Raw genomic sequence first — 144179 nt, 5'->3', positions numbered from 1 at the left:
AATATCAATTATCAGAGCAGATCTAAGAAAAAATATTACAGAATCATTTCCATTGGCACTAAAAATTATTTTGTTAAGTATAAAGCACTGGAGGAGAATGTAGAAAAAAAAAAGTTAAAATCCAGTTGTAGAAGTTCATGCCAGAACAATAAAACGATTTCTGTTTACATATGACATGTAATTACATTTGACAAAAACTCAACCATTCTTGTTGGAATCATTCAATAACATAGACTCCATAGGTATTTATTTATGTACGTGTGTGCACGTGTGTGTGTGTTTGAGAGCTCCCAAAATCCAGCATGCTATTTAGTAAAGAAATATTGGAAGTCCTGAGCAAGACAAGCATTTCCACTCATACCACAATAATCTATTACACTACTATCAGCATTAGGCAGGAAAAAGAAATCCATGGTATAAAGTCTGGTAAGAAGAATATAAAATTATTTGAAGACGATATGATTATATACCTGAAAAACCCATGAGAATCAACTGAAAACTACTGCAACCAAGAGGAATTCAGAATTGTAGCAAGATACAAAATTGACATACATTAACTAATAGCTCTCATATACACAAACAACAACCACTTAGATTTTACAAGGGAAGGAAGGCCTCATTTACCATGACAACAAAAGGATCAAATGTATAGGGATAAACTTAACAAGAAACGTCCAAAAGCCTTATGAGGAAAATGATAAAAACATGCCTGAGCAGAAGTTAACATTTCCAAAATGTTCATCAGATATTTGAATGTAAATGCCGAGAGTTTCAGAGATGCATGCATTTCATGAAAACACATATAGCTTTCTGGTCTTGGACCAACTAGTGGGTGGATTTCAGAGTTGGCTCCATCATCTTTTGGCAATAGTGTATTTATTCTCAACGGATAGAGATTTACTGGTACCATGTTGAGATAAAACCCAAGAGAGAAGAATTTCTCTGAGGAAGAAATGAAGTGTCTGAAAAATATAAGCTACCTTAAGTACCTCTCCTCATGTCCTTTGCAAGGAAACAGGTGCTGAATGGCAACACCTTAATGAGGGTAATAAATATTTTAGTTAAGTGCATAGTTTCCAGGAGATAATAAGTGCTAAGATAAATGCCTTAGCTGTTAGAAACTCACAACTCTTCCCCTCTGGAAGTGGGATAAATTCCTCACAGCTATGAAAGATATTATAAAGACAGAACTAGTAAGACTTGGCACCATGACTGGGGCAGAGTTCTTCAGCTTGGGTAAGTGAACCAGAAAGGGGGCCAAAAGCCAGAGATGTTGACAAGACAGACCATGAATATCTGGGGCAGCTGGAAATACACAGAGTAGGAGCTTGAGCACGAAGTCAGGCCCAGAGATGGAGATCTGAGAGCCACTGGTATCGAGGTTTGAAACCCTGAGATTTTCAAGAAGTAAGAGCATCAGGTGGAAAAAGCACCAAAGAAGAAGAGAAGAGTAATGATTGAGAGCATGGAATATGAACTCACAAAAGACAGGGACCTTGCTTGTTTATCTTTACACTCCCCAGATTCTGATACAGCACAGGGCCTGACATAAATAGGTACTCAGTCAATGCTTATTGAATGAATGAGGGAATTGTGAAATACAGAGAGAGAGAGAGAGAGAGAGAGAGAGAGAGAGAGAGAGAGAGAGACAGAGAGAGAGAGAGAGACAGAGAGACAGAGAGAGACAGAGAGAGAGACAGAGAGACAGAGAGAGACAGAGAGAGAGACAGAGAGACAGAGACAGAGAGAGACAGAGACAGAGAGAGAGACAGAGAGAGACAACATTCATAACAATAACAAGTGCAGCTCTGGGCAAACTATCTGGGTTCAAATCCCGTTTCATCACTTCTATCTGTGGGATAAATTACTTAATCTCTTCAGGTTTTAGCTTCTTCATTTATAAAATGGGGCTAATGGAAGATCATATCTTATGCAGTCATCATAAATTTTAATGACATAATGTATATAAAAGGTTAGCATATTTCTAACGAAAGCACTTCATGGATATTATCTCACATCCTATAAATTTTAGCTTTACATTATTTTTTAAATTAAAAATAAAAGTATTGGAGGAGAACATAGAGAAAAATGTTAAAATCCTAATGTAGAAGCTCTTATCAAAACAATAAGGCAAGGAAAAGAGATAAAAATAATTAAAATTGGAAAGGAAAGAGCAATACTATTTCTATTTATTTATGACATGATGCGTTTTATATAAAATCTTGAAGAATACACACACATAAAAATACTAGAGCAAATAAATGAATTCATTAAATTTACAAGATCAACATACAAACATAAGTTTTGTTTTAATACACCAGCAATGAACAATCTGAAAAGAAAATTGAGAAAATAATTATATTTACAATAGCATCCAAAAGAATAAAATATCTAGAAATAAATTTAACCAAGAGAGTGAGATATTTATACATTGAAAACTACAAAACATTGCTGCAAGAAATTAAAGACCTAAATCAATGGAAAGACATCCTATGTTCATGGATTAGGAGACTTAATATTGTTAAAACTACAATATTATCCCTAAGCAATCTACAGATTCAATGTAATCCGGATAAAATTTCCAATAGCCTTTTTTGCAAACACGGAAAAGCTAATCTTCAAATTCATATAAAATTGCAAGGGCCCCCAAATAACCAAACAAAATTGAAAAAGAAGATCAAAGTTGGAGGACTTAAATTTCCTGATTTCAAAACTTATCACAGGCTACAATAGTCAAAACCGTGGTACTGACATAAGCCAGACATATAGACCAATGGCGTAGAATAGAGAGTCCAGAAATAAACCCAATGTCTATGGCCAACTGATTTTCAACAAGAGTGTGAAGACCATTCAACAAGAAAAGAATATTTTTTTCAACAAATGGTGTTCACTTCATCTAGGTAATTCTAGTCATGTTTCAGGTCTGAGCATTATGACCTTAGGGAGCTGTTCTGGAAAACTAGTCATGTTTAGAGGTTCCCTTTAACTCATATAGGTGTTCACAGCACCCAGTCCTTCTCTTTTGCAGTACTTAACCCAAGTGGAATAATTGTGTAATTAACTATTCAATCTTGGTCTCATCCTGTGGGCAGGGATCAATTAATTTTGTTCAAGACTACATTTCCAGTGTTTTTGTACAGAGGATGCACTGAATTACTATTTGGGGAGAAAATAATTCCATAAGGGCCACTTTCCAGTCAATTGCTTTGTATCTGAAGTAGTTTATCTTAATATAACAAGTGAGATTTGAGGTGGGTCACTGAGGAATCAAAGACATGCCTATTATCCCAAGTTTAGCAGCAAACATCAGAGATACTCCAATGGGAAAACCAAAAACATAATAACCAATGACATTCAAGGCAGCAACAATCTTTTGTTTTCCTATACCTCTCAGGAACCCTAAAGAGAGGAAAACCAAAACCAACGTTGCAGTCATTTAGCTATCATCATATCAAGTTCAGAATACTATGTTTCTGTTTCACAAGTTTGCATGTGGTCAAATAGTTCTATAACAACAATAACAACAAACTGTAGCAGCTTTCATCAGAAACACATCAAGTAGCATCTAAATCTCTGACTATTTAAAAATATTTTGTAAAAGCATATGTTAAAAAAACATGTAGAGGGGAATAAAAGCCAGATGGCAAATGGACCTAAAATCATGTCACAAGGACTAATTGCTGAAACTGAGAATAAACCTCAAGGGATGATTCCAGGGTATAGCAGAAGGGTCTTCAAATACCTGTAAGTCTACAGATCAGCCTAGAGAAGGGTTTCTCAGTGATCACAGCTAACCCAAACAGAGCATGGCCTACCATGGAGGATACAGCAGAAGTCACTTCACCACGTGGCTAGAACATCACACAGGGCATTCAGGCCCCAATAAAGTAGAAGAGGCTGGATACCTCAGTCTCTTCCACCCTGAGATGCTACACTCTTAAGTAACCTGCAAAGGACAGATTGCTTGAAGCAAGAGCTCTTTCTTTTCAAAAATGAAATCACAGGCATTTAATTAAAAAGCTAGAAATACAAAACAAATTCTGGTATGTAGTAGAGTAAAATCACTCCAAATACTCACTGCAAGTACATCGAATAGATGAAAGGGAGCAAAAATAGGCATCACTTGGGAAATAATATCTCTGTTGGAGGAAAAGAAAGTAGTCAGTGACCCAAAAATCACAGTTAAGTGGAGTCTAATTAAATACTGATCTAACAAACCTAAAAAATGGATGAGTCAATTCAGTCAAAATAGTACTTTTCTATTTGACAAAATAAGGACACAATAATACCTCACTAATTTAAATTTTATTAGTTAGAATTTAGGTTAAAAGTGACCTGGGCTAGGATGTCACCAGAGAGGATAATTCTTAAAGTTTTGTTCATAGGTATAAACATGTGGGGATTGTGAAGAAAAATAAGCAGGTTTCAGCCTGTATAAGGTAATCTTCCTCTGAGTATGGGATTCTTCCTCAAAAATGGAGTTGAAGTTCAGAGTTCATATAGGGACCATTTACCTCATTGTGGATCTCCTGAACTCTGTCTAATTTGGATGGAAGATCTACCTGGGGAGGGTCTACAGTGGGGGTACTGGGGCTCCCGAGAGAGACACAGCAGAGATGGAGGTGATTAAAGACCTGCACGATGGCTCCAATGTGGATGAAATACATGAAAAAGACCAGAGTACTCTCCTCAAAGGAAGTCTTCCTGCTTTCCTCCCACTCACCCTAACAGATGTCACCAATTTAGACAGAGACTGCAATAAGTCCTCTCACCAGAGGAGTGACCTCTTTGGAATAGATCTATAGGACTTCAAAGTTACCTAATGTGTGCACTATCTCTACTAATGAAATGACAACTTGGTCTTTCATTAAAAAGCATAAATATTTAACCAATGTTCCCCAGACACTGAATAAAATCAACAACGCAGAGAAAAGGAAAGACCAAAATGAGCATGCAGAACAGCTGACACAAAAGGAAACAGAAAAAAATGCAAGGAACAAAGGAGAAAAATTTTTTAAAATTATAATTACTATTCTTAGAGATATTCATAAACTAAAAACAGGCATTTGAGGGAAAAGGCGTAATTGGGGGAAAATGATTGTAAATGAAAAATGTGAACACTAAAATGAAACATTTTATTTACAGACTGGATAATGAAATGGACACAGCCAAAGACTAAATTTCAACTTTGGAGATAAAGTTGAGGAACTGTCCCAAAATATAGAGATAGAAAATGAGAAAAAAGAGACATGTCAGATTAATCCACAAATTCTACAATTTATCTAAACTTCCTAGAGCTAAAGAGAAATCCAGTGCTTCAGATTGATAAAGTGCCATGAGAAAAAAAGATTCACCTGCACCTAAACACATACAAGGACAAAAAGAATGTCTGGAAGATTTCCAGAAAATAAAATTTCCAAGACTAGAGGAGGAAGAATGGGTTGAACTCTCTCAAAGCTTCATTCCCAAAGAATAGTTGTTATTTTACAGAAAGACCATCTGTCTGGTGGTTCCTTAGAAAGCCCCACTTGAAAAGCTGTCTTTATTTCACCTGACTCAAACTTGTCCAGTGCTTAAGTTGATCTCTGGGAGATGTTTGTTGAAAATATTCACAAGCAAATGTTTTAGTTTCTGCCACCTGAGGCAACAGATAATAGTTGGGGAAAACCAACTATTGGTAACCAACAAACTTGGTAGGAAAGTCTGGGGAATGATATACCTATAGGGGCTTTGAAAGCTCTGACATATTCCTGGGAATCAAGAAAGCCACGTGCATGCATAGGACTGTGCACACTCTCAAGAAAGACCAGAGATAGCTTCTCACCTCTGGCTGGACTTGAAACTCTGCACAAGCAGGAAATGAAGGTTAAGGACCAGTTGTAAACTACCTGGCTGAGTGTTAAAGGTGTGCCCTGACATATGTATAGACAGCCCCTCAGCAAAGACTGGAAGATGTTTGAGATGCAAGCATGTAAGGAAATCTCTATTCAATAATTAGTGGAACACTAAACTAATGCAACAGAGATTGTAGTGGCTGTTCAACAAAGACTATAGACTTTTTCAAAGTAGTTCATAAAAATCATTAAGCAAACAAACAACAACAACATCAACAACCAAAAATGCTGGAGAGGGAGAGAATATGATTTCTAGAATTGCTACAATATCACAAAAAATGTGCAGTTTTCAGCAAAAAGTTTTGATTCATGTAAAGAAACAAGAAAGTGTGCCCCATACACAGGTAGAAAAAGCAATAAATAAAAATTGTCCCTGAGGAAGCCCATACTTTGGACTCACTGAAGAAGACTAAGTCATCTATTTCAAATATGTTCAGAGTTCAAGAAAACATTGCCTAAAGAACTAAGGGAAAAATATGAGAAGTATGTCTCACCAAATAGGTGTTATCAATAAAGAGATAGAAATTATTTTTTAAAAAACACAAATGGAAACTGTGGAGCTGAAAAGTCAAAAAACTGAAATAAAATCAATAGAGGGCCTCCACAATAGATTTGAGTTGGCAAAAGGAAAAATCAGTGAACTTGAATATAGGACTAAGATTATTCAGTATGAGGAACAGAAAGAAAAATGAATGAAGAAAAATGAACAGAGATACAGAGGCCTGTTGGAACACCATTAAGAATACCAACACACACATAATGGGAATTCCAGAGGATGAGGAGAGACAGAAAAGGTCAGAAGAAATATCTGGAGAAAGAATGGCTGAAAGCTTCCCAAATTTGATTAAAGATATGAATCTACACATCCACGAAACTCAACAAACAACAAGCAAAATAAACTCAAAGAGTAGGTAAGGTCATTTGCTGAGAGTGATGGCTGAGGGTGATAGAGAGGGGGTCTGTAGTTTGAAGAAAGTGGAGAAGGTATACTATAGATTGCAGTGATGGACAGTGAGATGACCAAAGGGAGGCAAGATAGGAAATGATGAAGGTCTGACTGTGGTTGGTGATCTTACATTTCTAGTGGAACAAATATGTCCTCTTCGCGTGACTGTTACAAAAGTGATCAGCTATTTGTGCAGACAATATGCAACTGGGTTCCTCCAGGCTGGGGTTCTGCTATATAGGAGGGTCAAAGGAATTTAGGTTTCTAGCAAGAGAGTTACTAAAATGATGGGCCATGGTATCTAAGTTACAGAAGGAGAGAAATAAAAGCAGGGATGTCATTATTGATTGAGAAAGAGTGCAAGACCAGAGGTATCAACAGACGGGAGGGCTCAAGCAATTGAAGAATTCTTTTAAGTAGACATGGCTATAAAATCATGTTGGAAGCATTGGAGTTGTGGCCAACAGGACTGGAGATGTTATGTGTGATGATAAAGCCCAAAGTATGACCATGGGGGAATGTGCCTTAGATAGGGCAGAGAAGGTCACTGGGGTGAGGACTAGGGCATTGGAGTGAGAGGCTGTGACTATGGATGGCTCATCCATGTGGATGCTGGGTTCATCCAGGATGCTGGTAGGACTTGAAGGTAGAGAAGAAGACTATAATGAAGATGTGAGAGTTTTAGGCAAAAGAGGAGGAAATGAAGATGCAAAAGAACATATTATGTGTACAGGTGCCAGGAGCTGGAAAGGATCAGAAATACTATCATTGACAAAATTAGAAACCAAAAATTTGTAAAAATGAGCCCCCAAATAAGGAAATAAAGATTAGTGGGTATAAATATAGTATGTACTGTGTTCAAGACAACCAGATGAGGGAAGGGTGGGGATGTCGGGACTGATCAGTGGCACACTGGCAATCAACTCAGTTGGCTTAGTGTGGTGTAGCCATCAAAAACTTAATACTTCATTGAAGACTATCAGGTAGAAAGAGGTAGAATGGAAACAGTTTTTCTCTAAATGATGCGGGCTGAGCACTGCCTTAAGGTTTGTGCGAATTTGAGATAGTGGAGACTCAAACTCACATTCCATGAGAAATGGCTGAAGGAATTACAGATGTTTACCATGAAGAAAGACCCTGCAGAGTATGAGGGTCACCTTCAAACATCCATAGGGCTGTAAATCAGAAATGTATTTAGACCCTCACAAGCATAAGAACTGGAATAAGTGAGTGAAAATTATGAGTGGGTGTCATGCAGGGTGTCATGGGGGTCTCTGGTCCCACTCCCCACATAAGAACGCAGGATATGGTGAGGCCAAACAGGAACACCCACCGAGCCATAGATAGGGCAGTCATACCACTATAGTCTCGCTGGCGGCTAGGTTGGAAACACAGGGAGCAGGAGCCACACGATCTTCAATCCACACTCTGTCCCCTGCTAGCTTAGCCACAGCAGTTATATCAGTGGCTAATGGCTAACTGGTAACAGCTGGTGGTCAACTAGTCAGCACCTTTTCATGTGAGGCCGAGAGCCTGGAAACTGCTCTCTGGGACTCTGTCCCCACAGTGGGGAAGGGTAGATTTCAGCTTAAAATAAGTGACCTGAGAATCAAAGCTGCGTTGAGCAGTAGCAAGTTCCTCATCACTAAGGTTACAAAAGTATAAGTTGGACAACCTGGTGTGGGGGCAGAGCCCCAGAAAGTAGTTTCCAGGCTCTCGGCCTCACATAGAAAGGTGTTGGCTCAGGTAGCAAATGGCCAACTATGATTGCATGGCCATCAGCTGTGGCTAGTTGGCCATCAGCTGTAACCAGTGAGCCATTGGCCACTAATATAACTGCTGTGGCTACGCTAGAAGCGAGAAAGAATGGGGGCTAGCAAGAAGATGGCAGCTGGGCTGGCAAGCGTGGATGGCGGTTTGCGGACAGTGTGGATCCAGCCTCCAGTGAGAGTATAGTGCCGCCAGCGAGAATATACTAGTATGACTCCCCTATCTGTGTCTCCGTGGGTGTTCCTTTTTGGCCTCACCATGTCCTGCGTTCTTATGTGGGGAGCGGGAGCAGAGACCCCACCGGACGCCCCGCACGACACCTGGCAAGGATGTTTTCAGAAGAATCCCAAAGTAACATGGGTAATTATATCAAATAGTCTTTTAGATCACTTCAATCCTAAGATTTTATCAAATTTGGAAAGTTCTTGCCATTCTTCTTCAAGTTCTTCCTTCCTTCCTTCCTTCCTTCCTTCCTTCCTTCCTTCCTTCCTTCCTTCCTTCCTTTCTTAATTTCAGGTGTACAAAATAACACAGTGTTTAGACATTTATATACCTCACAAAGTGATAACCCTAAATCGACTCCATCTGACACCATACATAGCTATTACAATACCATTGACTATATTGCCTATGCTGTACTTTATATCCTATGACTACATATTTTTTAAATTATAGTTGACATTCAATATTACTTTATATTAGTTTCAGTTGTACAGCATAGTTGTTAATCATTTACATAACTTATGAAGTGATCCCCCCACAAATCTAGTACCCATCTGACACCATACATAGTTTTAATCATATTATTGACTATATTCCCCATACTGTACTTCATATCCCATGACTATTTTGTGACTACCAATTTGCACTTCCTATCCCTTCACTTTTCTCACTCATCCCCAAAACCTCCCTCCCATCTAGGAACCATTAGTTTGTTCTTTGTATCTATGAGTCTATTTCTGTTTTGTTAGTTCGTTTATTCTGTTCTTTAGGTTCCACAAATAAGTGACCTTTTATGGTATTTGTCTTTCTCAGTCTGACTTATTTCACTTAACATAATACCCTCTATGTCCATCCATGTTTTTGCAAACGGTTAAGATTTCATTATTTTTTATGGCAGAATAATACTCCATTGTAAACATGGACCAGCGTTCTTTATCCAATCATCTATTGGTGAGAATTTTGGATCTTTCCATATCTCGGATGTTGTGAATACCGCTGTGGTAAACATAGGGGTGTATATATATTTTCAAATTAGTGTTTTGGATTTTTAAAAAATAAATACCCAGGAGTGGATTTGCTGGGTCATAAGGTAGTTGTATTTTTAATTGTTTGAGGAATCTCCATACTGTTTTCCATAGTGGTTACACCAATTTGCAATCCCACTAACAGTGCACAAGAGTTCCCTTTTCTCCATATCCTTGCCAACATTTGTTTGTTGATTTATTGATGATGGCCATTCTGACAGGGGTGAGGTGAGTCTCACTGTGGTTTTTATTTGCATTTCTCTGATGATTAGTGATGTTGAGCATTTTTCCATATGTCTATTGACCATTTGTATGTCCTCTTTAGAGAAATGTCTATTCAGGTACGCTGCCCATTTTTTAAATTGGATTGTTTGTTTTTTTGGTGTTGAGTTGTATGAGTTTTTTAAAATAAATTTTGGATGTTAACCTATTATCAGATGTATCACTGGCAAATATCCTCTCTTATTCAGTAAAGTGTCTTTTTGTTTTGTTGATGGTTTCTCTTGCTGCGCAAAAACTTTTTAGTTTGATGTAGCCCCAATTTATTTTTTGTTTCCCTTGCCCAAGGAGATACATCATTAAAAATATTGATGCCGCGTGCCGGCCCAGTGGTTCAGACGGTTAGAGCTCCATGCTCCTAACTCCGAAGGCTGCCGGCTCGATTCCCACATGGGCCAGTGGGCTCTCAACCACAAGGTTGCCAGTTCAATTCCTCGAGTCCCGCAAGGGATGGTGGGCTTCGCCCCCTGCAACTAAGATGGAACATGGCACCTTAAGATGAGCTGCCTCCCGGATGGCTCAGTTGTTGGTTGGAGCGTGGGCTCTCAACCACAAGGTTGCCAGTTCGATTCCTCGAGTCCCGCAGGGGATGGTGGGCAGCGCCCCCTGCAACTAAGATTGAACATGGCACCTTGAGCTGAGCTGCAGCTGAGCTCCCAGATGGCTCAGTTGGTTGGAGTGCATCCTTTCAACCACAAATTTGCCGGTTCGACTCCTGCAAGGGATGGTGGGCTGTGCCCCCTGCAACTAGCAACGGCAACTGGACCTGGAGCTGAGCTGCGCCCTCCACAACTAAGACTGAAAGGACAACAACTTGAAGCTGAACGGCACCCTCCACAACTAAGATTGAAAAGACAACAACTGGACTTGGAAAAATGTCCTGGAAGTACACACTGTTCCCCAATAAAGTCCTGTACCCCTTCCCCAATTAAAAAAAAATGTTCTTAAAAGAAAAATATTATGGAGTGACATCATAGGAATGGCGGCATTGAGGTGGGCTTTTTGAACTCTTCTCTGGAACTTACCACAAGTTGAACATCTGTAACCCATCAAAAGACTCTCTGTTCATCACACAGAGCAGCTAACAGACTCACACAGGATTACTTGAAGGTGGGCAAACCGGGTGAGTGGGGGAAGAGGGAAGGGAGTGGTACAGAGATGTGGCCTGCATCTGCAGCTGGAGGGACGTGGGGGGCCCAGGACACAGAACAGAGATCACAGGAGCCAGGTGGTGTGCTCTTTCCCTGCGTCCCATAGATGATCTCTCCTGCCGAGAGAGCAGCATGTCCAACATTTGAGGCAGAACCTCAGCTGAGATCTCCAGCTGGGTCCTAGTCTCACAAAAAGACAAAGGCAAAGGCCATACCTGGGCCACTCCCCCCACTCTTCCACAGCAATGCTACCCTGGCCCTTCCAGAGTCTCAAGCTGGTCCCTGAACTGAGCAGTAGTGCCAGATTACAGAGGCGCTGTAGTGCTCAGGACCTGGAAAAAGCCGATTGCAGCTGTGACCTAGGGAAGAGACCAGGCCAGGAGACAGAAGGCACCTTCTTTCCCAGCCACCACCTTTTCTGTGCTGCTTGTGGCAGGGCAATTACAACTGTGGAGACACATGCAGGGGGCAACAGCAGGTGGCAGAGGCAGCTCTGGGTTTTCTCAGAGAAATCTCAGGTCTTCCACACCCCCTGAGGAAAGAAGTGCCCTAAGACTCAAGAGACCTGGGCACAGGGAATAAGCCTACCTCCCAGTGGCTGGCTGTCGTGCTCTCAGCACATTTGTGCAGGGAGAGCAGAAATTGCACTGACTGAAAAAACTACCAACCATACCCCATAGCCCCACTCATCTAGAATAGCAGTGCCAGGGTCACTCTGTGCCCCAGGTCACTGGCTATTCCTCCACAAAATGCAGAGGACTCTTTGTACAGCAGAGGACAACATGGAGATTGCTTGGTGGGCTTAAGCCAAGACTGGTGCTGCTTTTTTTGTTATTACTATCATTTTTCATTTTGTGTGTGTGTGTGTGTGTGTATACATTTTCACCTTTCTCTCTTTTTTTTTCTCTTCCCTGCCCTACTTTTCCTCCCTATTTCCATTTTTCTGTATTGATATTTTTTCATATTTTTGATATTTTTGCCTATGTTGAGTGTTTGTATCGGTTGTTTTTACATGTGAGTATATTTGTTTTTTCTTTGTTGTTGTTGTTGCTGTGCTTGTTGATTTGTTTTGTTCTAAAATTGTTCTACACCAGGGCCCAGCCCAAGAGGCACAAAATTCAACACACCCAGAGGCCAACTCCAGACCAAACCAGAATATTACCAGGTTTGACCTACAAGTGACACACCCAGAGGGAATTCTCTACAGGCACAAGAGCCCACAGGGGCCAAGCCTCATCTGAGGGGTCAACCCTCATGCAGCAGCTCATCCACTGAGGGTGTAGACAATTCTCAAAACTAGGCAGCCTAGGAGTCAATCCCACCTACTGACAAGCAAAAAGCAATTAAAGCTGAACTTTAACAGGAGAATACACACAGCACAAAGGTCACCTTTGGAGCACATGCACAGGAGAATAAGGAAGTGGTGCAAGTCAAATGTAAAGGACACATACTACATAAGAACACCCAGCAAAGACTGAGAATCCTAGGGGATCTACCTAACACATCGAAGCAAAAACACAGAGAGTCAGCCAGAATGGGGAAACAAAGAAACATGTCCCAAATAGAAGAACAGAAAAAGCCTCCAGAATTGGAACCGAATGAAATAGAGGTAACCAACCTATCAGAGACAGAGTTTAGAACACTGATGATAAGAATGTTTAAGGAGCTTAGTGACGACATAAAGAAGGATAGAGGAATCATAAAGAACAACCAGTTAGAACTAAAGGATACAATAACTGAAATAAAGAACACACTTGAAGGATTTACCAGCAGGTTAGATGAGGCAGAGGATCAAATCAGCGATTTGGAAGACAAGTTGGCAGAGATCACCCAAGCGGAACAACAAAAAGAAAAAAGAATTGAAAACAAAACAAGACAATGAAAATGGTTAAGAGACCTCTGGGATAACATCAAGGGCAACAACATGCACATCATAGGAATACCAGGAGGTGAAGAGAGGGAGCAAGGAATCGAGAAGATATTTGAAGGAATAATGACTGAATACTTCCCTAACCTGGTGAAGGAAATTGACATGCAAGCCCAGAAAGTGCAGAGAGTTTCAACAAAGATGAACCCAAACAGTTCCACACCAAGAAACATTATAGTTAAAAAGGCAAATGTTAAAGGCAAAGAGAGAATCCTAAAAGCAGCAAGAGAAAGACAGTGGGTTATATACAAGGGAACTCATATAAGACTATCGGCTGACTTTTCTGCAGAAACTTTGCAAGCCAGAAGGGAGTGTCAGGAGGTATTCAAAGTGATGAAAAACAAAGGCCTACAACCTAGATTGCTTTATTCAGCAAGGCTATCATTTAAAATTGAAGGAGAGATAAAGAGCTTCTCAGAAAAGAATAAGCTAAAGGAATTTATTACCACCAAGTCAACAATGCCGGAAATATTAAAAGGGCTTTGTAAACAGAAGAAAGATGAAAACAATCGAACTAATGAAGACCAGAAATACAAATAACAAAATACAAATAACAAAACAGAAATACAAAATAATTTCAGAAAACTGAATGTACCTATGTACCTGTTAATAATCACTTTAAATGTAAATGGATTAAATGCTCCAATTAAAAGACATAGGGTGGCTGAGTGGATAAGAAAACAAGACCCTTGCATATGCTGTATACAAGAGACTCACCTCAGATTAAAAGACAGACATAGGCTGAAAGTGAAGGGTTGGAGTAAGATATTTCATGCAAATGCAAATGAGAAAAAATCTGGAGTAGCAATACTTATATCTGACAAAATAGACTTTAAAATGAAGAACGTATTAAAAGACAAAGACAGGCACTGCATAATAATAAAGGGATCGATCCAACAAAAGGACATAACCCTAGTAAGGATCTATGCACCCAACATAGGAGCACCTCAATATATAAAACAGATATTGACTGACATAAAGACAGAGATCAACAATAAAACATTGTCATAGTAGGGAACTTCAACACACCACTGACAACAAGGGACAGGTCCTCCATACGGAAAATAAATATGGAAACAGCGACCTTAAATAACACATTGGATCAGTTGGATTTAATCGATATTTTCAGAGCATTCACCCTAAAGCTGCAGAATACACATTCTTCTCAAGGCCACATGGATATTTTCCAAGATAGACCACAAAACAAGTTTCAATAAATTTCAGAAAACTGAAATCATATCAAGTGTCTTCTCGGACCTCAGTGCTATGAAATTAGAGATCAACTACAGGAAAGAAACTGGAAGACTCACAAATACATGGAGGCTGAATAACATGTTACTAAATAATGAATTGGTCAACAAGGAGACCAAGGAAGAAATCAAAGAATATCCCAAGACAAATGAAAATGAAAACACAAGGACCCAAAATCTATGGGATGCAGCAAAAGCAGCCCTAAGAGGGAAATTCATAGCAATTCAGGACTACCTAAAGAAACAAGAAAAATCACAAATCAACAGTTCATCCTTATACTTAAGGGATCTGGAAAAAGAATAGCAAAAATAAGCCCAAAGTGACTACAAGGAAAGAGATAATAAAGATCATAGTGGAAATAAATCAAATAGAGACCAAAAAACAACACAAAAGATCAATGAATCCAAGAACTGGTTTTTTGAGAAGATAAACAAAATCGAGAAATCTTTAGCCAGATTCATCAAACAGAAAGAGAGAGAGAGAGAGAGAGAGAGAGAGAGAGAACCCAAATTATTAAAACCAGAAATGAAAGAGGACAAGCAAAAACAGACACCACAGAAATACAAAAAATTTTAAGAAATTACTATGAGCAACTATATGCCAACAACTTAGACAATCTGGAAGAAACCGACAATTTTCTAGAAGCATACAACCTTCCAAGGCTAACTCAAGAAGAAACGGAAAATCTGTGTAGACTGATTACCACTAGGGAAATTGAATCAGTAATCAACAAGCTCCCAACAAACAAAAGCCCTGAACCAGATGGCTTTACAGGTGAATTTTACAAAACATTCAAAAAAGAATTATCACCTATTCTCCTCAAACTATTTAAAAAAAAAATCCAGAAGGGAGGAAGGCTCCCAAACACTTTTTATGAGGCCCTTATCACCCTGATCCCAAAATCAGATAAAGACATTACAAAAAAAGAAAACTACAGACCGATATCCCTAAAGAACATAGATGCAAAAATCCTCAACAAAATATTAGCAAATAGAATTCAGCAATACATTAAAAAAATCATACACCATGATCAAGTGGGATTCATACCTGGTATGCAAGATTGGTTCAACATTCGCAAATCAATTAATATGATACACCATATTAACAAAATGAAAATCATATGATCATATCAATAGATGCAGAAAAAGCATTTGACAAACTCCAGCAACCATTTATGATAAAAAAAACTCTTAAAGTGGAAATAGAGGGACCATATCTCAACATAATAAAGGCCATATATGATAAACCCACAGCTAACATCATACTCAATGGAGAAAAGCTAAAACTGTTCCCCTTAAGATCAGGAACAAGGCAAGGTTGCCCACTTTCTCCACTTCTATTCAACATAGTGCTGGAAGTTCTAGCCACAGCAATCAGACAAGAAAAAGAAATAAAAGGCATCCAAATTGGTAAGGAGGAAGTAAAATTGTCATTACATACAGATGACGTAGTACTGTATATAGAGAACCCTAAAGACTCCACCAAAAGACTACTAGAACTGATAAATGGATTTAGTAAAGTAGCAGGATACAAAATTAATATTCAGAAATCAGTTGCATTTATATACACCAATAATAAACTATCAGAAGGAGAAATTAAGAAAACAGTCCCATTTACAATTGCTTCAAAGACTATAAAATACCTGGGAATAAATTTAACCAAAGAAGTAAAAGACCCGTACTCAGAAAAGTGTAAGACACTGAAGAGAAAACTTAAAGAAGATACAAATAGATGGAAAACACATACCATGCTCATGCATAGGAAGAATTAATATAGTCAAAATGTCCATACTGTCTAAGGCAATATACAGATTCAACACAATTCCTATCAAACTACAAAGGACATTTTTCACAGAAATAGAACATATAATCCTAAAATTTATATGGAACCATAAAAGACTCTGGATAGCCTTGGCAATCTTGAGAAATAAGAACAAAGTGGGAGGTATCATGATACCTGGCATCAAATTATACTATAAGGCTGCAGTAATCAAAACAGCATGGTACTGGCATAAAAACAGACGCATAGATCAAGGGAACAGAATAGAGAGCCCAGAAATAAATCCATGCCTATATGGTCATTTAATCTATGACAATAGAAGCAAGAATTTACTTTGGGGTAAAAACAGTCTATTCAATAAATGGTGGGGGAAACCTGGACAGACACATTAAAAAAAATGAAGCTGGGCCACCTCCTTACACCATATAAAGAATAAATTCAAAATGGATTAAAGACTTAAATGTAAGATCTGAAACCATAAAACTCCTAGAAGAAAATATAGGAAGAAAGTTTACAGACATTATCCGGAGTAATATTTGTACTGATATATCCCCTCAGGCAAGGGAAGTAAGAGAAAAAATAAACATATGGGATTATGTCAAACTAAAAAGTTTTTCACAGCAAAGGAAACCATTGATAAAACAAAAAGGGATCCTACTGAGTGGGAGAAGATATTTGTCAATGATATATCAGATAAGGGGTTAATATCCAAAATTTATAAAATACTTATTCAACTCAACACCAAAAAAACAAACAACCCAATTAAAAAATGGGCAGAGGAGATGAAGAGACATTTTTCTGAAGAGGACATACAGATGGCAAACAGACATAAGAAAAAAATGCTCAACCTCACTAATCATTAGAGAAATGCAAATAAAAAACACAATGAGATACCACCTCACCCAAGTCAAAATGGCTATCATCAATAAATCAACAAACAGCAAGTGCTGAGAAGGATTTGGGGAAAAGGGATCCCTTGTGCACTGCTGGTGGGATTGCAGATTGGTGCAGCCACTATGGAAATCATTGTAGAGACAAAAAACTGGAAATAATCCAGTAATTCCACTCCTAGGTATTTACCCAGAGAAATCCAAAACATTAATTCAAAAAAATTTATGCACCCCTATGTTTATGGCAGCACTATACATAATAGCCAAGACATGGAAACAACTGAAATGCCCATCGGTAGAAGACTGGATTAAGAAACTGGTACATTTATACAATGGATTATTACTATGCCATAAAGAAGAATGAAATCTTACTATTTGCAACGATATGGATGGACCTAGAGAACATTATGCTAAGTGAAATAAATCAGACAGAGAAAGACAAATACCATATGCTCTCACTTATATGCGGAATCTAAAGAATAGAATAAATGAACAAACTAATCAGAAACAGTCTCAGAGATATAGAGGAAAAACTGAGGGTTGCTAGATGGGGGGTGGGAATGAAGGAGAAGGTGAGGGGATTAGAAAGCACAATCGGTAACCACAAGGTTGCCATGGGAATATGAAAGTCAGTTTGGGGAATATAATCAATAATGTTGTAAAGATTTTATAGGGTATCCAATGGACACCTGTCTTATTAGAGAGACCACTTCAGGGATGGTGCAGATGTGATAACTATGCTGTACACCTGAAGCTGAAGCTGAATAATAATCAATGTCAAGTATAACATATACATATATACATAGTCACAAGAAGTGGAGTACAGCATAAGGAATAAGTAATGGCTGTATACGATGTCAGAGGTGTAGTAGTTTGGGGGACAGGGATTATCACTTTCTGAGTGGTATAAATGATAAATGTCTAACTATTACATTATTTTGTACACCTGAAACTAATAAACAAACAAACAAACAAACAAACAAAAATGTTATGAAGGGTAATGTCTGAGAGTTTAGGTCCTATGTTTTCTTTTTGGAGTTTATGGTTTTGGGTCATACATTTAAGTCTTTAATCCATTTTGAGTTTGTTCTTGTATATGGCATAAGAGGGCGGTCCAGTTTCATTTTTTTACATGTATTTGTCCTGTTTTCCCAGCATCATTTATTAAACAGACTATCTTTACTTCAGTGTACATGCTTACTTTTTTTGTCATAGATTAAATGACCATACAGACATGTATTTCTGAGCTCTTCATTTTGTTCCATTGATCTATGTGACTGTTTCTATGCCAGTTCCATGCTGTTTGATTATTATGACCTTATAGTCTAATTTGGTAACAGGTAGCGTGATACCTCCAGCTTTGTTCTTCTTTCTCAGGATTGCTGTGGCTATTTGGGGTCTTTTATGATTCCATATAAATTTTAAGTTTATTTGTTCTAGTTCTGTGAAAAACGCCACTGGTATTTTGATAGGCATTGCACTGAATTTGTAGATTGTTTTGGGTAGTATAGACATTTTGACCATTAATTCTTCTTATCCATGAGCATGGTATGTTTCCATTTATTTGTATCTTCTTTAATTTCTCTCATCAATGTCTTATAATTTTCTGAGTACAGATCTTTTACTTTCTTGGTTAAATTTATTCCTAGGTATTTTAAATTTTTTTGATGTAATAGTAAATGGAATTGTTTTCTTAATTTCTCTTTCTGATAGTTATTTTTGTATAAAAATGCAACCAACTTCTGAATATTAATTTTGTATCCTGCTGCTTTACTGAATGCATTTAACAGTTCTAATATTTTTTTAGTGGAATCTTTGGGGTTCTTTATATATATGAGGTCAGACAATTAAGTTAGCAAACTCATCCTAGAAAAAGTGTTGCATACCTCATTGCTGAATATCACTATGGTCACCTTCAAAGTACTCCCCGTGGGAAGCTATGCACCAAAGCCAATGCCTAGTCCACCCTTCAGAGCAATTTTGGAACTCTTTTTCTGGAATGGCCATCAGAGCTGTCATCGTATTACTGTTGATGTCCTGAATGTCATCAAAATGTCTTCCTTTCAATATTTCCTTTATCTTTGGCTAAAGAAAGAAGTCATTGGGGGCCAGATAGAGTGAGTAGGGAGGGTGTCACCAATACAGTTATTTGTTCACTGGCTAAAAACTCCCTCACACAGTGCTGTGTGAGCTGGTGTATTGTCTTGATGCAAGAGCCATGAACTGTTGGTGAAAAGTTCAGGTCGTTTTTGTCTAGCTTTTTCATGCAGCCATTTCAACACTTCCAAATAGTAAACATAGTTAACTGTTTGTCCAGTTGGACAAATTCATAATGAATAATCCTTCTGATATCAAAAAAGGTTAGCAACAATGTTGCAACAAGTTCACGAACTTAATTGTGAGACCTCATAGTCTCATGTCATCTGAAAATGACAGTTTTACTTCTTCCTTTCCCATTTGGATGCCTTTTATTTCTTTTTCTTGTCTGATTGCTGTCGCTAGAACTTCCAGTACTATGTTGAATAAAAGTGGTGAAAGTGGACATCCTTGTCTTGTTCCTGATTTAGGGAGAATGCTTTTAGTTTTTCCCCATTGAATATGATATAAGCTGTGGGTTTGTCATATATGGCCTTTATTATGTTGAGATATGGTCCCTCTATCCCATTTTGCTGAGAGTTTTTATCATAAATGGGTGCTGGATTTTTGTCAAATGCTTTTTCTGCTTTTATTTATATGACCACATGATTTTTGTTTTTCATTTTGTTTATGTGGTGTATCATGTTAAACTGATTTACAAATATTGACCCAACCTTGCATACCAGGAATGAATTCCAGTTTATTGTGTGTACGATCTTTTAATGTATTGCTGAGTTCAGTTTGCTAATATTTTGTTGAGGATTTTGGCATCTATGTTCATTAGGGATATTAGCCTATAGTTTTCTTTTTTTGTAATGTCTTTGGTTTTGGAACCAGGGTAGTGGTGACCTCGTACAATAAGTTTAGGACCCTTAGCTCCTTTTGAATTTTTTGGAACAGTTTGAGAATAGGTGTTAAGTCTTTTTTGAATGTTTGGTAAAATTCACCTGTGAAGCCATCTGGTCCAGGACTTTCGTTTGTTGGGAGCTTGTTTATTACTGATTCAATTTCATGAGTAGTAACTTGTTGGTTCAGATTATCTGTTTCTTCTTGATTCAGCCTTGGAAAATTGTATGCTTCTAGGTATTTATCTGGTTCTTCCAGATTGTCCAATTTTTTTGGGATATATTGCTTGTAGTATTTTCTTAAAATTTTTTGTACTTCTGTGGTGTCCATTGTCACCTCTCTTTTAATTCTGATTTTATTTGTTTCGGTCTTCTCTCTCTTTTTTCTTGATGAGTCTGGTTAAAGGTTTGTCAATTCTGTTTATCTTTAAAAACAACAGCAACAACAACAACCAGCTCTTCCTTTCCTCTATTTTGTTCATTTCTGCTCTGATTTTTATTATGTCCTTCCTTGTGCTCACTTGGGCTTTGTTTGCTGTTCTTTTTCCAGTTCACTTAGGTGTAAAGTTAGACTATTTATTTGAGATTTGTTTCTTGAGGTAGGCCTGCATTGCTCTGCATTTCACTCCTAGTACTGCTTTCGCTGTGTCCCATAGATTTTGGGTTGTTGTGTTTTCATTTTTTTTGTCTCAAGTTGTCCTTTAATTTTTTTCTGCTTGATTTCACTGTTGATCCATTCATTGTTTAGTAGCATGATATTTAGCCTCCATACGTTTGTGTGTTTTTCAGTTTTTCTTGTAATTGATTTCTAGTTTCATACCATTGCAGTCAGAGAAGATGCATGATATAATTTCAATCTTCTTAAATTTATTGAGCTTGTTTTGTGGCCTAACGTGGTCTATCTTGGAGAAGATTCCATGTGCGCTTCAAAAAATGTATATTCTGCTGCTTTGGGGCGAAATGCTCTAAAAATATCAATTAAATCCATCAGGTCTACTGCATCATTTAACATTGCTGTTTCCTTGCTGATTTCCTGTCTGGAAGATCTGCCCATTGGTGTCAGTGGGGTGTTGAAGTCCTCTAGTATGATTGTGTTACTGTCAATCTCTGCTTTTATGTCATCGATTTTTGTTTTATATATTCAGGTGCTGGGTGCATAGATATTTGCTAGGGTTATGTCCTCTTTTTGGATTGAATCCTTTATCATTATGTAATGTCTTTCTTTGTCTCTTATTATACTCTTTGTTTTAACGTCTATTTTGTCTGATGCAAGTATTGCTACTCCAGATTTTTCTCGTGTCCATTTGCATGAAATATCTTTTTCCATCCCTTTACTTTCAATTTACATGTGTCTTTTGATCTGAGATGGGTCTCTTGCAGACAGCATAAGCATCCATCTTGTTTTCTTATCCATTCAGCTACCCTATGTCTTTTTATTGGAGCATTTAATCCATTTATATTTAAAGTGATTATTAATAGGTACATAGTTATTGCCATTTTATTATTCATATTTATGTTCTTTTTTCTTTGTTTTCCCCCTTCTTCTTCTTAAAGAAGTCCCTCTAACATCCCTTTTAATACTGGTTTGGTGATGATGAACTCCTTTAGCTTTTCCTTGTCTTCGAAGGTCTTTGTCTGCCCTTCAATTCTAAATGATAGCTTTGCTGGATAGAGTAGTCTTGGTTGTAGGCCCTGGGTTTTCATCACATTGAATATTTTGTGTCAATCCCTCTAACCTGCAAAGTTTCTGTTGAAAAAAATCAGCTGACAATCTTTTTTTTAAATTTTTTTTTTTTAGTTAAACTTTATTGGGGTAACAATCGTTAGTAAAGTTACATAGATTTCAGGTGGTCAATTCTGTATTAGATCATCTATAAATCCCATTGTGTGTTCACCACCCAGAATCAGTTCTCCTTCCATCACCATATATTTGATCCTCTTTACCCTCATCTACCATCCCCCTCCCCCCTTACCTGCTGGTAACCACTAAACTATTATCTGTGTCTATGAGTTTTTGTTTCTCATTTGTTTGTCTTGTTCTTTTGTTGTTTTTGGTTTATATACCACATATCAGTGAAATCATATGGTTCTCAGCTTTTCCTGTCTGACTTATTTTGCTTAGCATTATAATCTCAAGATCCATCCATGTTGTCACAAATGGTCCTATTTTAGCTTTTCTTACCGCCGAATAGTATTCCATTGTGTATATATACCACAACTTCTTTATCCATTCATCTATCAAAGAACATTTTGGTTGTTTCCATGTCTTGGCCACTGTAAATAACGCTGCAATGAACATTGGAGCACACGTGTCTTTATGGATAAATGTTTTCAGATTTTTTTGGTAGATACCCAGGAGAGGGTTTGCTGGGTCATACGGTAATTCTATTCATAATTTTTTGAGGAACCGCCACACTGCCTTCCATAGCAGCTGCAACAGTCTGCATTCCCACCAACAGTGTATGAGGGTTCCTTTTTCTCCACAGCCTCTCCAACACTTGTTACTATTTGTCTTGTTGATGGTAGCCATTCTAAATGGGGTGAGGTGATATCTCATTGTGGTTGTTATTTGCATTTCTCTGATAATTAGTGATGTTGAGCATTTTTTCATATGTCTATTTGCCATTTGTATGTCCTCTTTGGAGAAATGTCTCTTCAGGTCCTCTGCCCATTTTTCAAGTTTGGTTATTTGTTTTTTTTTGTTGTTGTTGAGTTGCATGAGTTCCTTGTATATTTTGGATATTAGCCCCTTATCAGAGGCATTGTTTGCAAAAATCTTCTCCCATTCAGATGGTTGCTTCTTTATTTTGTCAATGGTTTCTTTTGCTGTGCACAAGCTTTTAAGTTTCATATAGTCCCATTCATTTATTTTAGCTTTTACTTCCCTTGCCTTTGGAGTCAAATTCATAAAATGCTCATTGAGCCCAAGGTCCATAAGTTTAGTACCTATGTTTTCTGCTATGAAGTTTATTGTTTCAGGTCTTATGCTTAAGTCTTTGATCCATTTTGAATTAATTTTGGTGCATGGTGACAGATAGCATTCTTTTGCATGTAGCTTTCCAATTCTCCCAGCACCATTTATTGAAGAGGCTGTCTTTTCTCCATTGTATGTTTTTTGCGTCTTTGTCAAAAATTATCTGTCCATATTTATGTGGTTTTATTTCTGAGTTCTCAATTCTATTCCATTGGACTACATGTCTGTTTTTCTGCCAATACCATGCTGTTTTGATTATTGTTGCCGTATAGTACAAGCTAAAGTCAGGGAGTGTGATACCTCCCTGCATTGTTCTTTTTTCTTAAGATTGTTTTGGCTATTTGGGGTCTTTTGTGGTTCCAAACAAATCTGATGATTTTTTTGGTTCTATTTCTTTAAAAAATGCCATTGGGATTTTGATGGGGATTGCATTAAATCTGTATATTGCTTTGGGTAATATGGCCATTTTAACTATGTTAATTCTTCCAATCCATGAGCACAGAATGTCTTTCCATTTCTTTGTGTCTTCTTCAATTTCTTTTAAAAATATCTTGTAGTTTTAGCATATAGGTCTTTCACATCCTTGGTTAAGTTTATTCCTAGGTATTTTATTCTTTTTGCTGCAATTGCAAAAGGAATTGTTTTTTTTATTTTTTTTCCCCCTGAGATTTCATTGTTAGTATATAGGAATGCAATGGACTTTTGTACGTTGATTTTGTAGCTGGCAACTTTACTGTATTCGTTGATTGTTTCTAATGGCTTTTTGGTGGAGTCTTTAGGGTTTTCTATATATAGCATCATGTCATCTGCAGAGTAACAATTTAACTTCTTCATTCCCAATTTGATGCCTTTTATTTCTTTCTCTTGCCTGATTGCTCTGGCAAGGACTTCCAATACTATGCTGAAAAGCAGAGGTGACAGAGGACAGCCCTGTCATGTTCCTGAACGTAGAGCAAAGGGCTTCAGTTTTTCACTGTTAATTATGAGATTAACTGAGGGTTTGTCATAGACGGCCTTTATTATGTTAAGGTATTTTCCTTCTATACCTATTTTATTAAGTGTTTTAATCATAAATGGATGTTGTATTTTGTCAAATGCTTTTTCTGCATCAATTGATATAATCATATGATTTTTGTCCTTTATTTTGTTTATGTGATACATCACATTGATAGATTTGCATATATTGAACCATCCTTGTGCCCCTGAGCTGAACCCCACTTGGTCCTGATGAATAATCTTTTTAATGCATTGTTGCATTCGATTTGCTAGAATTTTGTTTAGGATTTTTGCATCTGTATTCATCAGAGATATTAGTCTGTAGTTCTCTTTTTTTGTGTTGTCCTTATCAGGTTTTGGTATCAGGGTAATGTTGGCCTCATAAAATAAGTTAGGGAGTACTGTCTCTTCTTCAATTTTTTGGAAGAGTTTGAGCAGGATTGGTATTAGATCCTCTTTGAAGGTTTGGTAGTATTTGCCAGTGAAGCCATCTGGTTCCAGACTTTTGCTTTTGGGAAGGTTTTGGATGACTGATTCAATTTCCTTACTGATGACCGGTCTATTTAGATTTTCCAGTTCTTCATGGTTCAGCCTAGGAGGGCTATATGTTTCCAAGAACTTGTCCATTTCTACTAGGTTATTGAATTTGGTGGCATATTCTTGGATGATCCTTTGTATTTCTGTGGCATCCGTGATAACTTCCCATTTTTCATTTCTGATTTTGTTTATTAGTGTCTTCTCTCTTTTTATTTTAGTGAGCCTCGCCAAGGGTTTGTCAATTTTGGTAATGTTTTCAAAGAACCAGCTCTTTGTCACATTAATTTTTTCTATTGTCTTTTTGTTCTCTATTTCATTTAGTTCTGCTCTAATTTTTATTATTTCGTTTCTTCTGCTGACCTTGGGTTTCATTTGTTCTTCTTTTTCTAGTTCTTTAAGGTGTAATGTGAAGTTACTTATTTGGGATTTTTCTTGTTTCTTGAGATAGGCCTGTAATGATATAAATTTCCTTCTTAAAACTGCTTTCACTGCATCCCCAAAATTTTGGTAGGATGTATTTTCATTGTCATTTGTTTCTATGTATCTTTTGAGCTCGCCTCTAATTTCTTCTTTGACCCGGTCGTTCTTTAAAAGTATGTTGTTTAATCTCCATGTATTTGTGATTTTTCATGCTTTCTTTTTGCAGTTGATATCCAATTTCAAAGCCTTGTGATCAGAGAATATGGTTGGTATGGTTTCAATCTTCTTAAATTTGCTGAGTTTAGTTTTATGTCCCAATATATGGTCTATCCTTGAGAATGTTCCATGTACACTAGAAAAAAATATATAGTCTGATGTTTTAGGATGAAGTTCTCTATATATGTCAGTTATGTTCATTTCATCTAATGTGTTATTTAGGGCTGCTATTTCATTATTTATTTTCTGTTTGGATGATCTATCCATAGCTGTCAATAACGTATTTAGGTCCCTTAGTATAATTGTGTTTTGGTCAATTTCTCCCTTTAGTTCTGTTGGTAGTTGCTTGTATATTTCGGTGCTCCCTGATTGGGGGCATAAATATTGATGACTGTTATGTCTTCTTGTTGTATAGTCCCCTTTACCATTATGAAATGTCCATCTTTGTCTCTTGCTACCTTTTTCACCCTGAAGTCTGTTTCATCTGATATCAGTATAGCTACACCTGATATTCTCTGGATACCATTTGCTTGGAGTGTCAATTTCCACCCTTTCACTTTGAGTCTATGCTTGTCCTTGTAGCTGAGATGCGTCTCTTGGAGACAGCATATGGTTGGGTTTAGTTTTATGATCCAATCTGCTACTCTGTGTCTTTTTATTGGTGAGTTCAGTCCATTTACATTTAGGGTGATTATTGATATGTGAGGATTTCCTATCATTCTATCTTTAGTTTTCTGGTAAGACTGTATCTCCATTGTTTCTTTGCCTTTTTGTTGTTGTCTATTATTTCTGTGTGGTGGTATTCTATGATGTTTCCCTCTGTTTCTTCTTTTATTACAGTATATATTTCAGTTCTGGATTTTTTTGAGTGGTTACCCGTAAGTTTATGTAAAAGAAAGTCTGATATTTAGAGTGTTCCATTTTCTTCAGCACGCTTACTTTCTCCATTCCCATATTCCTGTTCAGGCCTTTACTCACCCCTTTTTATGTCTTGGTTGCCACAAATTGTCCCTGTTGATGGTAGTTGAATAGCCTCCTTTAGTGTTTCTTGTAGTGCAGGTCGTGTATTAGAAAATTCCCTCAGCTTCTGTATGTCTGGAAAGGTCTTTATTCCTCCTTTGTATCTAAAGGATATCTTTGTTGGATATATTATTCTTGGCTCATAATTTCTCTCTTTTAATAGTTTGAATATTTGATTCCACTCTCTCCTGGTTTGTAGAGTTTTTGCTGAGAAATCTGATGATAATCTAATTGACTTTCCTTTGTAGGTTACCATCTTCTATCCCCTTGCTGCCTTGAGGATTCTTTCTTTGTCGTTGATTTTTGACAGCTTCAATACAATGTATCTTGGAGAAGGCCTGTTGGGATTGAGGTAATTAGGTGTTCTATTTGCTTCTTGGATTCGAGGATCCAGTTCTTTCCACAAGTTTGGGAAGTTCTCATCGACTATTAGTTTGAATATACTCTCTGTTCCTTTCTCTCTTTCTTCTCCTTCTGGTATGCCCATTATTCTTATATTGTTCTTTCTGATGGAGTCAGAAAGTTCTTGTGTGGGGAGCCATGGTTTCTTGCAGCCCTGAACCTTGCAGACTGGCTCGGTTTCTGCCCCCATAACATTGCCTCTGCCTTATCTGAGAGGCGCCTAACGGCTACTGAGGAATGTGGTGAAAACGGCCAGTTCCCAGACACGGAAAACTAAGGGCTTTCTGGACAATTAGTAGATTCTGTCTCCTTGAGATATTTACTTTTGTGAGTTTCAGTGACCTTGTATCTTCTATGTCAAAGTAAGGTTGAGGCTGGAAAGATTTACTTTCACTGAGATAATGCATATCTTCTTCGTTTAACTGCACATACTCAAATTGTATATATTGGTTAGAGATAATAAACTCAGGGCTTCAGCATGACTGAAGACCGGCCGCATTAGCATTTGTGTGTGTCTTTTATTTCATTCCCACTCCCCCATTCAGGTACTGATCGACTCGTGGCGGCTGGCCCGTCACACTTGGCGCCCGAACAGGGACCTGAATACGGGGTAACAGTGAGGAACACCGCGTGGCAAGGGCCCAGCTCGTGAGAGCTTATCAGTGGATGCGTGGTGAGTAAGGCACAATACCCTCGGTCGAATGAATGTGTGAGTGAGTGATAGTTCCACGACTTCTTGTCACGGAGCTTGATTGGGCCCTAATCTGCGGTTCCGGTTCTGTCATACGGCATAACGGCGACTAGACTTCTGTCCACCTGTCCGGGATTATACCGGGCGCCTTAGCCAACACAGATTTAGCTCGCGAGGGGCACGGCCAGACGGGCATCAGAGTGTTTTCTTTGTTTGAAAGAAGGGCCGAGTTAGGGTGAAGGATGGGTCACGCTAGCAGCAAGGACCTGTATGTTAGAGGACTTAAGAAATTGCTTGCCGCCCGTGGCAGTCGGGTGAGCAGAGAACAGTTAGATAAGTTTTAGAATTTGTAAAGAAGTTTGTCCATGGTTTCCAGAAGAAGGCACTGTCAGTCTGGAAACTTGGGAGAAAGTGGGAGAGCAGTTACAAGATTATTATGCTGCCCACGGACCTCAGCAGATCCCTGTAGAAACATTCGGGTTGTGGACCTTGATTAGAGATTGTTTAGATCTCAGGCGTAAGAGCTGTAAGCTAGAGAAAGTAAAACAAGCTGGCAATGAAGAAATTCTTTCATCTGCCGCTTCTCTGGCAGAGAGAGAAAAGGGGGAGGAAGCCAAACCCATAGAAGAACGTTTTAAAGATACAGAGCCTATTTATCAGGAACCTCCGATCGAGGACTGGGAAGATTTAGACCCTCAGGATCAGGAAGACTTAGAGGATGAAGCAGCCAAATATAATAGGAACAAATACCCTCCTTTGGTGGCTATGGCTCAAGAAGGCAGACAACCTGCAGGCACTACACTTTCTTTTGCAGATCAGCTAAAAAAGATTCAGGGACAGCTGATTGAGCTTAAAGTTGCTGTGGATGGAGGAAATTGTCCTCGGAGTCCCCAGATTCCTTTTAGAAATCAATGGAATCCTCGGGGTAAAGATCCCCCTTGGAAGCAGAGGTGCAAAGATTACAAGCTGCACTCACTTCCCTCTCTGTTCAAATGCAATTAGTCCAGGCTCAACAGACTGGGCCTTTATTAAAATCTCAATCAAAATAGAAGCCTAGGTTACAATTAAGCTCTCCTCCAAGTGTAGTTGCAGGGCTAGATCCACAGCCTGAGGCCCCTGTTGTAGCCCCTGTGACAATCAGACAATTATCAGGCATAAAAGATCAAAGGTCCCCCCTACAAAAGATTTTACAAGCTGCTAGTACAGGACCAACTTAAAAAGGGACACGTTGCTTCCTCCAATTCTCCCTGGAATTCTCCCATTTTTGTTATTAAGAAAAAATCTGGTAGATAGAGATTATTACAAGATTTAAAAAAGGTTAATAAAACCATGGAATTAATGGGAGCCTTACAGCCAGGCTTGCCCTGTCCTGCAGCCATACCAAAAAACACATATAAAATTGCTTTGGACTGCAAAGATTGTTTTTATACTATACCTTTAAATCCTGATGACTGCCCTAGATTTGCTTTCAGTGTTCCTTCTGTTAATTTACAAAAACCTTTTAAGAGATATCATTGGCTAGTGCTACCACAGGGTATGGCTAATAGCCCTACATAATATCAAAAATTTGTATCAGCTGCAATAAAACCTACCTAAAGGACATTTTCAGATATTTACATCATCCACTACATGGATGACATACTTCATGCCCACTCTTGTGAACCAAAGTTGCTTGCTGCTTTTGCTCACTTACAAAAAAAACTCCTCAATTATGGGCTAGTTATAGCCCCAGAAAAAATTCAACAAGTGCCTCCTTACTCTTATCTGGGATATTGTTTAATGCCTCAGGCCATTGTGCCTCAAAAAATACAAATCCGGCGAGATTGTTTAAAAACATTAAATGATTTCCAAAAGCTACTGGGAGACATTAACTAGATTAGACCTCAGTTGCAGTTGACAACCGGTAAATTACAACCTTTGTTTAAAATATTACGTAAAAAAGCTGATCCTACTTCTCCCCACGAGATAACACAGAAAAGAGGCTTTGCTTGTATTTCTCCAGGTCCGGAAAAAAAACCTTTGTGAATTCCTGGTCGGTGTTAAACCATACCATGAGCGACAGCCCACAGAAGAGAAGACATCTATAGATACCCATCCACGCCCCTAGGGTGTGAAAAAGCTCTCACTTTCCGCAGCTGCAGAAGGACTTTCCACTTTAAACCCTGTTAAATGGATAAAGACTTTGGGTAGAGGTTTTGCTGGGGATATTGCTATTCTGTTTATTGTTCTGTTTGTTTTACATAGTCCTCAGATGTGGACAAATAGCCCTCCGACAGGCTATAAATAAAACAACTGCACGTTCTGTGTTTCTCATGCTTCAAAAACAAAAAAGGGGGAGATGCAGTCACACAACAGCCTAGCCGACTGTCCCCCCATGTCTTTCCTTAAGGAAAGAAGAGCCTGTAAGACTGTGTCTTTTTAGAAACTTTGCTTATCTCTATATTTTACACCTTATGTCTCTCTGTCTGGTCCCCAAAAGATGGTTTGCAGCCAAAGACGGGTAAGATATCTCACGGGAGATACAACCTAAGCCAGGCAAAACCGAGTGGGGACCCCCAATGAGCTGCCTTAAAAGATCCAAAAAGGAGCCTTGCCTCCCCTTCCCCCTGCCTGGGAAAAGCCACTGCTGTCTCTGGCTTTCCTCAAAGGAGATCGGTAGCCAATGACGGGTAATGATCAGTAAGCGTTTTTACAACCTAAGACAGGAGTCGATCGCTTTGATGATTGATATCCAATGACGGGTAAGTAAAAATGTCTGTACTGACTACCTAAGCCAGACACGATCTCAAAAATAAAAAATAAAAAAGGGGGATATGTAGGGAGCTGGAGCATTAAGGGTTAAGAAAATGTAACTTCAAGCAGAGTTTGGGAGGATCGCTAAGGGAAACTCCGATAAGCATAAAGAACAAACAGACACCTGCTGCCCTGGGAATGGGAAAATATCTAAAGGTCTAAAGACAGTCAGGGTCAAACTTTGAGAAAACGTAACTAATCTGTACTTGCTGCCTCAGCCGCTTTATGTAACCTTCTTGTTTCTGTGTGTATAAAAGAAAGCTGGCTTCATGATGAAATTCAAAGTATGAGAGAAGCTGAACCCTTAAAATTTGATGCAGCTCAGGCTGCCTCTGAGTTTGTTGATGTTCTTAGGAGTGTTTTGCCCTCTATGCCTTATATTACCCATTCTGTTATGATATTTCTTACATTGGGCATCTGTGTCTGCTTGGTTCTGTGCCTACTCCCCATCCTCATCAGATGTTTCATCAACAGGATGTTAGACTTACGAGCTGACATCCATTAGCTTGAGCTTAAGGCGAAGCCTTAAGTCTTTCTCCCCCATGCATTTAGAGGGGCGGGTTAGTCAACGACGGGCAAATACTTGGGAGCCGCTTCAACACCTAAGACAGGGCTTGTATTAATAAAATATGAGTACCAATGACGGGTAAGTTGAGGCAGGCGTCCTGGGATGCCTAAGTCAGGCACCGTCACCTCGCCATCCTGGCTGGATGGACTTTGCTTTTATAAAATAAAAAAGGGGGAGATGTGGGGAGCCATGGTTTCTTGCAGCCCTGAACCTTGCAGACTGGCTCGGTTTCTGCCCCCATAACATTGCCTCTGCCTTATCTGAGAGGCGCCTAACGGCTACTGAGGAATGTGGTGAAAACGGCCAGTTCCCAGACACAGAAAACTAAGGGCTTTCTGGACAATTAGTAGATTCTGTCTCCTTGAGATATTTACTTTTGTGAGTTTCAGTGACCTTGTATCTTCTATGTCAAAGTAAGGTTGAGGCTGGAAAGATTTACTTTCACTGAGATAATGCATATCTTCTTCGTTTAACTGCACATACTCAAATTGTATATATTGGTTAGAGATAATAAACTCAGGGCTTCAGCATGACTGAAGACCGGCCGCATTAGCATTTGTGTGTGTCTTTTATTTCATTCCCACTCCCCCATTCAGGTACTGATCGACTCGTGGCGGCTGGCCCGTCACATTCTTGTAGAGTTCTTTCATTTTTTTTAAGTCTCAAGTCTCTTTCTTCTTCCATCCGTGTCATTTCCAGATTTGTACCTTCCATGTCACTGATTCTTTCCTCCATCTGGTCAACTCTACTACCTAAGCTGGTTATTTCATTCTTAATTTCTTCTATTGAGCTTAATCTGCAGAAATTCTATTTGGTTCTTTTTTAAAATTTCAATCTCTTTGGTAAAATGCTCATGCTGTCCTTTGATTGTGTTTCTGAGTTCATTAAACTGTCTTTCTGTGTTTTCTTGCATCTTGTTGAGTTTTTCAGAACTGCGATCTTGAATTCTCTGTCATTTAAGTCACATATTTCCATATCGTTAAGTTCATTTTCTGGAGACTTTTCACTTTCTTTCTGAGCTGTTGGGGTCTCTTCCTAGACATCTACAGGAGTGGGTTTTGCAACAGGTTGATTGGAAGAGGTTTTTCTTTTGTTTTCCAGTACGTGTATGTAGAATGTTTTATTTTCTCTCCGACTGCATCAGCTGACAATCTTACAGGAGCTCCATTGAAAGTAACTAGTTGTCTTTTGCTTGCTGCTTTTAGGATTCTCTTTGTCTTTAATCTCTGCCATTTTAATTATAATGTGTCGTAGTGTGGGCCTGTTTGGGTTCATCTTGGTTGGGACTCTCTGTACTTCCTAGGCTTGTATATTTGTTTCCTTTGCCAGTTGGAGAAGTTTTCCATCATTCTTTCTTCAAATAGGTTCTCAATCCCTTTCTTCCTCTCTTTTCCTTCTAGTACTCCTATGATGCAAGTGTTGTTAAACTTGATGACCCAAAGGTCCCTTCAAATGTCTTTTTTTTTTTTTTAATTCCTTTATATTTTTGTTGTTCTGATTGGATGTTTTCTGCTACGTTATTTTCTAAATCAGTGATTCAATCCCCTATTTCATCTAATTTTCTGTTGATTCCTTCTAGTGTATTCTTCATTTCAGTTATTTTATTCTTTATTTCTAACTGGCTCTTTTTTTTTTATGGTTTCTATGTCCTTCTTTATGATCACTATCTCTCTGTTGAAGTCCTCATTAAGTTCCTTAAGCATTCTTATAACCAGTGTCTTTGGTAGGTTGGTTGTCTCTATTTCATTTAGTTCTTTTTCTGGAAGCTTCTCCTGTTCTTTTATTTGGCACATGTGCTTTTGTTTCCTAATTCTGGCTGCCTCTCTCTGTTTTCTTCTATGTATTAGATAGACATTCTATGTCTCTCAGTCTTTGCCAAGTGGTCTTACGTAGTAATGTCGTCCAGTAATGCACTCTCCCTGATCACCTGTGCATGTGTTCCAGGAGTGTCCTTTGTGTGTATCCTCCTGTTGCAATTGAGCCTTGATTGCTTTTGGTGCATTAGGGGATAGGACTGACTCCCAGGCTGACTGGCTGTGAGGATTGGCTATCCACACAGTATATGAGCTGCTATGTGGGAGCTGACGCCTCAGAGGGGGATTTACCCCCAGCAGGCTCTTGTGTCTGTTGAGACCACCCTTTGGGTGTGCCACTTGTGGGGCTAACCAGGTAGTGCTCTGCTGTGGTTTGAAGCTGACCTCTATGTTTGTTTTTTCTGGTGTCTTGTGGGAGGGGCTCCTGTGCAGGCCAATTTCAACCTTGCGTGTGACCAGTCCAAAGCTATCTGGTAGGAGCTACAAAGCTGTGTGTGATTGGTTGCTGCCTGTTCTGGACCTGGAGGTGTGCGTGGTGGCCTTGCTGTGAACCAAGGCCAGCTACCACCAGTATTAGGCCTGGGGCAGCTTAGCAGAAGGCCCAAGGCCCCCTAGACCTGTTGCCCTCAGCTGGAAGTCTGCAAGGCTCTCTATTTAGAGAACCTCTTAGGTGCATGGGCAGGGCTGGTTGATCCATTGTTGACAGTGTCCCTGGTGATACAGTACGAGCTGGGTGGGGCAGGGTCCCAGGGAGTCGTGAGGTGTGGCTGGTGGTTTTTACAAAGGTAATGCAGATTCAGGTCTTACACCCATGCCAGGCCTGTGACCACTTCACAAATGCCCTGAGAAAACCACAGCCACCACTGTTTGACTCAGGCCCACTGATCACCAAGAGCTGTCCAAGAGAGGCTTCAGTGCAAGTTGTGGCTGACTGTCCGCCACCGAAAATTCCCCAGACCACTGTGGGCCTTCTGCTGCTGTAAAAGGCTTCCAAAACCAGCCACCCAGAAGCCGAGAGCACCCCTGATGATAAAGCACTAGCTGGGCAGAGTAGGGATCCAGGGCATCACCAAGGTGGCACACACACACAGATTCTACCAGACTAATTCGGTCTCAGATTTGGCCCCTTTGGGAAAGGTTTAACATAGAAAAGATGTTAAAGCCTCTTGTTGGCTATATGTGAGGCAGGCTCCACATAGGGACAATGGCAGCTGTACCTGCAGCCCTTGCCCTGAAGCCACACTAGCTCAGTCTTTCCCTGTATGTCTTTGGTGCCTCTCAAGTTGCTGCCCCTCCACTGGAGCCCAGGTGAGTGTTTGCAAGCAAGTGAATCTGTGTGCTGGCCCTTTAAGAGGATATCTGGGTGTCCTGCCTCCTTCTGTCTCACTGGGATGAACAGAGTCCTCACTGATTTTCACTGCCAGATGTTGTGGGGACTCCTTTTCTTGGCACGGGACCCCTGGGCTGGGGAGCCCAGCATGGGGCTTAGACTTCTCTCTTTTCAGGGGGTCCTCTGCCACTGAGGTGTTCCTACCGATATTCAACCATTATCTGTGGGTTTGGGGTCAGCCTGTTTCATGTCTCTGCCCCTCCTACCAGTCAATGTGGCCTCTTATTTATATACTTAGTTATACGGGTTCTGTTTATCTAGTCTTCAGATGATTCTTGTGGTTAATAATTCTATAATTAAGTTGTAATTTTGGTGTAATCCTGGGAGGCAGCAGGCATAGTGTTTACTTAATCCGCCATCTTGAAACTTCTCTAAGAAATTTCTTCATATATTTTTTCTGTCCCCTCTTCTCTCTCTTCTGCATTGAGAACTTTAATTATCTGCTTTTTTTTTTTGGTCAATTATAGCTCACTGCTGCTCCATTCATATTTTTCCAGTCGTTTTCTATCTACATTTCATTTAGGATATATACTATTGCTACATCTTCAAGTTCATTAATCTTTTCTTCTACTGTGTCTGTTTTTTATCTCACCCAATGTATTTTCATCTCAGACCTTTTTTTTCAGCCTTGTAAGTTCAGTTTGTTGTTGTATTTTTTAATCTTTGATGTCTTACCTTAACATGCTCAGATTTTTATCTATCTTTTTAAAACTACAAAGTATAGTTATAAAAACTTTTAATTTCCCTGTGTACTAATTTTATCATGTTTCATTTATGGGTCAGTTTCAATTGATTGATATTCCTCCTCATTATAAATTTTAGTTTCTTGCTTCTTCATATACCTGGTAACTTTTAAATAGATGCAGAAATTGTGGATTTTATTTTGTTGAGTACTGCATTTTTTAAAAATAAATTTTATTGGGGAATATTGGGGAACAGTGTGTTTCTCCAGGGCCCATCAGCTCCAAGTCATTGTCCTTCATCTAGTTGTGGAGGGTGCAGCTTAGCTCCAAGTCCAGTCACTGTTTTCAATCTTTAGTTGCAGGGGGCACAGCCCACCATCCCATGTGGGAATTGAACTGGCAACCTTGTTGTTGAGAGCTCGCGCTCTAACCAACTGAGCCACCTGGCCACCGTGAGTACTGCATGTTCTTGTATTATTTTAAATAATTTTGAGCTGTGATGCAGTTAACTTTCTTGGAAGCAGTCTGATCCTTTCAAACTTTGCTTTTAAACTTTGTTAGGTGGGCCTAGAGTAGCCTTCATTCTAGGGTTAATTTTCCTCCACTATTGAGGCAAGATCTTTCTGAGAACCAGTTGTCCCATGCATTACAAGGTTTTGTTCATTCTGCCTGGTGGAAACACAAACTCTTACCAGCTCTTTGGGAGCTTCAGGAATTGTTCTGCCTGCTCCTTTCAGGTGTCCCCCACCCCCCATGCACCGGCCTCAAATAGTATCCTCATATACGAGGTGTGATTAAAAAAAATACAGTGAATGTTTAAATTAAAAAAATTATTACAGTAAAAGACACATTTCCATTAATGCCCCTCACAACACTCCCCTGCTCTTCAAACACACTTATCCTATCATTCTTGCCACTTTCTGAAGTAATTCTGAAAATCCTTTTCCATGAGTGTCTTTAGTTGCACTGTGTGGCTGCCTTGATGTCCTGAATCAATTCAAAATGTTTTTTTTTTCCGTGGTCATTTTGACTTTGGAGAAGAGCCAGAAGTCACATGGTGCCAGGTCTGGTGAATTAGGTGGATGAGGACACACCATAATGTTTTTATTCGACAGAAATTGCCATACCAGAAGTGATGTGTGATACAGAGCATTGTCATGATGGAGGATGAAATAAAGACACTCATGAAACAAGACTTCCAGAACTGCTTCAGAAAGTGGCAAGAATGATAGGATAAGTGTGTTCAAAGTGAAGGGGAGTATTTTAAGGGGGATTAATGGCAATGTGTCTTTTACTGTAATAAATTATTCTTATTTAAACATTCACTGTATCTTTTGATCACAACTTGTACATGAGTGGCTCAGCAGACAACTGAAGATTCAAGGGAAACCCTCTGCAGATCTTCAAAGCTCACTCCCCTTCAGTATTTTGTCTTGTGAACTCCAGCCATATGGCATTCCCAAATTCCCAACTCCATTTCCTCAACCTAGGGAGACAGAGGGGCTTTGCCAGGATCCCCAGCTGTGCTATGGCCTAGAAACTGCCTCCTGATAAGGTGGGGCAATCATAGGAGCAATCCTCATAAACTGGGGCAATCATTCGTTTCTCCTCTCAGGGATTCCTATTCTGTGATGCCTGTTGTCCAGTGTCTGAAAACCAATTTTAAAAATACAGATTTTGTCCAGTTTTTAGTTGTTTAATGTAAGAGGGTAAATCCAGTCCATATTATTCCATATGACCATCTCTTTAGTCCTAAGACTTTACACAAATATGTTTATGTATTGGTCTAAAACCAATGAAGTCAGATGAAACTAGGAGAGCACACTTAAAAATAATAAAATGGAATTTCTTAAGAGTAATCTGAGGCAACTAGTGCAAATTATTGAAGCTTTTTCGTAAAGAGCATTTGATTTATTCGAAAGACACTTTGTTGTATCTAAATAATTATAAAAACATATAATTACAAAAAATGCAATAAAATTCAACTTAAGATTGGGTCAGTGATTTATGCAAATTCTGCCCTTTTGATTCAGGCATGCATGCTGTCAGTTTGCCCAGAACTGGGAGGTGACTTTCTGGAGATGAGGATATTCCATGTGCTTTTTCTGTGTATTTATGAGCAAAACCAGCATTAAACACAAGAGAAATCCCACTCAGGTTTGATAAATAAGTAAACTGGGTATCGGAGGAAATGGGGATGATCTCCGTGGGTTTCCTTCATTTAAATCCATTCCAATTTAGTACTCTGGTTCTCATTCTTGGATACACATTTTATTGTGAAGTAAAATACTACTCACCTCTCAGACTCAGAAAAGTATAGTGAAGAAAGAAAGCATAAAACTACAAACATTTTTCTAGAAGATGGTACATACTTGTTACTGGTAAATACATAGGCAATCATATTCTTCGAAGCTGCGAGTAAGACACCCACTACAAGTGAGCAAACACCTGGACAATATAGAAAAAGCAACAGGAAATTAAAATTCTCCAGAGTGTGATAAATCCTAGTACTGACTTCTCATGAGATATTTAGGTTGATGATTTAAGAAATGTAATAATTTAAATAGTGTTTCTTCTTGTTGTCTGTGAAAAAAGTAATTAAGGTGAGATTATTCTCTTTTTCTAAGGGATACTCAGAGAAAAGATGCTCAATAAGATGTCAATGCAATCAGAAGCTTCTCTAATTGCTCAGATTCTTGAACATTAAAAATCTCAGAAGGCACAGTGGTCCAGGAACATGGAGAACTTGTCACATACATTTTGGTCAGAAAATAAGCCTGCATATGGTAATAATTGCCTCTGAAACAATTTCAGTACTACCTAACATAACATTATTTAGTTGGTATCTAATAATAGAAAATCATAATTAGAAGCTTTAACTCAATAAACTGGAAATAGCAATAAAGATTTTAGTTGCATTTATATATGTACGTCAATTCCTAGAGAAATTCTGATAAGTATATTTTAACTTATCAGATGAAACCCAATATGGATGCCAGACAGAAGAAGTGCTTTACTCACCTGCACAGGGGATAACAGTGATGCTGGAGTGTCAAGCCTGTTCAGTATTTCCTGCCCTCAAAGCATTGCCCACTCGAACACTGGCTGCTATACCAAAGCCAACAGGTATCTAAGAATGAACAATCACAAATCACAAGGAGAAGTTAGAGGGCCTGAAAATTAGAATATTAGTGCACTAGGGTCTAACTGCATGGAAACCCTAGATAGAGTCTGAAATCTGGGTTTTAGAATTGGTTCCATTACATCCTAATTGTGTGACTGTAAACAAATTCCCCAGCCTTGCTGATACACAATTTCTTCATTTCTAAAGAAGCATCATGGCTGCCCCAGTTGCTATCTGTATCAAAGGTATCAGAGTAGAATCTCTTAATGATACTGGATTTGAGGGTAAAGCATCTCCTTTGTGGGCTAAACACATACTATCAAGACTTAATTCAACCTAGCTACAGTCTACAAGATAAGACTTAATGCATTGTAAATATAAATATATAAATAACTTGCAGAAATTAAATGAACCATGTGAAAAAGCACTTAGAACAAAGCCAGGCACACTTTAGAGACTCAACAAACGTTGATGAAACTTGACTCTATAACAATACATTATGTATCCAATATTCCATGTCTGATTACATAGTAAATTGAAATATGTCCTTTCAGATGACAAAACTTTATTTTAATAATTGATTATGCAAATCTGAAGCTATAAGCTTGCTTGTTTCTTAAACAGAACATTATTCAACCTTCAGAGTTATTCTTTTGACCCTCTATTGTTATCCTGTAATACAGTATTGCCCTCAGGGCTGTTTGGGTAACATGGGTTGTACAGAAAACTTTGGTATTAGCTCTTATGTCTGCTTTTAATAATTTATATGTCAGTTTTAACTTCTTGTTCATATTAGAAACATCATTCTCCCAAAAGCCTTCTAATTTGTTACTGTTTTGAGAACTAGCTTAAAGCGAGTTGGTAAAAAATATATATATATATTAAATTTTAAGATTAAGAACTTGAAAAACAATGACTATATACAATTTTACAAAACTTGTGCACCCAAAGTATAAATAATTGGTTTTCGATTCAAGATGAATGGCTGGCTTATATGCTTACTTCCTTTCCCTCCTATAATACCATTAAAATATCAAAAAATATGCTTAACAGAAAAGAAATTCATTAACAACACTGAGAATAAGAGAGCAGACCAACTTCTGGAAGAGGAAAAATAGGTACCATGATCCTGGGGTAGAACTACAAGAAGCCAATGTCTAGGAGACAAACAGGAGAAGGCTGGATCCTGTTTTATCTTCCCAGTGGAGCCCCAGGAGGCTTGAAGTTTTAGGTCCATCAATAAGGCAGAGATGAGTAGTACTTGGAAAGATTCACTAGAGGGCTACAAATGGCATGACTGGACCTGACCCCATTACCCATCTGGATCTCCCTCTCAGACTCACAGCACAGAGAAAGACTGGACTGAAATAGAAAAGCAAAGTGGAAGAGCTCCCTATGTGGTATAAGCACCTTAGAACCAAACCCTTCTTGTTTTGTCTTGGGGGATGCATGGGACATGAGAGGTAGGGAGGGTTGGCAGGCGAGGAGGTCAGATTGTCTGCTCCCTGCACCTCACCCATAGACCCTAAAATGAAGATGTCACTTGATAGATACCGCCTGATAGATACCATACTCATCTCCTGACTTGTCTTTCTCATTCAGGGGAAAGGTCTGTTGAAGAAAAATCCCCAAATAACTAGACAGGAAAGCCATGTATTCATTTATTTTATAAATCAATGTATTCATTCATTCATTCATTCATTCATTCATTCATTCATAAGTACAAATAGACTAATAAGGATTACCATACCTTTGAGGAAAATAAAAGAACATTTCTGCAAAAAAAGAAAAAGTTAAATTAAAGAACAACTGACCTCAGAGGAAAGAAAGAAATGATTCAAGGAACAGAGGATAATGTTTGAAGGTTTGACTTAGCATCCTAAGATATTAAAAAGGTAATGTAACACAAAACAAGAACAGGTCCCTATGAAGAAGGAATTATAAGAGAAAAAAAAAGAGTCATTGGAAATTAAAAATGAAACAAGAAAAAATCAATAGCAAAAAGAAAAAGAGGGTTTTTTTGTTCTGTTTTGTTTTTTTGAAGAAAAAGGTTAAAAGCCCAGGAGGTCAACCTCCACCTAATAGGAAACTTAAAAAGAGAGAATAGAAAAAAAGTACAGAAAATGGGGAAAGAATATTTTTAAAACTTTTCAGAGTTGAGAAAGTCTTCACACTGAAAGGGTGTAGTAAGTGCAAACAAGCAGGTAAAGTAAAAAAACTACCCTCAGAAAAATACACCTTGTGAAATTCCAGAACTACATGGCTAAAGAAATACATGGTAAAATTTTCAAAGAGAAAAATCATATTGTTTCAAAGGAACAAGAACCAGATTCAGATTAGACTTCACAATAGTAACTCTGAATGCCAGAAAAACATAGAGTAACACCTTAAAAATTCTGTGGGAAATGTCATGACCTAAATATGAAGCAAACTAAGATATGGTATGATTTTGACTAACTAATGAAAGCAAGGGAAAAAAAAACCCAGTTCATCTTTTACTTATAAAAGTCTCTTTCCAGTGGGAGAGTTTTAGTGACTATTGGGATTACATTTCCTTCATATCTGAATTAAGACCATCACTTAAGTCTGTAAATAATGATATTTTCAAACATTACGATATCATAAATATTGGTTATTAGTTTCCAGATTTTCAGGCAAGCTTAAAACATGAAAGACTCAATAATGATTACTGAACATAATTCAATGGTTTTAACCTTCACAAAATAAAAGCAGTGATATAGCTGAGAGGCAGCATAACATTACGATTAAGGACATGAACTCTGAAGGGAGCCCTCTGGGATCAAATCTTATCCAAATACTCCCTTAAATTTGGACAAATTATCTTCCCTGGGTCCCAGTTTCTTTATCTGTAAAAATGTGGAAAATAACAGTAAATGCCTCATATGGCATTGTAATGAGGATTTACTTACTCACTGACAGAGTCTCTCAGCTTGAAAGTTTCCAGGAACATATGGGGAGAAACTGAACTGTCTGTTCCAGCGAGGGCTGGAGGGGCAGCTTTCTTCCAGACAGATGTGCTGGCAGAGGGCATTGTTACTTTGTTGAGCCCTCCTGCCTCCCAGCATGCAGACTTGGGCAAGTGCCATATCTGAGTCTCCATCAACCTAGCTAATACCATTTGCCCAACCCTGGTTATTCCCTGAAACCCTGCCCGGCCCAAATGTCAGGTCCACCCAAGCTACTTCCAGTAGTTTTTCCTTACAAACAGCCTGTTTGGCTCATGCTTTGGACATTCGTAAAATCTCTCAAAGATTCACAACCCCCAAACAAACAGCATCTGGCCTCAGCCTGCACCATCCCTTTTGCTAAGTAGACCCAAGCCTGGCACTAGCAGCATCCAGCCTTGGTTTGCAGTTTAGCCTCTCCCAGGCACGTCCTTGCCCGACATGGGTGGCGGCCATCTGCGGATTGTTTTGTCGCTCATTCCATGTGTCCCCAGGCAGGCACTGGCTGTGGCTAAAATTGGCCTGCAGTGGGGCCCCTCCCAGAACACCCTAGGGCCAGCATCCCTGGTTAATGGCTTGAGACTGAGCCTGAGCACCACCTGGATGCCTTGGAGGATGGCACACACAAAGGGCAGACTGGCCAGGCATCAGTGCTCTGCTAAAGTGAATTCTGCTTCACAACTACTCCACTGTAGCAAGGCCAGTTCTCACAACTGATCAGCCTGAGGGTCATTCCCTCCCACTGACATACAAACAGCAACCAAGGCTCAACTACAACAGGGGAGTGTTAGGACATATTTAGGCCAGAAACAGGAAACTTCTTATCTTAGAAGTCATCTTTTCTTGCTTTGTACCTTGTACCTGCCAGTTTGTGTTTGCCTTAGGCCTGGAGAAGCCACCTGGAATGTAGAAACCATCTAATCCTGTCTTGTTTTGTACTTTGTATGTCTCCTAGAGGCTTGTGATCAGCGGGCGTGGGTGGGTCTGGGCAGTTTGGATGGAGGCGCGGGGGCCAGGTTGTGGAGCTGGAGGACTTGGTCATGACCCCAAACTCTTTGTTACTAGAGACAATGCAACGAAAACCCCCTGAAGTATTGAAGAGGGAACAACTTCGTTTACCCCCTCCTCTTTTTGCTCAGAGAGGTTATGGTCTTCTCTAGCCTGACCTCCTGCAGCTCAAACACGCCAAACAAATTCTAATAGATTAATTTTGGTCTTCTGTGACTCATCCCTCTGGCCATGCCTAACAATTTGGTGGCCCATATGGGGAGCCACCTTCGTTTACTCTTCAGCGGACGACTTAGGTAAGTCTTTCGTCTTTCACCCTCTGACTCAGTCAGATTTGCCAACCAATACAAGACCTAGTGCTAGGCCTGACCGTCTCCTGGGGCCAGGGCCCTGGGTCAGCCATTGGCAGGGACGCCTGCCCTGGTCTGCATTCTTCCCCTCCAGCAGACCTGAGGAAACCGACAGCGGGACACCCTGCAGTTTTCCCTTTTCCTTCCGGGTGATTAAGAGGGTCCAGACTTTACCTCCTTTTGCCCCCATTCCCTTCCTTCATTATGAGCTGTGGCTCTTCCTCTTACCCCAGGGACTCCCCTTTGGAGATCCTTTTGGACCGCATTAAGAGAAGACTTTACCCCCATTTTAGAGGCTAAATACCTTATTTCCTTTTCAACTGTGGTCTGGCCACAATATAAGTTTGATAATGGCAAATCCTGGCCACCTACAGGAACTCTTGACCTTGATGTTCTCCAAAATTTAGACAACCTCCTCTGCTGGCAGGGTAAATGGAGTGAGGTCCCCTACCTCCTGGCTTTCTTTGAGCTGTGATGGGACTTGTCTAATTTCCCACCTAAGGGTGAATCACACCTCTTAGATTTAGCTTCAGCCTCTTCTCTCCCTCTGCTCCAGAGCCCTCACCTTTTAATCCTGATCCAGATCCTTTTGACTCCCCTGATTTTTCCTCTCCTCCCCCGACCTCTGCTAGTTCAAATCCCCCCATCGTGTCAACCCACTGCCTCCGCGTCACCACCTAATGCTTCCTCCACTACTGCCCCACCTGCTCCCGACGTTTCTCCCTTCTCATACCCAATCCAGGCAACCTTACGCACCCCCAGCTACTCAGATGCCTCTCAGGAAAGTGGCAGGCACTGAAGGCACTGTGAAGGTCCATGTCCCTTTCTCAGTGACAGACCTGAGTCAGACTGAATCTAAGCTAGTCTCTTTTTCTTATGATCCTTCCCCCTTTAATAAAGAGTTCAAATACTTCACCCTTAGCTATAACCTTACTTGGCGGGACATCTATATTATTCTCTCCACATGTACTAACTCTGATGAAAAGGATTGTATCATTCAAAAAGCTAGGGAAGTAGCAGACTTCATGCATCACCAAAATAATAGCATCTATCCTCCTGAGGAGACAGCCATTCCTACCCAGGATCCTAATGAAAATTACCAAACTCATTCCCAGCCCAATCCAGACCACCTAAAGAGAGACCATATGGTTAATTGTCTCCTTCAGGGTATGAAGGCAGCCATTCAGAAAGCTGTCAATTATGAAAAAGTTAGGGAAAACTACCAGGACCACCATGAGAACCCAGCTGTTTTTCTCTCCCACTTTTCAGAGGCCCTACATACCTAAACTAACATTAATCCTGACTCTCCAGATGGCAGAGCTGTTTTAGCCATGCGTTTCATTCTCCTAGTTGGCCCCTGACATTCGTAGGAAGCATCAGAAACTAGAGAAAGGTCCCCCAAACAGATCTTTTAGAACTGGCCTTTAAGGTCTTCAACAATTGAAATGAGGAGAGTAGACAGGCTCATACTCAGGCCTTACAGATGGTAGCTGTAGCAGTTTCCCAGGCCGTTAGGCTGGGCTGGCCCCAGAGGTTAAAACCAGGTACCTGCTTTAAATGTGGCCTCCCAGGACACTGGAGTGGTTCTTGCCCGAACCCAAGGCCTCCTACTAAACTTTGACCCCTATGCAGCCATGGTGGCTACTGGGAGTCGGATTGCTCTCGAGCCTCTCAAGGCTCAGGAACATCCACTTCCTGGGCCCAGCCAAACACCACGCCTGCCACAGCACCCACAGATGGGAAAAATCTTTCCCTCCTGGGGATCCTCAGCACCAATGAAGATTGAAGGGGCCTGGTCCCATCACAGGTCTCCACCTCCACCATACACATGACAGAACCGTGGGTAACTCTCCTAGTTGCCGATAAGGCCATTTCTTTCCTTCTAGACATGGGGGCCACTTACTTGGCACTCCCTGAATTTTGGGGCAAGCTCTCTCCCTCGCTCATTGATGGGATACTTTCTCACCCCATGGCTACCCACCCCTTTTATGTTCCCTAGAGGGACACCCTTTTACTCATTCCTTCCTACTCTTTTCTTGTTGTCTCACTCCTATTTTAGGGAGGGACATTCTCTCCAAGTTTCATTCTGTTGCAGAATTCAAGATCTGAAAGAACCCAAGCAGCGCTCAGAGAGTTAGGAGAGTCAGCTTTATTATGCTGGTGGGCTCAGCGGGATCCTCCCCAAAAGACTGAGCCCCTAGCAAGGTTTTGAGCAGGTTTTTATGGGTTGGGGACTTCCTTGAGTTGGGGAAGGGGTAGGTGTTGTCTGGTGATTGGCTCAAGGTGTGGCTTGGAGGGGGTTATGCGGAAGTTGGCTGGGGCTTAGGCTGAGGACTTCTCTCTCCACTGGGGCCACCATTTTAGCTCAGTTCCACGTGGCAGGGAACCATTTTAAGGTCAATTTCTCCATCATGTCCCCTCTGTTGATGATCGTAATTGGTAACAACTAGAGATCATCATATTAGCTAAGAGGATGATAATCCCATAGGGCAAGGATCCAGGCTGTAGCCCGATGGGTGACAGAGGTCTCTATGAAACATAAGTACGAGAAGGTTGGATGGCCAACGAAATTTTCCCGGCAGCCTGAGGGACAGGAAGGGGAGGTCGTGACTTCTTCTCAGGGAAGAGATAGTATGAGAAAAAGCCAAACCATGGTTGCTGCCTAAGACAGGTTAGGGAGAGGAGGCAAGCAGCCCAGAACAGGAAGTAGAACCTAACAGTCCCTTTTCCAGCAGTGACCAGCTTGGTGGGGAGGATGCAATGAGACCAGCAAAGGCTAGAAACAATAGGAGTCCAATAACAGCGAAGATGGAGGCTGGGCAGATGACGACAAGGCTCATATGGGCAGTTTCTTGAGGGTCAGATGGAGTGGACAGGCCGGGCGGTCCAGGCGTCAGTCTCTGGCTGGGCTCCTTTAACCCGGGTGTGATGGATCCATGGGACAATGCCTGAAACTTTAAGAGCGGTGGGAGTAACGAGTATTACAGTATGAGGGCCTGTCCACCTGGGCGGATGAAAAGTCTTCCGTCGGGTAGTTGCCACCACACTTGTGGCAACCTGGTGGCCCCTTCTGACCTTACCCATCTGAGTTCTTCTTTTGTGTACTGCGGGAGGGATATGGTAGTAGTGTCAGTGACCAAGAGTAGTTCACTAGGGCTTCCCATGGCTGCTGATTTGGTCGTGGTGTCGGCGAGCCTGTTCCCAACTGCTGAGGGCTCGTTGCCCCTCTGGTGGCCCTGACAATGGATAACCACAACCTGCTGGGGAAGCCAAATGGCTTGTAGGAGCTTAAGGATTTCTTGTTTATTTTTAATAGTTTTTCCCTCCGCGGTCAGAAGGCCTCTTTCCTTGTATATAGCCCCATGGATGTGGACGGTAGCAAAGACATACCGAGAGTCACTGCAGATGTTGACTCTCCCGCCCTCAGATAGAGTAAGGGCTTTTATTAGTGCCCACAATTCTGCCCATTGGGCTGACCACCCCGATGGGAGTGCCCCTGCCTCAAGTACCTCGTCTGTGGTGATTATTGCATACTCCACGTGACATTTTCTGTCCCTCATTAAGCTGCCGCCATCAGTATACAGAGTAAGGTCCAGGTCAGGATGTGGGCTGTCCCAGAGGTCGGGTCTGGTGGCAAAGACCTCATTGATAACTTCTGTACAGTCATGTTCTGGATCCTCATCCTCGGTTGGCAGGAAAGTGGCTGGGTTCAGGGTGCGCACAGTTTCTAATGAGATCTGAGGGTTTTCCAAGAGTAGCCCTTGATACTGAGTCAGCCGTGCATTTGACAGTCATCGGGGTCCTTAACTGTTCATTAAGGTGGTAACCGAGTGGGGTACTTTAACTATGAGTCTCTGGCCTAAGGTGAGCTTGTCTGCCTCTTTGATGAGAATCACAGTGGCTGCTAGGGCCCATAGGCATAGTGGCCAACCCGCTGCTACAGGGTCTAATTTCTTTGAGAGGTAGGCAGTGAGACAGAGCCATGGTCCAACTGTTTGGGCCAGCAGTCCTAAGGCTATTTTGTCTCTCTCATGGACGAATAAGTGGAATGGCCTCTCAGCATCAGGTAACCCGAGGGCTGGGGCCTGTCCAAGTGAGTTCTTGAGCTGCTGGAAGGCATTTTCTTGATCTTCTGTCCATATAATGGGGGCATTTTCTTGACCAGCTAGAGCCTCATATAAGGGCCAGGCTATTGCCGAAAAGCCAGGAATCCAGATCCGGCAGAAGCCAGCATCCCCAAGGAACTCACGGAGTGCCCTCCGGTTGGTGGGCCGAGGGAGAGAGGTGATGACTTTCTTCCACTCAGTGCTGAGGGCCCGCTGTCCTTTGGAGATGACAAAGCCCAAGTATTGTACCTGTTTTCTGCAGAGCTGGGCTTTCTTCCAGGAGATTCTATACCCCGTCTCGGCTAAGCGGGACAGGAGTGCCTGCGTCATGGTTTGGCACTCGGTTTTGATGGCACAGGCTAAGAGCAGATCATCCACATATTGCAATAGAGTACAGCGGTATTCTTCTCAAGGGAAGGTGGCTAAATCTGAGGCTAGTGCTTTCTGAAAGAGGGTTGGGGAGTTTTTGAAGCCCTGTGGGAGCCGAGTCCATGTCAGCTGGAGCTGCCGGCCGGTGTCAGGTTCAGTCCATTCAAAGGCGAACAGTGATTGGCTCTGGGGCGCCAACTGAATGCAGAAGAATGCATCTTTCAGGTCCAGGTAGGTGAACCATCCGGCTTCCAGGGGCAGCTGACTGATGAGAGTATATGGATTTGGGACCATGGGGTGTAGGGAAACCGTAGCTTGGTTCACCTCTCTCAAATCTTGTACTGGCTGGTATTCTCCATTAGGCTTCCTTACCGGCAGGAGGGGCGTATTCCATGGCAACTGGCATTCTACGAGTATCCCTGCTGCTCTGAGATGGATTAAGTGTTTTTGGATCCCTGCCCGGGCTTCCTTGGAGATGGGATATTGGCGTAGCCTTTGGGGTTGAGCTCCGGGTCTCAGTTCCACCAAAATTGGGGCCTTATGCTTTGCCAGCCCAGGCGGATTATCTTCTGCCCAAACTTCTGGGAAATTGGCCCTGTAGGCTTCTGGGTTCTGTTCTAAACTGCCAGTCCCGAAGAGCCTCCATTCTTCTTCCCTCGGGGTGGTGATAGACAGAATAAATCCTTCCGCTGGAGGCTGCAGAGACATGATGGCTTGGCCTGATGGTCCGAAGGAGACTTGGGCCCCTAATTTGGTAAGGAGGTCGCGCCCCAGGAGGGGACTTGGAGAGTCCGGTAAATAGAGAAACTCATGTGACACAGTGTGTCCTCCTAATTTACAAGTCCTGGCCTGGTAGAATGGCCGGCTCTTAGCTTAATACCCTCTGGCTCCCATTATGGTGACTCTGCGGTCCCCGAGCAGTGCCACCAGCATGGTGACTACCGAGTGTTCTGCTCCAGTATCTACCATAAATGTCACTGTTTGGCCCCCTACATCTAAATCAACCGTGGGCTCGTGGGGGCTGAGTTTGAATGAGCCTGGTCCTCTTTAGTCCGACTCAATTCCCGCTAATCCTATGAAGTCGGGCTCCGGGCTGATTGGGTTGGGACCATGGGGAGGCCGAGGCTGGAAGCAGAGTGTCTGGAAGTGGCAGGGCCATGCCAGCCGTTGGCCGTATTGCGTAAGGAGATGGTGGCGGCTCCTCGTCGGGGTCCCCCTGGTAAATGGCCTTAGCCATGTCTTTCTGAGCGCGGCCTCCTGGGTTCAGTGCAACGTAGATCCTGGACTGTCCATTACTATTGGAGTAGAACTGCGCCCAAGGAGGAAGGGTTTGGGCTATTTCCAACCACGAGTCAACTTAAGGAACTGGTCTGGATGTCCTGGGGTCCCAGTGACAACTATGTAGACTCAGCAAATCGTGGGGAGGTCAAGAATGCCTTCTGGGGGCCATCCCACGTCAAAACCTGGCCACTCCAGCTCACATAAAGCGCGGAGATGTCCGGAGGTCATTTTAACCCCATAGTCGCCTCCGAAACCTTTCCTGAAATTCTTTAGCATGCAATCTAGAACCGTGGGCTTCCCGTGCTTCCCTCCTATGATGTTTGGTGTTGCGCGGACAAGGGAAGGGTTTCAATCAGGCGCCCTCCTGGCCGTTTCCCTCGTGGGAACTTAGGGTTCATCTTGGCTAAGGTGTGCCTGTATAAACCCCGGGCCAGGTCGCACCCTGAGAGTGCGAATTGCCATTATGCCTTACGATGCTACCATGGAAATGCAGGTTGGGTCTTACTCGGGTTCCATAGCCAACAGGCCGTGGATCCACATAGAATCCCATTGGGGACCAAGCACACACACTCATTCAGGGAGGAAAGATGCCCTCCCCCGGAATGGCCCTAACTGGAGTCTGAAGTGGGACTCAGCGGGAGGTGATCAGGCTCCCCTTCTGCCCTTAGGCAGGACTAACTGGGTCCGGGTCCCGGGGTCTTACTGTGTCCAATGTCCTGGTTGGCTGTCCGTCCTTTCTCCCTACTGGGCTCCAGCAGGGAGCCACGGGCCGGAGCCGGCGGGAGGTCGCCGGTCCTGGGCCTGCCGAAATCAGCAGGGCGCCTAGCCCTGTTTTGCTCTCCCCCCACCCTGCAGCCCTCCTCTGCCCAAACCGGTAGCTCAAGGGGCCAGCGAGGTTGGGTTCCCGGTCAGGGAACCAAATGTTGCAGAATCCAAGACCGGAATGAACCCAAGCGGCACTCAGAGAGTTAGGAGAGTCAGCTTTATTACATCGGCAGGCTCAGCGGGATCCTTCCTAAAAGACTGAGCCCCTAGCAAGGTTTTGAGCATGTTTTTATGGGTTGGGGAGTTCATTGAGTTGGAGAAGGGGTAGGTGTCATCTGGTGATTGGCTCAAGGTGTGGCTTGGAGGGGGTTATGTGGATGTGGGCTGGGGCTTAGGCTGGGGACTTCTCTCTCCACTGGGGCCACCATTTTAGCTCAGTTCCACGTGGCAGGGAACCATTTTAAGGTCAGTTTTCCCATCAATTCCACTGTTACTCTATATACCCTTTCTTCCACTACCTCTTTTCTTGGTTTGCTAGCAGAATCACCCCCAGAAGCCACCCCTGTTTCCTCTTCTAACCCACCTGACATTGACCTCTCAATGTGGGATACCTCCCAACCCATTATCGCCACTCACAACCCACCTCTTATTATCTTATTCAGAGATCCCACTCACTTCCCCAATAAAGCTCAATATCCTATTACCTCTAATGTCTAAGTTCCTCCAGGCAAAGATTCTCCCTGAAGCTTCTTCCCCTTACAATACTCCCATTCTCCCCGTCAAGAAGCTGGACGGGACATACCGCTTTGTTCAGGACCTTCGAATTATAAATGAGGCAGTTATTCCCCTCCACCCTGTAGTTCCCAATCCGTATACCCTTTTATCCCTCATATCTTCTGACACTCGATAGTTTACTGTCCTTGACCTTAAGGATGCTTTCTTTTCTATTCCTTTATACCCCGATTCCCAGGACCTATTTGCCTTTACCTGAACTGATCCTGATACCAACTTTTCTCAACAATTAACCTGGACAGTCCTCCCTCAGGGCTTCAGGGATAGCCCCCATCTTTTTTATCCAGGCCTTAGCTCAAGACCTAACCTCCCTTTCCCGTCCTGGCTCTATGATCCTCCCGTACATTGATGATCTTCTCCTTTGCAGCCCTACACATAATATCTCCACTTCCCATACCCCCCTGCTCCTTAATTATCTGGCTTCCCTAGGTTATCATGTATCCCACCATAAGGCCCAACTCTCCACCTCATCCATCACCTATCTAGGATTTTGCCTTTCCCTAGGTCACTGGGAAATCACTACACAATGCAAAACGCTCATTTGCTCTATCCCTTTCTGCTCCACTACACAGGATCTTCTCTTTTCTTGGCTTAGTTGGATATTTTTGCATCTGGATCCCCAATTTTGGCCTCATTGCCACACCCTTTTGCCAGACTGCTGCTGGTCACCTCCAGGAACCTCTCCTGCCTACTTCAGAGAACACCACTGCTTTTTCCTAACTCCAGACGGCTCTCATTTCTGCCCCTGCCTTTCCTTTACCTGACCTGACTCAGCCTTTCTTCCTATACACCCATGAATCTCAGGGGCTTGCTCTAGGCCTCTTGGGTCAGAAATCAGGCCCCGATCTCAAATCCATCACTTACCCTATCCAAACAACTAGACCCCACTGCCCAGGACTGGCCCTACTGTCTCCGTGCCCTCACCGCCTCTGCCTTCCTCACTTTAGAGGCTTCCAAACTTATTTACGCTCAACCTGTCACTGTTTTCTCACCCCATTTAGTAATAATAAAGCCCCTTCTTTGCTTAGCTCTTCTCATCTTACTCATTATCAACTTCTTCTGACCTCTTCCCACACTGCTCTTCTCCAGTCGCCTGCCCTTAATCCCTCCACACTTCTTCCTACTTCCACCTCTGTATCGCATTCCTGTATTGAGGAACTTGAATCTTCCCGGCTTCTTCCCCCTGACCTTTCTGACAACCCCTTCCTGATCCCGACTACACCTGGTTTGTTGACATGTCATTACATTCATAACGGAGAACATTATTCAGGCTATGCTGTTACCTCTGCCTATGAATCTTCCCCTCTCCCTTCCAACACTTCTGCTCAGAAGGCTGAACTTATTGCCCTTACCAGCGCCCTAAGCCTAGCCAAAGGATGCTCTGTCAACATTTATACAGACTCTAGATATGCCTTTCATATTATCCCTTCCCTTGCTGCAATCTGGGTAGAACACGGCTCCCTTACTTCCAACGTTCCCCTGTAGCCCATGGCCCCTTAATCCTCAAGCTTATTGAGGCTCTTCAACTCCCTGCTCATGTTTCCATTATACACTGCAGGGGACAACAAAGGAGCTCTGGCCTTGTTGCCATTGGTAACAACAAGGCTGATAGGGAGGCATGCTGGGCCGCCCTCGTTGGCTCTCCAGAGCCTGTTACCCAACTCCTTGCCATCCCTAACCTTCAGCCCACATACACTCCCGATGAAATTACTTCCCTTACTAGTCAGGGAGCCATTTGGGAGGGCCCCTGGTTTACCTCCGCCAGCAAACTAATCCCTCCTGATAGCCAGGCTTTAGATATCCTTACGGCTTTCTATAACTCTCTTCACATTGGACATAGACCCCTACTCACTTTCTTACATCCCTTTATCACTCATCCACGTCTTTCCTCCCTTTTAGCCCATGTCACCCAAGCTTGTTCTATTTGCCGCCTCTACAAGCCCCCAGGGGCCATTCAGCCTCCCCGATCCTTCCCAGCCCATCAGGCCCATGGCCACATTCCTGGCCAAGATTGGAAAATTGATTTCACTCATATGCCACGCATCTGCCAACACCGCTATCTCCTCACTTTCCTGGATACTTTCTCTGGATGGCTAGAAGCCTTCCCCGCCATGTCTGAAAAATCCTCTACAGTCGCACATGCCCTTCTCCACCACATTATCCCCCGTTTTGGCCTCCCTTCAACCATCCAGAGTGACAATGGTCCTAGTTTTATTTCCCAAATCACCTAACAATTTGCCACCTCTCTTGGTATTCAATGGCGACTGCACATCCCGTATCATCCCCAATCTTCTGGAAAGGTAGAAAGGGCTCACCTTACCCTCAAAACTCAATTAACCAAGCTGTCTTTAGAACTCCATTAGGACTAGATTTCCCTCCTCCTTATTGCCTTTTCCTACCTCTGTGCTGCCCCCTCTGCTCCAACTCTCCTCAGCCCGTTTGAACTCCGGTATGGTCGCCCTTTCCTCCTTGGAAATATACCCCCTTCCTGTTCACCTCTCCTTGGTGATTACCTCCCTACCCTTTCTCTCCCGGAACCTCCTCTGCTATCGTGCTGATGCCTTCCTCCCTAAACCTTAGGATGGAACTGAAATTCCAGCAACTCCTCTAGAACCGGAAGATTGGGTCCTCTTGAAGGCTCTCCCAGACCAAGTCTGCCCCTTCTTTCCCAAATGGGAAGGACTATATCAGGTCATCTTAACAACCCCCACAGCAGCCAAACTGTTAGGAATACCTTCTTGGATTCACCTATCTAGACTTAAAAGGACCTCGGAGCCAGCAACCCCGGACATAGACTAACAAAAACAACAGAAGCTGGACCAGCCAGCCAGACACACTACCAGACATTTATACCTGCACTCAGATGGGGGACACAAAGGAGACAGTATGTAAGCAACAGACCACATGAGTAATAAGACCTCAGAGGTTATGTGCTAGACAAGTTTCTGGGAACTGGCCTTTGACAGGGGGACTTTATGGACTATAAACCAACTGACCTATAATCCCCAAACCCTTTATTCCGGCCTGTCAAAATGACCGGCAGGCAAATTGCTCTCACCATGCTCCTACAAGAACACTGTTACAACCCCCTCACCCGAAACTCTAATTAGGAACCCTGATCGACACCCCCGCTCAGCAGGAAGCAGTTACAGAAGACTGACCACCACCCCTTTTCCCAAGAATAGTTATCAAACCCAGAGGGGGAATTTGTTAAGCCATATTTAGGCAAGGAACAGGAACCTTCTTATCTTAAAAGCCATCTTGTGTTGCTTTGTGCCTTGTACTTGCTGGCTTGTGTTTGCCTTAGGCCTGGAGAAGCTGCCTGGAATGTAGAAGCCATCTTATACTGTCTTGCTTTGTACTTTGTTTGTCTCCTAGGGGCTTGTGATCAGCGGGACTGGGTGGGCCTAGGCAGTCTGGACAGAGGCCTGGTGGCCAGGGTGTGGAGCCAGAGGACATGGTCATGCCCCAAAAGCCTTTGTTGCTAGAGACAATGCAACAAAAGCCCCCTGAAGCATTGAAGGGGGAACAACCTTGTTTACCCCCCCCCCCATAAAACTGCATATCCCTTTTTACTTGGAGAGGTTTTGGCCTTTTCTAGCCTGACCTCCCGCAGCTCAAACATGTCAAATAAATTCTAATAGACCAATTTTGGTCTCCCACAATTCATTCCTCCAGCCATGTCTAACAAAGTCTAGATCTAGCCACCAGGGTTTATGTTTTTGGATATGAACGCTATTTATTTTGTAATAATACTAATACAATACAAGCATATCTGGTGCCTTATCAATTTCAAAGCTTTCACATGCAATCTTTATTTACAATAGTTCTAAATTGATTTGGACATTGAGGCTTCCAGAGATTAAGTGACCTAGCTTGTGGTATGTGATTAGTTTGTGTGCAATGTCTGGGAGTAGATGTCACAGCTGTATCTCCAAATCTCAGGCTTTTTCATTGTATCTGCAGGGGGATTTGTTGTGGAAGGGTCTGAGGAGCCAATGCTGCTTGGCATTGCTACTCGTTAACCAATCTCTTTTCTGCCAAGTCTTGTCTTTTGTGATTGCCTGGGATGACATTGAGACCTTTGATTCCAAAGCATCTAGAGTTTTATGAGGGAGGAGTACTGAGACTTGTAGATAATATGTATAGATTTTTATCTAATTGGGTGAGAGGTCCTGAGAAAAGTAGGGGAAAGGGAATAAAAGAAAGAAAGGAAAAAAAGAAACTTGTCCCAAATGAAAGAACAGAACAAAGATCCAGAAAAAAAACCTAAACAAAATGGAGACAAGCAATCTACCAGTACAGAGTTCAAAACACTGGTTATAAGGATGCTCAATGATCTCATTGAGAACTTCAACAAAGAGAGAGAAAACATAAAAATGGAGCTAGAAAATATAAAAAAGGGGTGGCCAGTTTTCTCAGTGGTTAGAACGCAGTGTTCATAACACCAAGGTTGCCAGTTGATTCCCACATGGACCAGTGAGAAACAATGGCTTGAGCTTGGAGTTGAGCCACCAGTGGTGGGTGGCTGGTTGGTTCAATGGTTGGAGTGTAGTGCTCATAACACGAATGTCGCCCATTCAATTCCCACATGGGCCAGTGAGCTGCACCCTCCACAACTAGATTGAAAACAATGACTTGACTTGGAGCTGGTGGGTCCTGGAAAAACACACTCTTCCCCAATATTCCCCAATAAAAATTTAAAAAAAAAAAAAAAAACATAAAAAAGAACCAGTCAGAGATGAAGAATACAATAACCGAAATAAATAATACATTACGGGGAATTCAACAGTAGAGTAGATGAAGCAGAAGATTGGATCAGAGATTTAAAAGACAAGATAGCAAAAACCACCCAATCCAAACAGCAAAAATAAAAAAAGAATCCAAAAAATGAGGACAATTTAAGGGACAACATCTCGTGTACCAACATTTGCATCGTATGGGGTACCAGATGGGGAACCAGAAGGAGAAGAGAGAGAAAAAAGAATTGAAAACTTATTTGAAGAAATAATGATGGAAAACTTCCCTAACTTGGTAAAGAAAACAGACATACAAACCCAGAAAGCACAGAGTCCCAAACAAGATGAATCCAAACAAGCCCACACCAAGACACATCATAATTAAAATGGCAAAAGTTAAAGACAAAGAGAAAATCCTAAAAGCAGCAAGAGAAAAGCAGTTAGTTACCTACAAGGGAGCCCCCATAAGACTGTCAGCTTATTTCTTAACAGAAACTCTAGAGGCCAGAAGGGATTGGCACAAAATATTCAAAGTGATGAAAAGCAAAGACCTACAACCAAGATTACTTTACCCAGAAAGACTATCATTTAGAATGGAAGGACAGATAAAGAACTTCCCAGGCAAGAAAAAGCTAAGGGAGTTCATCACCACAAACCAGTATTATAAGAAATGTCAGAGGGACTTCTTTCAGAAAAAGAAGAAAAAAGAAAGATTAAAAAATGGATTAAACGCTCAAATCAAGACAGGGTAGTTGAATGGATAAGAAAACAAGACACTTACATATGCTGCCTACAAGAGACTCACTTCAGATCGAAAAACACACAGAGACTGAAAGTAAAGGGATGGAAAAACTATTTCCTGAAGAAAAAAAAGTTGTGGTAGCAATACTTATACCAGACAAAGCAGACTTTAAAACAAAAGCTATGACAAGAGACAAAAAAGGACTCAGTAATCCCACTTCTGGGTATTTATCCAAAGAAACCCAAAACACTACATTGAAGGAACGTGTTCATACATATGCTCATTGCAGCATCATTTACAATAGTCAAGATATGGAGGCAACCTGGGTGTCCCTGAATGGATGAATGGATAAAGAAGAGGTGGTACATCTATACAATGGAATATCATTTAGCCATGAAAAAGAATGCAATCTTGTCATCTGCAACAACATGGATGGACATAGAGGGTATTATGCTGAATGAAGTCAGACAGAGAAAAACAAATGCCATATGATTTCATTTATATGTGGAATCTAAAGAACAACATAGACAAGCAAACAAAACAAACAAGCTTACAGATACAGAGGATTGCCAAACATGAGAGAGGTTGGGGGAATGGGTGAAAAAAGGGAAGAGATTAAGAAGTACAGATTGGTAGTTAGAAAATAGTCATGGGGATGTAAAGTACAGCATAAGGAATATAGTAAATAATATCATAATAATTATATGTATATTTTTTACCATCTTAACCATTTTTAAGTATTCATAGTGTTGTGCAACCACCACTACTATCCATCTCCATTACTCTTTCAAAAATGTTTGAAACTGAAACTCTATATACATTAAACAATAATTCTCCATTCCTTCCTCCCTTCCATAAGCCCCTTGTAACCACCATTCTACTTTCTGTTATGACTTCTGACTACTCTAAGTTAATTTTATATATGGTGTTAGGTAAGGGTCCAACTTCAGGCCTTTGCATGTGGATATCCCAGTTTTTCCAGGACCATTTGTTGAAAAGGCTGTCCTTTCCCCATTGGATAGTCTTGGCATCTCTGTCAAAAATCATTTGATCATATATGCAAGGGTTGATCTATATATCTAATTTTATCTATCTGCATGTCTTTGTTTTATTCTGGGAACTTCCACATATCTATCTTCAAGTTCATTATTTGGTTTTTCAGGTTTAACTGACCTTTTAAGTATCTATTAATATTAAATTTCTATGGCTGTATTTTCTTTTTGAAAATCCTAGCTAGTTCTTTTCCAAATATTGTTCTTTTGGTTTCAATTCCTTCTTTTATTTTTAATGACTTTTTAAGCATAATACTTTTCTATTCTCTTTCTTATTATTAAACCATCATTTCAAATTTGAACTCTAATTTTCCCGTTTGTTGTATCTGTTAACTCTTGCTCACAATGGATTGTTTCTTTGTATTTTATAATTTTTACTGTAAGCTCACCACTAGTGGGGCTTGTTTTTTCCACGGGAATAATGAAGAATTATTGCCTCACTGTCTTAATATTAAAAAACCTGTGACAAGAAGCAGAAAGTAGAATGGTGGTTGCCAGAAGCTGAGGGCAAGAGGAATAAGGAGTTGTTTAATGGGTCCAGTTTCAGTTCTGCAAAATGAAAAAGTTCTGGAGATTGTATGCACAACACTCTGAATGTACTTGTTATGTGTATTTTACCACAATTAAAAATTAAAATAAAAGAAAGAAACCTGTGACATAACAGGTAGAAAAACAGAAAATCTGAAGATAGAATTATTAGATGATTTTAATAGTTTACCACACACCTATAAACAAGCTCTAGTATCACTACTTAAAAGTAAAAGCAAAAGCAAACCCTTCTTTGATCATATATTTACTATCATCAACCAAACTCTAGACAGAATCGTCTACCTCAGCAGCCTCTGCTTCTTTACCTACCTTGAAAGACAGTGCATTCGAATCTCGCTCTCACTCCGCATCACTCCACAGGGTCTCTAATGACCCTTTATACAAAAGACACTTTCCAACCTTATCTTTGGCTACCTCTCAGCAGCCCTCAACTAGTCACCATTCCCTCTGTGAATCATTCTTTGTAGCTGGCCTCCCTCATAACACGTTCCTTGATTTTCTTCTTTCCACATTGACATGTCCTGTCTCTTTGCCAGGTTTTCCTTCTATTTCTGACCTCTACACACTGGGGCTTGCTCTGAGATACTCTTCCTTTTTTTCCCAGATGACCACATCAAGTCCCACTAAAATTATTATTTTCATTTTTAAGATTGAAAAAAAATTACATGTAAACAAAAATGGCTCATAATCCCACTGCCCTGATGGCCTCTGTTGATCTTAAGACAAAAGGAAAGAAAAGAAAAGAAAAGAAAAGAAAAGAAAAGAAAAGAAAAGAAAAGAAGAAACAAACAAAACAAAGGGAGTACTTGTACAAAGTTGGAATATTCAAAAAGCATCTGAAGGTAAAAGGCATTACACTCACACCATTCTTCAAGCCAGAAACTCAAGTCATTTGTGATTCTTCCCATTCAGTGCCTTGTCTTCTACATCCAAACCCTAGTCATATCCTGTCAGTTCTCCTTCTACAACATTGTATAGAGCACATAAAATATATTATATATGTTGGACTGAGGTTTGCAAAACAAGTTGTTTACTAGTAGAGACATGAGCTAAGAATATGGCCATACATGTGTGAGACTGATAAGAGTGAAGTGAACGACATGTTTTTGTGTGAAACTGAGCATAACAAAATTGAGTGATAAACACATTTACCAAAAAAAACTCCTGATTATCACCTAAGAGGTAAAAAACTCCTGGCAAACAACTTCTGGTTATCACCTAAGTAAACAAGTCCAAGGAAAAGAGGATAAAAGCAGAGCTCACGAGCAGTGCAGTGAGTAGTCCGTCTGGGCGCTCCGGCTAAGATCCTCTGTGAGACTCTGAGCAAGACACTCAGGAACGATCCTCCAGGATGTTCGTCTGGGCGATCCAATAGAGTCCTCTGAGAGGTGCAAGCTGCGATATTCCGGGGCTCTCCAAAGTTCTTCCTTGCAGGACCAGCTTTCCTCAGACCCGTCATGGGCCCAGTGATCTCTCCTGGACCAGGGACTTTCTCCACCTCGATTGACTCTGGGACTTGGTTCGTTATTAAATTCTATCCTATTCTGTATAATCTTCTGTGCTTACCAGAGTATTGGCCTCTGGAGGGACATTGGTTCCTAAATAAAGCTGTGCTACTTACTCAAGTGGGGAAAAAAGTCCTGACACACAGGTTCAGATAGAGTCACAAGTACCACGCAGGGATTTAGGGCCCTGCCTGGGGGTTAATGTCCCCTTGACTTTCAGGAAGAGACTGAAATGTGGCGACTAACCTTCCAGGCGCTCGCGACAAACATGACTAATTCATCCACTTTCCTCCTCCTCTATCAGGAGCCTCTTTCTTGCTTAGCTGGACAGTCTCTGTCTAGCCCTCCCCACTCCCACACTTGTTCTCTTCTAAGCCAGCTTGTAAATGGCGGCAAAAAGAATATCACATCCTTCTTTCCTCACTAAGCCTCTCAGCCAGGTTCCCATTTCAGGTCCTTGAACACGCCAAGCGCTTTCCCACGCAGGAGGCTTTGCTCAGGCTGCCCAGTCAGCTCTCCCCCTTGGGCTTCCTGGGCGGCTGGCTCGCTCTCACTTTGTGTCTCAGCTTAGATAGCAACTCAGAAGGATCCTTCTTGACTACTTTATCTAAAAAAGTATCAGCATCTATTTTTATGTATTTCAGTCTCTTTTTGCTTCTTTTACGGTACATGTTATATATATTTGTAACACTCGTATTGATAGAGACTGGGAGTAACTGCAGTTCTAAGAAAAATAACACATTTTAATGATGTAAAACAAGACCAAAGTTTGAGATTGCAAGAATACAACTGGCAATACTTAGTGAAACTGAAATTATGTGTATGCCCTATCACCCATACATTTTACTCCTGGGTATAAGTGACACAGAAACTTTTGTAGATCTCCACAAGAAAACCTGTAGGATACTCACTGTGGCGGGATGTGGTTGTGGGATATTAGGGACATCAAGGAGACCATCACTAGGGGACTAGAGAAGTAAATATGATAGATGTACCTTATAGTTAAAAGCAAAACACCAGATGTCCATACAGCAATATGGTTGGATCTGAAAATACATTGTGCAAACAGACAACAAAAGTAAAAAAGATAAGTTGGACTATATCAAAATTTAAAACTTATGTGTGTCAAATGACACAATCAACAGAGTAAAAAGACAACCCACAAAATGGGAGAAAATATTTGTAAATCATATAACTGATAAGGATACCTGGATATCATAATATCCAGTATATATAAAGCACCCCTACAATTCAACAACAACAACAAAAATTAAAAATGGGCAAAGGACTTGAATAGACATTTCTCCAAAGAAGATATACAAATAGCTAACAAGCACATGAAAAAATGCTCAACAACACTAATCATTAGGGAAATACAAATCAAAACCACAATGAGATATCATCTCACATCCATTAGAATGGCTGCTTTAAAAAAAAACATGAAATAACAAGTGTTACCAAGAGTGCAGATAAATTGGAACCCTTGTACACTGTTGTTAGAAGTGTAAAATGGTGCAGGCACTTTGGAAAAACAGTATGGTGGTTCCTCAAAAAAATGAAAAGTAGAATTATCATATAATTCAGCAATATCACTTTTGGGTATATATACAAAAGAATTGAAAACAGAATCTCAAAGAAATATTTGTACACCCATGTTCATAGCAGCATTACTCACAATAGCCAAAAGGTGGAAGCAACACGTGTCCATCAACAGATGAATGGATAAACAAAGTGTGGTATATATGTACAATGGAATACTATTCAGAAGAAATTGTGACAAATGCTAAAAAATGAATGAACTGCAAGGACATTATGCCTCATGAAATAAACCAGTCAGAAAAACACAAATACTGTATGGTTCCATTTATATGAGGTACTTAGAATAGTCAAAATCATAGAGACAGAAAATAGAATGGTGGTTGCCAGGGGATGCCAGGAGGAGGAATGGAGAATTGTTTCATGGGTATAGAATTTCAATTTTGCAAGATGGAAAAGTTCTGGAGACAGATGGTGGTGACGGTTACACGACAATGTGAAGGTGCTTAAGAACTTAAGATGTGATTTTGTGCCACAAAGAACCTGCCAATTAAATTATGGTATTAAAATTTAGTACATCAATTGAAAGATGAATTCCAATTTTAAAGATATTAAAATGCAAAATAGTGAGTCTCAGAATTAACAAAGTATGGGTATAGGTATGTTCCATGACTCAGGATATAAACAGATGAGAAACCTAATGCCAGGAAAGAAACATCACAAAACCAACACAAAAGATTTCACACCTGATGAAGTACAAATAATAGGACAATCTGAAAAAATTTTTAAATACGCATTCTTAAAATGTTTAAAAGCAGGAGATTTTAAAATAAGGATTAACAGATATAAAAGAGAACCAAGTAAAATCTCTGAAATAAAAAATAAAATTGCTGAAAATAAAAACAATAAATGAATAAGAAACTAGACAAGACACAGCTTAACATATAATTAGTAAAGTGAGAGAAAGAAAATGTCTCAAACTACAACACAGAGAGTTACAGAGAAAGAACATGTGAAAGAGAAATGAAGATATAGGGAAGATATCTGAGTACAAAGTAAAGAATAGCTAGAAATGGAGAATAAATAGTGGAAGAAGAAGCTAAAATTTTCCCAGAATTTAATAGAGGCTCTCACATTAAGAAAGTTTATCAAATACAAGATAATTTTTTTTTTAAATCCTCATTTGGCCATGTTATAGTATAAAAAGGAGAAAAGGAAAATCTTTAAAACTATGAGAGAAAATACTGGTTTGTTTACAAAGCAAAGACAGTCAGGTTTTGGTGGACTTACCACTGAGAACAAGAAGGAAAAACGGGGATACTAGCCATGCAAAATGACTCTCAACTTGGATTTTTATACCCATAAATATTCAAGAATGAGAATAAGATAAAGATAGTTTTGAAACATTTAAAGACTTAAGAGTTTACTCTTTATTGACTCTTACTGAAAAAACTACTGAAAGATGTATTTAAGCAAAAATAAAAGTAAATCCAGGAGGAAGAAATGAGATTCAAGAAACAACAGTGAAGAAATTAATTTCTAATATGTTAATAAATCTAAATTTAGCAAAATAATATTTTATTAGAATTTTTTAAAATCTGGGATTAAACTTATAATTAACAATAGTTTATAAGATAAGGCTAGGGAAATTAGAAATTAAGGTATGCTGTCTTATCTGGGAACAGGACAGAGATAAGAAGAAGCATGTATTTTAAAATATTACAGTGAGCATTATAGTTGTCTGTCAACCACCATTTCTTCTTCTCTTGGAAATGCCTAACTTTCATTCAGATATCTATAGCTCCCATGCACACCAATATTGAAACACATACTGTTGGTATTCCAGTTACATGGGCCAGTTATATAATGTAAACCTTTAATGGTTAAGTTAGGTTGAGCTGGTTGTTTTGTTTTTAACTTACAGCTGAATGCATCCTAACTGATACAAGTATGCACATTAAAATTTAAGAATATTTGAAACCCCCATTGTAATAGTTGATTTGAGAGAGAATCATCAATGTATGCTAAAAGCATTGGATGAAAAGTTATTGGAGAACCAGATAGTCAAATGATCTCCATCACCCTACAGATTACTTTCTAATTACAAAGGAGAAAATGTGTATTTCCAAAGGAGAAACATAGTGGTCAGCCAAATGATCAAACCCAGCATCACCTGAAATTATTTGCCTCCAGATCTAATGCAGAAAGTACACACCACCTCTTACACAGTTTTCTTGCCAAAATGCTGTAACCTGAATCTACTCCTGAGGAAACAAACACAAGGAGACAAATCTAGTCTGTAGGAAATTCTCCAAGACAATTGGCCTAAGCTCTTTGAAAAATCAGTGTCATAAAAACAAAAATGATAAGGGGATTGTTTTAGATAAAAAGAAGATAAATATACAACAGCCAAATGCAATGTATGAACGTTGACTGGATCCTGGATCTCAAAAACAGGTTTAAATATATGATGGTTTGGGGACAGCTGTGGAAATCTGAATATAGAATGTATACCATATGATATTATTGAATATCATATTCAATAACTTTTTTCTTTTCTTCAATATGATAATACTGTGGCTATTTAGAAGAATGTTATTTAGGAGAGATGCATGCTGAAACAATTAGTGGTAAAGTGTAGATTTGTTGGGTAGCAAACAAGTGGATATATATACATACATATATACCGTGGGTGCCAAAAAAATGTATAGAAGAGGGCACTTGGGTCAACGTTGCTCAAGCAGTAGTGCACCATAATCAGAAGTGTCTGGAAGCTGATGGTAACCACTTTGAGCACCTCTTGTAATTGTAGAAGTCAAACGTGACTTGTATTCATTTTGTGTTATCGGTATATGGGTATATTGAGTGTTACAATTTTAATAGTTTTCCTTTTTTAAAATATGTATACATTTTTGGCACCCTCTGTATGTATATGTATGTACATAAAAAGAGAAACAAATACGGAAAAATGTTAAAAGTGGCAAATTTAGACAAAGCACACTTGAATGATCATTAAACCATTTCTTCTACTTATCAATGGGCCTGAACATAAAAATAAAATAAAAAGTTGGAGGGAATAATGAAAAAATGCTTGTGACTAGAAAACAATAAAAATGTTTAAGGCTAATAAAAAAATAGCAGCTAACATTATTGAATGCACTTTCTGTCATAGTCTGTTCTAAAACCTTCATATGGATAACTCAGTTAATTCCCACAACAATTAAATGAGATAGGTCCTATTATTACCACCATTTTACAAATGAGGAAACTGAGGCACAGAAGTTAGTTACTTTTGCCAGATCCCACTGCTAAGAAGTGAGGTCTGAACCTAGGCAGTCTGGCTCCACAGCCAAGGTGCTTAACAACTTTGCCCTGCCGCCTCCCAAATGAAGAGGAGTTATAGTAAGAATAGAGAAAAGAAAAAAGTGTAGTATATAATCATTATACATTTGATATATATATATATATTTTAATGTTTTTAAGGTGGTTTAAAGCATTTACAAGATTGGTATATTAGGCTTAAGATTTTAATTAAATGTTTAAAATGATAAATTTGCAATCAACGTTTAATTGTTTGGGAAATCTAAATTGTTAATTCTTAAATTTTTGGTTTTTAGTTGTGTAAGTACTGGGTGAATATTTAGAGGAATGTTGATTATTTAAAGAATGTTAAATGGTTAATAAATTCACAACAAATAAATAAATCCACACCAAAATCCAACCCCCAAACATTAAAGGATCTAACAACTTGGTGTAATGAACTACATTTGCAGAGGGTCCAAGTTATGCATCTGTGTCTATAAAAAACTATTTAGACATGGCTGTTTTCCTCCACCACTAAAACTAAGGGGCGGGGGAAGATAAAAATGAAGACAAAAATTGAGCAGAGATGAAAATCACTTTGCACAGATTTAAGTGCTCTTTCCTTACGTTATTTATTAATCATTGGTAATTAGCCCCCTCTGCTGAAGCCATTATTGTTTCTCATAACTAAATAGTTTACTCACAATTTAAAATATTTACAATGGTCCAGAAAATGTGATTCTATAGAGACTGAGAGCAGATTAATGGTTGCCTGGGGTTCAGGGTAGGAACAGGGATTGATTGACTGCAGTCATGAGGAGTCTTGGGTGATGAAAATGATCTGAAACTGAATTTTACAGCATGTAAACTATACCTCAATAAAGCTGTTAAAAAAAAATCATGAGATTATTTTCCTCATTTTGACTTTGAAACCTAAAGAATCTGAAATGATCAGAATTGTGATCCAACAAGAGGAAATGATCCAATGTTGTTTATAGTTAGATGTGGAGGCAGGACAGAGTGAAACTGAGAAATTCTCTAAGCATTCACTTATCTATTGCTGCTTTTAGAAGTGAAAGGGGGCTGGCCGGGTGGCTCAGGTGGTTGGAGCAGCGTGCTCCCAACGCCAAGGTCTCAGGTTTGATTTCCACATGGGCCAGTGAGCTGCACCATCTACAGCTAAGATTGTGAACAACAGTTTTCCCTGGAGCTGGGCTGCCGTGAGCAGCCAGAGGTTGGCGAGAGCTGCCGTGAGCTGCTGACTGGCACTGGTGACCAATTGCCTCAGCCTGCCTCAGCCTGCCTCACCTGGGGGGAGCGCAAGGCTCATAATACCAGCATGGGCCAGGGAGCTGCGTCCTACACAACTAGACTGAGAAACAACAGCTTAAACCGGAGTGGGGGGGTTAATAAAAGTTAAGGTTTAAGGACCTAAGCTTGCTCTTATTTTATCACTTTTATTTATTTATTTATTTATTTATTTATTTATTTATTTATTTATTGGGGTGACAATTGTTAGTAAAATTACATAGATTAAGGGGGGTGGGGGTGGGAGATGAGGGTAAGGGGGATCAAATATATTTTATCACTTTTAATGATTAACTGTGTTTTAAAAGCTTGCTCTTATTTTATCACTTTTAATGATTAACTATGTTTTAAAATGTGTGTATGAAATTTTTCTTGTTGCGGACAAACTCTGATCTCAAGTTGGTAGTGTTTGTACAAATGTATTGGGACTCAATTGGGTTAAAATGAACATTTCACTATTTCAGAGTTTACTTAATTGAGAAGTATTTCTTTCAGTGTATGAAAAAAGGGGTCTGTGCAAAGTAACTTCAGGGTGATCTGATCATAAATTCCTAATTGGGAAGCTTAAGGTGGATAGTCATGCCTCAGGCAAATAACTTTTTAGTAAAAGATTTATTTTGGCCTTAAGGAGCCCTGTCTACTGTTTCTGTGCATGTAGGTTAACACACCTGTCACACAGGGTGTTCAGCAGGGTCTCTGGTCCCGCTCCCCACATAGGATCGCAGGATACGGTGAGGACAAAAAGGAACACAAATGGAGGATATGGATAGGGGAGTCATACCACTATAGTCTCGCTGGTGGCTGGGTTGGACAAACAGGAAACAGGAGTGTGGTGACAGAACCCCAGAAAGCGGTTTCCAGGCTCTCAGACTCACATAGAAAGGTGCTGGCTCAGGTAGTAAGTGGCCATCAACTGTGCTTGGATGGCCATCAGCTGTGGCTAGTGGGCTGTCAGCTGTAACCAGTGAGCCATTGGTCACTAATATAACTGCTGTGGCTACGCAAAAAATGGGGGCTAGCGAGAAGATGGTGGCTGGCAAGCGCAGATTGCAGTTAGCATGGTGGAGTGCGGGTTGCAGATTGCAGAGAAGTGGACAGCAGGTTGCAGATCGTGTGGCTCCTGCTTCCTGTGTCTCCAACCCAGCTGCCAACAAGACTATAGTGGTATGACTCCCCTACCTATGGCTCCATGGGTGTTCCTTTTTGGCCTCACCATATCCTGCGTTCTTATGTGGGGAGGGGGAGCAGAGACCCCGCAGGCAGCCCCGCATGACAAGGAGCCACACGATCTGCAACCCTCATTCTGCCACTTGCTAGCTCAGCCACCATCTTCTTGCTAGTCCCCATTTTCCTGCTAGCATAGCCACAGCAGTTATATTAGTGGCCAATGGCTCACTGGTTACAGCTGACAGCCAATAAGCCACAACTTGGACATTTACTACCAGAGCCAGCATCTTTCCACGTGAGGTCGAGAGCCTGGAAACTGCACTCCTGGCTCTGTCCCCACACCTTTGAAATAATCTGTAACCACCATCAAGAGAGCATAATATCTTGTTAATTATTCTGTAATCCACTCCCTGCCTTGTTTTCTCCCACATCCATGTAATCTTCCTTAGTCCCTCCTTAATTTCAAAAGCATAAAAGAAGATGCAAAACTGTTATTCTCTGGAGCATCTGAGATCTTGCTCCCAGGCATATGTTGTCAGTTTGGCTCAAATAAACTCATAAAAATTCTCTACAGGTTTGGACATTTCTTATGTCAACATTTCCATTAATGAAATGATAACGTTTTCAGGGAACTTGTTTTTTAAGCAGGAGTATGCTGCAGCCCTGTTCTAGGTTGCAGAGCATGACAAGTGAAATACAGGTTGTATGCTAGCCCCCACTCCAGCTGGGGACCTTTGTGAACTCAACTAGTAGTGATGATCCTGCATAGGACCCTAACACTGTGGAAACACACCAGTAGTGATGGCTTTGCATAGGACCCTAACACCGTGGAGAGACATAACAGCTCTACACAACTACCTCTGGATTTCTTGCGGCCAATCTGCTTTAAGAAATTCTTTGTTCTTTTTTCTGTTGTGCACAGCAGAATGTAACCCTAACTAAAACAATCTCTATCTATAATGTTTAATTTCCTTTTTTTTTTAATAGCAGAAAGAAAATAAATGTTAACATCTATTAGATCTATTATAAAGTATGGGTGTTCTATTATTCTTTATACCTCCTGTGACTTTTAAATATTCAGTAATTTGTGACTTTAGTGCTGTATCCAAAAGGCCAAAAACACAGAATTCAATCAGGTGGTAAAGATAAAGAACATAAAGAATTATATAAAGATGTAAAGCATGTGGTGCAATGTCACGACAGAATGTGTCCTTAGAGCCATTAGAGAAATGCAAGTCAAAACCACAATAAGATACCTCTTCCTGCCCACTAAGATAGCTAGAATTTTTTAAAAGGAAAATAAGTGTTGGTAAGAGTGTGGTGGAAACATAAAATGGTATAGCCAGTTTGGAATACAGTATGGTAGCTCTTCAAATGGTCAATCACAGAATTACCATATGACCCAGCAATCCCTCCCTTAAGTACTAACCCAAAAGAATAAAAAACTACATCCACACAAAAGCTTGTACATAAATGTTTGTAGCAGCATTATTTGTAATAGCCAAAAAGTAGAAACAAACCAAATATCCATTAACTGTTGAATAGATAAGTAAAATGTAGTATATCCATATGATGAAATATTATTCAGCTATAAAACGAAATGAAGTACTAATACATGCCACAACATGGATAAACCTTGAAAACATTATGCTAAATGAAATAAACAAGTCACCAAGAACCATGTTTTGTATGGTTCCATTTATGAAATGTCCAGAATAGGCAGATCCATAGAGACTGGAGTAGCTTATTGCCTGTCAGAAAAACATGAATCTACACATCCAAGAAGCTCAACAAACTCCAGGTCACTCAATGACATACACAGTAGGATATATTATAATCAAATTGTCAAAAGACAAAGAAAAATAATTTTTAAATCAGCAAGAGAGAAGTGACTCATCATGTAAAAGTGATCCTCAGTGAGATTAACAGCCAATTCCTCATTAGAAACCAAAGAGGCCATAGGGCAGCAGAATGACAGATTTGAATACTAAAAGAAAAAACTGTCAACCCAAAACTTCCATATCCGACGAAACTATCCTTAAAAAAATGAGAGAGAAATTAAAACAAACCCAGATAAGCAAAAGCTGAGGAATTCTTTTTATTTATTTTTTATTTTTTTACCAATAGACCTGCCCTAAAAAGAAATGCTAAAGGGAGTCCTTCAAGTTGAAACGAAAGGACACTAGAGAATAACTCAAAATTGTATGAACAAAGATGTTCAGTAAAGGTAACTATATGGGAAACTATAAAAGCCCGTATCATTGTATTTTTGGTTTGTATATCCATGTTTTATCTCCTCCATAATTTAAAGAGCAAATGCATAAAAAAGAATTAAAAATATTTGTTACTGGACACACATGTATAAAGATATAATTTATGACATCAACAACATAAAGGGGTGGGGGAGAGAGCTGATTAGGAGTAGCATTTTTGTATACTACTGTAGTTAAGTCAGTATCAATTCAAATAAGTTTGTTTTATTTTAAGATGTTAAATATACACAAAGGAAATGAGAATAGATTCGAAAGAGTTCATTAAAAAAAATAAACTAAACACAGAAGAAGGCAGTAATGGAGGAAGTGAGACAAAGAAAGGTAAAAGACATACAGAAAGCAAATAGTAAAATGGCAAAGAAAGTCTGTCCTTATCAGTAATTACTTTAAATGGAAATGGACTAAATTCTCCAATAAAAAGGCAGATGTTGACAAAATGGATTAAAAAAGTATCTAGCTATATGCTGTCTTCAGGAGACTCGCTTTGTGAAAAAGTGACTCACAAAGTGACAACAGGCTAAATATGAGAGGATAGAAAAGGATATTCTATGCAAATAGTAACCAAGAGAGCTGGAGTGGCTATACTGATAGACAAAATAGACTTTAAATCAAAATCTGTTACAAGGGGCAAAGAAGGGCTTTATATATTGATAAAAGGATCAATTCATCAAGAAAATATAACAATAATAAACATGTATGTACCAAACAACAGAGCCTCAAAATATATGAAGCAAGGGCTGGCCCAGTGGCTCAGGCTGTTAGAGCTCCATGCTCCTAACTCCGAAGGCTGCCAGTTCGATTCCCACATGGGCCAGTAGGCTCTCAACCACAAGGTTGCCAGTTCAATTCCTCGAGTTCTGCAAGGGATGGTGGGCTGCGCCCCCTGCAACTAGCAACGGAAACTGGACCTGGAGCTGAGCTGCGCCCTCCACAACTAAGACTGAAAGGACAACAACTTGAAGCTGAATGGCACCCTCCACAACTAAGATTGAAAGGACAACAACATGACTTGGGAAAAAGTCCTGGAAGTACACACTGTTCCCCAATAAAGTCCTGTTCCCCTTCCCCAATAAAACCTTAAAAAAAATATCTATCTATCTATCTATCTATCTATCTATCTATCTATCTATCTATCTAACAAACATTTACAGAATTGGAGAATTAGTTCTACAAAAGTAGTTGGAGACTCTAATATACTACTTACAGTAATGGATAGAACATCTACACATATATAGAAGATCAGTAAGGAAATAGAGGACTTGAACAACAGTATAAACCACCTATACCTAATAGACACATATAGAACATTCTACTCATTTTAAAAGACTAAAATCATACAAAGTATATTCCCCAAGGAATAAGGCTAGAAATCAGTAATAGAAGGAAATCTGAAAAATTCTCAAATATGTGGAAATTAAATGACACACTCTTAAACAAACTACAAGGGAAATTAGTAACATACTTTGAAACAAATAAAACAAAAACACAACATACCACACAGGATGCAGCAAAGGCAGTACTCAAAGGAAAATTTATAGCTGTAAGTGCCTATATCATCAAGAAGAAAGAAGAAAAAGAGCAAACTGAACTCAAAACTAGAACAATGGAAATTATAATAAAGATTAAAGCAGAGATAGAAGAAACAGAGAATAGAAAAACAATAGAGAGAATCAAGAAACCAAAAATTGTTTCTTTGAAGAAAAAAAAACACACAACTAAATTGACAAAACTTTAGCTTACACTGACCAAGAAATAAAGAGAGAAAACTCAAATATTAACAACTAAAATCAGAAATAACAGTGGATGCATTACTAGGGCATTACTACCAACCTTACATTAACAAAAAGGACTATAAGAGGGTACTATGAACACTTGTACACCAACAAATTAGATAACTAAACGAAATGGAAAAATTCCTAGAAATTACCTAAACTGAATGAAAAGAAAACCTCAACAAACATATAATAATAGACTGAATCAGCAATCAAAAACCTCCCCAAAAAGAAAAGTCCAGGACATGATGGCTTCACTGGTGAATTAATCAAACATTTAAAGAATTGACATTGATCTTTCTCAAATTCTTCCACAAAATAGAAGAGGAAGTAACACTACTGAACTCATGGCTTATTCTGTGAGGCCAGCAATACCCTGATACCAAAGCCAGATAAAGACATCACAAGAAAAGGAAATCACAAACCAATATCCTTTATGAACATAAATGTAAAAATCCTCAGCAAAACACTGGCAAAGTAGATCCAGCAGCATATTAAAAGGATTATACACCATGACCAAGAGGGATTCGTCCCAGGAATGCAAGCAATGACCAACACCAATCAGTTCAATTCACCACATTAATAGGATGAAGGAAAAACAAACATACAAACATGTCAATGAGATGATCATACAAATGATCATCTCAATTGATGCAGAAAAAAAGGGCATTTAACAAAACCCAATACACTTTTGTGAATAAAAACCCTCAACAAAGTAGGAATAGAGGAAACTTCCTCAATCTGATGAAGGTCATCTATGAAAATCCACAGGTAATATCAAACTCGATGATTAAAGACTTACAGCTTTACCCCTAAAATCAAAAACAGGACACAGATGATCAGTTTTGCTACTTATATTCACCACTGTACTGGAAGTTTTAGCCAGAGCGATTAATCAGGAAAAGAACTAAAAGGCATCAGAACTGGAAAGAAAGTAAAATTATCTCTTGACACATGGAATAATCCTATATATGGAAACACCCAAAGAATCCACAAGAAAGCTACTAAAGCCAATAAATGACTTCAGCAAAATTTCAGGGTACAAGTTCAACAAAAGTAGATTAGAGGTCACAGCAAGAGGGTGGAGCGGTGGTGGGAGGGAAAGGAAAACAGGGAGTTATTGCTTAATAGGTACAGAGTATCTGTTTTAGAAATAGATGGTAGTGATGGTTGCACAACATTGTAAAGAGCACTGAGCTGTACACTTAAAAATGGTAAAAAAAAAAAAAGGGCAAATTTTATGTTATATACATTTGACCACAATTTTAAAAAGTAGAAGAAACAAAAACAAATCTATTTTACTAAATTTACAAATGTATGTTATTTAAGGGAATTTAGCGAAGTTGTAAGTGATTGTTTAAATAAGAAAGTTCAGTCTGTTCACTTGAGATCATGGTGAGACATTAATCAAACCGCACTTGAGTAGAGCAGGATCATTTGCAAGGAAAAATTAGGATTTTGGATTTGCAATTTCAATCAAATATTATTAATTCTCTCAACTCAGTACTGCAAACAGTTTTCTATGAACAAAAGCTGCATTCATGGACATAAAACAAATCTCACATTGACCTGTACATTTTATATTTCAGTAATTTAAATACATTCCATAATTTTTTTTTTAATTTCCAAAAGATAAAAACAACAAAAAACACCTCTCTGGGGAAAAAACCCAGAAACCAGTATTATGTAGTTCTGAATGACAAATAACATAATGTAAGAAATCAATGTCCTGGTACCTCCCCAGGTGTTGATGTAAATTGTTTTCCACAACATGTACAGGAAAAGAAGAGCAGACAGGAAAAACTGGGAAGTGGTGTTTGCCCAGGCAGATCCTCTGAAGGAGAAAAGATAATTACTAGCTGTGAGGGTTTTTCTTCTAAATGTGAATAAACAGACCACCCCTGACAAGCTTTTGCTCTGTGTAAGAATCATAATTATTAGAGGAGCTTAGAACTCCTGGACTGTCTTAATATTTTAAACAGTGTATCCACTTACATGAGACTTGTTTTCTTTCACCAACATTGAATTTTGTAGGAGAACCAAGTGTTACTATTCACCAATGGTAAAACAAAAGGACATAAAGATTTATCACCATTCCTTGTCCTAACAGCCTTAAATAAATTCTTTAAAAAATGTAATTAATTAAAAAGGATATAGCAAACAGCTACTGTGTTCACAATCTGGTTTAAGGCCATAGTAGTTTTATTTCCCAGGATTATAATAAGTTTGCTTTCTATTAAAATATAACCTTAGAGCATCTTCAATAAATGACACATTTTATCACAAATAAAATGATGGCCTGCTCTGGCCCAGAGAGCCAGAAACTTTCTCTCCTGTTTTTTCATTTCACTCCCCTGACCAACCCTCACATTTTATCATTTATTAATCCATTCCTGTATGTTCCTCTCCTCTTACCCACCTATCCCCAGACTGTCCTTTATATATCGGTTAGAAACTTCTAAGAGGTATGCCTGCAGAAGACCTGGATGGCTACTCAGGTGTTTATGTGGGTCAATGTCACCAGTCCTCAGACTTGTCTGCTGACTCTTACTTCCCCCATGGCCAAAGACTCTTTTAGTTCTCTAGCATAAGGAAGGTGCTATAAATCTTTTTTTTATTGATTATTCTTATGTTCAAACTCTCCCATATCCTTTGAATAATGGCTTTTGTGTATATTTTTTACTGCAACCAAGAGTAAGAAATAAATTTTCCATCACTATCCAGTATCCACATTAATATGTGTTCCTACGAGTATACATAAACACATGCACATGTCATAGAAACAAAAGTCTCATGAAAATTACCCCCATACCACCTTATATTTTCTATGTTATTAATTTTATTTTATTTCACTCATAATATATTTCATGTTTTAAACTGCTGGTCATCACCCACTAAAACAGTTTTCATTTATAAAGAAACATACTGCCCGAAAGCACATAAAAACTGCTGGGGCTTGGACCACAAGTGTTGGCGTGACCACACTAGCCACACGTAAAGGAGCCTGGCTCAGGGCCAACACACGATAGGGGTCATAAGTGAGGGATGGACCAACAGCATGGCACCTACTGAGGAAGGTCCGACCCTTGTCTTCTCAAACTTCATAAAGATGGAATTTGGCTCAATTTCTTACAATTCAGAGACAATGGGAGAATTTCTGCTGGCATCTGCCCCCCTCTTGCCTTTGCTCAGGTCCCCCATCTCAGTTTTCATAGGCTGTAGCAACCCCCTCCTTGGGCGAACTCCACTTACACATGCAGGTGTAGGCTCAACATAGCTTCTTTTGTGACGCTCTCCAGATCTCTGCAGACTAAGGCCTGCCACTGCTCCCTTCCATCAGCCTGGGTTGGCTGCTCCTCCTGGTACTCCACGCACAGCTCTTCCCCCGTCCTATGGAGCACCTGGACACTGCTTGAAATTCCCGACTAGGCTGCTTCCCTGCCTGGGGTCCCAGCCCCAAGGACTGGTGCACACAGTGACACTCAGTGTTTGCTGAATAAACGGGTCACTACTTACACCGCTTCCAGGTTCAAGACATACAGCAGGAGGGCATTCATGCCCTCATTGATGACATTCACTGCAATCCCAAAAATAACCTGAGGCAAGAGGAGGCCCTAAAATACCCAAACAAACAGGAAAACATTAGCATTTTCTAAAGCTAATCAGTCAGGTGGTGTGAAATAATAAAACCAAAATATTGGTCTCTGCCCCCAGTTTCCAGCACATAGCTCCTAAAAACCATTGTAATTTCCTGGGTGATAAGAACACTAGGAGCATCTCTTGTTCTAATATTGGTCTTTGACCCCAGTTCCTGACACAGAGCTTCTAAAACCTCGGCATTTCCTGAATGACAACAGTGTCTTTTGTTCTAATGAGGTGACTCTGGGAGGCCTCCTGGATGACTTCAGAATGGGAGCTGGTTACCAGGAAGAACAAGCCATGATTAGAAGCTGGAATTGTCAGCCCCTTCTCCCTTCTTCAGAGAAGGAAGAGGGCCTGGAAATGGAGTTAATGGTCAATCATGCCTACATGAGGAAGCCTCCATAAAATCCCAATAGTACAGGGTTTGGAGAGCTTCCAAGTTGGTGAATAGGTGGAGGTGCTGGGAGAGTGGCACAACCTAAGAGGGCATGGGAGCTCCATGCCCCTTCTTCCCACATACCTTGCCCTATGCATCTCTTCCATCTGGATGTTCATCTGTATCCTTTATTATTATCTTTTTGTAATAAACTGGTAAGCAGTAAGTAAACCGTTTTCCTAAGTTTTCTGAGCTGCTCTAGCAAATTAATCAAACCCGAAAAGGGGGCATGGGAGCCTCTGGTGTACAGCCAATCAGTCCCAAGCCCAGGTACAGGTGACAGCCTGGACTTCGACTGGTGTCTGAAGTGTGTGTGTGTGTGGGGGGGGGGGGGTGGAGAGGAGCTGTCTTGTAGGACTGAGCCTGTAATCTGTGTTAGAATTGAGGTAAATTGTAGGACATCCATCTGGTGCCTCTGAATTGTTTGGTGTGTGTGTGTGTGTGTGTGTGTGTGTGTGTGTGTGTGTGTGTGACAGGTCCCACACATCTGATGTCAGAAGTGTTATGGGTGTGAGAGTAAAGGAGAAACACAAGAGGAAAATTGTGTTTTTCCTACACTGTTGGTCAACTGAACATTCAGTGTTAAATAGGCAATGGTTTTAAATGACAGCAGTAACACAAGACTGCAACAGCCAGGAGTTGAAACCTTTGGATAAGTCTCCTCCATTGGTGCAGCTTTGAAACCAACCAGAAGTTTGTAAGTGCTTCTGAATGAGCTGGCAGGTCAGTTTCCATCACAATAACATCTAGAGAAAAGAGAGGGGAAATCACAGGAAGAGGAAATCGGGTCCTGGCATGAGGTATAAAGGAAAGACCATTTAGGAGACACTTGGGACAAGTTACTTAACCTCTCTGCAGGGTTTCAGCAAGGGTTCATTAAGTTATCTTACACAAAATACCCAGCAGTGTCTGCTTCATAACAGGCATGCAGTAAATGTTCATCTGCCTATGTTATGGTGCCAGTTACTCGCTTCTTTTTTATCTGCTGCCTTCCCTACACTTGTACTCAGATAAACATTTTGTTTAAGTGAGACTCCTACATCACTTTTCCCCAGCATATAAACAGAGCTGACCACTATTAAAGCAGAATGGCTTCTTTGGACAAGAAGTAATATGTAGGCAAATGGAGGGCTCATAGTTACTTGGACTCGGAGGGAGACACAGTGAGGCAGCAGAGCTCAGCCTCTCACCCCTGCCCACAGCCTTCTCCATTTCTCTTCTCCCTCTGGTGTGTGAGGACCTGGGGAAGCCCGTGCACTGCTGGAAATGTGGCCATAGGAACTCTGGGTCCTTTTCCTCTAAAACAGAGGTACCAGAGCCAGGCCTGAAGCTAGATGCAAAGCCAGCAGCCAGACCATGGAGGAGGTAAGAGGTGGAATGTGGGGGCCACAGAAAGACACAAAAGGTGACCTGCAGGAATCTGACAGATTGATTTGGGCATCTCTCCCAGGCTGGACAAATCCATCTACAAGACTCCACGTCTCCCAAACAAAGAGCTCTGGGTAGAATTCCAGGGGGAAGAAAGTGTGAATTACTTTTATGAAAAATTCCCTAAGGATCTTTACCACACATTTCCAGTATTATGGAGTAAAAATATAAAAATAATCTGTACCTGACTTTGTAAATATTTTGTCTGCAACTGGAACAGGAATGATGCCTGTAAGATAAAATAGAAATACAAATACATCTCATTAATATGAAAGTATAATTCTAACAGTTTACATCAGTTCTGGTTTTTAATAAGCTATTTCCTCTTGATATGTGACCTCAAATTCAGAGAACAAGACACACACTAATTAAATGTCAGGACACTAACTATTTGGAATTTTCCAGAGTAGACTCAGTGAAGAAATGACAAAGGCAAACTCTAGCTGCTTGCTGCTTGACATCTGAATGGTTACAGAATGTCACCTGGTGATACTTCCCCAAATCCCAGAGTAACCCAGGAAACATATGATCAATTTGCAATCAAAAGTAACCACAGAATAAGGAAGGAAATTTTTTCCCTTTATCAGTGTTTGTACTTAATTTAAGCTGTTGGACATCAAAGTTGCACAGGCTCGGAGAATCACTAAGGTAAGGATGACAGGCCCAAGAAATACAAGTCGAGGGACAGCTGTTTTGCTCAGTGGTTAGAGCACAGTGCTCATAACACCAAGATCACCGGTTTGATTCCTACATGGGCCAGTGAGTTGTGCCCTCCACAACTAGATTGAAAACAACGACTTGACATGGAGCTGATGGGTCCTGGAAAAACACACTGTTACCCAATATTCCCCAATAAAAATTTTAAAAAAATACACGTCAAACCTTTGCACAAACAGCACTGTGATAAAATAAACAAATAAAAGGAGGGGAGCCGCGACCATGACAACATTCATGAGCTGCTTCACAAGAATATCCTGACACTTACGGGAAGAGTAGGAATGAAAATCATTACATAAATCTGGGCTTTCCTGCAATAAACAACAAAATAGCCTTCAATTAATATTAAAACAATTGCTCATCATACTGTCTTTAAATTGAATCCATATTCTCTAAAAATTAAAATTAAAAATAATTTATATGGGGAAAATTTTAAACAAATTTTAAGTGATTGGTTTTCTTCAACTTAAGTCAATATTACATGAGGCCTGCTAAACGTCTGATTTCAAAGAGGAAGTCTGACTTTACATTTTTCAGCTTGTTCTTAGCAGAAAAGGTGGAATGAACACAGCAAAATGAACTAAAAGTTGGTCAAAATTCAGAAAATTTTGGAAGGGTCAGGACTGTAGCTGTAACTCATAGTGAAGCAAGACCAACAGTCTTCTAGGAAAGAGAGATGCCTCCTTGTAATCCTTGTATCCTAATGACAATACCAGAGAACATGCTGGAATTGTAGCTTAAAAAAATCCAAGTCTAGAAACAAAAGAGAGGGCAACTGTGTTGCTATTCTACTTCTGTCAAAAATATTCTGTGCATTGGCAAACCACTAAAATGGAGGAACTCCATGGAAGGCAGACTGGGGCCAAAAGTATTATATTCTCATCCTGTGTCTTGTCATTCTGGGCAGGACATCAGGTAGTCCCTGCCAGACAGGATTCTGTGGTCCACAGTCAGTTTCAATTTTCCATATGGTTCAAATCCAGGTAACTTGCCAAAATTCAGGTCAACACAGGTAAGATGACCAGTCACTTACTCTGAACCTGGGACGATGACATGAGAGACGATGCTGACCTGGAGACTTCAGGGTCTTGTTTTAAGAGCAGGAAGATATGCTCAGTAATGATGAAGATGGCCCAGCAAGGGAAGCAGCACAGCATCAAGACGAGGACTCCTCTCCAAAGAATGATCCCCACGCATTTCAGGTTCTTGCCTCCAAAGGACTTGAGAAAACAAATACAATGATAAGGAATGCCACCATGTAATGGACAGGCCAAGGTCTGGACCACCTACACTACAAACAGCCCCCCAAGGGAAAGTGCTCTGCCCATCACCACTGCCACCAGGTAGCCCTGTCTGCTGCCATCTGTTCCCCAGCCAGTGTCTGAGTCATGGACAGCCAGTGAGCCAGTTGGCACCAGTGGCATTTCAAACATGCCCTGGGATAACGAATCCCTTGCTCCTGGAACACGGACAGTTAGACAGGAAGGGCGCTGAGAGGAGAACCCAGAGCTTAAAAAGGTGCGGGAACAGGTGGCTGGATGCCTCAGTTGGTTAGAGCGCGAGTTCTCAACAACAAGGTTGCTGGTTCAATTCCCACATGGGATGGTGGGCTGCTCCCCCTGCAACTAAAGATTGAAAACAGTGACTGAACTTGGAGCTGAGCTGCACCCTCCACAACTAGATTGAAGGACAGTGACTTGGAGCTTCTGGGCTCTGGAGAAACACACTGTTTTGCAACATTCCCCAATAGAAAAAAGAAAAAAAAAAGACAATTCTATTTTTTTAAAAAAAAGGAAAAAAAGGTGTGAGAAGACAGGGCCCATATTAGAGCCATCCAGATTCATTCAGCAAATGTTTCTTGACTCCCTACTGTGTGCCAGACATTTTCAAGGCCCTGGGAATTCACTGAGCAGTGAACAAAGCAGCAGGAGTCGCTGCTCTCATGGAACTGTCTTTCTAGGGGGAAAGGGAGACAGACAATAAACAAGAAAAACAACCAAGACCTATCTAGAGTAAGTAAGTGCTGTGGAGAAAAAATAAATCTGGGAAGAGGGACAACGTGTTGAAGGAAGAATGCAATTTTTAAACTGGTGATGGGAGGCCTCACTGAGAAGGTGATAGCGGGCAAAGACCTGTGGGAGCTGGAAGAATGAACCAGGACATTTGGGAGAGGCATAGCAGGGCCTCCAGCACAGCTGGAACCAGAGTGGGCAACAGGTCCAGTGGCCTTCAGTGAGACGGGGTCACTAGAGAATTCTAAGCGGAGGAATGACATAGTCTGACCAAAGTTTAAGAGTGACGAGGGGACAGGAGCCATGAGTAAGCAGCAGCTGAGAAGCAAAAGCACAGCAGAGAGTGGGCAATGAGAGGATGGGGCTGGCACCAGAGAGAAACAGATCCTGACAGGGGTGAAGGGGCCAGGCCCCACAATGGCCTTGGCCCAAGCTAGGCTTCAATTATATTTTCCAGGCTCCTTTTTCTTTAAATAACCTGAACAATTGTCTCTTTCTTACCACCAAATAAGTCTAACTTAAAGCACATTAAAAGAAACAATGGAAACAAATGAATAATAAAATAATGGAAATATAAATGACATATTATAGAATATTATGCAAATATTAAAAGGGAATGTGTATACCTATTTCATTCAATGTGTTTTTCAAAACACACTGTTTAATGGGAGGAAACGTAACAAAACCATATGTAGATTTCAGAATTGCATGGGTGTATAAATGTACATAGATTGAAGTATTTGTAGGATATTCGCCAAAAAGTTAATAGAGGTAACTTTAGAGGGGGAGGGACTAAATTTTAGCAATATTTTCACTTTTTTCAAATACTTTTCTAGATAAAATTTCTGTATACATTTAACCTATATAATCTTTTTAAAAAGAATTAAAGTTTGGGAAGTAATGTGCTATTATGGAAATATAATTAATAATACAGAAAGATGTCCATTATACATTGATAGGTAGGGAAAGAAGTTAAATATACAGTCTTTTTTGTTTATAAAAACTATTATATGAATAAAAATGACTGAAATGGTGCTAAAAAAGGTACAAAAAAACTATTAAAAATATTCATAGTCTACACCATGCCAACCTAGAGCTAACTTTGGCCTAAGTTACATGAAGTCCTTTAGAGCCATGTTCAGCTTAGCCTGTAAAAACTATCTCAGGATGCCCTCAGGTACAAACTGCTGAGGAGCTGAGTGCAACAGCTCAGGAGACACCACATGCTCAGTGCTGCATTTTCCCTGGCACATAACCCTATTCTCTCTTTCCCAGGCTTTGGGTTTGAAGGCAGAGTCATCCATCATATATCCACCCACCCACTCATCCATCCATCCATCCATCCATCCATCCATCCATCCATCCATCCATCCACCATCCATCTCTCTTCCTCTCTTCCTCTCTTCCTCTCTCTCTCTCTCTCTCTCTCTCTCTCTCTCTCTCATTTAACAAATTTCCAGGGTACCCACTATATAGCAAGCACAATGCTGAACCACAGGGATTCAAAGACTGAAAGGGTTCTAACCATCATCCCTAAGGAGCTCAGTGTCTAGTAGGGAAACCACTATGATTATAAATTGGGTGGATGAGATGGGAAACAGAGCCAGGAGTAAAAGGCCTCGACAGAATCTGTCTCTCCTCTGATTATTCTAGCACACCAACTTAGAGCTCCCAATCCCGTGGCAGGCAATCAGGATGGAGAGAAACAATGTGGAGATAGGATGAAGAAGAATTCTGGCTTGAGTAGAGGGTAGTGTATTTGGAAACAGTTCAGAGTGGGAAAAACTGATGAGCTTAGTTTTGGTCAAGCTGAGTTTGAGATGTCCGGGACATAACCGACATTTGAATCTGACCCTCAGGAGGCAGATGTGGGCTTTCAACATCGGGGTGGGGGGGGAGACAGAAGCTAGGGAACAGGTGTCCCTTGGTAGAAGGTGAGGCCAAGGGGCCTCTGAGGAGTAGGGGTTATCTCAGGGGCAGAAGAACATACACCAGAGTGAGGATGAGCAGCCAGAGCAGTTGTGAGAACACTGGGAGCACCGAGGGAGTGTTGGGAGAGCAGGGAGAGCCCAGTGCATTAAGCACTTCGAAGTGGTCACCTTGTGGCATACATAGGAAAGGAAATGCATCCGTGGGTGCTGAGTCAAGAGTGGGGTCGGGACAGGGAGCGCAAAGAACTAAAACCCCCAGGCTTTAGTCCTCCAGTAAGGAATGAGATGAGTTGTCTTGTTGCTGTTGTTGTTTTGTTTTGTTGGCTTTTTTTTAGCATAAACACATTTATTAATAACCAAAGGGACGATCTTAATTAACCACTTGGAAATAATTGCATGTAAAATCTTTGTGATAAAGATAACTGAATACAGTGATGAAAAAAAAGCATGGAGAGATTTGCTCATTGAACTGAGCCTGTTTACTTGCGCAGCTAATTCCTGTCCAGAAGGATGATGGAATTTTTACTCTACTTTTTCATAGACCGGAGTACAGTTGACATTGTTCATGACGCATTCCACCACTAGTTTCCCATTTTCCACTTTTCTTGTTATTGTGCTTTCCTTGCCATCCCATTCCTGATGTTGCACCAATGCGCTGTTGACAAAAATGCACACAGTCTGAGTTTTTCTGCCATCAGCTGTAGTTTCTTCAAACTTCTCTCCCAGGTTACATGAAAACTGCTGTTGTTTTCAACGTGCTCTCAGTTTTTACAGGTGAGGTGTTTGCCGTCAGGGGTGATGACACAGTCTGGTTTGGCCATGGCACCCATTTTCGCACAGCCATCCCTACTCCTAATTCCTTCATGTACTCATCAAAGCCTCTGCTCTCCACTAAGCGCCATCTTCCTACCAGCTGCTGAATGGAGGCCATGGTGGGCGTGGGTGGCGTGCGGGGCGAGAGGAGCAGAGTGCAGCGTGGGGAGCTTGGCTCAACGAGATGAGTTTTGTGTCATCCTCTCACCCAGTCCTCACCCAGAGCCCTCGACAACCCAGGGCACAGATGGCAACCCACAGGTAAGGGTCAGAGCCGGTTTTGCAACAGAATGGAGGGAGGGGATCTGAAGACCCTCGTTTTCATCCTGGGTCTCACATTTAGCAGCTATGTCACGCCCAGGTGAGCTAACTTCTTGCCTGACCAAGACCACAAACTCTAGGCCCCAGGGGTCAGTGACAGACTACATACAGAGCCCCCAGGGAGGCGCCCATGCCAAGACACCTGCTCTGACTTTCACCCCAGGGAAGTGTCAGAGCTAAAGCTTAAGAGACTCCTTGGCCTTCCAGAAAAAGAAAAAGATGACACATGTCAATTTCTGAGAAGTTATGTATTTTTAAAAATGTCATATGAGCCATTTGGGGTGGGGGACTGGTAAACAGACTGACTTTGCTTGGCTTGGGATGCTTTTCTTCCTCTGTGGCTTAAAGTCCATCTACAGTCAAGTCAGTAGACAGAAACTGCTTTGATTAAAGTCAACAAGATTTTACCAAGCTGAACTCTGATGTCATACTTTCCCCTTACAATGGTTGACTGTATAATAAAAGATGATACAACAATTGCTACTATGTATGTCAGAAAAATAAAATGTGCCAAAAGTTGGGTTATTCCAATATCTTTCCTTCGCACCTCCAGAGCATTTTGCTGGCATTTCTGGTAACATTTCTCCCTCTGCCTCGGTTTAGGGCTGTTTTAGAGTTTATTCCCCTGGGGGTGGGGGTGGGGGGGATGAACTCCTTACCGCACTAATTTGCTGCTGGTTGGATGAGCCTCCCTATCCAGAGGGTTGCTGCCAGGCCAGGGGAAGAGAAGGTAGTGTGAGAAACCTCTAGAAAGCTAGGGTGTCCAGTGGGGAGGGAATGAAGAGGGGGTGTGCGGTCTCCCTAACAAAGAGCTGGAAGGAGGGGCATTGCTGGGGCCCAATCGAGAGGGCCATGTTCAGTGCAAGCCTTTATCTTCTCCTTGGAAAATGACCCTCCACTTACAGACTCACAAAGCATGAAGCACTGAGGGCAGAGATGCCGTGAGGTGGACTTGGCCAAAGTCTGCCCTTGGTTGTTTTTACTCATTGCAGCTAACTTTTCTGATATTGTCCATTATCTGTTCTTTCAGGGCAAAGGCCATGCCTAGTTTTTGTATCCATCCCAGCACCCTGCGTACTTAATATATACTCAGACTTACTGAGTTAACGGTGTGGACCTAGGCCTGGGAAGATTAAATCCAACTATAGTTACTACTTAATCTACAGCAGCTACTGAGACGTTGTACTCGGACTCTCCCTCTCAGAGGAATTTACCAATGGTTGTTTGGACTCCCACAGCTCCAAAGATTTCCCCAATTATTTTTGAAGGCCAGGGAGAAGGGAGCATTCATAAAATCTCTTTTTGAGATGCGCCCACACAAAACTACCTGGATATATATACCATGTCTGCCACCAAAACCCCGTTTCTTTTTAAAGACAAGAACAGGAGATAAATAGGGCCTGCCAGGACCCCAGTCTCCCCATTCCTAGCTGCCTCTTTTCATTTCTGCGGCCTTTCAACTTTATAACCCCTTCTTTTTTCTATCAAAATAGGAAAGGGCCTGACTTTTTCCTTCAGTTAGCTTTTCAAACACTTTATTTCTCTCCATGGGATGCCTACCACAACAGAAAAATGAAATGCAATTCCCAGTGGAGCCTTAGCCTTCAGCTTCATCCCTCTTAGCCTCTGCCAATCCGTGTCAGTCCAAAAGGATATTATGACAGGACCTTAACAGGAAGCATGCTAAGTGATGCCGTCAGTCTCCTTTCTTCTGAATAATGTCTCTCCCCTTTTCATTTATTAAGCATCTCCAGTGCCATGAGTGCATGAAATTTGACCCCAAATGAATATTAACAAATGCTGTTTCCCATTGAATAATAATCTAAGGCACAAGAAAAGATATATTGTAACATATATTTTAAATAGTTCAGACAGTAACAATCCTTACACATTTTGTGTCTAAAAAACAGGAAGCAGAGTATCAAAGCCATGGATGGATGCAGTCAGTACACAGTGGTCCTTGGTTGAGACAGTGGTGGATGAATTATTACTCTAATGTAATCTTTAAAACATTATCTTGGACTACAACATAGTATTTACCTTAGTTCCTTTTCCTCATTAGAAAATATATCTTTGAACTCTCAGTTCTTGAAGTCCATGGGCACAGTTGAATTACCTTAACAAAACAAAATCCCGCCTTTGGGCCTATGGATTATTTGTGAGCTCAAAAATATCACTTGACCTGACTCTCTTGCCACATCACTGAATTCTGACATATACTCTCACTAAAATACCCACTAGCAAGATTGAAATGACCCCCAAGAGCAGGAAACCTCGCCGCAGCACCAACTGTCTCCCCGTCAACTTTGTCATGTCCTTTGGATGAACCCGAAGACCTTCTTGGTGCATCTGCTGATCCAACTGGGCCTTGTCTTTTTTTGCAACATTTCTGGTTAAAATTTCTCCATGGTTTTCAGGACCCACTGAGGGGAGAAAAAAACTTAGTTAACAACTTAAAAGGATTTTGTTTTTCCATCAGTATAAAAGATGTATAAATGTGATATGTATATGTGCTGATATGTCTACTAGCTGAGAGAAAGTTTATTCAGAAGCAGTTGCTACACTAGATAAATAAAAGAAATTCTATCTCAGAGTGCCTCTCCATTCACTCACTCACACTGACTGGATCGTACTGTTGTAGGACCCTCCAGGGAGCTCTGCCTCATCACAACAACTAGAGAAGTGCGGTAGCTATCTAAGTTAAGATTCATCAGGGAAATTTTCAAGGGCCAACGCCCATATAATCATTTCAGAAAGAGAATAAGGCCAATGGAGGAGAAAAATAACCTAAGAAATACTTCAAGGTCATTCACAGAACTGAAGAGAGATGGAAATCTTCATGCCATAAGGTCTACTAAGTATCCAGCAGGATAGTGACTCAGACCTAGATTTGGTCTCAGAATACTTCAGAATAGTAAGGATAAGGAAAATATTCTAAAAGCTTCCAAGGAGAAAAATATAGGCAGATAACCTAATGGGGCAAGAGTAAGATTGGCATTAACTTCTTAATAAGCATAAGTGGATACTAGGAATGTTACAGTGCCCTCGTCCTGAGAGAAAATCATTTTGAATAAAATAATAACTGCTCACACTTACACAATGCTTACTTTGAGTCAGGCACTGCTCTCAGCACTTCACATGTGTTAGCTCACTTAACTCTCACAACAACATATGAGGTAAGTACTATTATCCCAGCTTTACAAACGGTAGATGGTAGAAAACTTGGACTAACCCCTTCTCTGCAGATAATTATGAAAGCTGGATTAAAAAAATGAAAAATATCATCTTGAAGGTGTCAGAGGGTTAACAGTGTAATGAAAAGTCACCAGGGCAAGCTGGAAACCCAGAGGAGTGTGCCAGGCTTTGGGGCCACTTTTGACCTGAGATTCTCCATCTTGGCCAAGCAGTGCTTTGGAGAGCTCAGGACCTACCAAAGTAAACCCCTCTGTACTTCAGGTTGAAACACTGAAGGGCTGCATCCAAGAATTAAGGATGAACCAGAAGTAAACCAGCCCTTACACTGGTCACCTTGGGGTCAGCCAGATAGTCCAGAAGCCTCCATTTCTGAAATTACTCTGGACTGCTGGTAACCCTAAGTGTTCAACAGAAGCAAAGGAAAATCCTCTCTGTAGACAGACAACATCATCTTAGGCTTCAAATTACTTTGACAAAAATTTTCAAGTACAAAGTCTGGAACACAATAAAAGATAACCAGGCACATGGGCGACAACATGAATGAGAACTGGCAGAAACAACAGAATTGACCACTGACTGTAATTCATCCAATGTATGAGTTCAAAAGGGTTTTAGTTATAAAGGGGCAGGAGAATTAGTGTAAGTGCACAACTAACTGCCTCGGGAACTGGGAACCTAGGGGATTACTAAATTGACAGAGGGAAAATGATTAACACATTTGCATGATGTTTACCAGAAGCAACAGTCAAAACAATAGTCTGTTTAAAGCTCACGTGTGTTTGCCTGGTAAACAGGGGAATCCCACTGAAACAAACATACAAATGTCAGTTTCCAAGATACAGTCAAAGCACAGGATCACCACACATCAGAGAAGTCTGTGGTCTGCTTGTATGAGCACATAAATTAACCAAGGAATTGGCTACTTGCAGCCTTTAATCATCTACAACAGCATGTTAATATATGCAATTAGAGCAACAAACTTCAAGTCCGTTTCCCTTAAATTGGGTGTTTCTTGACTCTATTGTTTGTTTCTGAAACATTATTGCCCTATTTAAATGGGAGCTCACAGCAGCAAATCTAGTTGTGTCCCACAAATGGCCTCTTCCGGACCACCTAGACAGTCCTGTTCCAAGAGTGGAGGCACTTATATCATACCTGGATAAAGTAGGTCCTGAGAGAGAGTTCCATCCTGGGGCATGTTTAGTTTCATATTGGCATGTACCTGGGCCTAGAAGATGAAATGCAAAGTAAATCCACAAGGCTTTACCATAGTATTGTTAACATATTTGACTTGACTTCCCAGTTTAGGAAAAGCCAAACCATTTTCTTTAACTGACATGTAATGTTGGAACTTCTCTAGTTCACAAGTATGGAATCATCCTTCGTAATGATTGATGTGGGGTTGGTGGGTGGGGGAAGTTTGGACAGAAAAGCACAAGATGAGGGGGAAGACTGGGACCAAGATCATTTAGAAGTATCCCTTCTTTTTCCTTCATCTCTTTTATCTATCACCTATTTTTCAGACCCCACATTGACCCTAGAAAGTTGGAGAGAAAGATGCACACAAATAACAGAATATTTTGGGATCATAAAAAATTATCAGGATAAATTTGACAGCAGTCCACCTTTCTCTCCAGCTCCAAATCTTGTCCTGAAATTGGCTTTCAGGCACAAGGGCGGTAGCCTAGCATGGGACAAAAGGGGAAAGGAACCCCTTATTTTTCTATTCAATGAATAAACAAAGGGGAATGGATAAAGCAAGGGTCATCTGGCCCTTCACATCTGAATCAAATGCAGTTAAAACATAACAACAAAAACGTAGTATTCCTGATAAAAAGAGAAAAGAACTTTCCAAAATGAGAGACAGAGAGAATGAGAGAGAGAGAGAGAGAGAGAGAGAGAGCACTAAAACTAATTCTGTTTATTTTCTAAGAGAGGAATGACTACTGGGACAGCAATGAGCATAGTTACCTGTTGACAGGCTTTTTCCCAATTTAGCCGAGCAATGAAGCCTAGAAAACACACAGCTTGACAGATCGTGCAGATGATTATCCCTGACCACAGACCTAGAAGTGGAAATATTTAATAGAGGTTATTTCAGTGGGAAACCAGCTGCCCTTGCATAGTATATTTCTCGTACCTCACTTCTGAGAATCTGCTTTCATGGCTGAGGTGGAGCCAGAGATCTCTATCCTGCTCTCTCCTTTGGTTTCCAGAAGGTTCTGGGAGTCCCAGTGCTCCCTGAGGCTACTTCTTGGGGTTTTGGATCTCAGAACAAATGTTCAGAATCATTCTACTTGGCTACTAAGTAAAGTGACAATTATAGGGAAATAAAATTTCCAGGACAAACAACCTCTTATTTCTAATAATACTATCAAACTACTGTGCCCTATTTTCCTCAAAAAAGTGGACTAACCTTTTAAATATGCAGCAGTCACCAGCCATCTAAAGTACTACAGCTGTCTCCCTGGGAGCTACCTGCAGAATCTTACTTGCTTCAAGTACAAACTTCGGGAACTCCCAGGGCAGGGTTATCTCAGAAAGATGATTACACAAAAGGAGAGGCTGAGCAGGAATGGAAGATGGGAAAAGCCTTGTAGATCTCAAAGCACCATACAAACTCTACCTAATAAACCCACACAAAAACAGAGGGAGACCCCAAGGGATGAGGGGTTTTTTTTGTTGTTGTTTTTTCTTTTTTTTGGTCAACAGTGAACTAATGACAAAATTAGAAATTTTAACAATAGCTGTGAGAGAATGAATATACAAACAGACAAAGGTCCACCCCTGCCTTCCTTTTGTGCTGTTCACATACACCACACCCATGACCAGTGGGGAGACCCACAAAACACACGGCTCAGAAGGTTGTACCAGGCAGGAGGTGGGGTTGCAGAACGGCGATGAAGGTGACATTGAGAGCACAGCTCTCAGGTCATCCCCTATGTATTGCCCTCGTGAATCCTGCCAATTGCATAGGCTAAGACAGTGGGTATTGCTCCAAGATGTGTGCAGCCACCACAATGCTCCCACAAATTCTGTAAGAATCACACCAATCACGTATATATACACATATGCTTTCTCTTTCAAATCCAGTGTTCCCAATCCAAACAAACTACAAGCTCACCCTATCCATCTTAAATGGAATATAAGCAGCTACCTTCAGCTGTAATTTGCAGTTATGAATTAGATTTCCAGGAATTTCACTATACAATATTTAAAAGATTTCTGTTTGACTCATCCTAAGAACCCTAAAGCAGGATAATTCTCAGAATCCCCTGGGCAGGGCCCAGGAATTTGTGTATTTGAAAAGCCTCCCAGGAAATTATGGTGGCCATTATAATTTGCTGGAGCTGCCCATGAGAACCTGTGGCACTCTGATGCTCCTTCGGGAGTCATCCTGCAAACCCTACCAGAGGTGACACAATATTCAAAACGAGTTAGTACTATACTTTTTCCTTAGTGGTGAGCGGCAGGATTGACTGTAGTCTTCTCACAGAGGTCTCACCTCCCCAGAGTCCCCAACACTATTTTTTTATTGAGATGTAAATGACATATAGCATTATAATCATTTCAGGCATACAACATAATGATTCAATATTTGTATATATAGTTGACCCTTGAACAACATAGGGGCTTAAGGCACAGACCACCGTGTAGTCAAAAATCTGCATATAATTTTGACACTCCCAAAACCTAACTACAGTTGTCCCTTTGTGTCCTTGGAAAATAGTATTTTCCATCTGCAGTTGGGAAACTGCTGTTGGGAATACGAAAATACTGTTTTTAATCCATGATTAGTTGAATCCATGGATGCGAAATCTGTGGCTATAAAGGGCCTGCAGTGGTTATTGAAAAAAAATCACATATAAGTGAACCTGTGCAGTTCACATCTGTTGTTCTAGGGTCCAATGTATTGTGAAATGATCACCAATAAATCTAGTTAAGGTTCATCACCACACATAGTTACAGCTGGTTTTCTTATGATGAAAACTTTTAAGATCTGCTCTCTTAGCAACTTTAAAATATACAATGTAGTATTATTAGCTACTTTAAATATACAATGTAGTATTATTGACTACCACGCTGTACATTGCATCCCATGACTTATTTATTTTATAACAGGAAGTTTGTCCCCCAGTATTTCTTTTAAGTGATTCTTAACTCCCTGTGCTTTGCACCTAGTAGGCATGCTTTATTAAACAAACTAATGGGCGTAGTACAGCACTTGGGACATAGGTGCATCTATATTTTTAAGTGGATTCCTTTAATATTTTTCTTAGCTATGCAATTGCCAAATTTAAAATATGAGTAATGCCAGAAACTCAGCTAAATAATTTTCTGCACCATGATGCAAACCCAGTGAACTTTGCATTGGCAACTCCATTCTTTGAACAGCTCATGTATTTTTCATTAAAATATTATTGAACTTAAGAAAAATGTGCAACATCATGGGACACATCGGACTGGAAGCTCACTCTAGGTATCAGATGACTTCTCATCACTTCTGAGCCTGCCTAGTACTGATGGATGAAAACAAACCAGGCTTAAGTCAGTCACTACTTCACCCAAAGATAATTTGTTCAAATTTTAATATAATAATTTATTAACTGCCAATGTATTCTAAATTATTATTTTACAAATCAAAGCTGGGCAGTCATTTCTTTCCTTACTTTTTGAAAAATTAGCTCTGGTAATTTCAGATCCTGTGGATTAAGTTCTTTCCTCCAAATGTAGTAAGATGATAAAAGGGTCCCATCCACCCCTGCCTTCCTTCTGTGCTGTTCACACATCATACCCATGGCCTTGTGGGGAGACCCACAAGACACAGGGCTCAACAGGTTGTACCAGGTGGGAGGTGGAGGTTGCAGAATGGCGATGAAGGTGACATTGAGAGCACAGCTCTAGGGTCATCCCATATGCATTGCCCTCCGTGAATTCTGCCAACTGCATGGGCTAAGACAATGGGCACTACAGACAAGTTCTGTAAGAATCACACAAAGGCTGTCCTACATCTTCCCCTGTCTCAACCCCAAACACTCCAGTATGGCCAGTTTATGATGGCCTCAGTCAGTCCTGCAGACTCACTCTCAGGGTCTCACCATACAAGGGCTGTCACCAAAGGACAGAGGTACGTTTCTGAACGTTTTCTCAGCATTCCCTGCTGTTCCCAACTTTGAAGAAGTGAGCATTCAACGACATAGGACAAGGAGATAAACAGCAATGTCACGTTGCTCCACTCAAGTATGTCAGTGTGGAAGGTGGCCCACCTGGGCCAGAGGGGCATGAAAATGCAGCCCTGAGTCCCTGGCTACCTCTTGCCCCCTCTTGCTCTCTCTGACAGGGCACAGAGTAATGTGGGAGACCTCCGAAGTCCCACAGCCCTTGATAAAAGCCTATGCGCTCTGACAGTGATTTCTGGGGCCTGCAAATAAATCATTTCTACCTGCCCACAGTTAAAGCTTACCAATCACTCCCAGTCTGGTTGCAAACATCAGCGAAATCCCTATGGGGAGACCAATCACATAGTACCCAATGGCGTTGAAAATGGCTCCAACTTTCTGATTTCCACTTCCCCTCAGAATGCCACCACTTGTACACTGTAGACAGATAACATTCATCAGTGTGAACGGTGCTGATGCTTCTGAAAGACTCCAAATCCCTCACCTGTCCCTTTCCAGGGGACTCTGACTTCAAATTTGTGATCAGTCGCCAGTGTTCTTGTAAAACAAGTATGAAAATACTCAGTATTACCTACCTACCCCCCACCCGCCCCTCTCCTCCATTTAAATTTACCATCATCAGAAGAAACACATAGATCATAAAAGTGCTTAAGGGAATACTGCATAATACTTACAGCAAGACCTTCAAAGAGGTGGGAAACAGCATAAATCGGAACCACTTGAGCCACAAGAGCGATGATTTCTCTGTTAGGAAAATAAGGCACATGCTGATCAGGAGGAGACAAACATTTGGAAAAGTGAACTCTGCAGTTCCCCAGTGATGGCATTTGGCTTCTGTGTGTAACTAAAGAGGCTCATGCCTTCTAGCCAACATCCCATTCAGGGACAACCCGACTGTTTTGGGCCTGTAGAGGAAACCAACTCTACATTGTATCTCATGACTTTTAGAAAAAAAAAATATATAGTCCATTTGGTCAATGTAGACAGCTAAATCAAATGATTTGGTTCTCCTCTCCCCCCGCCCCACAAAAAACAAATACAATTTCGATTATAGTGCCATCCTTCTTTTAACATGATTCTACACGTGTCTCATTGTGTGTCCGAATGAAGCACAAGAAAATAAGAGTGATGGTTCTCCCTATGGAACCAAGGTTGGCAAGTTCTAAAGGCCATAGATATAGTTTACAGAATTTTCCTTGTTTCCTAGAAATGGGCCCTAACCTCTAAAGCTGGAGACTTGGATTTTAATGCCTACACTGTAAGGGAGACTATAAAAATGATGTCATTGACCAGGGGAGGCAAAAAATTCATAATACCCTTGAGTGATTAACAGATAAACCTAGAGCATTGTCTGGCAATAAATATCTGTTCAATGAATTAATAAGAAATCCAACACTGAACAAGATGATTACTCCCCCTCCAAAATAAAGGACAGAAATACAGTTCTTTTATTCAAAATTAATTTTATTTTTTTGAGTAGGTAACATGCAAATGTTTAAAAGAAGTCAAACAATACGAAAAGGAAATTGAGAAAAATCTTTCTTCCACTCCTTTCCCAGTCCTCCCATTATGACCACCAAGCCAACCAGGTAACAATTTTTATCATTGTCTGTATTTGTGCAGTGTTTATGAAAATATAAGAAAATACAGATATATATTCTTATTTTCTCCTTTTAGACTGTATTATTTCATGATAGCATTCTCTACATGATAATCTGCATTTTTATTTTTCCACCTAATATATTACATTCACTTTTATACTCCATCAAACCATATTATTTTTAATGTGCTGCTGAATTCTGTCCACTAATATTTTTTTATTTTAAAATTGATATTAATAAGTGACATTGGTCTGTGACTTTTTTTATTGTGCAAACTTTGTCAGAGTTTAGTACCAATGTAATATTTGCTTCATAAACAGAATGTGGAAATTTTCCTTTTTCTGCTTTAAAGGTAAGATTTTTATAAAGTCTTCCTAAAGAACTTTATAAAAATTCCTCTGGGATTGGTGCTTTTTGAAATTTTTAAATAGTTTTCTTTCTTATTTCATCTAAGGAAATCAGTCTTTTTAGATCTTCTGTGCTTTCCAGGGTAAATTCTGATAAATTGTTTTCCTAGAAAATTATTTATTCCTTCCAGATTTTAAAATTTACTTGCAAAAGTTGTGCAAAATAGTCTCTTATGCTTTAAAAAAATTATTGTTTTTTAGTAATTTCCCCCTTTTTTACTTTGCTTAGAGGTGTTCTCTCCCTTTTTTCTCTTTGACTAGGTTAGGTATATATGTCATTGTTAGAATCTATGTCATTGATTTCGCCAATTTCAGTTAATCCTGGCCAGTTTACAAATAATTTGATTTTGAAAGCTTTCTATGTATCCTAATTTCATCAAAGGTATAGTCTGTGAACCTTTTGATTTTATTCGTGTTCCTGCTCTGCGTGGTTTCCGGAAGTGGACAGATCCAGAAGCAAATGTTTACCATATTCCTACTGAAACCATCAGTGTGGGATACACTTCTGATAAAGTGAATTCTGATTCCCTTTGAAGAAAATAAGAACAATTTCTGGTTGCCTTCCTACTCCTTCTGAAGTGAGGGACAGTTAAACAGTATTTCCCCACTGCAAAATGGCTGAGGCTGAAAGATGACAACCTAATGTCAGAAGTCAAAAGACAGATACAGGAAGAATGGACTGTGAAAGTTAGTTCTGTCCACTCCACCTGCTTTTTGAATCCATGGAAGTCAATTTACATTTGTAACTGTTGATGAAATAATCCCAGATAAGAGGTGTCTCCACAATGTATCTACATAGGCAGAATGCACAAGCTAGCTTCACTGATAAAAGCAACAAAATCAACCAAACAGAATCTGCACAGTTAAAGGGATTAATCTTGCTTAAGATGTCTTTTTCAGTAATTAATCTGATAATGTGATTTTTAAAGACAGCTCATTGGTGAGATTTTAACTTTAATTCAGTTTGACAAATATATTATGCAAATACTACAAACCAGGTACTCTGGCAGATTCTGAGATGCCAAGATGATTCTTGCCATTGGAACAAAATACATATATATAACGGAAAATGGTATCAATGGTACCAAAAAGGAAGTTTCCTTCTTTAAAATACATGAGTATCCTGACCACCAGAAGCATGTATCCCCACCAATGCCCATTAAATTGGCACTTTAGATTATAAATTAGTTCCTATACCTAATCAGTTCTTCCCAGGTAACATCAGTGAGTTTCTGACATTGCAAATTATTCAGGAACCCTCTAAGATGCAACAACCCCAGGATGCCCAAGGTGAAAGCATCTGTTCAACCATTTCTTTACCACAGATTCCACATTTCAAGGAAATCTCAGCACTCACCGATCGGTAGTGAAAATGTACCCCACAAGATCCTTACAGCTTAACAGCAGGACACAAAAGGTTACAGCACAGAGCTCTGAGGGTAAAATGACAAAGAAAGAGCACAGTGAAAAAGGAGGTCTGTGAGGAACAGGGAGCCGGGTTTTCTGGACACAGACTGCTTGGGTGAATATTTGACTAAAAGTCTAAGCACCTGTGACCAGCACGGAGACTACTGAGGACCTCTTGGCCTGCTCGATGTTTCCAGCACCCAGCGCATTCCCAATCCGGACACTGGCAGCCACGCTGAAGCCCGTAGGTATCTAAAAGGAAAAGGACACAGTGAGAGCATGGAACAGGGAAGCAGCCCTGCCTCTCGGCTCTATCCTGAGCCTCACCATGCACCTTCACAAGGGAAGAGAAACCAGGTAAATCATGCTTTTATCAGCCCATTGATAAAACTTGGTCCTAAAAGTTATGAGAAGACTAATTTGCAACATCCCCTTGTTTAGCTGGGAGCCCCCAGGCTAACAAAGAACCTGGAATCCCGGGCTGTGATCCTTGTCACACACCTGGCTTTTCTGCATACAGAGCTTCCAACCTGTGCCCCGGGAGGCTCTGCACAGTCACATTTGCCTTCTGGGTGTGGAAGGGTGGACTGACTGCCAGGAGTCCAGCTAGGTCTGTTCCGAAAGCCCATCAACGGATCAAGTTTAGAAGACAGAATCCTAAAATGGTGACTTTCCCCACCGCCACCCCCATCCCTCAAAAACGTTGGATAAATAGAACTTATGAAAACAGAAAGACACATACCAACCTGATAGCAATCCTACCCTTCTTGTGAGGGGATGGCTGGGGACAAAGCAGATACAGGAAAGCAGTATGGCACTGTGGTGAGGAACAGGAATTCTGAAGCCAGACTGCGTGGGTTCAAATCCTGACTCAGCCACCCATCAGCTGTGTGACACTGAGCGGGTTGCTTACCCTCTTCACACCTCAGTTATCTGTAAAATGGATCTCGTAATAGTAGTAGCTGCCTATTAGGGTTATTGTGGGGATTCAATGAGTCCATACATGCTAACTGCTTAGGATAGTGCCTCACTCGTAGTAATTGTTCAGTAAAGATCAGCCATTATTATTATCTAAAAATTTGCCACTTGAAAAATTAGTGTTAATTAAGGAAAAAGATTCATCACTCTTTTAACATGAATTTTGGCTTATCATCAGGATCGCTAAAAGACAGGCTATAGAAAATCTGATACACAGAATAAGGTGTATAAAAGAAATGGGAGGCTGAGTCCCTAGTGGGAGCAAACACAGGAGTTGCCCAACAAATTATTTATTAGTCACAAAAGGAAAGAGAGTCACTTGGTGGAGAAACCTGGCAGACAGTGCTTTAACCAAGCAATCAGTTAACATCACCAATAACGGAACAAATCCACATCATGTGCCTCCGGATATGATGGACAAGAATGACATAGTGTCACTTCTGTGGTATTCCTGCCAAAAATGTAGAGGTAGAATGTGTTCATGAGGCAGTATCAGCTACAAAAATTTGAGGGAAAGTCTGTATATAATAGTTTCTATTCTTCTAAAAGATCAAGGTCAAGAAAGACAAAGAAAGGCTGAGGATCTGTTCTAGATTAAAGGACATTAAAGAGACAGGACATCTTAATGCCAGTGAAAAAGAAGTTATAAAGGACATTATCAGAACAATGGGTGGTATTTGAATATGGACAGTAGCAATAGATGATAGATAGATAGATAGATAGATAGATAGATAGATAGATAGATAGATAGATGATAGATAGATAGGGCAAGCAAATGAGGTAAAATGTAAACAATTCATTAATATGAGTAAAGGGTAAAAATCTTTTGATTAGGGAGAAACATAAATATAAATCCATATAAGCCTGTTGGAAAGCATATGGCAATATATGCAAAAGATTTAAAACTGTAATTAAATTTCACTTTTAGGGATTTATCTTAATGAAATAATCAAACATGTATACAAAGATATTCATCCTAAGATGTTCATTGAAGTTTTATTAAAAATATTGAGGACGTCATAGGAATGGTGGCAGTGAGGTGGTCTTCTTGAGTTCTCCTCCGGAACTCACCACAAATTGAACATCTATAACCCATCAAAGGACTCTCTGCTCATGACACAGAACAGCTAAGAGACTGGTACGAGGATTACTTGAAGGTGGGCAAATTGGGCAAGCAGGGGAAGAGGGAAGGGAGCAGAGTGGAGACCAAGGCAGCATCTGAGACTGTGGAGACACAGGGGTTCCCAGGACATAACAGAGACCACAAGAACCAGGAGGTGGGCTCTTTCCCTGTGTCCTACAGCTGATCTCTCCTGCCCAGAGAGTAGCATATGCAGCATTTGAGGCAGTAACCTCAGCTGAGACCGCCAGCTGGGCCCTTGGTTGGACAAAGGATTTAAACACTATACCTGGGCCCCTCCCCCCACTCTCCCAATCCTACCCCCACCCTTCCAAAGACTCAAGCTGGCTCCTGAACTGAGGAGTAGTGTCAGATTACAGAGAAGCAGTAGCGCACAGGATCTGGGAAGACACAGCTTGCAGCTCTGACCCAGGGAAGAGGCTGGGAAGAGTGTGATACTGCTGGGCTGGGAGAGAGAAGACTCCTTCATTCCCAGCACCCACCTTTTCTAGCCTGCCTAGGGCAGGGCCATTACAACTGCGGAGACACTCCCAAGGGGCAGCTGTAGGCAGCTGATGTAGTTCTGGGCTTTCAGCAGCTCAGAAATCTCCCGCCCTACACACACACACACACACACACACACACACACACACACACAGAGAAAAAGTGCCCTAAGACTCAGGAGACCTCGGCACAGGGCTGGTTGTGTTACTCTCTGAGCATATGTGAAGGCAAACGCAGAAACTGCACTGACTTTGTAAAAACTACCATCCAGACCTCATAGCCCCACTCATCTAAAACTGCAATTCCAGGGTCACTCTGGGCACCAGGTGACCGGCTCTGCCTGCACAAGATGCAGAGGACTCTTTGTACAGCAGAGGACAGCCTGGAGATTACTTGACGGGCTTAAGCCAAGACTGGCACTGCTTTTTTGTTTTGTTTTGTTTTCGTATTTTTTATATTTTTGCCTGTGTTGAGTGTGGGTTATCGATTGTTTTTACATGTGAGTGTATTTGGTTTTTTCTTTGTTGTTGTTGTTGTTGTGCTTGGTGATTTGCTTTGTTCTGAAATTGCCAGGGCCCAGCTCAAGAGGCACAAGATTCAACACACCCAGAGGCCAACTCCAGACCAAACCAGAGTATTACCAGGTTTGACCTACAAGTGACACACCCAGAGGGAATTCTCTACAAGCACAAGAGGCCACAGGGGCCAAGCCTCATTTGAGCGGTCAATCCTCATGCAGCAGAACATCCACTGTGGGCAGAGCCAAGTCTCACAACTAGTCAGTCTAGGCGTCAATCCCAACTACTCACAAGCCAAAAGCAATTAAAGATCAACTTTAACAGGACAATATACACAACACAAGAGTCACCTTTGGAGCACACGCACAGGAAAAGAAGGAAGTGGTGCAAGTCAAATAGAAAGGACACATACTACATAAGATAACCCAGCAAAAGCCAAGAACCCTAGGGGATCTACCTAGCAATACATCGAAGCAAACACAGAGAGTCAGCCAGAATGGGGAAACAAAGAAACATGTCCCAAATAAAGAACAGAAGAAAACTCCAAAATTGGAACCAAATGAAATAGAGGTAACCAACCTATCAGAGACAGAGTTCAGAACACTGATGATAAGAATGTTTAAGGAGCTTAGTGATGACATAAAGAAGGATAGATAAATCATAATGAACAACCAGTTAGAATTAAAGAATACAATAACTGAAATAAAGAACACACTTGAAGGAATTACCAGCAGGCTAGATGAAGCAGAGGATTGAATCAGCAACTTAGAAGACAAGTTAGCAGAGATCACCCAAATGGAACAACAAAAAGAAAACAGAATAAAAAACAATGAAAATGGTTTAAGAGACCTCTGAGATAACATCAAGTGCAACAACATGCACATCATAGGAATAACAGAAGGTGAAGAGAGGAAGCAAGGGATCGAGAACATATTTGAAATAATAATGTCTGAAAACTTCCCTAACCTGGTGAAGGAAACTGACATACAAGCCCAGGAAGTGCAGAGAGTTCCAACCAGGATAAACCCAAACAGGTCCACACCAAGACACATTATAGTTAAAATGGCAAAGGTTAAAGACAAAGAGAGAATCCTAAAAGCAGCAAGAGAAAGACAGCAGGTTACATACAAGGGAACTCCCATAAGACTATCAAATGACTTTTCTACAGAAACATTGCAGGCCAGGAGGGAGTGGCAGGAGATACTCAAAGTGATGGAAAACAAAGGCCTACAACCTAGATTGCTTTATCCAGCAAGGCTATCATTTAAAATTGAAGGAGAGATAAAGAGCTTCCCAGAAAAGAATAAGCTAAAGGAATTTATTACCACCAAGCCAGCATTGCAGGAAATATTAAAAGGGCTTCTATAAACAGAAGAAAGATGAAAACAATCTAACTACAAATTAAAAAATGGCAATAACTATGTACCTATCAATAATCACTTTAAATATAAATGGATTAAATGCTCCAATCAAAAGACATAGGGTATGCCTGATCACTGCACTGTACACCTGAAGCTGAACAATAATGAATGCCAACTATAATTTCATATATACACACACACACACACACACATATATATATATACACACATATATATATATATATATACATACATACATATATATGTATATATATGTATGTATATACTTACAAGAAGTGGAGTACAGCATTAGGAATAGAGACAGCGGAAACATAATGGCTCTGTGCGATGTCAGAGGGATAGTGGATGGGGGGAGAGGGGTTCACACAGTGTGAGGGATATAAATGATAAACGTCTAAGTATTACTTTGTCTTGTGTACCTGAAACTAATAATAATTTTAAAAAGACATAGGGTGGCTGAATGGATAAGAAAACAAGACTGATGCTTATGCTGTCTGCAAGACACCCATCTCAGATCAAAAAATTTTAAGAAATTACTATGAGCAACTATATGCCAACAAATTAGACAATCGGGAAGAAATGACAATTTTCTAGAAGCATACAACCTTCCAAGGCTAAGTCAAGAAGAAACAGAAAATCTGAATAGACTGATCACCACCAGCGAAATTGAATCAGTAATCAACAAGCTCCCAACAAACTAAAGCCCTGGACCAGATGGCCTTACAGGTGAATTTTACAAAACATTCAAAAAAGAATTATCACCTATTCTCCTCAAGCTATTCCAAAAAACCCAGAAGGAGGGAAGGCTCCAAACACTTTTTATGAGGCCACTATTGCCCTGATCCCAAAATCAGACAAAGACACGACAGAAAAAGAAAACTACAGGCCGATATCCCTAAAGAACATAGATACAAAAATCCTCAACAAAATGTTAGCAAATAGAATTCAGCAATACATTAAAAAAATCACACACCATGATCAAGTAGGATTCATTCCTGGTATGCAAGATTGGTTCAACATTTGCAAATCAATTAATGTGATACACCATATTAACAAAATGAAAAATAAAAATCATATGATCATATCAATAGATGCAGAAAAAGCATTTGACAAAATCCAGCAGCCATTTATGATAAAAACTCTTAAAGTGGGAATAGAGGGACCATATCTCAACATAATAAAGGCCATATATGATAAACCCACAGCTAACATCATACTTAATGGGAAAAAGCTAAAACTGTTCCCCTTAAGATCAGGAACAAGGAAATGTTGCCCACTTTCTCCACTTCTATTCAACATAGTGCTGGAAGTTCTAGCCACAGCAATCAGACAAGAAAAAGAAATAAAAGGCATCCAAATTGGTAAGGAGGAAGTAAAATTGTCATTACATGCAGATGACATGGTACTATATATAGAGAACCCTAAAGACTCCACCAAAAGACTATTAGAATTGATAAATGGATTTAGTAAAGGAGCAGGATACAAAATTAATATTCAGAAATCAGTTGCATTTGTACATACCAATAATAAAATATCAGAAGGAGAAATTAAGAAAAAAAATGAACGTGTGGGATGACATCAAACTAAAAAGTTTTTCACAGCAAAGGAAACCATCAATAAATCAATAAAACAAAAAGGGATCCTACTGAATGGGAGAAGATATTTGCCAATGATATATCCAATAAGGGGTTAATATCCCAAATTAATAAAAAAACTCACTCAACTCAACTCCAGAAAAACAAACAACCCAATTCAAAAATGGGCAGAGAACATGAAGAGACATTTTTCTGAAGAGGACATACAGATGGCAAACAGACATAAGAAAAAAATGCTCAACCTCACTAATCATTAGAGAAATGCAAATAACCACAATGAGATACCACCTCACCCCAGTCAAAATGGCTACCATCAATAAATCAACAAACAACAAGTGATGAAGTGATGGCAAGGATGTGGAGAAAAGGGAACCCTCATGCACTGTTGGTGGGATTGCAGATTGGTGCAGTCACTATGGAAAACAGTATGGAGGTATCTCAAAAATCTGAAAATGGAACTACCTTATGATCCAGCAATTCCACTCCTAGTTATCTATTCGGAGAAATCCAAAACTCTAATTCAAAAAAATTTATGCACTCCTATGTTTATTGCAGCACTATACATAATAGCCAAGACATGGAAACAACCAAAATGCCATTGGTAGATGACTGGATTAAGAAAGTGTGGTACATTTATACAATGGAGTATTACACAGCCATAAAGAATGAAATCTTACCATTTGCAACAATATGGATGGACCGAGAGAACATTATGTTAAGTGAAATAAGTCAGACAGAGAAAGACAAATACCATATGATCTCACTTATATGTGGAATCTAAAGAAAATAATAAATGAATGAACTAATCAGAAACAGTCTCAGAGACATAGAGGTAAAACTGAGGGTTGCTAGATCGGGGGGGATAAGGGGGAAAGTGAGGGTATTAGAAAGCACAGTTGGTAACCAAAAGATTGCTACGGGGATATGAAAGCCAATTTGGGGAATGTATCAATAATGTTGTAAAGATTTTGTGCGGTATCCAATGGACACTTGTCTCATTAGGGAGACCACCTCATGGATGATGTAGATGCCTGATCACTGCACTGTACACCTGAAGCTGAAGCTGAACAATAATGAATGTCAACTACAATTTTATATATATATATATATATATATATATATATATATATATATATATATATATATATTTACAAGAAGTGGACTACAGCATTAGGAATAGAGACAGTGGAAATATAACGGCTGTATGCGATGTCAGAGGGGTAGTAGATGGGGAAGGGGACTTATCACTTTGTGAGGGATATAAATGATAAATGTCTAACTATTACACTGTTTTGTGCACCTGAAACTAATGATAATAAAAAAAAAGTTTTAAAAAAATTGAAACATTGGAAACTAACTATTCAACAGCAGGAGATTGGTCTCAAAATTATACTGCATACAATGGAATACTATGTACCATTAAGTATTTTGAGTTAGATACTGAATTTACTGAAATATAAACTATGTATAAATATAAAAAGTATTGAAGTAACAAATATAAGGTAAAAAATTCTACTGAGAATAGAACAAAAAAAAGCATAGGTACTCAAGAGAATGCTTCTTTAAAAAAATAAACAAACCAGAAAAGCATATCTATGTACTTTTAAAATATAAGTAATCTGGGGAGCGGGTGTCTAAGCATTAGTACTACAAACAATGCCGAAGGGCATGCATTAGCTTTAGTCCCTTTCCACATTACATACTCCCTTTCTATTCCATCTTTCCTTTTATATTTCGAAAGTGGCACTTGCTAAGGTGGGGGAAGGTGACAGTGAAATTTTGTGCAGTTTTCTAAAAATTATCTAGTCTTCCTTTAGCCTTAGCGAACTATGAAATATGAAGGCCTTAATTTTGTACAATAAACTTTTATTTGTATTCTTAAAAAAATAATAATAAAGTGGCACTTACTAGAGAAGAAAGCCCCTCAGAATTTCCAGTTGATGTTTTCAGTAAAACAAAGTCAAAGGAAAGCCTCTAACAACTGGGGTTCTTCTCTAACATACCAAAATTTCCTTCCTTTTCAAGGCTGAATATATTTCATCATGTGGATAGACCACGTTTTGTTTATCCATTCATTCGTGGATGGACACTTGGGTTGTTTCCACCTTTTGGCTATTGTAAATAATGCTGCTATGACCATGGGGGTACAAATGTCTGCTTGAGACCTTGTTTTCAATTATTTTATGTCTAACCTAGGAGTGGTCACATCAAGTTTTAAGAGACATCAGACCCAGGCAGGACCAGAGCTTGGTGAGACACAAGGAGCTTGGCCCTTGTTGACATACACCCAGCGCCATCATCCTTTGTACTCCCACCCCACCCCCAAGTCATTTGTGTTGTGACAACTATTTGGCAAGTATGGCAATGAAATGAAATCTTTCAGATTTGAACCTTGTTAGGGGACGGAGGACTAGCAGTGAACAAGTCATTTAGAGCTTCTCCCCAACCCTATTCAGCTCACAGGAAGACCCCACCAAACCAAAAGGACCCTCCAGGCTCTAGGAGGAAATTTTACTTTCATGAACCATTTCACAAATTATAACTGAATGTTATGAACAGCTATGCTCATCTTGGGACTCTTTCAAGAGACACATCTAGCTCCTCCACATGACTCGTCTCAGACACTCACCATGAACACAACAGCGGCCAGTTCGTAGACGATGGACTGGGCCCCCAGCTCCACCATGCCGAGAATACCTGGGGAAGACAGACAGCTGATGCCATGCTCCTGGCCAGGCCCCCATCCTTCCACCAGCCGTCGCCATCTTTCCCACACTAACCACTCAGGAAGCTTCCGATCTCGTACGCCCACCACTCAATACACAGCATGAGCATGCTGGGGATGGCCAGCTGGAAGAAAGAGCCCCAGTCCTGCAGGCACTCAAGAGACCACCCTGCAGGTGGGACATAGATACTTTTACAGCACATCCAGCCATCAGACCAAGTTTAACCCATGACAAAACCCATGTCCAAGTTGGAAAATAAAAAGCAGCATTTACCTTCCCAGGTAGCTTGATGCAGTTTCTTCCAGAGGATGTAGAGAAAGAGGAGCAGAGCCAGGGAGAACTGGGAAATTGCATTTGCCAGTGCTGAACCCCTGGGAAGGACGATGCCAGTGAGGGCAGGTGCCTGTCCTCCACCCTCTCCCAGCCTCACTTAGCAGGTGAGCACTCATCCCTGGCTGGGACATCTGCAGCAGGCCCAGAGGTCATCTTCTTTCCAGAGCAGTATTACTCTCCATCCCCGAATGTGTTTCCCAGAGTGCTCCAAGGAGGAGATAATATGTGGACACAATGACCAGGTAAAGGTCTTGGTCTCCTCCACCCCCACTGGAAAAGCCACAGGCAGGTCTTTCCTTTTCCCTGCCCCAAGAATTGATTGGACTCACATCACTCCAAGATGCAGTTGATGGAGAAACAGGTAGTTGATGAGGGCATTGACAAGGTTGGCTGCTACTCCAGTTAATATTTGGGGCAGTACAATTCCCTAAAATGAGGAAAGACCACGCCCTGCTGGAGATCAGTGGAACAAGACTGCCGCTTTCTACCCCAAGACACATTAGGCTCTACGTGGCCTGCGTGACAAGCTGTCACAGGCAAGCCAGAGGTCCTAACTGTGGATGCCCCATCCTTGCTGCTCTTACCTTCCCACCCTCCCATCCCCTCCTGTTCCTCCTCCTCTCTGAAGCATGAAGAGCATTGTTCTGGTCATGGAGAGACATGGGCAGGTGATGAGAAGGCAGTAGAGAGAAAAGAGAAATGGCTCATCTGCAAGAGTACAAGGACCGGCAAGGATTAAAAAGTAAAAACAAGTTACTTTCCACATTGCTCAGTTGGTGAAAGTATACTTTCTCAACCAAAATTGAAATTTGGAAAATTAACCTAAAAAGAGCTTATGCTACTAGAGCGTGGAATGAATTCCATCATATCTGGCTTTGCTCATAAGTACAGGGGCAGAAACATCCAGTCTTATTTGCCATCTCAAACTAAGACTTAAGGCGTGAGAGTAAAATGACAGGACTAAAGAAGTAAAAAGCTGTCCTGCCATGTATCAGGATAGAATAACAGACATAGTCAAAGCTAGCTGGGAAGTTAGCAGGAAACACTATTTCTCCCAACTGTAGTGTCATCTCACCCTCTTCTTTGAATAACTATTGATTTCTTATTCTCTGAGAAACTTGGTTCTCTAAAATCACAGACTGTAAGAAATCTTGCTGTTTGAAATTATATCAGTAAAAATAAAACTTCCTACTCTTGCCTGGAGCATTGAAGTCACTTCCATACAAAAAAAAGCAGCCTCAATTTCCAACACAGAGGCAGAGCTTCACATGAACTCCTGGACATAGTACTTGACATCTAGCTAAGCTTTGCAGTTCCCAAGGAGAGAGGACTTGGGTGAAAAGAGACAGTGCCGACCGACCTGGTGTCGATCCCTTTACTCACAGCCTGCTTTGCTCTGAGCCTACCAAAGTGTGACTTCTTTTGGGTTTCATCTGAACTCCGTCCTTCAGCATCTTATAATAATAACCCTCCCCCCTTTGTTTGGTGAGAACTCAAGGCCCCTCTGATCTCTTAATTCTATAGGTTGATAAACCCGACTGCTGGACTGCAGGTTTGTTTCTGGTGGTCTCGTGGTCTTGGGCTCAGGGGCTAGGACAAGGGTCTTGGCCAACCACTTATGTGGGTCACTTATTTATCAGGAGACCCTGATTAATTTTTAGCAAGGGAGTTACATGATCAGATTTGAATTTCAGGTAGAAGGTAAAAGAAGCAGTGTGATGTGCAATTGACCTAAGGAAAGACCAGCAGTAGGGAAATGAGGTAAGACCCTACTGAATTAATACAGAGGAAAAAGAATAAGAAGTGAATTAGGCAGGGGCACAGAGGAGGGACAGGAGCAAGCAGGACCTGTAGGACCCAGTGACTAATCAGATAGAGGAGTGAAGGAAAAGATGGAGTCATGGGTAACGGGATGTACGAAGGATAGGTTACCAAGAGAGAAAATGGTTATGTCCACTAACTGAGAAAGACTGCAGGAAAGTGGAGGAGCAGGCTTGTGGGGACGAGGAGGAGGTCAAGTGTGCCCCATGCATTGCTTTCTACAGGCAGCAGGAAAGAATGTTTGGAGGTTAGAGATATAAATGTGGGAGTCATGAACATACAGGGAGAAACCAAAAACATACAAGGAGACAGCTTCCCTCGGCATAAGGTAAGAGGAGGCCAATGGAGTCACCTTCTCTTTCAAAGTCATCTCACTCTCCCCCTCAAAAGTCTAAGCATTCTGCCAGGTTTTGTCTCGTTCTTTTCCTACCCTATACCCTCTCTAATAGTATTAACTTCCTCCAAAACACTAGCTGCTTTTCTTGTGTCCTATACTTTGAATAGGCCAGGCCTCCAAGGTGGAAATGAGTTAAATGCAACTCCTTCCTCTCCTGAAGTAATTTCATTCTACAGGATCCATCCCATCATTATGTCCTCCATTTGGATGATGTCCATAACTCTTATCTCTTCCTCTGGCAGTTAGCTTGTTTCTCATAAACTAAAATCCAAAGCAGAGAATATGCAAAGCCCTATAGGCACTGATGCTGGGCCAGCCCCTCTCTCCAATTCTATGGTTCACTGTGTCCCTCCACCCACATTGTGGTCTCACCCCGCCTCTGCATTCCCCCCCTCCATGACCAGGCTCCTGCTGTCCCCTTTCTCTGTGATGCCTGCTTCTCCTTCCGGCCATGGGAACCCTCTGAATCCTTCATAACCTAAAGTGTATCTCCCACACCCTCTTGGCTCATGGCTCCTACTTCAGGGTCTTTCCTTCTGCCTCAGAGTATTGGAGAGAGCAGTTTCACACCCACTCTCCTCACTAGATCAAGTTAGAGCTTGATGTTAGGAGACTCCATGTTTGTTGGAAGACTGAGAATCAGGGGAAGGCCCCACACTGTGCTGAGGCTTCTACACAGCTTCAGACAAGGTTATAGACTCAAGAAGACAGCCTAGGGCTCAGACATGCTGATTTTCACTCCTTTACAGACATTTCAAGTCTATAATTGTGGTACTAAAAAAGATTTGAAATACTGTTGTCTTGTTAATAGGGTACTATCTTAATTTTAAGAACATTAGATAGGCAGAAACTTCCTCCCTTCTCTCCTCTCCCTCCCCCACTGTTACCTAGGCCCTGAGAACCTGCTGACATGGCCATGACCCATTCCCCAGTACCCTCCTTTACCTGGATTCATCTGGAAGGAAGTTGACATCCCTCACCTTCTGGCATCATAAATCCATACCTACCAAGCCAGAGCAGCCCTGGGTCTTTGGCCATTGCTTTTAGTCACTGAAGGGTTCTGACTGACATGAGGTATTCTTACAATTTGAGCTTTCATGTCCCCACTGAGGAAAGTGGACGCTTTCAGACAGGCCCTTTCAGACAGAGATGAGAGCTTGGCTCCCTGGAGCCTGACGGGCGCTCTCTTACTTCCAGGGGCCAGTGACAGCACAAAGCCAAAGAATACTAGGGCTCTAACCCCATCCTGCCAATGACAATATTTACAAGTAGGAATCAGATCAGAAATTTCCAAAGCCAATAATAATGTGACCTTTGCTAGATATCACTTAACACACCTCTCCACACCAAAGTCTTGCATGTACAACACGGGGAATGTATTTCATTGGCTCCAGGCAGACGAGGTCCTCACCCTGCCCTCCCACATCCCTGAATATTTTCAGGGTCCCCAATCTCTGACAGGTGTAAACTCCCATTAGGACCACAAAGAAAAAGGAAAGTCTGTATTACCTGGGTGAGCAAATATTTAACTTGCAGTGTATAAAGAAAGGTTGCCTACAAGAGAACAAGAGAGATAAATGTTAACATTTTGGCCTGGCCACACAGAGGAAGCTAAGAGCCACTGTCCTTAGCTTGGCTGCCCTCTGCTCCCCCAAGGAGCCACAGAGGTGTATCATCTGAGTCGGGTCAGGGGCAGGGGGGAAGAGGAGGGAGGACTAGGGGTGTCTAAGGCTGAGTGTCCCAAACATCTCTTTTATGAACGAACATGATCTAAGCATCCCCGGGGTCTAGGAGTGCAGTTTTCTTGGGTGCATGGCAAGGACTCTTGGTGGTGGTGGTAGTGGGGTCCTGGGCTATAAAGGAAGCCCCTAGGCAAACTCTAGGGGGATGCCTCCTTTTATAGCCTAGGCTAGTACTATTTGGTGGAATAATTAAACAATATTAAGCTTTTTAAAGTCTCAAGACAAATTAAAGACCACAGTACCAATTATGGGGGCAGATGGCTACTTTTAAGGGCTAAATTGTGCCTCACACCAGTTCATATGTTGAAGCCCTAACCCCCGATGTGATTGTAGTTGGAGATGAAGTCTTTAAATATGTAATTAAGTTAATATGAGGCCATTAGGTTGGGCCCTAATGCAATTGGACTAGTGTCCTTATAGGAAGACGAGACACAAAAGATGCATGCACACAGGGGGATGACCATGTGAAGAGGCAGCAAGAGGGCGGCTGTCTGCAGGTCAAGAAGAAAAGCCTCAGAGAAAACCAACCCTGTGACACCTTGGTCTTGGAATTCTGACTTCCAGAACTGTGAGAAAATAGATTTCTGTTGTTTAAGCCACCCAATCTGTGGTATTTTGTTATGGCAGCCCTAGCAAACTAATAGTCATTCACCGCTTAATGAAAGAGATACATTCTCAGAAATGCTTCCTTAGATAATTTCATCCTTCTGTAAACATCAGAGTGCATATGTATAAGCCTAGATGGTGTGGCCCATTACACACCTAGGCTCTATGATGTAGCCTATTGTTCTGTATGGAAGGAAAAATAATTCTCCCTCTAATCCTTCTGGGTTCTTGGCTGAGACATCCCTGTAATAAAAGACAGAGTCACAGGAGAAAAACAAACAAAAGTTTAATAGCACGTGTACCTCCTGTACACGTGGGAGAGACCCAGGAGTAACTCACCAAACTGGCTGAACCCACCATCTTCAGTTGAAGACAAGAGAAGATGTTGGGGGTGGGGGAGTCAGTTATGGGAGGTGACCAGGAAAAGCACAATCAAGTTGTGCAGATTTAGGTCCTTGTCTTCTGCACTGATAAGAGTTTCTGGAGATAAGGTCATTCCCCCTCTACCTGACACGCCAGGAAGACACCCTTACAATTGGAGCTTTCACTTACAAATGTAAGTAGCTTTTATGGAGAGTAACTTCTACTTGGTTGTCAGAGATTCTCCCTTATCTGCTGTTTCTTAAAATTAACCAAACTAAAATAGCCCTTATGCCAAAGAGATATTTGGGGGTGACAAATTCTGTTCCCCTACCACTCCTAGGCTACAAACCTGTACAGCACGTTACTGTAATGAATACAGTGGACAATTGTAACACAATGGTATTTGTGTAATGTGTTGTGCTACAACATTAGGACAGCTACAACTTCACTAGATGATAGGAATTTTTCAGCTTGTGGGGGTTCAGAATGAGCCATCCCAAGATGTGCCGCAGTGGTATGCAGATTGCTTTGAGCTAAAGGCAACTTAGCATCAGGCTTAAGAGAAACTTCTGCCTCTCCCTTTAACTACCTGGAAGAATTTTAATTAGGTGCCTTGCCCTTAATAAAAGATTATCAGTGATAACATTTTTGACTCACCTATATGGCAGAGAAAACTTTTATTTATTAAACGTCTGCTCTTCTTGTCATCCTGCAATGACCCTTTGAGGTCTCCAAAGCAGCTTACCTCATCCTTGGCTCAGAATGTCTTATATACCTAGATCCCCCTTTCTGTCTCTGAACCTCTCCCACATGTGGCGTGTCTCTGACTCTCATGTATGTGGGGTTCCCATCCATGCATATGTATTAAATTTGGTTATTTTCTCTTTCTAATCTGTCTCATGTCTATTTGATTATTAGACCAGCCAGAAGAACCTTGAGGGTAGAGAAAAATTTGTTCCTCCCCCATAGTTGGCGCTGTGAGCAGGATAAACTCACTGGCTGAAACCCCCACTTCCCCATGAGGCTGCTGTAGATGAGGATATCCTGCGGTATCTGACACAGGCTGGCAGAATGTAAGGATTCTTTTCATGTCAGCATACCCTTAGATCTTTGTCTGCCGGATCTGGTGGAAGCGAAAGTGGTAAGAATCTTTTTCTCTCTTCTGAATTTAGATTGATAGGAGAAAATATTTGTGAAACCAGTTTCTTGGACTAGCGACTCTTGGTTACTTGGTATGAGTACTCATGGGTTTTGTTTTTCTTTGTCTCTGTCTGGTTTCTTTCTTTTCATCTTTTTTTAATGTCCTAAGAGCTTGGCCTTATGGTTGTGAGAATATTTTGTCTCTGGCTTCCACCATCCAGAAGGTACACTTGCCAAAGCGCACCTTGCTCTCTGTCCTGCCAGGAAAAGCCCTGAAGGGAGTGTGGTATGCCTATCCTGTTCTTCTTAGAGATGGTCTATTATGTGTGACAGCTGGAGGATGCTTATGCATCTGGCAGGCAACCAAATAGGCTGTTGATCCAAAGTTAGGAAATCTTAAACCTTATTCTGTTTAAGGGGGGAAAGCAGTTGATTCCCTGTGTTTTGGAACAGCTGTTTAAAGACAGAGCTCCTCATCTTTCTTAGACTAAATCTAGGAGTGAACTTTCTTGTGAGGGCTGCATCTTTTTTCCACTCTCCTTTAGGGATGCCGCTTGCATCCCTAGGATTGGTTTGATTCTCTATTAAGATCCAACTCATCAAGGCCAGATGATGGATCCTTTTAATTGGAAGAAAACTTCTAAACTGAAGAGAAAGAAGTTTTTCCCAGAACTCTCATATTGTTATAATAGCTAGTCATTAAGATTCCTTTATTAAGATGGAAGGACAGAAATTAAAACAAAAATCAAGGACCACTCAGACCCCCTCCTATTTGCCTTCAGACATTTGCAGATATTGTTAAAAATATATATTAGGACATTGGAAGTACAATTGTACTGCACTTAAGAAGAAAAGTGAAAGAAACAGAATGGCAAAATCTTACTGAAAGACAACCTAAATTTTTTATGTCCTAAGAACTCAGTTTGGTAACTGTCAGGTTGGAAGCTCTAAAATATGGCCAGACAGAAAGGTGGGCTAAACTCCATTTACAGCTGGGGTCCTACCAAACTGCTGCCAGCCCTCAAGGAAATTATAAACTAAAATTATAATGGCAATTATGGTGAATGTTCCCATTAGATTAGATCATTTAAAAGTGCATTTAAAAAGCAAGAGCTTCCAAATCAAACAAAAAGAGATATCGATTTTGTTTTAAATAAATAAGGGTGGACAAAGAGAAAGGAGAGTTATAGGACTCCTCCCTGCAGGGTGGAAATTTTTAGCTCATTAAACACACACACACACACACACACACACACACATCTGGGGGTGCCAAAAAGTGTATATACATGACTTGTATTCATCTTTTGTTATCAGTATATATTGAGTATTACAATTTTAATACAGTTTTCCTTTCTTACAATGTGTATACATTTTTTTGGCACCGTGTGTGGGTGTGCATAATATGATATACATATGATAATATTATATATGTTAATGTTATAATATAATATTATAATATTAATAATATTATATGTTAATATATAATATTATATATGTAATAAATGATCAATAAAACATACATTGATGGGTTTAAAACAAAGGTTTTAATATAGCACTACCAAAGTCTGAATGGGCTAAATTGACCCTCCATTGTTTCCCCAAAATTAAAGGGCTCCAAACAAGACTGCTCTCTTTACCCCAGTGTGGAGAAATTTAAAAGACTGGAAGGAAGTGATTACAATGAGACCTGACAGAAAGGTGGGCTACACTCCAGCAATCATCTGGCACAACAGTTAGCCAGTTAAATCAAGTAAAGATTCATAACAAGGCCAGGGTTCTTGGCTTGACCCCTTGCTGGGGACCCAAAGCCTTTTTATTCAAGAGTAAAATGGTCAGGAGATAGGAAAGAGAAATTTCCAGGACTCTTTGATATTGGAATTCATTAACTGTGATACCAAAACCCATTGGTAAAGCCCTGACTCAGGCTACAATTAGATTAGAAGCATATGGAGGGCAGGCCCGGTGGCTCAGGTGGTTAGAGCTCCATGCTCCTAACTCCGAAGGCTGCCGGTTAGATTCCCACATGGCCAGTGGGCTCTCAACCACAAGGTTGCCAGTTCAATTCCTCGAGTTCTGCAAGGGATGGTGGGCAGCGCCCCCTGCAACTAAAATTGAACACGACACCTTGAGCTGAGCTGCCGCTGAGCTCCTGGATGGCTCAGTTGGTTGGAGCGCATCCTCTCAACCACAAGGTTGCCGGTTCGACTCCCGCAAGGGATGGTGGGCTGCGCCCCCTGCAACTAGCAATGGCAACTGGACCTGGAGCTGAGCTGCACCCTCCACATCTAAGACTAAAAGGACAACAACTTGAAGCTGAATGGCACCCTCCACAACTAAGATCGAAAGGACAACAACTTGACTTGGGGAAAAAAAAAGTCCTGTAAGTACACACTGTTCCCCCAATAAAGCCCTGTTGCCCTTCCCCAATAAAAAAAAAAAAAATCTTTAAAAAAAAAAAATAATTGTGGTTTAAAAAAAAAGAATATGGAAATGTAACGATTGATAAGATTATGAAAATTGCAATGCTTAAACGGGCTTTATTTTAAAGTTACGTCAGCTTTAATTGATTATATCTCTTTTATCTGTTTGTATTGTGGAAAATACACATTGCATCTCATTGGGTAACTGGCAGTTCTTTCTTTTGTCTATCAGAGGTAAAAACTATAGAAGATAGTGACCTTTGCGTCCTCTTGGGTCCATGGAATTATTTAATACTGCCAGAAATATTTACTGTTTGTCCCAGCTGAAACTTGAAGATATTTGAAAAGATTTAATAACTTTTTTATTAGAAGTTTGGCCAAATTGGAAGCTAATTGTGTCTAAGTTTTGATTGGGAGAGTACTCAATTTACTATCTTACTTGTGTGTTATTTGTCTGTCAATCTTGTTTTGCGTATTCTTTGTTTACTGACTTGGAGTAAGAAGTCAAATGGCATCTGAGACTGTGTCTTCTCCTCCCCCATCTTTGTCTCCAGACATGTCTCATGCTCAGGATCCGTCCCAAAGCCATCTTCCTCTAGGAAAATCTGCTGCTTTAAATTCAGGTGTTCTGAAGCCACTCTTTTTACATTTTGAACTTTCCAACTGTATTGTGCACACTCACTTTGCATTTTCTGTTGTTTGTGTTTTTTCACAAGTCTACCCTTGAAGGAGAGGATCTCAGACCTCTTGGAAACAATGGAATGCATTTTTTGATTGATTATAAATTAATTTCAAAATGGCTTTAAAGGAATTCTTACAGCATGCAAAACTTTGGTGATCTGAGCAAAATCTTAACTTAGTCCATCTGCTAGAAACATAATTTGGATCCAGTTTTTTTCTCTGAGTTTTGAATTGTACCTGGGACACAAAAGCTAGCATTTTAAAATGAAAGCTATGAGATCTCTGCCTACGTTTATGTGTATGTTTATGTATATCTGTGTATGTTTGCTCTAGATATGGTATATTTCTATCACTGAATGGTATTGCTAATTTACAATATTAAATTGGCTTCAACAAACAAGTTCTTATATGAGAATTCTCAAAAATATAACAGAAACTAACCCAAATGCTATTCAGTATCTCGTGATCTGGGAAAATATTTGATATTAAAGATGGTTTGAGTTTGGTTTGGTTAAATAGGCGTATCTTTAGAATCATCAGCATTAAATAATATTTTTAATTCTACCTTGGTTCATTAATCAAATAAGTTCATGTTATCTCTGTTGAAAAATTTGTCTGCAAGAAAAATAACTTGGTATGATGAAATTTTCATAAGCAATCTAAATTTAATTGTTAGGAGCAAGTAAAATAAATGTGAATGGGATAAAAAGTTTCTTTTAGGTTAATTCTTTAGCAATAATTATTTTGTATATGTATTTAAATGGTTTTCTAAATCTCTTTGGTACTTGAAACTTTAAAGTTTTGCTAGCTAAATTAAAAAACTGATACTCATTGAATGTCTAGACCATTTCCAAATAAGATAAAATAATGAAATATTAATTACTGAACATAGGTTTATATACTTTTTGCTTCTTATAGAGAAACTAAAGATATTTGGGTCTATTAGTAAAAATGTCTTATGTCACATTAAAAAATTTTTTGTGCTATGAGGAAATATATTTATAGAAATGATCAACTATGTTCATAAGTATGTCAATCTAAATAATACTGATATAACAGTTCACAATTGCTTATTTCTTAGTTTTCACTGGAAATTAAGGTCTTTAAAGGTTACGAATCTAATATATATAATTAAAGCTACAGAAATTATAAATAATAGGGAAAACAACTATGTGTACAAGGAAAACTGGAGCTGTTTTGGTTTAAAATAAAAAGGTATGAGACATGAAGACATATTTTTGAAGGAAAGAAAATTCATTTTGTGCTAACGTAAGGCTGATTATTTCAGAATGGGAAAGAGGAAAAACAGGACAAAAATCTGAATGTAAAAGGAAAGCTGTAGGATATTTGTGAGAAAGGAATCTTGAGAAAAATAAAATTTTATGTGAGGTCAAGCTAAATAAGATTGAAATAAATTTAATCAAGTAAGTAAATATAAATACCAAAAGTAAGGTGATGCAAAATTAGAGTTTGGTTTTCTCTTCCTGCTAAAAGCACTTTTGGCCTGCTACTGATATTGTGAAAAAGTTTTCTACTTAGAAAGCAAAAATTCTGTTTTTTTCAAAATAATTTTCTGTGTTTTATGTTGCCTTTTCCAGGTCTTTGATTACTTAAGAAAACTGAATTTCCTCATTAGTAAGAACTAAGTTTTGCTAATAATTGTGTAAAATTCTGTATTTTTGTTTAAAGTCTTCTATTTTCACTTTGGTTAAGTGGATAATTAAGTATTGCTTCATAATGGCATATGATCCTATTTAGCCAAATATCTAAACTTCTTGATATATTTTGACAAACTTCCAAAAATTTAAATTATAAATACTTGACCTGAGAATAACTTTGAGGTATTTCAGAAGGGCCTTTGGAACACCTCAAAAGATTAGTTTTCTTTCCTTACCAAAGGGAAATATTAAACTAATTAGGCTTATTTTTGGTGTGTTGAAATTACACGGGAAACATTGTCAAATAAAAAATAACATTTAGCCTTCTTTCTTTTGTATTTATATATGTTATAAATGTTTCAGAAATATATATGTGGGAATATATGTGGGAAATATATTTCCAGAAATATATTGCTGGAAATCTGAGATGTCCTGATATAAGATGTCTGTTATTAACATTTAAGGACACACTAAAATGACTAAACCTGAATATCCAATTGTGGCACATATGGATGAAGTCCATTCTGTTTTTGCAAAAATGACCCCTCATTGCCAGACTTTTGCCATCCTGATACTCTTGTAACATAGCAGCAGTCTGCTTCTGAATCAGAGAAATTAAGATGGGTAAACAATGGCTGTAAATTAAATGAGTCGTCAGGGCTATGGGAAACCCCAAAAGGCTGCTTGGTTCTTTCAGGCTCCCTGGCATTTTGTTGTCGTTTGCATTCCTTCATTCTTCCTAGTGCATTGAAGCTGGACTTCATTTGACTGCTACTTATTATGGGTAATCAGTATGTTCTTGTTGTTGTATGTGTTTTCTGGATGGTTTGAAGCTTTCCCCTGCCACAAGGCTGATGCCCTCACAGTGACAAAGAAGCTGCTAGAAAATGTGTTTCCCACTTGGGGTTTACCTTCCACAATTTCTAATGATTGAGGCACCCACTTCACTGAACAAATTTTATGAACCTTGATGGACAGCCTTGCAAATTTCTTGGAATTATCACTGACCCTATCAGCCTTAATTATCAGGCAAAGTTGAGAGAACTAATCAAAAAACTGGATTCATGCAGAATAAATTTAATTCCACAGAACTGAATGAACTGATGAAAAAGGTTACAATTTTATGACTTTTTATTTGAAATATTGCTCATTTTAAAATATTTGGTTTTCCAGATATAAGGAATTCTTTTTCTTTCTCTGAAGCTAACTTACAGCAGTTTGGCAAATTACACCTCTGTAAACAGAACTGAAACATTTATCTTTTTCTCTGTACCTGATTCCTCCAGAATTCAGAAACTCAGTGAGTGGGTATTTTTATTTTCATGGCAATATGTTTGTTTGCATAAATTCAATAAGAATTTGTCCTCTTTATAACAGGACATAATGAGAAACTGGTTTTATCACCAAGGTTTGACTGGAATGTCATGTTAGAGAAAGACATGCATGGACTTAGATATGTCCAGAAAGCTTTAAGGAATTAAGATGGACTTTGGAAGCTAATAAAATCCCCTTGGAAAAACAACCTAGTACCTTTCTTACGTGGTTCACAGCTGTCTTTCCAGGTTAGGAGCAAAGGTTGCTTTCCTGGGAAATGCAAAGAAAGAACCTCAGGATATGTTGGGAACCTCAAGAAGAGAGCAATTAACCCCAAATCTATAGGTATTGCAGGCAAAGTCTGATGGTATGTGTGACTTGGCTTCTTGGTCTTTCAAAGTTCTATCTGAAGATTCCTTATGAAAAATTCCAGCAAAGTAGATTTAAAAGAGCCTATGTGGTTAATTACTATTCTTGCTGAGCTTATACAAATAATCAGGACAAGTTTATTAAAGCTAGAATTATTTTGCAAATGAATTAGTCTTAATTTGGATATCTTTGGTAAAAATGAGGGTAATTTTAGAGAGAAAATTATGTTCAATAAAAGCTATAATATATTTTGTGGATATTAGATTCTAGTGCTATTCATCGTCTTTTGAGTTCTTTTATTTTCTACCTATAAACTGGACTGGATCCTGAATTTTTCTAGTTTTCTTAAATACTCGGCTGCAACACTCTGAACTAACACTTTAATTTTCCCACCCATTGACTTGGAATCATTGAAATTGTCCTTTTCCCAAGGCCATGCAAGCTACAGTGGGACAACTTGATGTGACATCAGAGAAACCACCACAACAGATCATCTATGGACAATCTTTGTATCTGCTGCAGAAAGATCACCAGACACATTCAAACTGCGGACCAGGAGAATCTATATCGTACTGTTACTGCCTGCCTTCACTCCACCTGAAGATGACTTGAGACAGACATCTAGAAATCTTTTTGACTGCCTGCCTTCAGAACTCAGAAATTGAGATTATAATCTGCTGCAACGATTAACCTTTGTTTTTCTTTTGCTTCCATAGAGATGCCTCCTTATTAAATACCTGAGTGCTTGTTTGCACCATAAGCTTAACTTTGGGAGCCCACCTGCACAACTGCCTCCAGAAATGAGACACAACTGTTTAACTGAACCAAACTTTTCACAAAACTGAGACTGGTTTAATGAGGTATAGAACTATCTACCAACCCAACTTCTGGAATGTGAAATTTCCAGGGAAGTTTCAGAGGAGGGAGCTGTGGGGGTTTAGAACAACCATACAAAGATGTGCCTCTGTGATATGCAGATTGTTTCAAGCTAAAGGCAATTTTAGCCTCAGGCTCAAGAGAAACTTCTGCCCCTCCCTTTAACTATCTAGAAAAACTTGAATTAGGGGCCTTGTCCTTAATAAAAGATTATCAGTGAACTTTTTTGACCCACCTATAAGGCAGAGAACTTTTATTTACTAAACATCTGCTCTTCTTGTCACCCTGCAATGACCCTTTGAACCCCCAAGGTGCATTACCTCATCCCTAGCCCAGGATGTCTTATATACCTAGATCTCCCTTTCTGTCTCTGAACCTCTCCCACATGTAGGGTCTCTCTGGCTCTCATGTATGTGGGGTTCCCATACATGTGTATGTATGAAATTTGGTTATTTTCTCTTGCTAATCTGTCTTATGTCTATTTGATTATTAGCCCAGCCAGAAGAACCTTGAGAGTAGAGGAAAGTTTGTTCCTCCCCCACGAGCTCCATTATAATCTTATGGAGCCACCATCTTATATGTGGTCTGTCCATAATTGACCAAAACATCATTAAGCGGTGTATAACTATACAGCTACTCTGTCCAACTGAATAAAATTAGCTTAGATTGTTCATTGACCATGTATGACTGTGTCAATCATTAACACACACTGTGGTTCTGTGTGATCACATTCAGCAAACAAAAAATGTCTAAAGGTTCAGAGTAAGTTCCTCAGGTGTTCTGAGATGGGGAAGAATTTACCCATACACACAAAAAAAGTCTGAAGTCCTCCCCATGGATGATCCTAGAGGTCCCTCTAGCTATATGAGCTGAGGGCAATGGCCTACTGGAGTCGCCTTGACTTTAGTGTTTCTTGAGGGACTAAGCTTTGCATCTTTCATGGGCATAATTAAAACTGCACTTCCCTAAATGAGCCAACATCACATGTGGAAATCCATTGGGGTCATGGGTATCTCATCTGCCTTTCACCAGTGAACCTCAAGAAAGGAACCTCTTAACCCTTGAAAACTTACAGGAAGAGCTGGAATGAAGATCATGACATAGGTATGGGTAAGCCTATACAATGAAAAGAAAAAAAAAGTGATGGAGGTCTTCATTTCAAGGGAAAGGAAGGCAGGATAAACCAACTGTAACTGCATTTCACTTTCGTGGCTCTTTCTAAATTAATGGGTTTAAACTGCTGGAGCAAATGTGAAAATTTACAATAGAGCTTGCCATCTTATAACTCAAATTATCTCTCTTTGTTCCTCCAAGTCTTTAAGTCTAAGACAGGATTTTTTCAAACTTGGCACAATACCTGGATAATTCTCTGCTGTGAGGAGCTATCCTGTGTCCTAAAATGGTTTGTAGCATCCCTGGCTTCTACGAGTAGTGCCACCCCAATACCAGTTCTGATAACAAAAATGTCTCTTGACAAATGTCCCCTAGGTTCAAAGCTGCTTTGGCAACGACTTTTAAAATAAATCTTTATCAACTAAACCAGCGGGTCTCAAACCTGGTGGCACATTAGAATCATCTAGGGGACATTTGAAAGACACTGATGCCTAGGCTGCACCCCAGACCATTTAAAACAGAATGCTGGGAGGGAAAAGGGACCACGCAGGGATGGGTTTTAAAAGCATAGAGGTGGCTTTTAGATCAACCAGGGTCAATAATCACAAAACCATGAATAAACACCACAAACAACAATCTCACATGGAGGATGTTTGCAAATCCTATTTCACTCAACACTATTTACCCTTGAAGTCACCCAGGCTAGGAGAAAGTCTAGGTCTTAGGTGCCAGGTGAGGAAAGCTCTAAGGCCTGGTAGAAGTCAGCTGAGGTAGGTTTAACCCCCTCTTGGTGTGTGTGGTCTTGTTCCTGGCCTTTGTAATTCCCAGAGACTGAACCTGGATGGGAGCATCTTTCCGCTGGGATGGACCCAATCTCACTGTGGCATGGCCCGTCTTACCTGGACACGTCTGGGTCCTGCCTGAAGAGCAGCAGGATCTGCTCGGTGTTGAGGAAGAGCGCCCAGCAGGGGAAGCAGCAGAGAAGCAGCACCAGCAAGCTCCTCTGCAGGATGATCCCCATGTACTTCTTGTTGGGGCTACCATAGGTCTGGGTACACACAGTCAAAACAAACCCATTAGCACAGAAATGGCACCCCACTACTCCCACAAATTGTTCCTCTTGAAGAGACAAATCACCCTAGAGACCTGCCACATTCTTTGGGTGTTAGTAGTTCTTAAACTTGGCTGTCCATTAGAATCACCTGGAAACAATTTTAAAACACTGATGGTAGAGTCCCACTAAAAATAGTCTGGATTTAACTAGTCCAGGGCAGTACACAAATATCAATAATTTTTAAAAGTGCTCATGTGATTCTAATGTATAGTCAGGGTTGTATCACCTGGAAACTTGTCAGAAATGCAATATCACCCCCAGACCCACTAAGCAGAAACTCTGGGGGGTAGGACCAGTGGTATGCTGGAGCCAGCTGCTATTGGTTTACCAAAGCCAAACTGTGCACGTCTCTTCCCAGGTCCCTGTTTAATGACATGTGTGGTAGTTTGAAATCAGCTACAGAGGGAGTTACTTATACTATTGGAATCAGCCGACAGAACAAGTCAGAGTGTTTCCCTTCCTGTAGAGGAGAAACTATGCCATGATGTGACCATTGCCTGACTGCTGCCTGACCCACCAGCTAGATCCTGGCTAGAAAGAGATTACTTCCTGAATATCCCCTCAAAGACTGTCTGATTGACCCCTCCCTTATGCCCCAGGTAAGCATGCAGGGCATTTTCCCCTTATCTGATGAAGGTCAGTATTCGTATCTATCCTGCCCTGTCCTATATAACTTCTTAGTAACTGCCATGTCGTGTGACGACACTGCCATGTCGTCTTGCTACAGCCCAAGATGCGCCTCTTTTGTAAGTTCCCTTAATAAACTTGATACAATTATGGAGTTGTCAGCCTCTTTCTTTGGTCTCGCAGCCCTGAGAAATTTTACATGTAATAATTGGCGAGCCAGCCAGGAGACCCAAGAAATGGGCCTTGGGAAAAAGGCATCCATAGGGGAAATCCCGGGTTGGCCGTGACCTTCATGTGGGAAGAAGTGGCCCATTGCTGGATTTGTGTGGACTGTCATGTGAGTACGGGGATGCCCTGAAAATGCCAGCTGATCTTGTGCTTTTGTTTGAAGAAATGCACATTACACACTGTGGCAAGGAAGGAAAGCACATGGCTGCAACTGTGGCCTGGCCTCTTTTATGGGCAGTTTGGCTGGCCACCAACACCCAGCTGGAGGCAGAAGCCAGAGTTAGAAAATTGGAAGATGAACTGAAACTAGAAAAAGATATTAGAGTGTTCACAACTTAGCATGGGACTGTATGATAAAGGTGGGAGGAAGGAAAGGTCCTGTGAACAGATCCCTCTTATTTTGTGGAGGTCACAAAGTCTGTTTGTGTCTGTTTATATGTTCATATGTGTCTATACATATGTGTTGTAGATGTGGGGCATTTTTCTACCTATGAGAGTATTGCTAATTTGTAAATGAGCTATGTTTAATTGGCTTAAAAAACAATCAAGCATTTGTAAGGATTAACTACTCTAAAATTCTCAGAAACATAGAAACTAACCCAAATGCTTTTCAAATTCATGTGATCTAAGATTAATATTTAATAAATACAAGCTAGTTTAAGTTTCTCGACTTAAGTAGAACAGAGATGTCTTTGAGCTATCTAGAGGTTAAGAATGCTAATTAAATGAAAGGAAAATAATACATGTTTTCAGTTAAAGAAGGTAGAAGGTATGGAAATATATTTTTGAGGGAAAGGAAAGTAATTTTGTCCTAAAGTGAGGCTGGTTGTTTCAGAATGGGAAAGATGAAAAACAGGACAAAATATGAATGTAAAAAAATGAAAATTATAGAAGGTTTGTGAAAAGTAATCTTGAGAAAAGAAGTTTTGTGTGATCACGCTGAATTATTCAAGTACATTAATTTGAATATCAAGAGAAAGCTGACATAAAATTAGCCTTTTCCTTGAAATGGCTTGGGGGTGTTCTGGAGGGCCCCTGGAATACCTCAAAAGATTTGTTTTCTCTCCTTATAAAAGAGAAATATTAAATTAATTAGGCTTATTTGATGTGTTGAAATTACATGGGAAACATTGTCCAAAAAAATGACATTGAGCCTCCTTTATTTTGTATTTGTATATGTTATAAGAGTTCCAGAAATTGTGTGAAATTCTAGAGAATCCTGAGATGTCCTAACATAAGATGTCTGTCATCAAAATTGAGGCGCACCTAAAAGAACTAAACCTGAATATCAGATTGTGGCATATGTGGATGAAGTCCATTCTATTTCTGCAATAATGACCCCTCATTGCCAGGTTTTTGCCAACATGGCAACAGTCTGCTCCTGAATCAGAGAAATTAAGATAGGTAAACAATGGCTGTAAATTAAATGAGTCATCAGAGCCATGGGAAACCCAAGACAGCTGCTTGGTTCTTCTCTACTTCCTGGCAAACCCCATTTTTCATTTTTTTGCTTTCCTTCATACATCATAGTGCCTTTAAGCTGGACTTCATTCCACCGCCACTTACGTTGTATGGGTTGTCAATATGTTCTCATTGCTGTGTGTGTGTTTTCTGAATGGGTTGAAGCTTTCCCCTACTGCAAGACTAATGCCCTCACAGTAACAAAGAAACTGTTAGAAAATGTGTTTCCCACTTGGGATATACCTTCCAAGTGCTCTCTCAAGGCTATTCATATAGCCCTATATGCCATAGGCTGATGGCTTGGGAACTGTCAATATTTTCCTTTCTAAGCTTTATGAAATGGATTGCCCTACAAGGGCAATATGTCTACCTGGATGGTCCACCATTCAGCCGTCCACTGACACTATCTGAATGGAAACAGGAACAAATCACAGCAGCCAATGGACTGAGTTAAGAGTGGTGTGGTTGGTAATCATGCATGAACCTTGGCCACTGACCCTGTGTACTGACAGTTGGGTCTATCTACTAAAAGGATTGACTCTGTGGCTTGGACAGCGGGAGGCAGAGGGGTGAGTGATCATGAGCAAACCTTTATGGGGACAAGAGATGTGGAAAGATAGTCAGCTCAATTGCAAAAGCCAGAGACAGATCTTGTTTTCCATGTCCCTGACCACAGGCATCCATACCTCCAGGTAATCAGGAAGCAGATGTCTTGGCAAAAATACCCACCTTAGCAACTGACCCATCAGTAGACACTGCAGATTGGGTACACTGGGAAAATGGACACCCTAGTGCCCAGGGATCATTGACTGGAATCTGCAATGGGATGTTCTGCCAGATGGGTCAGTTACTTCATGTTCCAGGATGGAAAGAAACTGCTCAGTGTCCTGTGAGACCCTGTCATCCTAATGCTTTTGGGACCCATGGAGACACACTATACGTGGACTGATACATGCACCATTGAAAGAGGGGCTATTATAGGGGTCCTGGCCTGCCATATTCCCCCTCCTATTCAGCTCTTTACACCAGAGAACAACACCTCCCCTGGCCAACATGTATGGTTTACACAGCCTGGCCAGGTTCCCAAGGCTGAGGCCATATTAACATTCAAAGACTAGGGTACAAGTGTAATTCTCATACAAGGAGAAGACCTCCCAATTCAAGTCCCTACTAAATATTTGTCTTTCTGACCTTAGACTTCTGCTGTTCCTGTGGCATCCAGTAGTTACAGAGGGTAGGGGGTGGGAGGGTGGAGGTGGGTGTGGGGAGGCACCCAAACTAAATGCTCTGTGTTTTATACTAGATGAATCTGCTAATATTTCTTCTTTGTTAACACATGAAAACTCAAGTAAGTGCCCTAAGTGACCCACCCCCAATTCTAGGTGACCTAGCATACTGGTTCAGATCCCGAGGGACATCATGGAAAAAATTGTTACCAAAAGTTGGATTCCTTCTTTTAATTTTTTCTTTTTCTTGCATGTGTCTATATTGTTGCCGTGGATTACGTTCCTAATGTGTTCAACTGACGACTAAGCAAGCTACCTCCTTGCTAACGAAGCCTCTCACTGATCACTCATGGTACCTTGTGAAAGAGGGGGCACGTGAGATGGTGAGAGCTGGTCACAAGGGGTAAAATATAGAGAAGAGACTACTCCATGATGTCACTGCTGCCTGACCCACCAACTAGATCTGGGACAAATAAGAAACTGTTTCCCCTAAATCCCCTCAGAGACTATCTGATTGACCCCTTCCCCATGCTCCATAGCATGTTGGTTTGTGCTGGTTCCTAGAACAGGCCATTGTACTGCCTTGGACAAGCGTGTAAGTCATTTTCCCCTTACCTGGGGTGAGTCCTACCCTAATATCCCTATCCATCCTGCCCTGTCTTATATAATCCCTTAATGCCTGCTATGTGATATGGAGGATATCCACGTCGTCTTGCCACTGCCCAAGATGTCCTTCCTTTGTATGTTCCCTTAATAAACACTTGATATAATGATGGAGTTGTCAACCTCTTTCTTTCATCTCTCAGCCTTGGGAAATTTTACGTAACACTCTCCCACCCAAGACCTGGTTGTTCAGCATTTACCAGCATGCCCCTGGATGGGGCCCACCAACCTGTGTTTAAACAAGCTCCCGGGTGACTCTGATGCACACTAAAGTTTGAGAACCATGGGAATATACCATACTCAATGGTGTGGAAAGTGATAGAAGAGACGTTTATAAAAATGTCCCGTATTTGGTCAAAATGTAGTATAAGGTAGTCATGCAGATAAACACTATTCCACAAGCCCGAAAGACATCCAGCCACATTTCTAAGAAAGCAGGCAAGAACTGAAATTGATAGCTGACAAAATGCTGCAAGATTTTCTGTTGATTTTCTCCCTTTGTGCACACGACTCTACCTGCCATTGGGGTTCTTCCAACTACACTCGAGAGAGATATCCAGGGTCACTGCGAGAGTGACCCGGGGCGTCCATTTACCTGAGACATGAGGGTGTCACAAGCGGAAGATAAGCCAAATCCCACTGAGATACCAGTGACATTGATAACCTGGAAATAAATGCAAAGGCTACTCAGAGTTGAAGAAATATAGGAAGGCAAATTCCCTGCATTGATCAGAGCCTAGAGGGTGCCTCTGCCAACCCAAAAAGTCAACTTAATCAACTCTGTTATCTGCCTGGATGGAGTCCCTACATAAATCTGTTGGGCCAGTTTGCACATGTTTAGAGGGAAGAAAAATATAGGCCATAGGTTATTACCTAACCTTTTCTTTTATAAATCTTAAGATATTGCTCCTTAATGTCAGAGGGACGTGAATCTTTCCTAAGAGGAACGCAACATGGCACAGTGGAACTTTTGGGTAAGTCCACTTGCTCAAGACCAAGCATTGCCTGTTACAATATCCTAAAGTCAAGGCTAGTGCCAGAGGCCTTGACCTTCCAGGTGTACTTGACCAGGGTCAGCAACACTGGGATTCTTGGAGCTTTGAGGAGCCCAGGGAAACACCCCTAAAACCAGGGAGTGGCATGGCAGGGAGAGAGCATCTGATGCTCTCTCTCTGTCTGGTATGGAACCTGCTACCTCCACCTGAGTTTGCAGGGAGATGTCCTGGGACAACAGCTCACACCGGGCACAGTCTAGAAGCTCCAGCTTTCTTGCACTTCCTTGGCCGAGGAGAATCTGCTGGAGGTTAGCTGAGTGCATATCTGTCTCCTCCCAAATTTCCAAACATTAAAAACCAAAAGGGATAATCAAGCTTGGGTTTGTCCATGTTGCCTCCTGAAGGCAAGATAATCTGTATACACCTGGGGACTTGTTCAGGGTAGTCTTGCACAGTTCAGAGATAACAACTCAAAATGGCTGGAGGGAGCAGGCAGGTAAGGTGAATGTGTGCCTTGTCAGGGTAGGAGCAAAGGGGAGTCGGGAGGCTGAGGAGAACAGGAACGCACTTGCTGAAGGCCACTGAATCCATTTTTCTAGGAACACCTAGCTAACTGAGCCATTTTGGCCATGCTTAGCCAGTTAACCCCTGGCAGAGGTCAATGACATAGCTCTCCAGTTTTGCAAGTTTGATACAGAGAGGATTTGAGGTTCCTCCTAGTTTTAGGGTTAGATATTAGGATACAGGATTTAATCTTCCAGTTCAATTCTGGATTAGGATTCTCAGTGAGACAGACAAGTCATGGGGGTGAGAGGGGTCACAGTTTCTTCTAAAGTCAGAGTTCAACCCTCTTTTTCAATTCTTCCAGATGTGGGACCAAGAATGGGAGCCAGATCTGCATGGATTACAAATTAGCTGATCTGTTAGACAGAACAATAGCTCCTCAAAGATGTTTCTGTACTAATCCCCAGAACATGGGAATATGTGAGGTTAGGTGACAAAGGAGATTAAGATTGCAGCCCTCCCAAAACCTTGATTTTAGCTCAGTAAAATCCATTTCAGACTCTGACCTCCAGCACTGTAAGATAATACATTTGCGTTGTTTAAGCCACTAAATTGTGGTAATTCTAGTTAGAGGAAACTAATACAGATGGCTTTCATAAATTCGTGTTAGAAAATCCTATACGTACTGCAATTGCAAGTGTGACAGCATCCAATTCCAGCTTCCCCAGGTGGCCACAGAACACAGAGCTTATGAAATTGATGAGAAATACCATCAACTGAGCCAAGAACTGGGAAGAGACAGAAAACAAGGAGTTACATATGAATGCCAACCATCACAGTCAAAGGAGAGGGGTGCGGCTCCTGGGGTACCTCCACCCTCTCTGAATCAACTCTAACTAGAAGTAAAGAAATGCGACTTTCAATGAGCACTGCCAAATTTCACAGGCAAAAGTGTGGTTTCTGGTGGGCTTCTTGAAAAATATTAAAAAGCTCACTTGTAATCAGAATGTTTTTTGTGAAGTTCTTAGCTTTCTAAATTTTTTATATTTTTACATTTTTCACTTTAGATTCTCATGTCATAGATCCCATATATATTTTCTCTGAAAATTTCAGAGGCTGCCTTCTAAGATAAACCCCTTGTTAACCCAGATTCCTAGTGAGGTCTGGAAAGAATACAGCCTCCAATAGCCAGCAAGAAATTCCACAGACAGGAGGAGCTGAGGCAGAAATGAGATCATCCAACCAGACCAGTGGGATCTGGAATTTTGGGGTGAAACATTACCAGTCTGCAGAACACCTTTAATTCTTGAATTCGATGAAGGCTCAGATATGAGGGCAAATTCGGCTTCTGGAACATTGAGCCATTCTTCTTCAAGGTTCCAGGAACCATAATGAATTGCTCTGTAATGCTTTAGCTGCATATCTGGACACTTACCTTATTTCCTTCAGTTAATTTAAAACCATGTCCCACCCTACCCTATCCCCTGCCAGACCCAGGCAGTCCAGTACATCTTGGGAAAGCCCCTCTTTGCTACGAGGCTTATGTGGCCTAAGAAGGGGATTCATCTGACTCCCACTCCTGAGGACAGTGAAGCCCAAGGCTTCACTGCTGCTGCTGCTGCTAGGACACAGCATCTCACAGTCCTTCAAGGGCAACAGGCTCCTCTGTTCTGAGCTCAGGCAATACTCCATCTTTCTTGGGTTCCCAGTGACACAGCTTCTAGTCCTCACCTCCATCGGCTCACACACAGCCCATTTGCCAGCATTGTTGCCAACCCAAATTTCCAATGTTGGGATTTGATTGGGCCCCCACCTCTGATGGTTCAGATGACAGCCCTCTTTCCTTCCCTGAAGCCACATCTGGGGAAAGACGGTTTTCAACTCTGCTGATGGGCCCAGATTCTCAAAACATGAAAGGCCTGCTCCTAACCTTGTGTGTGTGCAGAGGCAGAGGACATACCTTTCCTGCATCAACTTCCAAAGCATGACCCAGGAACCTCTCTCACTACTACAGAAACCAAGTATGACTTAATTTCCAACAGGGCCTCCTGCTACTTAGCAGAAGGGATGCTTTTAGAATGTATTGCAAAAGTAAGCCAAAATGAGACAGAAGACAGGGGACACTGAAAAGCTGAAGGAATGGGGTGTAAATTAAAAAGGTTGGTATAGAAAGCCCAATTCTATAGAACCTAAAGTTAGAGTCAATGGATTCCCATGGGCCTGTCCCAGGGGATAGGCCATTATTTAGGCATTGTCAACCACCCTAACAGATATTCTCTGTGGTTTCATTCAGTGGAGCTTGGTGTCTCTTTGACTGTGAATTTATATAACTTTAAAGGCCATGAGGTCCTTTTTTATTTGTAAACTCAGCATCGATTTCAAATCTTCTCAGCTAATTGTCGTTTAAGCCTTTATACACATAAACCATTACAATCAGTTGTGTCACAGAATCTGCTTTCCCCTTTTCCATGGAATGGTATTTCCATTCCACAGTGCCCTGTCTCCTGGCAAGCCACACACAAACTGTTTCTCATGGCTTCACGTGATAATGTGCTCAGTCTCCTCTATGTTCAGGCCTTTGGGTGGCTTCCCAGATTTTGATATTATAAATCATATTGCATGGAACTTTCTTTCTTTCTTTCTTTCTTTCTTTCTTTCTTTCTTTCTTTCTTTCTTTCTTTCTTTCTTTTTTTGGAACATTTTTCTTAATTGTGTGGAGGATGGGATTTTCATAGGGCAAGGGCCCAGTCCAAGGGTGGGAACACAGTCATGTGTTGCATAATAACATTTTGGTTGGTAAAGATTATGACTGAGATTTCCAGTCAAGATGACAGAGTAGGTAAATGCTGTGCTTACCTTCTCTCATGACCACATCAATATTAAAACTAAACTACAAAACAACCATCATAGAGAATTGCATAAAATCTTGCTGAACTGAAGCCCTAAAACTAAGGACATGCAGAAGAAGCCACCTCAAGACTGGTAAGAGGGGCAGAGACGTGGAATGGGCTGGTCCCACACCCGCATGTGACTATTTAATATTGGGAGGGATATCTCAGCTGAGGGGGCCCCCCAGAGGAGTGAGGGGTCCCAACCCTTCCCCAGCATTCCAGTCTGGGGAGAGAAGTCCCCATAACTCAGATTTTGAAATGGTTGTGAAAAACCATTGGAGATTGTGGCTGAGTAAGACGGAGGGTGGCTAGAGTCTTAGTCGCTCCTCTTAAAGAGACTGCACAAGGACTTACCCACCAACAGAATCAATGGCTCTGAGCTCCAGCACTGGGGCAGCAGCTGGACAGGCCACAGGGACATATGGTGTGGAACTGAGTTATCTAGCTACAGGATGGGGTCTAGAGAGGCAGCTTTCTCCCAGATGTTGGAGCTGGCAGAAGCCATTGTTTCTTTGTTGAACCCTCCCCCTTCCCAGTGTGCAGACACAGGCCACTGCCATATCTGAGTCTCCATCAAGCTGGCAAACACCATTCATTCACCATGCCCAGGTGATTTGAGACACCACCCCTCCCACATTGTGGGCACATCCAAGCCTCTTCCACTGGCTTTTTTTTTTTTTTTTTTACTTTTATTTATTTTAAGTGTGTTTTTCCAGGACCCATCAGCTCTAAGTCAAGTAGTTGTTTCAATCTAGTTGTGGAGGGTGCAGCTCACACTAGCCTATGCGGGGATGGAACTATGCAGGGATGGAACCGGCAACCCTGGTGTTACGAGCATCATGCTCTAACCAACTGAGATAACTGGCCACCCCCTCCAGTGGCTTTTTCATACAAACCACCTACCTTGGTTCAGACTCCTAGGGTCTCCCAAAGGTTTGTGGAACCCAGACAAGCAGCATCTGGCTTGAGCCTGTCCTGTACCTCTGACTGAGCAACCGTAAGCCTGGCATTCGGGGCAGCTGGCCTCGGTTCTCGGCTTGGCCTCTCAAGGCACTTCCAAATACAACATGGGCATTGGCCATCTGTGGATTTCTTTGTGGCTCCTGCTGGGTAGCCCCTGGTGGGGCACAGGCTGTGGCTGAACTTGACCTGCAGCAGGTCCCCTCCCAGGTGGCCCTGGGGCTGGTGCCCCCAGTGGCCAGCTTCAAAATGAGCTGGAGCATCACCCAGCCACCTCCAAGGATGACACACCCAAGGAGCGAATTGGGCAGACACCAGAGTCCTGCTGAGGCAGATTTTTCTCTATAGGATCAGCCCCTGTACAACAGAACCTCCACTGTAATCAAGGCCAGTCCTCACAACCAATGAGCCTGAGGGTCAATCCTTCCCATTGATGTGCAAACAGCCACCAGGGCTCAACTACAACAGGAGGGCACACACCACCTACACAAGGGACAGACATGGAGTATGCAGCTCAAGTGACCAGGAAGATTGTGCCACTGAGCCCCACAACACACCTACTATGTAAGGCCATTCTATTTAGACTGGAAGACTTAGCAGCCCTACCTAATACATACAAACAAACATAGGGAGGCAGCCAAAATGGGGAGATAAATAAACATATTCCAAATAAAAGAACAGAACAGAGCTCCAGAAAAAGAACTAAACAAAATGGAGACAAGTAATCTACCAGGCACAGAGTTCCAAACACTAGTTATAAGGATGCTCAATGATCTCAGGGAGAACTTCAACAAAGAGATAGGAAATATAAAAATGGAAATAGAAAACATAATTAAGAACCAATCAGAAATAAAGAATACAATAATGGAGATGAAGAATACATTATAGGGAATCAACAGATTAGATGAAGCAGAGCATCAAATTCAGTGATTTAGATGATATGGTAACAGAAAACACCCAATCAGAACAGCAAAAAGAAAAAAGAACCAAAAAAGTTGAGGAGAGTTTAAGGGGCCTCTGGGACAACCTCAAGTGTACCAACATTCACATTACAGGGTAGCAGAAGGCAAAGAGAGAGAACAAGGAATTGAAAATCTGTTTGAAGAAATAATGACAGAAAAGTTCTCTGACCTGGTGAGGAAATCGATATACAAGCTCAGGAAGGAGAGTCCGAAACAAGATGACCCTAAACAGGCCAATACCAAGACACATCATAATTAAAGTGCCAAAGGTTAAAGACAGAGAAAATCTTAAAAGCAGTAAGAGAAAAGCAGTTAGTTACTTACAAGGGAGCTCCCATAAGACTATAGCTGATTTCTCAACAGAAACTTTTCAGGCTAGAAGGGATTGGCACAAAATATTGCAAGTGATTAAAACCAAGGACCTACAACCAAGATTACTCTACCCAGCAAAGCTATCATTTACAAATGAAGGGCAAGTAAAGAGCTTCCCAGACAAGAAAAAGCTAAAGGAGTTCATCACCACCAAACCAATATTACAAGGAATCTTAGCAGGACTTCTTTAAGATGATAAATAAATAAGTAAATAAATAAATAAATAAAATTTGAATAATAAAATGGCAATAAATACATACCTATCAACAATTACTTTTAATGGAAATGGATTAAATGCTTCAATCAAAAGATAGGGTGGCTGATTGACTAAGGAAACAAGACCCGTATATATCCTGCCTACAAGAGATTCACTTCAGATTGAAAGACACATACGGACACATACAGAAAGTAAAGGGATGGAAAAAGATATTTCATGAAAATGGAAACAAACAAACAAAAAAGCTGGGGTAGCAATACATATACCAGACAAAATAGACTTTAAAACAAAGACTACTAGAAGAGACAAAGAAGGACTTAGTAATCCCACTTCTTGCTATTTATCTGAACAAACCCAAAATGCTACATTCAGGGGTCATGCTCATCCATATGTTCATTGCAGCATTATTTACATAAGCCAAGATATGAAGGTGACCTGGGTGTCCCTGAATGGGTGAATAGATAAAGAAGAGGTGGTACATATATACAATGGAATATTATTCAGCAACAAAAAAGAATGAAATCTTGCCATCTGTGATAACATGGATGGGTCTAGAGGGTATTACGCTGAGTGTAGTAAGTCAGACAGCGAAATATAAATGTTATATGATCTCACTTTTAAGTGAAATCTAAAGAACAAAATCAACAAACAAATGAAACAGAAACAAACATAAATACAGAGAACACTTTGATGGTTGCCAGATTGGGGGTGGTGGTGGGGGAAAGTGAAAAGGGGAAAGGATTGAGAAATACAAATGGGTTGTCACACAGTAGTCATGGGGATGTAGAGTATAGCATAAGGAATATAGTCAATAATATTGTAATAACTATGTGTCAGGTGGGTACTAAATCTATCAGGGTGATAGATGGGAGGAGATTGGGGGCAGGGTGAAAAAGGTGAAGGAATTAAGAAATACAATTGGTAGTTATAAAATAGTCACAGGGATGTAAAGTATAGGGAATATAATCAATAATATGGTAATAAGTATACATAGTGCCAGGTGGGTACTAGTCAGGGGATCACTTCCTAAATTATATAAATATCTAACCACTATGCTGTACACTTGAAACTAATATAAAATAATATTAAATGTCAACTCTAATTGAAAAATTAGAAAGGGGGGAGAAATAAAGAAGACTAAGAGGTTCAAATTTCCAGATATGAAACAAATAAGTCTTGGGGATGTAATACACAGCATAGGAAATATAGTTAATAATATAGTGATAGATAGCATGGTACAGTGTCAGGTGGTTATTGGACTTATCATGGTGATCACTTCTGTAGCATAGAGACTATAATCAATAATGTGGTAATAACTCTGTATAGTGCCAGGGATGCACTGTTGAATAACTATGATGTACACCTGAAACTAACATAACATTGTATGTTAGCTATATTTTAATAAAAGTCTTTTTTTTAAATAAAATAAAATAAAAGATTATGACTGAGACTTTAAATGAACATGGGTCTGTGGGAGGAGCTAGGACTAGGAGCTAGGGCACTATGTTATTGTGAGAATCCTATAAGAAGAACTCTATGCTTACAACAAAGCTCTGTGGTTGTAACTGTCCCTCCCCTTAACTTCCTTTTCCCTTCTATATGTACACTTTTCCATCTTGGCACTCAAAGCAATGTGTGCACATGGTTTGTTATGTCTGCATGCACAGAGTGCAACCTTTTTCTTTTTCCCCAAATAAATCCTTTTTGGCAATGAAACACATAGTCAATATTATTTTTCAGTCAACATGGTCAATGACAGACCTAATATATAATGGTGGTCCCGTAAGATTATAATGGAGCTGAAAAATTCATATCGCCTAGTGACATCTAGCACAACACATTACACAAATACCATTGTGTTATAATTGCCCACAGTATTCGGTACAGTAACATGACGTACAGGTTTGTAGCCTAGGAGCTATAGAGGAACAGAATTTTTCAGCCCCAAGTATCTCCTTGGCATAAGGGCTATTTTAGTTTGGTTAATTTTAAGAAACAGCAGACAAGGGAGAATCTCTGACAACCAAGTAGAAGTTACTTACATTTGTAAGGAAAAGGTCCATTTGTAAGGGTGTCTTCCTGGCATATCAGGTAGAGGGGGAATGACCTTATCCCCAGAAACTCTTATCAGTGCAGAAGACAAGGACTTAAATCTGCACAACTTGATTGTGCTTTTCCTGGTCACCTCCCATAACTGACTCCCCCACCCCCAACATCTTCTTTTGTCTTCAGCTAAAGATGGTATTTAAGGTAGTGGGTTCAGCCATTTTGGCGAGTTACTCCTGGATCTCTCCCAGGTGTACAGGAGGTATACATGCTATTAAACTTTTGTTTTTCTCCTGTGACTCTGTCTTTTATTACAGGGATGTCTCAGCCTAGAACCCAAAAGGATTAGAGGAGAATTATTTTTCCTCCCATACAGAACAATAGGTTACACCATTGAGCCTAGGTGTGTAATGGGCCACACCATCTAGGTTTACATATATGCACTCTGATGTTTGCAGAAGGATGAAATCACCTAAGGAAGCATCTCTCAGAATGTATCCCTGTTGTTAAGGAGCAAATGACTGTAGTTAAATCACCTAGACAAAAGGAGACTTAGGACAAAAGGCCAGGAACACATTGCTCAGACAGTCCAACACAGTGGCCCTTCGTGAGCTTCAGTCCCAGGAAGATCCTGGCCTATATTACTAACCCTGTACTTGTTCTCAGATTCTGGTTTCAAGCCCTTTGGGTAAGGCTCTTGGCCACAGCTTGTGGTTCCTATGCTTAAGTATTACCTGGGGATGTTCACAAAGCCCATGCTTATCTCAAGAGACCAGTTCTGATGTCTGTGGGGCTGAGGGATCTGCTTTTCAACACATCCCCACCCCTATCCCTTACCTACCCAATGAAGATGCATCTGGTCAAAGACCAGATCCTTTAGAACTGTCCCATCCCAGGGCATTTTGCTGCTGTGCCCAGAGAACTAACAAACCTGCATACTGGCTTATTCCCCCAGATGTCTCGAGAACAATTGTCTCAACAACCTGAACTGGAAGTGACTCAGACGTAGCCTAACTGCCTATTAGATAAATGTCAAACCATTAGCCTGCATGTTTTGTGTGTCCTCTGGCTGCAGTCAAGCCAGTCTCTCCAGATGCCCCTCACCCAGCGGAATCTTCCTGGTCTCCAGCTCTCTCTTAGGTAGTCTTTTCTCTACATAGATGAAAACAAACTTCCTCAGTTTGGGCTCTGGTTATTCCACCTCTTTTATATCCTGGGCCATTCTGTGCACAGCCTATGCCTGGGGAACAGGCAGTCCCTCCTTCGGAGTATTTTCAGAACTCTGAAAATTCAGCCTGGCAATGAGGTGCTAATGACAAAAAGGAAGCATGGTTGAAATACCTGAGGCTAAGTAATTTCCACAGCCGCCTTCCCTCCCTCACACATACACATTTTCCTAAAGCTTTCTGCAGGATAGATGGAAAATGTACCCCTAGCATCTTTTCAAATATGCACTGTTCACTCAGTTTCCTTTGTAGTATATATCACTCTGTCTTTCCAGATCTCATTTAAAGCTCAATGGGCTCTCTTTGCCGCATCTACTGTGAAGATGAAAACCATTCTTGGCAATCAGACTGCTGACAAGAAAATGTGGACATCATTCTGCAGTGACGCACAGCTATTGTGAAGGGCCCCAGAGGCACCTGTGGAGGGACTTCAATCACATCATTGTAAAACTCAGTCTCCTTGGAAAGAAAAAGAAGAGGCTCCGAGTTGACAAATGGTGGGGAAATAGAAAGGAACTGGTTGCTGTTTGCACTATCTATGGTCACGCACAGAACACAATCAAGGGTGTTACACTGTGCTTCCATTACAAGATGAGGTCTGTGTGTGCTCACTTCCCCATCAATATGGTTATTCAGAAGAATGGTTCTCTTGTTGAAATTCAAAATTTTGGGGGTGAAAAATATATCCGCAGGGTTCAGATGATGTCAGTCATTGCTTGTTCAGTATCTCAAGCCCAGAAAGATGAGTTAATTCTTGAAGGAAACAACATTGAGCTTGTATCAAATTCAGCTGCTTTGATTCAACAAGCCACAAGAGTTAGAAACAAGGATATTAGAAAAATTTTGGATGGCATCTATGTTTCTGAAAAAGGCACAGTTCAGCAGGCTGATGAATAAGATCTAAATTGTTCAGCTACAGAAACAGCAAGATAGTAGATCATTCCTCAGCCTTATTTGTGATATTTTAAAGATGCAATAAAAGCCGTGTGTTTTAAAAAAAGCTAGAAGGAAGAGTGGTAAGTCCTAACACTTTAGCCTGAATCCTCTTGGATACTCATAGGTTAGTGCTTAATATGAGAGGCCTGGAAGGAACATGGGGAATGGACAGAGAAGATCACAGAGGAAATCCAGACCAGACATCCTACCTACTGTATGGTGGAACCTTGGAGAGCAGAGTATGGGTCATTGAGCATGGGAGAAGGGGCCATTTCCCCCGTTTTGCCCCTGGGGAGATAAAAAACTCACAGCATGTAAGACCAGAGATGGGAGAGACAAGGAGAGGCTGCATATAGAATTCATAAGAGATGAAACAGCTGCCAGAACTCTGTGACATCATTGGGTAAAGCAGTCACATAGAAACACACACAAAGGACTGGAAGGAAAATTTCCAAATTATCTCTCATTGGTGAAATTTCAGAGCTTTTTTCTGTTGTTTGCCTTGGTTTTCTATTTTTTATACAAGGCAAATATATTACATTTGTAATTAACAGTTATATACATGTATACACATGTGTATATACAAACATAAAGGATGAGGGGTTTGGCATGTCAGTCTAGTGCTCATCCCTGGAGACCACGAAGGTTCCAGGGACCAGGTTACTGTGGGGGCCAGTGAAGACAAAGGACCTGTCCTGGGAGGAGTTGGTCTCAGAAAGCTGCCTTGTTTATTTATTTTTTGTACTACTAGTATTAGAGCAATAACAGCCTTGCAGAGACCTTTCTCACAACTCCTCGAGGGAGTGTTGGGCCACAGAACAATTAATAACCTCATGTTATGAATGAATGGGCAGAGAAAAGAAGAGGGTACAAGACTACTCAAGTTCACATATCAGTTTCCTAACCCACTTCTGTGATCAAAGCAGGGAACTGGGCCCCAGGTATGGAGATTCCAAATCTCGTTTTCTTTCCTTTCTGTAAGAGAGCTTCATAAACTCCTTGCTGCTGGATGGATTTTTCACTTCATGGATTTCTCCCTGACATTATTCTTGAAGCCACTGTGCACACCAGTGCAGGTATCACAAGATCCCACAAAGTCACCGTTCCAGGAGGGCACACCTGCCGACTTAAGCTTTGCAAATGCATGTCTACCCATGGAATGGCTCTCCTATCCTACTGACTTGAAAACAGCCCAAACTGGCAGGAGAACAGGGATGGGGTTACATTTTTGTGTGTGTATGGGTCTTGTGGTTTTTAAAACCCACATTACTTTTACAGACAACGCGGAAAGAGCCCTAACCTAATGATTAAAAACAAAACAAAACAAAACCTCAACCCCAAAGAGAACCACATTAAAAACTTTTTTTGAGCGTAATAATTGGGGGAGGAAGATGTGGGACAGGATGCCTCTTGCTTTCTTGCGCAGAGGTTGACTATAGATAAGATAGTGTTTTTGCTTTAAAGCCAACACAGAGAATTCGCCTTCCTCCTTCCTCCTCCCTGCCTCTAGATAATTTAGATACCTGAGCTCCAGAACTGCTAGTTTTCAAAGTTCCCGAGTGTCTTGCGGTTCTGATAACTTGCTTGCTTTGCGGGAAAAAACCCAGAGAAGATGGGTCGAGCCCCTTTAGGCGAGCAGATCCCCGCTCCGGGGTAGCTGGCCAGCTGCGCCCCTGTGCCCGACAGGTCCGCGGGCTGGGCTGTACAGAGCGAGTATGAGGACGCACGCCCGCCCTGCTCTGGGCACGCTACCTCTCCGGCGCCCACTCGCGGGCTGCCCTATCAACTCCCTCTGTTTCACCCCCTTCCAAGCCACACGGGGCGACACAGTCACCGGGCTTCCAACCCACCGAAACTCACCGCCGGGCCCGCCAGGACCAAGAGCGCCCTCAGCTCTTCTCGGAAGTTAGACACCCGCAGGCAGCGTGGCCTGTGGCGCTCAGGGGTGGCCTCACAGCCTCCAGGAGGGGGCCTGGGCTTCTCCGGAGCCTCCATGAGCCTAGCGCCGGCGGCCCGGGAGCGCAGAAGCTGTAGGAGGGAAGGCACACGGCCTACCCCTCTCCCTAGTCCCCGCCCCTGTCCGCCCTCACTGCGCCCACAGCCAGCAGCCCCGGGCCAGATGAGCTCGCCGCCAGCCAGTCTGCGATCTTGGGCACGCACGTCCCTTGCACCTCTGCACCCCTGTGACCGCCCGCGGTTCTGGCAAAGGCACACGACCTCCTGGATTTGGAAAGCAAAGTTTTGAAAAGCTCTGGAAACAAACGGAAGGCGTTACAGAGCTGAGTCCTCCGAGCCTTGGACACCAGGGCTACCCCGGCTCTGCGCCTCCCCTGGGGAGGAGTGGGGGTAGCGGGTCTCAGGGTCTGAAATTTATGGTGTGGAAGGACCTAGCGACCCGGCTGGCGCCAGCCAGGCCCACAGGTTGGACGAACGCCCGCATCTCTGAAACCTCCAGGCTTTGGTGGTACCTGCTGGGTAGACTGCTTTCAGCACAGGCTTTCAGCACATGCTTTGAGACTGGGCTTGGAATTTGCGTATTCCTCCTACCAGCTGTTCCATTAAAGAACTTGGAATCCACTAGGATAGAGCACCAAGCCCACATTTCCAAGTAAGACCATTCTTGTCTGCTAGTTTTCTTGGATGTTTCTCCCTCAGCCTGATCTGGGGAACAATATCTATTTCACCAGTTGTGGTGAGGATTAAATGAAATTATATGGGTGGACCACTGTACCCTCAGCCTGGTGCACAATAATAGCCTAATAAATGATAGTTACCAGGACAAGGATGATTTCTGTAACAATCAGAATTCCTTCTGTTGTGAATGACCTAACTTAAGCAAAGAAAATGGAAAATATAAATTTTGGGTCTCACATAACCAGGAATTTTGGATTCAGGGATTTCAAAACAAAGTCATTAGTGTTCTTCCCATTTCTCTTCCCCTGCCCTCTTCTTCTCACTATTTTTGATTGTCTCTTTGGTGTCATTCTTTATCTGTAGTCAGCATCCCTTTTCCTGCTCAGGGGAGGGTGGCCTCCAGTATAGGGGCTCAGAATGAGTCACCCCAAGATGTGCCTCTGTGGGTATGCAGATTGTTTTGTGCTAAAGGCAACTAAGACGTTGGGGCTCAAGAGAAACGTCTGTCTTACCCCAACTACCTAGAAGAATTTAAATTAGGGGTCTTGCCCCTAAGAGTTATTATCAGAGACAACATTTTTGACCTATCTCTATGGTGGGCAAACTACTAATTACTGAACATCTATTCTTCTTATCCTGCAATGACCTTCCTCCCCTCTGAAGCCCCAAGGTGACTTACCTCATCCTTATCTCAGAATATCTCATATACCTCATTTTCCTTTTGTGTCCCTCAACCTTTTGTATCTGCAGGGTGTATGACTCTCTCATGTATGTGGGATTCCCATTTGCACAAAATTAGATTTGATTTTGTCTTATTAATCTGCCTCATGTCAGTTTGATTATTTGACCAACCAACAGGAACCAGAGGAGGGAAGACAGAATTTTTCCATGCCCCCACATCAGCAACCTTTATTCCTATCTTTCCTAGCCTATAAGTCAGAAAATAAGACCCTCCACACTTCTCTTCCAGCTCCATACATAAAAAACAAGGAGACAAGTGTTTGGCCCTGTGTAGGTGTCTTGCCCATCTTTGGAACGATCATCCTGGCCAGGGAAATAGTATCTTATGTTTGGCTGGACATGGACCTTGAGCTCAGCTCTGTACCAAAAGGGTTGGGTGATGTGACTGGCAATAGTCTTACCAGAACTCCTTACCGGTGGAGGAGGAGGAGTTTTCCAAGAGAAATGAGGATCCCAAAAGACAAAAATTCTAGGATATATACTAGATCTCCAATCACTGTTATTCTTTAATAGACTTCTAGAGCCCTGGCCCATGTAGTAAGACATGAAACAGAAAAGCAATATGTAAGTATTGAGAAAGAAGGGGCAAAACATTACTTGTAGTTATAATTCCAGACCATCCAAAGAAATAAAATGGGGAAAAAACTAACAGAATTAATAAAGACGTTTAATAAAGTTGCTACATATAAGTTCTTCAATAGACAATATCAATCCTTTATTTTGGTAATAACATATATGAAAATATTGGAAGAAGAAATGTCTTTCACAATAGCAACAAACATTTCTTGTGATGTACAGCATAACCCCCTACTCCATATAGGGGCTGTGTACAGTGACTTCCTTCCAAAGAGGATGGTATGGACAGGATAGAAATCGTAACTTTTTAAAGAGGAGAAACCTGGCAAACACTACCTCACCCATGTGATCCAAGTTATTATCAATGGTGATAAATCATTCTGATAGTATATATTATTCCTGTATTAGTTTCCTAGGGCTGCTGCAACAAATTATCACAAACTTAATGTCTTAAAAAAACCCAAAAGTTTATTTTCTCAGTTCTGCAGGTTGGAAGTCTAAAATCCAGGAATTGGCAGGGTTAGTTCCCTCTTAGAAGCTCAGGGAGAATCTGTTCCATGTTTCCTCTCTTTGCTTTTGGTAGTTGCCTGAAATTCTTGGCATTCCTTGGTTTGTGGCAGCATAATTCCAATATCTGCCTCTGCCATCACCTGTGTGTCTGCCTGTGTCTGTTTTCTCTTCTTTTAAGGACACAAGTCATTGATCAAGGCCTACCCTAATCCATATGACCTCATCTTAATTTCATCACATCTGTAAAGATCCTATTTCCAAATAAGGTCACATTCTGAGGTTCCGTGTAAAGATGAATTTTTTTGGGGGGGACACTATACAACCGATACAGTACTCTTTATGATGTAATCAAAATAACATTTTACCTCTTTGGTCTTCCTCCCCTGAACTCATAATCCCCAGTCTAATCTTTAGAAAGACATCGGACAAATCCCAATTGAGAGGCATTCTACAAAATACCTGACCAGCACTCCTCAAAATTGTCAACATCAACAAAAACGAGGACATTCTGAAAAACTGTCACAGTTAAGAGAAGCCTAAGGAGACATGATCATAAAATGTAAGGTCATATCTTGGGTGGAATCCTGGATCAGGTAAAGGACATTAAGTAAGAACTAAGGAAATCTGAATAAAATATGAACTTTAGTTAGTAATAATGTATCAATATCAATTCAGCTTCTGAAAAATTATTGTTTAAATGGAACCAGAGCACCTCCTCCGATTTGGGGAGCAAATAGCTAGAAAATTCCCTACAAAGATTCAACTCTCAATAGCAGGCAAAGCAACACGGAACTGGGGATTTGGGGGAATAAACAATAAAGGTTTGCATTTGCAGAGAATACTGAAAGCAACACTTAACAGCTTTTGAATATTGTCAAGGGCTTACATTTAATAAGGAATAACATACATATAAAACTAGTTGATGTGTCTCCATATTTTTTGGTGTTCTCCAAATTTCACCCCACTGGGATTAAAGGAATCAAAGCTAAATGCAATTGGGCCAGAGCACAGGCACTCTGTGTTGTGGCCGATCTTCAAACAATGCCTAAGAATAATTGTAGAATAATTGTACTGTGAAATATATGTGACATTTATTTATGAATTTTAGGAAAAACCTTAATTAGTTAGAAGCACATGCTTGAAGAGGACCAGTCTTTTCCAATCACTGTATCAGGTTTCAGTCCACTCCAATATATTTCATACATTTAAATTTTAATAGCAATTCTAAAAGCATTTGAGGCAAGGATATGAAAAAAATTTTCTGAAAAGAAAAAATTTTTTTTACTTTTCCCCAAAGTAATGGGGAAAGAAGTATCTCTATCAGCCAATAAATAGTTTTGAAAACAACATGCAATTAGCACAAGACTAGACAACTAGACAAGGGAACAATAGGCAGCCAAGAAACTGATGTTATCCATAAGGTTTATCTTATATTAAAATGTCACCTATGTGAAAGCCTTTGGCACTGATGAAGAAGGAAAGGATTACTTTATAAGTGGTTGTGAAAAAAATGTTTTGCTTGACTTGCTGGGATTTTGATTGACATGGCATTATATCTCCAGATTTATTCAGAAAGGAATACACCCAATTAAAATACCGAGTCTTCTAGTTCAATCATAACCGTAATCCAATTAGTTTCTGGGATTCCACTAAATGAGTATTCATGAGTAGCTTAACAACAGGGATTTCTGAGAAATGCCTTCTTGGGCAAGTGGTTTCCTCATGATGTGAACTTACAAACCAAGGTGGTGTAGCCCACTGCACAGCTAGATTATATGATGTAGCCTGTTGCTCTGTAGGGGAGGAAAGCAATTCTCTCCCTAATTCTTCTGGGTTCTTGGCTGAGACATCCCTGTAATAAAAGACAGATTCACAGGAGAAAAACAAACAAAAGTTTAATAGCATGTATACCTCCTGTATACCTAGGAGAGACCCAGGAGTAACTCACTGAAATGCCGGAAGCCACCACCTTAAATACCATCTTCAGCTGGAGACAAAAGAAGATGTTGGGGGATTGGAAAGTCAGTTATGGGAGGTCACCAGGAAAAGCACAGTCAATAAGAATAAGGTTGTTGTGCAAATTTAGGTCCTGGTCTGCATTGATAAGAGTTTGGTAACCTAAAAATAAAAGGGCCTTTCAAAGTGAGAGGCAACAAACATTTATTGAGATCAATAAGAATAGCTACTCTGGAAGCACTGGTTCAGGCATAAGCCCAAACAGTGTTCTAATAAGGAGAAAAGGCAGTGGGTATTTATGAGAAGGGAAAGGGGAGCAATTACATCAATAAAAGGAAGGCTTTTCTATCAGTGCAGATAACATAACATAGTGATGCTAATTCTAAACAATGTTTTTTAATTTTTCAGTCCAGTAGTCATAATAACTGTTCTTTTGTTGACGCAATCAGTTTTTGGGGTCACGATGTTGCTGTAGGCCCTCTCCAAAGATTATTTTGCCTTGTTTTAACATTACAAAGCTTTGAAGTGTAAAACTTACAGAGCAGTTCCTCTGGCATGGCAGCTCTGGCTCTATTTTAAAATGGCTCCATTTATGATATTGTTTTCAGTTTCTAGAGATAAGGTCCTCCCATTCTTCCTGGTACAGCCAGGGAAACACCCTAACAAATGGAATTTCCCTTTCCCTTACAAATGTAGATGTCTTTTACAAAAGGTAACTTCTACTTGGTTTTCAGAGTTTCTCCCATGCCCATTAGTTCTTGAAATTAATCAGCCTAAAATAATCTTTATGCCAAAGAGACGTATTTTGGGCGACAAATTCTGTTCCTCTACAGTTCCTAGGCTACAAACCTATAAGTATGTTATTATACTGAATACTATAGGCGATTGCAACACAATGATAAGTATTTGTGCAACATGTTGCACTACTAAGTTATGACAGCTAGGATGTCACTAGGCAATAGCAATCTTCCATTAAAATGTTATGGGACCACCATTGTATGTGTAGACCATTACTGACCTAAACGATGTGTATATCTGTAATTTATTGAATATGTTGATGATGTTTGATAAATAGTCATTATCATGTTCATATGTGGCTCTTGCTAAGATATTTTTTTAAATCATGTATTAAGGTTGAATTTTATCTGATTTTATTCAGTATTAATTAAAATAATCACTTTTTCTCTTTTAGGATGTTAATTTAAGCTCATCATAGACATCCCAATGTTTTTTACTTTATTTAAATTTTTCGTATTTTTCAATTACAGTGGACATAAAATATTATATTAGTTTCAGATGTACAACCTAGTGATTAGACATTTATATAACTCGTGAAATGATCACCCTGATAAGTCTAGTACCCATCTGACATCATAAAATGTTATTATAATATTCCCTATCATGTACTTTACATCCCTATAACTATTTTTATAATTGGTAATATGTACTTCTTAATCCCTTTATCTTTTCCACTGAGCCCCCCAACCCCCTCCCATCTGATAATCATCAGTTTGTTCTCTGTATGTACGAGTTTGTTTCTATTTTGTTTATTTTGTTCTTTAGCTTCCACATATAAGTGAGATCATATGCTATTTGTCTTTCTCTGTCTGACTTATTTCACTTAACATAATACTCTCTTTGTCCATCCATATTGTCGCAAATGGTAAGATTTCAGTCCTTTTAATGGCCAAATAATATTCCATTGTATATACGAGGCCTGACAATTACGTTCTCAAACTTGTTGCAATAATGTTGCTAACCTTTTTTTGATATCAGAGGGAGTATTTATTATGAATTTGTACCAACTGGACAAACAGTTAATCAAGTTTACTATTTGGAAGTGCTGAAAAGCCTGCATGAAAAAGTTAGATGACCTGAACTTTTCACCAATTCATGGCTTTTGCATCATGACAAAGCACCAGCTCACGTGGCACTCTGTGAGGGAGTTTTTAGCCAGTAAATGAATAAGTGTATTGGAACACCCTCCCTACTCACCTGATCTGGCCTCCAGTGACTTCTTTCTTCACTTGAAGATAAAGGAAATATTGAAAGGAAGACATTTTGATGACATTCAGGACATCAAGAGTAATAACGATGACAGCTCTGATGACTATTCCAGAAAAAGAGTTCCAAAATTGCTTTGAAGAGTGGACTAGGTGCTGGCATTAGTGCATAGCTTCCCAAGGGGAGTACTTCAAAGGTGACCATAGTGATATTCAGCAATGAGGTATGTAGCACTTTTTCCTAGGATGAGTTCGTGAACATAATTGTCTGACCTCGTATATACCACTTCTGTATCCAATCGTCTATTGATGGGCACTTAAGTTGTTTCTATATCTTAGCTATTGTGAATAATGCTGCAATGAACATAAGGATGCGTATATATTTTCAAGTTAGTGTTTTGGATTACTTCAGATAATACCCGAAAGTGGAATTGCTGGGTCATATCATAGTTCTATTTTTAATTTTTTGAGGAACTTCCATATTGTTTTCCATAGTGGTTGCACCAATTTACAAACCTATCAACTGTGCACAAAGGTTCCCTTTTCTCTACATCCTTGCTAACACTTGTTGTTTGTTGATTTTTTGATGAGAGTCATTCTGACATGTATGAGGTTATACCTCATTGTGATTTTAATTTTCATTTCCTTGATGATTACTGATGTTGAGCATCTTTTCATATGTCTACCGGCTATCTGTATGTCCTCTTTGGAGAAAAGTCTATTCAGGTCCTCTGCACATTTTTCTAATCGTATTGTTTGTTTGTTTTAGTGTAGAGTTGTACAAGTTCCCTATATACACTGGATATTAACGCCTTGTTGGATATATCACTGGTGAATATCTTCTCCCATTCAGTAGGATGTCTTTTCATTTTATTAATTGTTTCCTTTGCTGTGCAAAAACTCTTTAGATTGATGTAGTTCCATTGGTTTGCTTTTCTTTTGTTGCCTTTGCCCAAGGAGACATATCCAAACAATATTATTAAGAGCAATGTCAGAGAGTATACTGCCTATGTTTTCTTCTAGGAGTTTTATGATTTTGGGATCTTACATTTAAGTCGTTGGTCCATTTTGAGTTTATTCTTGCATATGGTGCAAAAAGGTTGTATAGTTTTATTTTTATTTTTGCATGTATCTGTCCAGTTTTCCCAACATCACTTATTAAATAGACTATCTTTACCCCATTGTATAATCTTGCCTCTTTTGTCATAGATTAAATGGTCATGTAGGCGTGAGTTTATTTCTGGGCTCTCCATTCTGTTCCATTGATCTATGTGTCTGTTTTTATGCCAGTATCATGCTGTTTTGATTGCTACAGCCTTGTAGTATAGTTTGATATCAGGCAGTGTGCTACGTCTGATTTGGTTCTTCTTCTCAAGGTTGCTGTAGTTATTCAGGGTATTTTGTGGTTTCATATAAATTTTAGGATTATTTTTTCTAGTTCTGTGAAAAATACCATTGGTATTTAGATAGGGATTGCACTGAATCTATAGATTACTTTGGATCATATGGATGTTTTAGCAATGTTTATTCTTCCTGTCCATGAGTACAGTATATGCTTCCACTTATTTGTATGTTCTTTTTTTTTATTTTTTTTTATTTGTATGTTCTTCAACTTCTGTCTTTAATGTTTTAATGTAATTGGAAAACTATAAGTACAGGTCATTCACCTTCTTAGTTAAATTTATTCCTAGGTATTTTATTCTTTTTGATGCCATTATAAATGAGACTGTTTTCTTCATTTCTCTTTCTGATACTTTTTTATGAGTGTATAAAAATGCAACCAACTTCTGAATAGTAATTTTGTATTCTGTTACTTTATTGAATTCATTTATCAGTTCTAATAGTTTTTTGGTGGAATCTTTAAGGTTCTCTCTATATAGTATCATGTCATCTGCAAATGACAGTTCTATTTTTCCATTCCCATTTGCAAGCCTTTTTTTTTTTTTTTGTCTGATTGCTGTGGTTAGGACTTATAATACTCTGCTGAATAAAAGTGGTAAAAGTGGACAATATTGTCTTGTTCCTGATCTTGAGGAAAATACTTTTAGCTTTTCACAATTGAGTATGATGTTAGCTGTGGGTTTGTCATATACAACATTTATTATGTTGAGGTATGTTCCCTCTATTCACACTTTGCTGAGACAGTTTTTATCATAAATGGATTCTCAGTATTTATAGTCTCAATATTTATAGTTTTGACAGATCTTCAAACTGGAGACCTATTTGCAGAATGTGGGATGACTTTCCAAGGGAAACTGAGACAACGATGGTTCCAAAGAAGTGATTTCCTGGCCCCTCAACTTCCTTGTTAAAACTGTCCTGCCTGAGAGAGGGCCTCTGAGTTGAGTCCTCCTTTTGGTTCACCTTTTCTTTTTTTCTCAGTCTTTGTCACTAAAAGAGCCTTTCTCACCACACTACTTCTCTCTAGAGTGCATTGCTCCAGGGTGTAAAAACTGAAGTGCCAAATAATAAGGCAATTTGGCAATATCAGAATTTATTATCATAACTCATGTTGTGTATTGGTTTAATATGATTTCAAATTCACCTGTTTATGACTTAAGTGAAATTGTTTAAATCCACTAAATTATGACAAATTAAAAGAAATTTTGCTTTGATGTAAGAATGAAGGAGGTTCTGTCAGGCTGCCATCATTCCACATCTGTTGTTGTTGACAAGCAGTCAGCAGCCCAGCTGCTGAGGGTTCCCCCCCCCCCGGGGGGGGGGGTTATCCATAGAAGCAACAACTATGGCAAGGAGACATTTAGACTATAAAAACTGAGAGTTTGTGAGGACTATTTGAGAGTTTCAGTTTGGGCCAGGCCTCTCTTAGCTAGCCTAAAAACTCTTCCCAAACCCTTGGGGCTATTTGATCCTGTCTTGGTGAGGTGACTCCTCTTGAATGAGCTCAGCCAGACCATCACACTGGTGTCTTCCTTCCTTAGCAACATGCTCTAGCAGCAGTGGACTTTCTTTTTGTGCTGGCAGCTGGAAATCAGCCTTTGATTGGTCGCAGTGTTTCCCTAGTGCCTCCTTGTATGAAAAGGTACACCTCTGTTAAATCTGGCCTTTATTCCTTCATTTCCTCATGCCTAAAACAAAAGAGCGATTACTCTGTCATTTGTCAGGAGTATTCTATTTCCTTATTTGACTTATTAAGAGATATTATCCTTTATGTTATTGGCTTCTGAATTTCCCACAGCAAATCTGTGCTAAATAAATTTTTGGCAAAGGCAGAATCAATCTTTGAGTATAACTTTGC

At 40.6% G+C, this 144179-nt stretch overlaps 1 protein-coding gene, 1 long non-coding RNA gene and 2 pseudogenes across 3 annotated transcripts; 1 reads left to right on the top strand and 3 right to left on the bottom strand.

Annotated features, from left to right (window-relative positions):
- Nucleotides 1-37539: 37539 nt before the first annotated feature.
- LOC141568810 (uncharacterized) lies at nucleotides 37540-74136 on the bottom strand. The gene is made up of 3 exons (XR_012492026.1): nucleotides 71063-74136; nucleotides 57726-59013; nucleotides 37540-37749 (listed from the first exon to the last, which is right to left on the bottom strand). It is a non-coding gene; the product is annotated as an uncharacterized LOC141568810 (long non-coding RNA).
- Nucleotides 74137-79409: 5273 nt separating this feature from the next.
- Nucleotides 79410-82327, bottom strand: LOC141568809 (fatty acid-binding protein 5 pseudogene; annotated as a pseudogene).
- A 139-nt stretch (nucleotides 82328-82466) lies between these two features.
- On the bottom strand, nucleotides 82467-134574 carry SLC47A1 (solute carrier family 47 member 1). 2 transcript variants are annotated; one of them, XM_019757426.2, is made up of 17 exons: nucleotides 134361-134572; nucleotides 123577-123678; nucleotides 121987-122055; nucleotides 116972-117120; nucleotides 116033-116075; nucleotides 105300-105344; nucleotides 101902-101999; nucleotides 101513-101610; nucleotides 101294-101407; nucleotides 101143-101210; nucleotides 92560-92668; nucleotides 92367-92442; nucleotides 89676-89745; nucleotides 89286-89418; nucleotides 85793-85887; nucleotides 84977-85049; nucleotides 82467-83049 (listed from the first exon to the last, which is right to left on the bottom strand). In XM_019757426.2, the coding sequence occupies exons 1-17, from the start codon at nucleotides 134493-134495 to the stop codon at nucleotides 82826-82828; spliced, it is 1701 nt and encodes a 566-aa protein (XP_019612985.1). In that variant the 5' UTR covers nucleotides 134496-134572; the 3' UTR covers nucleotides 82467-82825. The 2 variants fall into 2 exon arrangements, with proteins under 2 accessions (XP_019612985.1, XP_074175609.1); XM_074319508.1 differs by lacking the exon at nucleotides 101294-101407 and having other exon boundaries at nucleotides 134361-134574.
- Nucleotides 131888-132461, top strand: LOC109461303 (large ribosomal subunit protein uL6; annotated as a pseudogene).
- Nucleotides 134575-144179: the final 9605 nt, after the last annotated feature.

The sequence above is a fragment of the Rhinolophus sinicus genome, linkage group LG15 (genome assembly GCF_036562045.2).
Source record: "Rhinolophus sinicus isolate RSC01 linkage group LG15, ASM3656204v1, whole genome shotgun sequence".
Taxonomy (NCBI): Eukaryota; Metazoa; Chordata; class Mammalia; order Chiroptera; family Rhinolophidae; genus Rhinolophus; species Rhinolophus sinicus.
This window is presented reverse-complemented; position numbering and strand designations above follow the sequence as displayed.

What these genes read in the sequence shown, in the direction of transcription:
- SLC47A1 (XM_019757426.2), bottom strand. Translation starts at nt 134,495, where the DNA reads ATGGAGGCTCCGGAGAAGCCCAGGCCCCCTCCTGGAGGCTGTGAGGCC. An exon ending in TGGTCCTGGCGGGCCCGGCG is followed by an intron (nt 123,679 to 134,360) that starts GTGAGTTTCGGT and finishes GTCTCTTCCCAG; the next exon opens with TTCTTGGCTCAGTTGATGGT. An exon ending in TACATTTTCACTACCGATCG is followed by an intron (nt 89,746 to 92,366) that starts GTGAGTGCTGAG and finishes TTTTCCTAACAG; the next exon opens with AGAAATCATCGCTCTTGTGG.